This window comes from Bos javanicus, chromosome 6 (assembly GCF_032452875.1).
Source record: "Bos javanicus breed banteng chromosome 6, ARS-OSU_banteng_1.0, whole genome shotgun sequence".
Lineage (NCBI taxonomy): Eukaryota > Metazoa > Chordata > Mammalia > Artiodactyla > Bovidae > Bos > Bos javanicus.
In genome coordinates this window covers 111,312,138-111,456,316 of record NC_083873.1, presented here as the reverse complement: position 1 = coordinate 111,456,316, position 144,179 = coordinate 111,312,138, and the positions used below count along the sequence as shown (strand labels likewise).

The 144,179-nt window shown below is 44.7% G+C and overlaps 1 protein-coding gene across 3 annotated transcripts; it reads right to left on the bottom strand.

The window, feature by feature from the left end:
• Positions 1–69,446: 69,446 nt before the first annotated feature.
• CD38 (CD38 molecule) lies at positions 69,447–135,599 on the bottom strand. Of its 3 annotated transcripts, none has more exons than XM_061420871.1 (8): positions 135,222–135,592; positions 101,653–101,782; positions 99,009–99,141; positions 90,935–91,020; positions 88,432–88,505; positions 86,273–86,359; positions 85,520–85,606; positions 69,447–78,909 (listed from the first exon to the last, which is right to left on the bottom strand). In XM_061420871.1, the coding sequence occupies exons 1-8, from the start codon at positions 135,431–135,433 to the stop codon at positions 78,819–78,821; spliced, it is 900 nt and encodes a 299-aa protein (XP_061276855.1). In that variant the 5' UTR covers positions 135,434–135,592; the 3' UTR covers positions 69,447–78,818. The 3 variants fall into 3 exon arrangements, with proteins under 3 accessions (XP_061276855.1, XP_061276856.1, XP_061276857.1); XM_061420872.1 differs by having other exon boundaries at positions 69,447–82,046; positions 135,222–135,590; XM_061420873.1 differs by lacking the exons at positions 69,447–78,909; positions 85,520–85,606; positions 86,273–86,359 and adding an exon at positions 90,530–90,720 and having other exon boundaries at positions 88,431–88,505; positions 135,222–135,599.
• Positions 135,600–144,179: the final 8,580 nt, after the last annotated feature.

The window sequence follows — 144,179 nt, the reverse complement described above, 5'->3', positions numbered from 1 at the left end:
ACAAATAGTTCTCTCTCACTCTCTATGGCCCAGACTCTATGCTAAGTTCTTTCCATGGAGTATGCATGTGTTCATTCATTTATTCATTCACTAGTTCACCCAGAACATCATTCATTGAGCACAGACTCTTGCAGCCTCTGTCCTAGAGACTAGAGAGACAGTAGTGCACCAGCGATGAACACTCTGCCTCCATGGAGCTCCCAGTGGGGAAAGCAACCAAAATGCACAAATATACAAGTGACAGAGAGGAAAAGTCAAGGAGGAGAAAGGGGTGAAGTCACTGGACAGTAACCAGCCTTAGGTGATACAGTCAAGGGAGGCATCTCGGTGGAGGTGATTTTTGAGATTAGATCTAAATGCAATGAGGAATCAAGCCAGGTGACTCTCCTGGGTAAGAATGTTTAAACAGTCAGTGAAAATACTCTGTAATTAATTAATGAGCTGTGAGCTCCTACTATGGATCTAGAGGACAAAAATACCTGCAAACAGGAAAGAAAAAATATTTCTGTCTTAGTGGTGTTTATATTCCAATGACTGGACCCCACTTGGTGTGTTCAGAAACATCAAAGACTGCAATATCATTGCAGAGCAGAGCCCAGGACCTGACCTGTGAACTTGGCCCCCACTCCCAAGAGAACTTAACCAACGTCCAGACACTCCCTAAGCTCCTCCTCACCACACCATGGCAAGAACACTTCCCCTGAAGGTATAAACAGAGTGTGGCTCCCCTCTGTCACTCAATTCTATGTAGTCCTAAGATAGGAAAAGACAATTAGACACTTCCAAGGGTCATTAAATAACAACTCTGATCTGGTCTGGGTGATATAAACATTGGAGAATCGACTAGACCTGACTCAAAGCCAGCAGAGCTGGGAGGAGGTTGTTTCCGATATGGCAGAGTCAGTTGCACCTGAGCTGGAGGTTTGCCTCTGACACCTCCCGACCAAGGTCTCTGAGCTAATTATTCAACTGTCTGAGCTCCAGTAGGGCTTTCCTGGTGGCTCAGTAGTAAAGAATCCTCCTGCCAATGCAGGGGAACGTGGGTTCGATCCCTGGGTTGGGAAAATCCCTTGGCAGAGAAAATGGCAACCCCCTCCAGAATTCTTGTCTGGGAAATCGGGCAGAGGAGCCTGGTAGGCGAGAGTTCATGGTGTCGCAGAAGAGTTAGACACGACTTAGTGACTGAACAACAACTGAGTTCCAGTAACGTCATCTCAACAATGAAGACCATTTGGGTGAAACTAGTACTGCTGGAAAAAGGAATAAGACAGGAAAAGGAAAGAAGGAAGGAAGGGAGAAAAGAAGGCAATGGGGAGGAGACAAATAATAATAATAAAGTCTGTTGATAGTGCCACTGGATTGCTTAAACCGAACCAACCCAGAAGATGCTCTGCCTTCAGAATTTGCAAATACCAGAGTTAATGAATTCAACTTATTATTAAAATTTTGTTAACCAGCATAATGAAATCACCTTCAGACATGTTGAGAGACTTGCACTAGTCTAGTCACTAAATCTTAAGTGCCCAGTGCCCCATGGCTTACATTGTGGGTGTTTAGCACTATTGATTGTCTAAAGTCCACAGCACAAGACTGGTTTGTGAATGGAGCTCAGAACTTCCTTACGTAAACTCCTAAAAGTGGAAGTTGATCTTTTTTCTAACATGATCAGCAAAGGCCAGCAACCCTTACTTAAGGGTGGTGGGTGCCAGTGGCTTTGTCCCATTCTCTTTTTTATTCCCAACCAACTAACTGGGAAGTGTTTCATCCTGATTTTCTAGATGGGGAAACAGGCTCAGGCTGAGCCTGGGAGGAAGCTGTGTCTAGAGGCCCCCAAGCCCTTTCTGCCTCCGCAGCTCAGGATTTCTTCCCTGGTTGAGAGAAGACGGGCATTTGTGGTCTCTAGACATGGACCATGCCATGACATACGCAGGAGGCATCCATCTGATCCACGTGTGCAGCCCCTTCTGTGTTCTTACAGAGAAAGTGCTAGAAGCTCCAGCTTCCATTTGTCTTTGGTCATAGTCACATTCTGAGGGGGGATGTTTTTAAAACAAATTTAAAATATTTTAAAAGCCAACACAGACTTTACATTAGCTTCTATCTAACTTGGCACTCCATATTTTCTCTCTCTGAGGAAGGCATGGCAACCCACTCCAGTATTCTTGTCTGGAGAACCTCATGGACAGAGGAGCCTGGCGGGCTACAGTCCAGGGGGATCACAAAGAGTCAGACACAATTAAAGCAACTTAGCACAGCACAGCCCATTTTCTCAAAGTGGAGGAGCCAGCGTGTGTATGTGTGTGTGTGTGTGCACGCGGGCGTGCACGCTTGTACTTGTGCTGTGTCCCTGAAGGAATGATTTTCTGGGTAGCAAAAGACTGGACACTCTCAAGTCAGTGAGATAGAAATTCTGCATCCCCTAAAGCTGCTCAGTCATGGGGATGTCTCTGGTTCCTTATAAAACTACATCTTAGCAGAAAAAAAAAAGAAAAGAAAGCGGAGCTCTTCCCTGCAGTGGCTTGGCTACGTGCTGCAGTGAACCACGATGAAACCAGTGCCGACTTGAACCTCCGGAATCCAGCGCATCTGACCTGGCCTCCTACCCAGACACCTCTGCACTGGCCTCCCTCCTAACTCGTTTTTGGCAGGACATGCAAAGGAGGCAAAGTGTTCAGGGCTGACAAACGCAAGGGCAGGCATCACCTACGGGGTTGGTTCTCGTAACACACCACGCTGAATGCCTGCTTGGTGATCTCTCACTCAAACATCTTCCATGAGCAATACACAAGAAAGTATTCATTTGGAGGCCTGCTAAGTGAGGTGTCAGGATGCTGGGGGCAGAGAAGATTCCTTCTGGATGTTGGGGGCTGGTGAGTTTGGGGTGGTTTTCCTGGAGGAACTTCTCATCAGGTAGTTGGATACGTGGGTAATAACATGGCAAAGGTGCTTTCCATTCTGTCTGTCACTACAGCCCCAGCCCTTAGGGCCCAGCCCAGCACATAAGAAGCCCTCCAAAAATCTTGGCTGAGTAAATAAAAGAGGAGAGAAAGGAAGGCAAGAACAAAGACAGTAGACTTCAGAGTAAAAGAAAACTTGAGTTTCTAGGTGTGGGACCTGAAACAAGTCATATTTTCTGTCTCAGCCTCAGTTTCTCCATCTATAAAATGGGTCTGAGAATATCCATCCAAGAAGAATTAGACATCACTTAATTAAAGTTTGGTTCCAAATAGGAAAAGGAGTACGTCAAGGCTGTATATTGTCATCCTGCTTGTTTAAATTATATGCAGAGTACATCATGAGAAATGCTGGGCTGGAAGAAGCACAAGCTGGAATCAAGATTGCCGGGAGAAATATCAATAACCTCAGATATGCAGATGACACCACCCTTATGGCAGAAAGTGAAGAGGAACTCAAAAGCCTCTTGATGAAAGTGAAAGTGGAGAGTGAAAAAGTTGGCTTAAAGCTCAACATTCAGAAAACGAAGATCATGGCATCTGGTCCCATCACTTCATGGGAAATAGATGGGGAAACAGTGGAAACAGTGTCAGACTTTATTTTTGGGGCTCCAAAATCACTGCAGATGGTGACTGCAGCCATGAAATTAAAACACGCTTGCTCCTTGGAAGGAAAGTTATGACCAACCTAGATAGCATATTCAAAAGCAGAGACATTACTTTGCCAACAAAGGTTCATCTAGTCAAGGCTATGGTGTTTCCTGTGGTCATGTATGGATGTGAGAGTTGGACTGTGAAGAAGGCTAAGCGCCGAAGAATTGATGCTTTTGAACTGTGGTGTTGGAGAAGACTCTTGAGAGTCCCTTGGACTGCAAGGAGATCCAACCAGTCCATTCTGAAGGAGATCAGCCCTGGGATTTCTTTGGAGGGAATGATGCTAAAGCTGAAACTCCAGTACTTTGGCCACCTCATGCGAAGAGTTGACTCATTGGAAAAGACTCTGATGCTGGGAGGGATTGGGGGTAGGAGGAGAAGGGGAAGACAGAGGATGAGATGGCTGGATGGCATCACTGACTCAATGGACGTGAGTCTGAGTGAACTCCAGGAGTTGGTGATGGACAGGGAGGCCTGGTGTGCTGCAATTCATGGGGTCGCAAAGAGTTGGACACGACTGAACGACTGAACTGAACTGAACTAAAGTCTAGAGCATGGACCTTACACAAACAGATCCTTAAAACTTTATATCAGTGAATGAATGAATGAGGCAATTGACTGAGGGAAGAGACCAGGAGACAATTCTCTAAGAAGGTTGCACATATAATAAAAAATAAAACATACTTAAAAGTTTTCCACCCCCCCAAAAAAGAAAGAAAACGTAGGTTGCACAAGACTCAAAATCTGCTGTGCCAAAGGTCTGACTGTCAAAGGCAGCCTGACTGTTCGTAATCTACTCCCAAGGACCACGCTCTCCCCAACAGCGCTTGAGCATCTCACATTTGCGGCCTGAATGAGAGGACTTTCCGAGGAGTAGGAGGAAGTGAAGACACAGCTGGTTCTTTAGGACCGCTTTGGAGCTTTTTTACCAGCCTTCCAGCTCACTTGCCAGGCTCCTCCCCTCCCCTCCTTCGGTTCTACCGCTTGAGGGCTCTGGGGCTCAGCCCAGCACCTGGTTCCCCGGTCATCTCCCCCAGTGTCTCTGTTTTATATACCATCTGCCCACTCAAAATTCCCACATATACTTCTTTGGTGAAACCTGTTTAGGTTGAAGAGCATAGGAACAAAGCAAAATAACACAAGCAGTCTTCTTTTTGTAAATTTTTAAATTTTGTATTGGGGCATCACCGAATAATCCTGTTGTAACAGTTCCAAGTGAACAGTGAAGGGACTCAGCCATATACCCAGGTATCCATTCTCCCCCAAACTCCCCTCCCATCCAGGCTGTCACACAGCAGTGAGCAGAGTTCCCTGTGCTATACAGTAGGTCCTTGTTGCTTAGCCATTTTAAATAAAGCAGTGTATACATGTCCATCCAAACTCCCTACCTATCCCTTCCCCCACAACTTTCCCCACAGCAACCATAAGTTTGTTCTCTTAAGTCTGTGAGTCTCTATCATAAGCAGTCTTCTTAATTGTATGAGTCAAATAACAATTCCAGATAATCAATAGAAATAAGTTGTTCAAAGAAAGGAGTAATGCGTTAAACAAAGCAGAAAACCATTTTTGAGCAGTAGGGGATTTAGCAAAGAAAACGTCCCTCAATGAATGTTTTTGTACATCAACTCCTAAAGCCATTAACTTATTGGCAGCAGTAGTAGGAACAACAGCATGTTCTGTCAAGGTATAATTGCATTTATGGATGAAATTTTGTAATTCTTTGGTTCCTTGCAAAATCTTACATAAGGATTCTAAGGGGAAGCTAATATCAAGAATAGAAAGAGTAGGGAATAACATTTGGGTCCACAATACCCAAGGTCTCATGGGGGAATGTAATAAGTGGTCCCCTTCCGATTAAAAGGTGGGCTTCCCTGGTGGCCCAGAAGGCAAAGAGTTCACTTGCAATGCAGGAGACCCAGGTTCAGTCCCTGGGTCAGGAAGATTCCCTGGAGGAGGCCATGGCAACCCACTCCAGTATTCTTGCTTGGAGAATTCCATGGACAGAGGAACCTGGTGGGCTGCAGTCCATGGGGTCACAAAAAGTTGGACATGACTGAGCAACTAACACTTTTCCAATATAAAAGATCAACATATGTTCAGGTCAGTTCAGTCACAAGACGTGTCTGACTTTTTGCAACCCCATGGACTGCAGCACACCAGGCTTCCCTATCCATCACCAACTCCCTGAGGTTGCTCAAATTCATGTCCATCGAGCTGGTGATGCCATCCAACCATCTCATCATCTGTCATCCCCTTCTCTTCCTTCCTTCAGTTTTTCCCCCCAATCAAGGTCTTTTCCAACGAGTCAATTCTTCCCATCAGGTGGCCAAAATATTGGAGTTTCAGCTTCAGCATCAGTCCTTCCAATGAATATTCAGAACTGATTTCCTTTAGGATGGGCTGGTTTGACCTCCTTGCAGTCCAAGGGACTCTTAAGGGTCTTTTCCAACACCACAATTCAAAAGCATCAATTCTTTGGCGCTCAACTTTATGGTCCAACTCTCACATCCATACATGACTACTGGAAAAGCCATAGCTTTGACTAGACGGAACCCTGTTGGTAATGTCTGTGCTTTTTAATATGCTATCTTGGTTTGTCATATATATTTTTTTCAAAGGAGCAAGCGTCTTTTAATATCAAGGCTGCAGTCACCATCTGCAGTGATTTTGGAGCCCAAGAAAATAAAGTCTGCCTCTCTTTCCATTGTTTCCCCATCTATTTGTCATGAAGTGATGGGACCAGATGTCATGATCTTAGTTTTTTGAGTGTTGAGTTTTAAGCTAGCTTTGTCACTCTCCTCTTTCACCTTCATCAGGAGGCTCTTTAGTTCCTCTTCGTTTTGTGCCATAAGGGTGGTGTTATCTGCATATCTGCGGGTGTTGACATTTCTCCCGGCAATCTTGATTCCAACTAATGGTTCATCCTGCCCCGTATTTCCCATGGTATACTCTGCATATAAGGTAAATAAGCAAGGTGACAATATACAGCCTTGGCGTACCTTTCCCAATTTGGAACCAGTCCATTATCCAACAAGTGTTAGGCATCCAGAAAAAGGGTTTCCTAACTGATAAGAGGTCATTTCTACATCACAGGTTATAATACAAACAAACTGAGGGGCTATCTTTAAAAAGACATCACAGGATTTAGGAAAAAGTCAATTCGCAATAGTGGATGGAATTCTCTAATAAGTAGGTCTCCCAAGTAAAAGAAGTAGATCCATACAGCAGTCCTTTGGTAGCTTTATCTTAATCTGTCAAAAAGTGGGTATAGTTATGAAAGTCCAAATAATTTCCAGTGAAAAGAGGCAGCCAATATTCCTCTCCAAAAACAATAGGTAATACATGAAAATTGGCACATGAAACTCATATTAACTATACTATATGGTATGAGCTCCTTGGTACCAGGTGTCAGTGCATTCAGTAATGCCTTCAGGGATAAATACCCAATGATCATCAGGAACCCAGTCTCTAAATAATTTTTTCCCATGATGTGTATTAGTAGGGGCTTCCCAGGTGGCCCTAGTGGTAAAAGAATCGGTTTGCCAATGTGGGAGATGCAAGAGATGCAGGTTCAACCCCTGTAGGAGGAAACCTACTCCAGTGTTCTGGTCTGGAAAATTCCATGGACAGAGGAGCCTGGTGGGCTACAGTCCATGGGGTCACAAAGAGTAGGACACGACTGAGGAACTGAGCATGCAATTGAGCACACGTGGATTAGCAGACATTACAATTCCTTAGGCCTTATCCTTTTGAAAAAGGTAATATAACAGTTGCATTGAACAAGCAGTCCAATCAAACATGTCAGTTAAGGATTTATTTTGGTGTAACTGAAGGAGAAGAAGGCATCAGAGGATGAGATGGCCGGATGGCATCACCAATGCAATGGACACGAATGTGGGCAAACTTTGGAAGATGGTGATGGACAGGGAGATCTGGCTGTTCCAGTCCGTGGGGTCGCAAAGAGTAGAACATGAGGGGGCGACTGAACAACAACTGAAACATTACCGAGTCTGTAAATAATTGTAAAAAGTCTTTGTCATATGTTCACCTAAGTTCATGTGGTTCTGACGTTGCGGTGGGGGTGTAGTCCCTAAGTCATGTCTGGCTCTTGTGACCCCATGTAGCCCTCCAGGCTCCTCTGTCCATAGGATTTTCCAGGCAAGAATACTGGAGTGGGTTGCCATGCCCTCTTAAAGGGGATCTGCCTGACCCAGGGATTGAACCCATGTCTCTTATGCCTCCTGCATTGGCAGGAGGGTTCTTTACCACTAGGGCCACCTGGGAAGCCCATGTAATCTGACAGGTAAATTGTGTCCGTAGCTCTTCACAGTCAAGAAAGAACAGGCCATGTTTTCTGGGCAGGGAAGGTATGCTGATTTGGGATCTGGCTCATGTTTCTCCAGCTGAAGACCCTTGAAGGCTGAGGCATGAATCCACATTACGGGCAGACTTCCAAGAATAGTTTGTATGTTGCTTTTTGTCCCAGACGTCCGCATTTCTGTGCCCACAAAGTCAAACCTTTTAAGTCACTGGAGTCTGGATAGACTTCCTCTGCTTGGATTCAGGTTTGTTCAAGTCATATCCAGACTAGAACAGTGCTGGGAAGTCCCTTGTTAACAGCAGTCTGGGGTCCCAGCTGGGAGAGGGGCCTAGGAGTTGCATCCACTCCACAGGTGAGATTTCCTGTATTGCGCATTTTGGATGGTTACAGCATCCTTGGCTTCTACTCCCTAACTGCTTGCAGCAACCCTCCCCACGTTGTGACAACCAAAAATATCTCCAGAGGTTGTCACATGTCTCCTGGAGACAAAATCACTCTGATACAGAACAACCGAACTAGGGGGAAGTCATAGCACATTGTCAATTCGCTCAGGTTTATGAAACAACATGCATACTGCTGGGGGCAGAGTGGGTGGAGAGAGACAAGTGCAAAGGTGTGAATTCTACAGACAGTCCCACCTGCTGGGGTTTTCGAGGCTGAGCACGGCATGGAGAATGAGAGCTTGCTGCTGTTCAGCCATCCCTGGTCTCCTAGTGTTTCAAGTTACACATTTTACTTTGCTCTAAATTCAAACCAGTGACTTTTTCAGGTACTCAACCACAGAGAGGTCATAAAGGCAATTTTTAAAAAAACATTTTATTGGAGTGAGTTCCAAAGAATTGATACTTTCAAATTGTGGTGCTGGAGAAGACTCTTGAGAGTCCCTTGGACTCCAAGGAGATCAAACCAGTCCATCCTAAAGGAAATCAGTCCTGAATATTCATTGGAAGGACTGATGATGAAGCTCCAATACTTTGGCCACCTGATGCAAAGAGCCAACTCATTGGTAAAGATCCTGATGCGGGATAGATTGCGGGCAGGAGAAGGGGGCAACAGACAATGAGATGGTTGGACGGCATCATTTGAGCAAACTCCGGGAGATGGTGAAGGACAGGGCAGCCTGGTGTGCTGCAGTCCATGGGGTCACAAAGAGTCAGACACGACTGGGCGACTGGACAACAGCAACAATGGAGTTGCTTCACAATGCTGTGTTAGTTTCTGCCACACCGCAAAGTGAATCAGCGGTATGTGTGCATATAGTCCCTCTTTTTTGGATTTCCTTCCCATTTAGGCAATTTTGACTAAAGTCAGGTTTTGCAAACCCAGGCCTGACCCCAGACCCTGGCTACCATGCCACCATGTGACTTGGGAGTGGCACTCCTGTACACGTGACAGCCCCCATTGAAATCAGCCTAGGTGGGGGCTCCTCCTCTTACAGGAGGGCCCCCAGAGCATCTAGGGCCCCTCAAGCCTCTCCTTCTGCACCCACTCCCCCTAGCATGAGTGTTCTGGAATTGTCTTTCTTGAAACTGGCCGCAGGGTTTGCTCTAAACCTGAAGCCTGAGGGCACCCTAGGGCTGCCTAGGAGCCCTAGGAACCCAGAAACCCAGAGGGGCCACCCCAGAATGGACAGCATCGTTGTCAGGGAAGCTTGAGGCTGGAGACCTCAGAATCTGGGAGCCAGGCAGGACCAGGGGCAGAAGTGGGCGTGACCAAACAGGACAAAGCATCTATTATTTATTTGGCGAGTCCTGTGTGCTAGGCAGTGGGACCCAAGCTTGGCTGCAGGTTAGAATCATCTGGAGGAGGGGGTTTTAGAAAACCCAATGTCCAGGCTGCTCCCGCATCAATGACATCAGAATCTCGGGGGTAGGCGGCTCAGAGATTTTCAAGCTCTGAGAAGAGCTGTGATGCGTAACAAGGTTGCACTCTGAAGGGCGTTGCTCAAAGTGCTGTCCCTGTTCCGTTTCACCCTCTGATTTCATCCTCACCGCTGTCCTATCGTTGGGCCTCCCCGACGGCTCAGTGGTAAATAGTGAAGTTGCTCGGTCATGTCTGACTCTTTGCAACCCCATGGACTGTAGCCCACCAGGCTCCTCCGTCCATGGGATTTCCCAGGCAAGAACACCGGAGTGAGTTGCCATTTCCTTCTCCAGGGGATCTTCCCCACCCAGGGATGGAACCCAGGTCTCCCACATTGCAGCCACCAGGGAATAATCCACCTGCAATTCGGGAAATGCAGAAGATGTGGGTTCGATCCCTGGGTCAGGAAGATCCCTGGAGGAGGGCATGGCAACCCACTCCAGTAAGCTTACCTGGAAAATTCCATGGACAGAAGAGCCTGGCAGGCTGCAGTCTGCAGAACTGGACACGACTGGAGCGACGGGGCATGGCTGTATTGTCACGCCTGTCCTACAGATAAGGAACCAGGCTACAGGGAGACTCAGCACTGGCCTGAGTGAGAGTTGGCACCAGGCAGAGGCCACTTCCAGAGTCCAGTCTTCCCAGCATCATTACAGACACGAAGGCACCCACTGTGTAGCAGAAACAGCAGGGACCTGGGTTTGAACCCTGCTTCTGCCCCCGCCCCCCAGTGCCTGTGGGGTGGGATTCTGGGCAAGTCATTTCATTCCTTTGATTCTCTCGGCCTCTTATCTGCAGAATTGGGGGCAGCAGGGGAGGCTGTGAGGGGGCAGGTGTTGTCATTCTTATAGAATATTGGAGGATTCCATGAGATGATGCTTATGAAGATCCTTAGAGCAGTTTGGTGCACAGTTCAGAGCTTGATTGCTTATCCTTATTATTAGATGATGTGGCCAAAAACGGGTCAGCAGCTGCGACGGTACGTGAGAAGGGAGCATCCCTTGAAACAAGAGTTATCAGTCAAAACCCTGAGGGGCTGCAGGACAGGCGGCAGGAATGGGAAGGGAGGGCAAGGCTGGGGCTGAGGCCAGGAGGGGTCCAGCAGTCCAGTGGGTGGGGACCAGCAAGAGGGGACGGGGCAGGGCGGCCGGGGGCGTGTGAAGGGGCCACGGCAGACGGTGCACTGCGTCACCCACATTCCGTCCCCCATGCTCCTGATCACGGGTGAACGCAGCGTCAGCCCAGCGGGGAAGGTTGATGGCCATTCCCGCTTCCCTTGGCACCCCTTTCCTTCTTCCTTTTTCCCCCCAACCTGTGCCAGGCTTCCCTGTCCTTCACTCTATCCCAGAGTTTACTCAAACTCGTGTCCATGGAGTCGGTCATGCCATCCAACCATCTCATCCTCTGTCGTCCCCTTCTCCTCCTGCTCTCAATCTTTCCCAGCATCAGGGTTTTCCCCAGTGAGTCAGCTCTTCGCATCAGGTGGCCAAACTATTGGAGCTTCAGCTTCAGCATGCAAACCTTCAGCCAAGGGTAGTGTTGATTTTTTTGGTTGCTTGTGTTTCTAAACTTTTCGTTTTATATTGGGGTATAGTCAGTTAACATGTTGTGATAGTTTCAGGCAGACAGCAAAGGTGTGCATGTATCCATTCTCCCCAAACTCCCCTCCCATCCAGGCTGCCCCGTAACACTGAGCAGAGTTCCCTATGCTATGTAGTAAGTTCTTGTTGGTTATCCATTTTAAATATAGCAGTGTGTGAGCAGGATCCGTTTAAAAGGGGACATTAAAAGAGGGAAGAGGGAGTGAGGAAAAAAGGATGTGCCATTCATTTCTGATAATTCAAAAGTAATACTTGTGTGTTTAGTAGGTCACAAGTCCTACTTTTTGATACTTGTACATGATAATAAGAACTATTACACAACAAACCAACCAGAACGTGTGAACAAGTAAAAGAAAGAAAGAACACAACCCTATCCACGTGACACTGTTTGTACTTGTGTGCATACCCCTCACCTCCTCCTTTAGACACGTGTAAAAATAATTTTAATTCAATCATATTATCACATGCTTATAACTTGTTTTTTCACTTAAATCATCATGAACAAAAAAAAATAGTTATGAAGATCTTTGACAATATGCTTGTTTCTGAAACACAACTTTTCCTAAGCTTGAACCACTTCCAGTGTGGCGTATAACTTAGGATAGGACCAACCCACTGTCAGAAGATTAGATTGTTGCCAACTGTTTGTTATTATAAACAATGCTCTTAGAAACCATCTTTAATGATGAATCTTTTCTTTTTAACATTTAGAAGTTTTTCCTTATCTTTCCTTTTTAACATTTAGAAGGTTTTTTCTTTAGGATAAATTCTTAGAAAGTAGATCGCAAAGTCCAAGATTTTGCTTTGGAAAGACCCTTTCTTATTGAAATATGCAAACACTCACAAGTAAAGCAAGGAGTGTCACGGACGTGTAAGCACCCTTCACCCAGATTAAACAACTGTCAGCTCAGGGCTAATCTCCTTTTATCCTCTCCCTTGGCATGTTTTGAAGCAAATCCCAGACATACATCATTCCATTCATAAATATTTCAACACGTATCTCCGAAACATGAGGCAAGAGCAGTCTCGTTTTTAAAGCTCCTGGGCGATATTACCAAGCTGCCTGCCAAAAACAAATTCTGCAATAATTTTCATTCCCACCATCAGCTTAAGAAGGTGGCGATTTCTCACTTTTGTCAACCGGTATCCCTTGCAGGGGAAAAATATGGAACACACAAAGCCAAAGCAGAGAGTTCAATAAAGGTGATTTTGAATAGGGAGCCAGTGACAAGGACAGTGGAAAAGCTGCAAGGACGAACAAAGTAGAGTGACACAGTCTGAGAGCCAGAAGCTTCCCACGAGCAGCCGTGGGATGGAGGGATAAAGGGAACAGGTGAAGCAAGCAGAGCCCAAGGGCCAGGACACCCACCTGGAGCCAGAACACCCCCGCCCCACCCGAGAGATAGAGTCAGTGCCTGCAGGAGATGCATCAGAAGCAGACAGAGTGTTGCTGGCCAACATCTTGGCCTTCTCTGCCCACTGAAGCCGAATTAAAAAATACGAGACAGAGTGTATGGAAATAAAAAGGTGGCTTTAATCTTCAGCCAGAGGAGAGGGCAACACAGTAGGCTCGTGTTGTAGGCAACACAGGGGCTCAAAAACTGTGCCCCCCAAACCCCGTGAGGAGCCTAGGGGCTTATATAAGATGAGGGGTGGCAGTCAGGTTTTGGCGCAGTTTAGGCTCAGAGGGTAAAGCATCTGCCTGCAATATGGGAGACCCAGTTTCGATCCCTGGGTCAGGAAGATCCCCTGGAGAAGGAAATGACAACCTGCTCCCGTATTCCTGCCTGGAGAATCCCATGGACAGAGGAGCCTGGTGGGCTGCAGTCCACAGGGGCGCGAAGACTCGGACGCGACTGAGAGACTTCACTTTGCCATCAGGAGTCGGTGGTAAGGACAAAGGCGTTAGGAGCTGGGTGTCTTCCTCTTGCATTGTTCCAAAGACAGCTATAGACTGGCATCCGTTAGCCAGTAACTGAGTCTGCAGTTCGGTGGCCTCCTTTCTGATATATGACTACAAGGCGAAGGGTGTTGTGAGAGTAAACACCAGATAGGGGTGTGTTTAGCATAGCGTCAAAGGAAAACATGTGAATTACAGCTCCTGCAGAGTAAGGGGGCAGAAAAGCAAACTCAGTTCCAGACATTCAGAGATAGGAGCAGTTAAAGTGAAAAACCAAACAAAAAGAAACTAGGAATGTTCAGGCCTGCTATTGTTCTCTTTATCTTCTTTGTTTTCAGGGAAGGGAAAGAGAAAAACTCATTCCTCTTCTTCCCTTTCCACTGCCCCCAGCAGTGAGCAAGGCCCCAGTTTCCCGACTCCGCCCCTTTGCTCCACCAGCCACTCCTAACCTGAGGTCAGTGGACAGGAGAGTCTGGGCTATGAATTTGCTTCAGCTCTCACACCGCATCCTTCCCCCACGTCAATCACTGATACGGGAGCTCGTCTGAGAGCCAATAGGCCAATGACCAGCACTCCGAGCATCGCCATTTTAGTTGAAGTTTCTTAATGAACACAAGCTCTGTGTGCGTCAAAAATATCTGCAAGGGACTTCCTGGGGGTCCTGTGGTTAGGACTCTGTGCTTCCGCTGCAGAGGGCTCAGGTTGGATCCCTGATTGGGGAACTAGGATCCTGCATGCCTCACAGAGAGGCCAAAAAAATAAATAAACAAGAGGAATAATAATATCCAATCGATTTTAAAAATAATCTGCACATCATGAGGGAAGGCATGAGATTGACTAGCGTAAAGTGTAGACCACAGACACATGCTGTTGGGAAGAAGGCATATTAGTTCGACCCATTTGGGGGGGAATTTGTCAATACCTCTCAATATTTAAAAACACCAGCCCTTTAGCATAGAAATTTCCCTTCCAGAGATGTAGGCTTCCCTGGTGGCTCAGATGGTAAAGAATCTGCCTGCAATGTAGGAGACCCAGGTTTGAACCTTAGGTCGGGAAGATCCTCTGGAGAAGAGAGTGGCAACCCATGCCAGTATTTTTCCCTGGAAAATCTCATGGACAAAAGAACCTGGCAGGTGACGGTCCATGGGGTGACAGTGAGTCAGACATGACTGAGTGATTAACACATAGAGATACAGGCCTCATATACTTGCAAATAATAAAGGAGTGTGTGTGTGTGTGTTCATTTTGGTATTGTTCATAATAGCACAACACTGGAAAGAACTGACATAGCCATAGGTATCTGATTAAAAACATGAACAAGTTGGTTGGATGATTTCTAAGAGATTCAGCTAAAGAAATGATGTTTTCATGTTGAGGTACATCAGAAATCAACACAATATTTTAAAGCAAGTATCCTTCGATTAAAAATAAAATTTTAAAAAAGGGTGCAGGCCATGCTTCCACATGCTGATAAATTAATAAGCAAGTAAAATAGTTCTCAAATTGTCTGCAATTATTCTGCAGGTCGAGGCAGCAGTTGTTGCCCTTGGGGAGAGGAAGCAGGGATTAGAATGGGAGAGAGACCTTTGGACCCTTTATACTCTCAAAATTGGTTTGCTGTGTTTTGTATGAGACGGAATCTTGTGAAATTGCCAACGTTGTGTCATTTTTGACCCACAAAACAGCACTTCCTCATGACCCAGGCTAATGTGAAACAAGTAACTAATTTTTAAAATATCAGCAGTAAGAGCTGTGACCTTGGTATGTGAATTTGGAGATGACACTTTTGGTACGATAGGGGGGCCATTGATAATGTCACCCCCCCCAGCACCAGGATGGATCTCACAGTTCTCAGAATTCAGTTAGAAAAACCAGACTGGCATCTCATGAACTCGGTGCTTTCAGAAGAAAGAGTCACACAAGGATGCCTGTGTGATGATCAAGACAGTATCAACTTGCTTTAAATTGTCAACTGAAAAAAATATAGTCACAGCCTGAAAGTAGAGAGTTTTTAATTTGGTGGGAATGTTTAGGACTCTGAGCCCAGGAGACAGCATCTCAGTAGCTCTGAGGAAACTGCTCCAAGGAGGCAGGACCGCGAGTCAGGCTATAGAAACTTGGTTCCAAGTTTGCAACAAAGGGGCAGGGAGTCTGAACATCAAAGATCGGGTATCAAGTTAAGGAATTTAGCATTCTGTGTATTGGAAGAAGCAAGCCTCTGGGCTCACTGAATTCATTCCTTTCCTGTGCACCTCAGCTCTCCGGGGCCAAATCCTGTTTCCTTGTTCAACTTCAGTTCAGTTCAGTCGCTCAGTCGTGTCCGACTCTTTGCGACCCCATGAATCGCAGCACACCAGGCCTCCCTGTCCATTACCATCTCCCGGAGTCCACCCAAACGCATGTCCATCGAGTCAGTGATGCCATCCAGCCACCTCATCTTCTGGCGTCCCCTTCTCCTCCTACCCCCAATCCCTCCCAACATCAGAGTCTTTTCCAATGAGTCAACTCTTCACATGAGGTGGCCAAAGTAGTGCAGTTTCAGCTTTAGCATCATTCCTTCCAAAGAACACCCAGGACTGATCTCCTTCAGAATGGACTGGTTGGATCCCCTTGCAGTCCAAGGGACTCTCAAGAGTCTTCTCCAACACCACAGTGCAAAAGCATCAATTCTTTGGTGCTCAGCCTTCTTCACAGTCCAACACTCACATCCATACACGACCACAGGAAAAACCTTAGCCTTGACTAGACGAACCTTTGTTGGCAAAGTAATGTCTCTGCTTTTCAATATGCTATCTAGGTTGGTCATAGCTTTCTTTCCAAGGAGTAAGTATCTTTTAATTTCATGGCTGCAGTCACCATCTGCAGTGATTTTGGAGCCCAGAAAAATAAAGTCTGACACTGTTTCCACTGCTTCTCCATCTATTTCCCATGAAGTGATGGGACCAGATGCCATGATCTTCGTTTTCTAAATGTTGAGCTTTAAGCCAACTTTTTCACTCTCCACTTTCACTTTCATCAAGAGGCTTTTTAGTTCCTCTTCACTTTCTGCCATAAGGGTGGTGTCATCTGCATATCTGAGGTTATTGAGATTTCTCCCAGCAATCTTGATTCCAGCTTATGCTTCTTCCAGCCCAGTGTTTCTCATGATGTACTCTGCATAGAAGTTAAATAAGCAGGATGACAATATACAGCCTTGACGGACTCCTTTTCCTATTTGGAACCAGTCTGTTGTTCCATGTCCAGTTCTAACTGTTGCTTCCTGACTTGCATACAGATTTCTCAAGAGGCAGGTCAGGTAGTCTGGTATTCCCATCTCTTTCAGAATTTTCCACTGTTTATTGTGATCCACACAGTCAAAGGCTTTGGCATAGTCAATAAAGCAGAAATAGATGTTTTTCTGGAACTCTCTTGCTTTTTCCATGATCCAGCAGATGTTGGCAATTTGATCTCTGGTTCCTCTGCCTTTTCTAAAACCAGCTTGAACATCAGGAAGTTCACGGTTCACATATTGCTGAAGTCTGGCTTGGAGAATTTTGAGCATTACTTTACTAGTGTGTGAGATGAATGCAATTGTGTGGTAGTTCGAGCATTCTTTGGCATTACCTTTCTTTGGGATTGGAATGAAAACTTACCTTTTCTAGTCCTGTGGCCACTGCTGAGTTTTCCAAATTTGCTGGCATATTGAGTGCAGCACTTTCATAGCATCATCTTTCAGGATTTGGAAATTCCTGGAATTCCATCACCTCCACTAGCTTTGTTCGTAGTGATGCTTTCTAAGGCCCACTTGACTTCACATTCCAGGATGTCTGGCTCTAGGTCAGTGATCACATCATCGTGATTATCTGGGTCGTGAAGATCTTTTTTGTACAGTTCTTCTGTGTATTCTTGCCATCTCTTCTTAATATCTTCTGCTTCTGTTAGGTCCATACCATTTTTGTCCTTTATCGAGCCCATCTTTGCATGAAATGTTCCCTTGGTATCTCTAATTTTCTTGAAGAGATCTCTAGTCTTTCCCATTCTATTGTTTTCCTCTATTTCTTTGCATTGATCTCTGAGGAAGGCTTTCTTATCTTTTCTTGTTCCCCTTAAGGAGTGGCAAATGGCTCCCTCTTGCATTCCCTCAGCTCCTCAGCAATCACCATTGTGGGGTGGGGGGTGGGGGGTGGCATCTATTGGATCATAGTTTGGGGAGCCCTCATTCACATCTGGACGCCAGAAATTGCTGATGGCTGTGACTCTGGAGCATAGTTGATTGACAATGTTGTGTTAGTTTCAGGTGTACAGCAAAGTGATTCAGTTATACATGTACATGTATTTATTCTTCATCAAAATCTTCTCTCCATTTAGGTTGTTATATAATACTAAGCAGGTCCTTATTGGTTATCCATTTTCATTAGGAGGATAATTGCTTTACAATATTGCATTACTTTCTGTTGTACACGAAGTGAATCAGCTGTATGTACACATATAGCTTCTCCCTATGAACCTCCCTCCCACCCCCCATCCCACCCCTCTAGGTCACCGCAGAGCACTGAGCTGAGCTCCCTGTGTTATACAGCAGGTTCCCACTAGCCACCTATTTTACACATGGTAGTGCATATATGTCAATCCTAATCTCCCAGTTCATCCCATCTTCCTCTACCCACGCTGTGTCTGCGTGCCAATTCTCTATGTCTGTGTCTCTATTCCTGCCCTGGAAATAAGTTCATCTGTACTGTTTTTCAAGATTCCACATACATGCATTAATATGCAATCTTTGTTTTTCTTTTTCTGACTTACTTCACCCTGTAAGGCAAAACAGTCCCCAGGTCCATCCACATCTTTACAAATGACCCACTTTCATTCATTTTTATGGCCAAGTCAGACTTTATATTTTCGGGCTCCAAAATCACTGCAGATGGTGATTGCAGCCATGAAATTAAGACGCTTACTCTTTGGAAGGAAAGTTATGACCAACCTAGATAGTATATTGAAGAGCAGAGATATTACCTTGCCAACAAAGGTCCATCTAGTCAAGGCTATGGTTTTTCCAGTGGTCATGTATGGATGTGAGAGTTGGACTGTGAAGAAAGCTGAGCACCAAAGAATTGATGCTTTTGAACTGTGGTGTTGGAGAAGACTCTTGAGAGTCCCTTGGACTGCAAGGAGATCCAACCAGTCCATTCTAAAGGAGATCAGTCCTGGGTGTTCACTGGAAGGACTTATGCTAAAGCTGAAACTCCAATACTTTGGCCACCTCATGAGAAGAGTTGATTCATTAGAAAAGACCCTGATGCTGGGAGGGATTGGGGGCAGGAGGAGAAGGGGATGACAGAGGATGAGATGGCTGGATGGCATCACCGACTTGATGGACATGAGTTTGAGTAAAGTCCAGGAGTTGGTGATGGACAGGGAGGCCTGGCATGCTACGATTCATGGGGTTGCAAAGAGTCGGACATGACTGAGTGACTGACCTGAACTGAAGTGAATATTCCACTGTATATATTTACCACATCTTCTTTATCCATTCATCTGTCATTAGACGTTTAAGTTGTTTTGATGGTGAAAGAAACTGATGGGTCTCAGTGAAGACAAAAACCAGGACTCATATTTGAATGACCAACTGAATACTTGGACCAGCAACTGAGATTTAAATATATATATAGAAGGAACAACAAACAAGTTTAGAGAATGGTAACAAATGAGCTTTCTTTGAAACAAGTTGAATGTAAACTCTTTATGGAATATCAGAGTGTAGATATCTAGCTTACACTCTAATTTGAGTCCAAATATTGAGTAGTCAGACTTCCCTGGTAGCTCAGCTGGTAAAGAATCCACCTGCAATGCAGGAGACCTGGGTTCGATCCCTGGGTTGGGAAGATCCTGTGGAGAAGCCTGGTAGGCTACAGTCCATGGGGTTGCAAAGAGTTGGACGTGGCTGAGCAACTAAGCACAGCACAGCACATTGAGCAGTCTCTGCCCAGAGGTTTAGGTACTAAGGCCATCAGTAGGCAAATTCCAGTTAAATTGATGAGGGTAAATAAGAAGTTCCAGGGAGATAGGGGTGTCTGGAGAAGGGGGCCAAGTTGTCAGAGGAGCGTGAGCTCTAAGAGGTGAGAAGAGGAAAAGCCACCTACTGGGGAGACAGACAAGGAGGAAGATTGGAGAAGACAAGAGCCAGGAGAATGCAGCTTCTTGGAGTGATCAGCAGCATTAGACACAGTAGAAAGAAAAAGACAAGCATGTCTGCTGGTTGGATTAGGAGGTTGTTGGAGCCTCTTGATGAGGGTGAAGAAGGAGAATGAAAGAGCCAGCTTAAAACTAAATTTTAAAAAACTGAGATCTTGGCATCCGGTCCCATTACTTCATGGCAAATAGAAGGGGAAACGGTGGAAACAGTGACAGATTTCCTCTTCTTGGGCTCTAAAATGACAACAGATGGTGACTGCAGCCATGAAATCAGAAGATGATTGCTTCTTGGCAGGAAAGTTATGACAAACTAGACAGGGTGTTGAAAAGCAGAGACATTACTCTGCCGACAAAAGTCCATATAGTCAAGGCTCTGATCTTCCCAGCAGTCATAAATGGTAGTAAGAGCTGGATGGTAAAGAAGGCAGAGCACCAAAGAACTGATGCCTTCAAACTGTGGTGCTGGAGAAGACTCCTGAGAGTCCCTTGGCCAGCAAGGAGATCAAACCGGTCAATCTTAAGGGAAATCAACCCTGAATACTCATTGGAAGGACTGATGCTGAAGCTGAAGCTCCAGTATTTTGGTCATCTGATGCAAACAGCCAACTCATTGGCAAAGTCCCTGATGCTGGGAGAGATTGAGGGCAGAAGAAGAAGAGGGAGTCAGAGGGTGAGATGGCTGGATGGCATCACCAATGCAGTGGACATGAACTTGGGCAAACTTTGAGAGATGGTGAGGGACAGGGGGCCTGGCGTGCTGCAGTCCATGGGGTCACAAAGAGTCAGACACGACTGGGTGACTGAACAACAGCAACAGGTGACTTTTGAAAGAGCAGTTATTACTGAAATTGGTGGATGTGTTGTCAGGGGTTGAGGAATGAGGTGAAGGTGAAAGACACACAGAGAATGCAGATTACTTAGAGGTTTGGATTGGGGGAGATGGATAAGATGACACCTTGGAGGATCTCCAGCTCAGTGGAATTTTATGATATGAAGAAGATTTGAGAAAGAACTGGTAGAGAAGAAGCAGAAAAGAGAGAGAAACTGATGATTCTTCAGAAGAGGGAAGATCACTGATGGAGTCCAGAGCAGAGAGACCAGGAGGGAACAAAGTCAAACAGCCTTTGAACTCTAATTGCCCAAATGTGTATCCATCCCCTCAAACCCCACTAGTTAGCTGGGAGCTCATATCTGATAGTGCCTGATACATGGGTGTGCTCATTGCTGAGTAAAGGAATGAGTGCATGGATGGCTGGGTGCCATAAATATATAAGATCAGAGCAATCTGCATGAGATGGCCAAGGTTTGAAACATGAACTCATCCAACAGAGCTCCAGATCTCCTGAGCAAGACAATGATCAGCAGTAAGGAAATCTCCAAGACTGACTTCACAGCTACACACTTAAAAACCAAACCCCAACCACATTATGCTGGATAAAGGCCCCTCTGGTGAGAGTTGCTGGCTTAGAATCAGAGAGGTTAGAAACCAATGATCTTTGTGTTTAAATTAATTGGACATCTTAATAGCACTGATTTTTATTAGCTCATTTAGTTTGACTTATAAGAGGCTACTGTGGTTGTGTGTCTTGCTTTGTCTCTTGGTTGGGAGATATAGTCAGATTTCTTCTCAAGACATTTCTTTAGGTTTTCAGTTGGATTTCTCTCCCAGAGTGACTAAGGGCCTGGTCACTCACAGAGAGAGTTGAAGAAGGGGTTCTCGTCTCTGATCAAGGTCTCTGTGAACTGTGGTCTCCATTATTCATGCCTTCTCTCTGGAAATAGTAACTTCTTGGGCTTGCAGTTGGCTGGATCAACCAGAGAAGTCACCTACATGGGGGCTGGCTGAAAAGATGCTGAAAACCAAAACAAGAATTGTGATCATTTAGGGGGGAAAAGTGAAGGTAAATAGGGAAAATAAAGAATTTGTATTTCTTTTGAGAAGTAATAGGAAGGCTCAAAACTCACTCACTGCTTGGGTTCTGGCTTCTTCACATTTCCCATTTGGACAGGAAAACCTTCATGAAGCTCCTCTAACATGGCAATTTATTCCTGTGAAATTTGATTGGCCTCTGCACTATTCTATGTACGTAAAGAACATCAAAAGACAATAATAATACACCTTCTTCAGAATGCTTTTGGGAGTAAATGAGACAGTATATATAGAATTTCCTGGTGACCATTCATGGAAGGTGCTGACTTAAAGGTCAGTACAATGATGATGGTGCTTCTCATACATGGAATATAATAATACAGGGATGTGATGGATGGAGGAGGGTTAATGGAATGATCGTTGAGTTGAACATCTTATTTGTCTGCTGGGTTGTATGCTCCGTGAATCCAGATACCGTGCATGCATGCCTGCTAAATTGCTTCAGTCCTGTCCAACCCTGTGCGACGCTATGGATTGTATCCCCAAGGCTCCTCTGTCCATGGGATTCTCTGGGCAAGAATACTGGAGTGGGTTGCCACGCCCTCCTCCAGGGGATCTTCCCTACCCCAGCATCGAACCCAGGTCTCATGTCTCCTGCATTGGCAGGCGGGTTCTTTACCACTAGTGCCACCTGGGAAGCCTGGATCCAGATACCCCTTCTGCCTTATTCACCTCTCTGAATCCCTAGCACAGACTTTCACACATAAATATTTAGTTATTAATAAGAAATCATTCTCAACTGACTGTTGCCAGTTTAGTTACAGAATGTCTTCAAATTTTGTGCTCTCCATCTGTCAACATCCCAAGACGTAAGGTCCTGCTGACAATTAAGAAAGTGCAAGGCACGGCTTCAACGCCTGCTCCATGGAGATGCTCAGGACCCAATGATTCCTGTGGATCACTTCCTGTTTGAGGGCTCAGCCCAGTTGAACTGTGTTGTCCCTGAGCAGGAGTGCCTTCAGTGCTCCTCCAGCGACTCCCCATGTGCACACGGGAGGAATTAAGCTCAGGGATGTGGAGGGATGTGCCCCAAACCACTCACCCAATAACAGACTGAGCTGCGGCAGGGCTAAGATGCAAGAGGTGAAAAGCTGGTCAATGCCTCAGGGTGTGTCTGCTGTCACTAGGGAGAAAACCCACTCATCTGTGAAACAGTTAAATACATATGGCTGATTAAACATCAGAAGTCCTATGGTTGGGGAGGAGAGTGTGAGCAGGAATATGGAGGGAGGCAGCATGGGGAAAGTGGGACTTCAACTGGGCTTCTGGAGGGGAGAAAGGAGGCAATGGGGAGGGAACAGAATGAGCCAGACCTCAGAGGTGAGGACGGCTGTGGTCAATCCAGAAGACAAAGAGGAGAGTCAGGTCATGGGAAGGAGACAAGGCTAACTGACCTCTTCCATGTCTTCCATGACCTCTTGCATGCCTGTCAAGGGTCTCCACCCTAGTTTATTTCACTGTCGACTTAAAAACATATTTGCAACCTAAAAGCTGAGAATTATATTTTATTTGATGGGAATTTTTAGGACTTCAAGCCTGGGAGGCAGCATCTCACATAATCCTGAGGAACTGCTCCAAGGAGGAGAAGTGGGAGGAGCCAGGTTATATAGAAGTTTTGCAACAAAGGGCAGGCAATCTGAACATCAAAAGATTATTGTTAATAAAAGAAAAGCTAGACATTTCAAGTTAAGGAATTTAGAGCTCTTTTATGTATGGGAAGATGCAAGAGTCTGGGCTCATTGAAATCATCCCTTTGATATTGGATCTCAGCTATCTGGAGCCAGTATCCTGTATTTTCATATCCTGAGTTCCTCAGGGCTCACCATAGGGAGTGGCTGCATCTTATGGTTGCCAGATAGCAGATACTCTTTCCTTCAGAATTCCCTCAGGGCTCACCAACTCACCATCTGTGGTGACTAATTGCTGATGGCTGTGATATCCTTTGTTTACTGATATGGCAGGAAATCCCATTTCTCATCATCCTCCCACAGAATTATGAGACAGATTATTGTTGCCCTTTTACAGCTGGAGAACCAGGACTCCTTTGTTGTCATTGTTGTTCAGTTGCTAAGTCATGTGTGACTTCTTGCAACCCCATGGACTGCAGCACATCAGCCTCCTCTGTCCTCCACTATCTCCCGGAGTGTGCTCAAATTCATGTTCATTGAGTTGGTGACACTATCTAACCATCTCATTCTCTGCCACCCCCTTCTCTTTTTGCCTTCAATCTTTCCCAGCATCAGGATCTTTTCCAATAAGTTGTCTCTTCACATCAGGTGGCCAAAGTATTAGAGCTTCAGCATCAGCATCAGTCCTTCCAATGAATATTCAGAGTTGATTTCCTCTAGGATTGACTGATTTCATCTCCTTGCAATCCTATGGAGTCTCAAGAGTCTTCTCCAGCACCACAATTCAAAGACATCCATTCTTTGGCACTCAGCCTTCTTTATGGTCCAACTCGCAAATCCATATGTGGCTACTGGAAAAACATAGTTTTGACTATTTGGGCCTTAGTTGGCAAAGTGATGTCTCTGGTTTTAATACACTATCTAGCTGTATAGGAAAGCTGTTATAGCTTTTTTTCCCAAGGAGCAAGCATCTTTTAATTTGATGGCTGCAGTCACCATCTGCAGGACTCCTTGGTATATGACAAAACTGATTTTTGAACCAGGTCTGCCTAATAACAAGCCTTTGTGCTTTACCCCCAGTTATGCATCTTCATGGTGGGGGAGAGGGGCGCAAGAGGTGAGCTCTCGCACTAGAACTGGGGAGCTCTTTGTTCTACCCCTGAATAGCTAAGTGAAATGAGCAAGTGATTCAGCCTTTACCTTCCTCTCCTCCTCTATCAAACAAGATAGGAATGGCCCTCGTTTTATAAATGGAAATAGTAGTTCCTCCCATATGCTTGTCACAGATCAGTTCAGGGAGTATCTTCTGTGGGATTCTCTCCCAGGACATGGGTCCAGGGGGTGCCATGGTCCCTTTCCTCATGGGAAAATAGGAGCGTGATAAACCAGGCGTGGCTATTAGAGCTTCCGCTCAGGGACATGCTCACCTCCACTTTTTTGGTCAAGGCAAGTCCAGTGGTCACACCCAAGTTTAAGGGGGTAGAAAATGTCATATTACAACATATCTGCATGGGAGAAAATTGCAAATAATGACTCCCACAAAAAATAATAACTGTATCACTCTGAATGTTCTATAAGAACTCTTTCTATTCCTGAATCCTCTCCATACTTAGAACTCCCTGTGTGATTTTAAACCTCAGGATGAAGAATGCAGACATGATTCTAATAATTGGGAGCCTTTAAGATTTCCTGACAAATGGGAGGGGACATGGGTAAACCTATGGCTGATTCATTTTGATGTTTGGTAGAAACCAACACAATACTGTAAAGCAATTATCCTTCAATTAAAAATAAATTAATTTAAAAGAGAAAAAACCTCCTAAGAAGAAAGGCTGGAAATGCTAAAGTTCCACAAGTCAATGGAGACAACAATGGAAGCAGTGTTGGAGCAAAGAGAAAGGGGATGGAGTGCAGGGTGTATTTGCAGTGGGAGAACCTGAAAAGATGGCAGCCATGGAAAAGATTCTGGAACAATCCAGGGGTAGCCTGGACTTCAGATGGTGCTGATGGAAAGAGGAGGCAATTCTACAGAGACATTTTATGCAATAAACACTCACGGAGTATCTACTCTGTGTAAGCACTGTGCAAGGCTCTGGAGGCACAGAGATGGACAAGAGTAACTGCAGAGACACTTCCAGTCGTGGTGGGTGGGACAGACATGAACAACTCTTCCTTTTAGGAAACAAATGGAGTTAATGAAACTTGACCTTGGATGTGGCCACTGGACTTGCTTTGGCCAAAGAAGTGGAAATGAGTGAGCCACTTGTCTGTTTCTGTTCTCACCCCTGTGCCCACCTCAGAGAAAGATGCAACCCTTTAGTGAAAGGTCCACATTCTACGGAAGATATCACGGGGCATCTGGGAAGAGTCCTCCATCGCACACACACAAAAAATACGGCTACCAAGGTTACCAAGCCCCATTCTCCAAAGCTCTTCTTCCCGCATTTGTGCCCTTACCACAAGCTGCTTCACTTTCTTGTCCCGGGTTACTAACACCCCCTCCAATATCCATAATGTTCTTTCTTTTCTTTTTGCAAAGCAAGTTAGTGTTCCCCATCAGCCTCTCAGAGTCTCCATCACCATCCTAGCAGAGGATCAGCCCTCCTTGGAACTCCTCCTCTTTAGAAGGGGAAACAGGTGGTGAAGACAACCATCAGCTTTCTCCACCTCAGTCCATCTCTTTTCCTGACACCCTTTACAGAGCAGAGAACTGTGGCTTCAGCTAATCTATGACTCAATCTTTTCTTGGAGAACTCTGAGAAGACACAGCAGGCCTTCCACCTCTGCTGGGACTCCTCTTGCTTCTTGGCAGACACCTTCCCTCTTCCTTTTGGCTCTGCCTTGTCACTTAGGACAGAAACATGTTGGCCTGGATCCATGGGAGAATCCACTGAACTTGATGGCCGGGGGATTTGTAACTCTCTCTGGTTCTCCACCCCAGTGCTAGGATTCCAGGCACTTGGGGAAGAGGATAGATGTCCCTGCTGGGTCTCCTATGGATCTTTCTCCCTCATAGAAAGGGAAATTCAGCTCCCAATGTCACAGCCATATAAGTAGAATTAGCATTCCAAATAAAACTAAATGATGAATATGTTCAGTTCAGTTCAGTTGCTCAGTCTTGTCTGACTCTTTGTGACCGCATGGACTGTAGCACACCCGGCCTCCCTGGCCATTGCCAACTCCCAGAGCCTACCCAAACTCATGTCCATTGAGTCAGTGACACCATCCAAACATCTGATCCTCTGTCATCCCCTTCTCCTCCTGCCTTCAATCTTTCCCAGCATCAGGGTCTTTTCAAATGAGTTAGCTCTTCATATCAGGTGGCCAAAGTATTGGAGTTTCAGCTTCAACATCAGTCCTTCCAATGAACACCCAGGACTGATCTCCTTTAGGATGGACTGCTTGGATCTCCTTGCAGTCCAAGGGACTCTCAAGAGTCTTCTCCAACACCACAGTTCAAAAGCATCAATTCTTTGGCGCTCAGCTTTCTTTATAGTCCAACTCTCACATCCATCCATGACTACTGGAAAAACCATAGACTTGACTAGATGGACCTTTGTTGGCAAAGTAATATTCTTCCTAGAATGTTTAAGCAACTAACAAATAACGCTCGTGGTTTTTGTTTTTCTAGGGGATTTTTGTTTTTAACATCTGTTTATTTAGCTGTGCCAGGTCTTAGTTGTGGCACGTGGGATCTTTGATCCTCCTGGCAGCATGCGGGATCTTTCATTGCAGCATGTGAACTCTTAGTTACATCATATGGGATCTGGTTCCCTGTCCAGAGGTTGAACCTGGGCCCCATGCAATGGGAGCGTGGAGTCTTAGCCACTGGACCACCAGGGACGTCCCCATGTTTTTAAATACATAAAAAACCAAAGCCATGTTGAATGAGTGACCTAATGTATCAATGACCAGTGTCCATTCACCAAATGATGTTGGGATCACTTCCTCCACCTTGTCCTGATTCACAGCTGCTGGCTGGACTCTGCCTCATCCCCAGCATGTCCTGGGGATGTAGAAGGCCCACATCTCTAAAGCCTTGAAGAGGGCTCCTGTCTTCACCTCAGTCGGGTCTCTAAAGTTTCCCCAGATCCTAGAGAAGGGCCTGTGACAAAGTCCTTCCTCTTCTTGGGAAGCAAGTAGAACTAAAGAAGCTTGAAGCAAGTCCACCAGCCTCTGTGTGTCCTTTTCCTGGAAAATAAATGAACAAAAACCAGGATGGCTAAGAGGAAGGAGAAAATGCGCCGTGTGCAGAAGTTCCTACACAAAGCCCTCTTGTTGAGGAGACAGTGCTGGCTGAGTGCTGTGTTTCTCTTAGAGACAAAACAAAAACCCAACCAAGCTTCTCTGGTGCAGATGACATGGGGAAGTTGGGACTCTGGTCCACAGAGGGCATTACAGGGCTCAGGACACCTTGCACCTTAAAGGTGACCACCGGCCCAAGGTCACGAGCTTTGCTGGCCATTGCAGACCAAACTGCCCTGAGTCCATGCTTGAGCAAACAGTGGATGATTAGATACCACCCACTGTTTAATCATGTTTTATTATTTTCTGTATTTCCTAACGTTTTGATATCTTGGGCCCCAAAAGATACTTCTACTCCCAGGACCAGCCAATTTCTAGAGATGAAAAAAATCTACAAACAGGAAATGCTGGGGAGGGTGTGAAGAAAGGGGAATCTTCCTGCACTGATCGTCGGAACGTGAATTGGTATAGCCACTGTGGAAAACAGTACGGAGGTTCCTTAAAAACTAAAAATAGAACTAATATATGACCCAGCAATCTCACCCCTGGCCATATACCCTGAGGAAACCATAATCAAAAAGAAATTCATACCCCTAATATTCACTGCAGCGCTATTTGCAATAGGCAGGACATAGAAGTAACTTAAATATCCATAGACAGAGGAATGGATAAAGAAAATATGGTACATATATACAATGGAATATTACTTGGCCATAAAAAAGGAACAAAACTGGGTCCTTCATAGAGACTTAGAGATGGATCTAAGTTGATGGACTTAGAGAGTGTCATAACAGTGAAGTAAGTCAGAAAGACAAAACCAAGTATCATATATTAACACATATATGTGGAATCTAGAAAAGTGGTATAGGTGATCCTATTTCCAATGCATAAAGAGAGACACAGACATAGAGAACAAACGTATGGACACCAAGGTGGGACGTGGGGGTGGGAGGAATTGAGAGATTGGGATCGCCATACTTAGTACACGGTGGATATTATGTATAGAATGGATAACTAAAGCAAACATACAGCATAGCACCGGTAACTCTACTTAATGCCCTGTGTGGTGACCTGAATGAGAAGGAAGTCCAAAAGGGAAGCCTATCTGTATAAGATAGTGGATTCATTTTGCTGTATAGCAGAAACTAACACAACATTGTAAAGTAGCTATACTCCAATAAAAATTAATTTGAAAAAAGAAAAAGGAGGAAAAAAATCCAGCTGCAAGTCTTCCTTTCAAATGCAAACCTACCAACCTGAAGCCTACACCACAAACATCTCCCTTATTGGGCTCACACAGGACTCTTACACTCCAGGCCAACATTCTCCTACCCTGATCTCTGCCCCCCCAGGAAGAGCTGGGTACCAGACAACCCAGGACAGTCTCTACTCTGCAGAACCTGATGAAATTAGTCAGAGCAGCCAATGCTAAGGCTGCCTTGCCCATAGCTTCTCACAGAACCCTGGTACAGGCTCTTGCCGTGTTCTCCTCACACTGTCTGCCTCCTGACCAGCCCTGGTGCTTCCCCCTGTGGCCCTACTTGGTGTGATGTGTCCCCTTCCCCTGGGAACTGTGGCTGGCAGGTAATTTTCAATAGCAGTCATCTCCTGGTCTGTGTACCTTACTATTTCTGAATAACAATGAAACTTACACTTTCAGACATCCACCATGGGCAGAGGGCTGGAAGTGATGTTGGCAGTATCTAAAGGTTGCATAGCTTTATCTTGGATGGGGAAAAAGGGTCAGTGACTAGTGTCTGTCTCTGGGCATCCTGAAACTTCTGTCTTACTGGATTAACAAAATCCAAATAAGTCATAGGGCAGAGAGGTGAGTCACTGACAATCTGACAGGTCCCGAAACAGAGAATTAGTACGGGTTTCCGTGTGTCCTCATTTTGCTGTGAAGTTTGTCAGAACCCAAAGCCTTCTCAGGTGGCTCAGGGTAAAGAATCCACCTGCCAGTGCAGGAGACGTGGGTTTGATCCCCGGGTCAGGAAGATACTCTGGAGAAGGAAATGTAACCCACTCCAGTATCCTTGCCTGGGAAATCTCATGGACAGAGGAGTGGGATCAGAAGAGTTGGACATGACTTAGCAACTAAACAACAATAACAGAATTCTATGTAAAGGAAATCAACCCTGAATATCCATTGGAAAGACTGATGCTGAAGCTGAAGCTCCAATACTTTGACCACCTGATGTGAAAAGCTGAGTCATTGGAAAAGACCCTGATGCTGGAAAAGACTAAGGACAGGAGGAGAAGCAAATGACAAAGGATGAGATGGTTGGATGGCGTCATCGACTCAATGGACATGAGTCCGAGAAAACTCTTCAAGATATTTAAGAACAGGGAATCCTAATGTGCTGCAGTCCATGGGGTCACAAAGAGTCGGACATGACTTAGCAACTGAATAACAACAACAAAGCAGGTATGTTTCATGTCATCTCAGGACAGAACTCATCCTAGAACCTTATTACCCTTAGTGGGGAAGGAGGTGAGGAAGACTCCCCAACCAGAAAGCAGAGAAGCATCTTCTTGGTAATTAACAGACATGAAAAGGAATGAAACCAGATTCTGATGCTGGAAAAGACTAAGGGCAGAAAGAGAAGGGGGTGACAGGATTAGACGGTTAGATGGCATCACCGACTCAATAGACATGAGTTGGAGCAAACTCTGGGAGATAGTGAAGGACAGGGAAGCCTGGCATGCTGCTTTTCGTGGGGTGGCAAAGAGTTGAATATGACTTAGCCACTGAACAACAGCGACAGTGATGAGACATCAGCTTTCTCTTGGTTGGTACATTTCACTGTTACAAACAAAGGCTGCAGGGAACACCATCACACTTGAATGTGAGCAAACTTTTGCCAGTGAATTCCTAGGCTCAATTCCTATCTGGTGGATTCCTGAGTCAGAGGATACTTGTAGCTTGCACACCAGTGCACATATGTGTGTGCGTGTGTGCTCAGTTGCTCAGTCGTGTCCAATTCTTTGCTACCCCATGGACTGTATGTAGCTTGCCAGGCTCCTTTTCCATGGAATTTCCCAGCAAGAATACTGGAACAGGTTCCATTTCCTACTCCAGGGGGTCTTCCCAACCCAGGGATTGAACCTGCACCTCTCGCATTGTCAGGTGGATCCTTCTACCACTAAGCCATCTGGGAAGCACACTGGTGGGCTGTGCCAAATCTCCACTTCTGAAAAGCACCCCAATATATGCTCCTAACTGGAGTGGATGAGAGAGCCTACTCTCATGCGTGTTAGCTCATTTTAGAAACAGAGCTTCAAACTCTTTGTAATTCCTCTGCTGACTCCTGACTCCCCGGGTGAATTGAAGATCCCCAAGTGCCCTTCTGTCTCTGTTATGACAGCTTCCTGCAAGGATTTATTTAGCTATAATTTCCCAAAGGCAGAGGAAAGCTGGCTTCACCTCTGTGCACCCAGTGTCTTGATCACGGCAGGTGCTCCTTTATTGGCTCCTTGGAGTCCCTTCTGATCTGACAAATCCTGTAAGTTTAAGCTGGAACAGTGTTTTATTCACCTGTGTTTCTCTAGGCCTGAGCATAGTACCTAACATGGGCAGGTGTTCAAGAAAGAGTTCTAGAGAGCGGCACATTCCCAAGAAGCCAGGCCAACCATGATGGGCTAGCTGCTAGTTTTCAAATCTATCCCCTCCGCCCCTTGAGGCAGTTGGAGAGAGGATGAGTGAAGGAAGGAAGGGGAAGGGAAGAGGGAGGAGCAGGAAGGAGGGAGAGAGGGAGGTAGGGAAGGTTGGGGGGTGTTGGAGAGGGAGATAGAGAGGCAGAGAGGAGGGAGAGGGGAGAGGTGGGGAAGAGAGCTAAAGCTGCAGAGAAGGCAGGTGAGGTGTGGCGGGTGGCCTGATGGCAGAGGCACTGTCATGTCTGGGGAGCCTGCTTCCAGAGGGACACAGTGATGGCCAAGGAGCAGAGGTCTGTGTGCAGCAGGGGGGGTGGGGGGGTGCTCAAACCAAGTCCCAGGTTGTCTTGGGAAACAGTCACTCAGAGGGTGGTCATGGAATACAGGTGGCCTCAATGTGATGGACTGGCATCTAGCCCATCTGGGCCATCAGAGTAGATAAGACCTCGGAGCAGAGGGGGCTGCCACTCTGTTATTTCAGCCTCCATCAAATGTTAAGAGACTTCCCTGGTGGTCCAGTGGCTAAGACTCTGAGCTCCCAAAGCAAAGGGCTTGGGTTAGATCTCTGGTCAAGGAACTAAATTCCACGTAGGACAACTAAAGATGCTGCCACAAAGATAGAACTTGGTATGGTGTGCACATAACCTGGTGCAGCCAAATAAATTAATTTTATTAAAAAGTTGAGATGGTATCCCTCACTTGGCCAGCCAGAACTGTGATCTTTTTAATGGTAGAAACTTTAAAATTTCAAGATACTTATGGAGATGTCTACTGTGCCTTTATTTCCCATCTAGTACACCTCTAAGTAACATTCGATCTTACCTGCACCACTTCTACCTTTCTGCTGAAAGTGATATTGTTGGAGATTTGGAGGTGTTCTGAGCCCTGAGCTATCAAGATCCCCACTTTGCTGATGGTCCATGGCCACGTGCTACGGGGTCGACCAGGTGACTCTTTCATAGAATGACAATAAGGGAGAAGGTGTGCTGCCCTTTTATGACTTTCCTGGGTAGAAAATACCCACCTAGGCTGAACTGCAGTCATTACTGTCTTATTTCATTCAAGATATTGTGGGGAAATTCTTGTGAACTTCGCTACTAAAACCTTGGAAGAAAGCAAACCAGCATTGTCCAAACATTTTTTTTTTTTTTTTTTTTGAGAAAGAACTTGGAAATCATCAATGTGCATTTTCCTCTTCCCAGCATCTTCTGGAGTTGCACAGACATGGATATAGCTTTGCTTGAGGACAAGAGGCAAGAGTCTTAGGTCTGCCTTTAGAGAGGTTCTACAAATGTAACTTCCTTTCTACATGACAGCTGGATTATAAAGAAGGCTGAGTACTGAAGAACTGGTGCTTTCAAATTGTGGTCCTGGAGAAGACTCTTTAGAGTCCCTTAGACTGCAAGGAGGTCAACCCTAAAGGAAATTATCAGTACTTCATTGGAAGGACTGATACTAAAGCTGAAGCTCCAATACTTTGGCCACCTGATGAGAAGAGCGAGTCATTGGAAAAGACCCTGATGCTGGGGAAGAGTGAGGGCAGGAGGAGAAGGGGACAACAGGGGATGAGATGGTTGGATGGCATCACCAACTCAATGGACATGAGTTTGAGCAAACTCCAGGAGATAGTGAAGGACAGAGAAGCCTGATGTGTTGCAGTCCATGGGGACACAAAGAGTTGGACAGACTTAGTGACTGAACACAGAGAAGGCAATGGCAATCCACTCCAGTACTCTTGACTAGAGAATCCCATGGACGAAGGAGCCTGGTAGGCTGCAGTCCATGGGGTTGCGAAGAGTTGGACACGACTGAGCGACTTCACTTTCACTTTTCACTTTCATGCATTGGAGAAGGAAATGACAACCCACTCCAGTGTTCTTGCCTGGAGAATCCCAGGGACAGGGGAGCCTGGTGGGCTGTTGTCTATGGGGTCACACAGAGTTGGACATGACTGAAGCGACTTAGCAGCAGTAGCAGCAGCGACTGCACAACAATAACTGGATAATCTAGGATATTCTCCTGATTTCAAGATTCTTGACATTAACCACATCTGCAAAGTCCCTTTTGCCAGGTAAGGTGACATATTTTCAGGTTCCAGGCATGAGGATGAGAATATATTGAGATGTGGGGGGTGTTATTCTGGCTGCCACAGGCAGGGACCCCTCCTGGGTCTAGGGTCTAAGGTCAATGTGTCTATACAAGTATTAACAATGATTGTCTTTGGACATAAAAGGTTGTGGGTAATCACTATCACCTGATTTCATTGTGATTGAAAAGATACTGAATTACAATAAGAAAAAATAATTTTTAATGGCTCCATTTGGTTCAGTGTAGGAAGTTGCCTGGTTCTATTATTGGATATCTATCTAGGTCACTGGCAGCCTGTATCTATTAGCTTTTGGCATCAAGCAGAAATAACTGGCAGAAAATGAATTTGAAATGAAAAACAACCAGTACAGGACAAAGCAAAACAAGGCAAAGAATTCTTAAAGTGGTCAGCTGCCTTTACCATGGTCCAGAGACTTCTGGGAATTCCCTGGGATGCTTTCAGGGGCTCACAAAGTCAAAGCTACTGCCCTACTACACTAAGATGTCATTGCCTTTCACACACCCCTCAGGAGTGGACAGCTGGGGTTTCCAGAGGATGCAGTAATATTGTGACGGACTGAATGCAGATGGGGGAGCCTGCTGGCTTACAGTATAAAACAATGCCATTCTTCTAATTATCTTTTGTTTTGGAAAATATCATTATTTTTCACAGAAATGTCTCTATTAACATGTTGTGGGTTTATTATTGTTCAAAACAATGGTTTAGGGGACTTCCCTGGTGGTCCAACGGTTAAGAATCTGTCTTCCAGTGCAGAGGATGAGAGTTCAATCCCTGGTCAGGTAACTAAGATCCCACATGCTACAGGGCAACTAAACCCACTCGCCAAAACTACTGAGCCCATAACCAGAGAAGCCCATGCACCTCAGTTGAAAGATCTTATGTACTGCAAGCTAGGACCCAATGTAGCCAAATGAATAAATACTTTAAAAAAAATAATGGTTTCAAATCTTATTTTTAATTTCTAATACAGTAAATATTAACAGCTATGACTCACAGAAACAGAAGTTGTTGGGATGTCTCCATAATCTTGAAGATTGTGAAGAGGTCCTGAGATCAGATATTCTGACCACTGAGCTTGACAGTCAAGAGAGCAGGGTCAAAGCCCACCCAGAGGGACGTGACAAGGACTAGATAGGCCTGGCGGGGCTGCAGCCTGGGCTGGGGGCAGCAGTGGGGGGTGGGCAGAGGGCTTAGGAGGGTCGCCCAGGCCACCAAGGAAAGCCCCTATTCCCTGCCCAAGACATAATGAAGGGTGAGCCAGCTGACAAGGCACTTAGAGAGCCTACTTTCTCCACCCTCAGAGCAGTCAGGAGGGGTGGGCAGTGAAGACCGTTTCTGAATTTCTGACTTGCTGATTCCAGTGACCTAAGGAATTCTCGAAAAGCAAGTTTGGATAGAAGGATAAGTCTGGGTTTCAGAAGGTGGAGGCTGAGGCGTGTGGTCTTCTTGTAACCACCTACGATGTGGAAAAATGGTTTCAAGCCCCCAAGCCAGTCGGATTAACAAGACCATGCTTAAGAAAGTAGCTCTTAAAAGTTCTCATCACAAGGAAAAAAATCCGAACTATGGGTGGTGATGTATGTTAACCAGACTTATTGCGGTGATGATTTTGCAATAGACACATATCTACTCATTATGTTATACACCTGAAACTAATATGATTTTCTGTGTCAACTATATTTCACTGAAGAAGAGAAGATGCTTTATTAGCAGAAACTTACCATTCTCTTAAAAATAAAGGACAAGGAGTTCTCTGCTGGTCTAGTGGCTAAGACTCCGCTCTCTGAGTGCAGGGGGTTGGAGTTCAATCTCTGGTGCAGGAGCTACATCCCACATTGCACAACTAAGATCCGGTATGGTAAAAACAAACAAACAAAACAAAAAAACTGTGCTATTTTAAAAATAAATAAAAAGGGCAGGATAATAGTTAGTCCCCTTGAAGGCAAAGGGCTATGGATTATAAACCTGACTTTGCTACTGACTGACTGCGGTGGGTGTGCAGTTCTGAGCCTTTCTGGTCCTCAGTTTCCCCATCTGTAAAATGGGAATTAAAACATCTCCTACTCAGGGCTGTTGTGAAAATCCAGTGAGCCCCAGGGCAGGGAAAGTACTCAAGACGGTGGTCAGTAAACCGCCTCTTGTTAAGGGGCGAGGCTGTGGGGAGCGTTGGGTCTTTGGAGGCGAACTTCTCTTTGTTAGGAAACTTGCACCATTCTAAATGCACATTCTTTTTCCCACCCAGGGCTGACTTAGTCACCCACTTGGCAGCAATGGGGACCTTGGTGGCTCACACATTTACCTAATCACACACCCTGGGAAAGGAACCCGGGCGGGGCTGGACACACCCAGCTGAGCGGCCCACCCTGCCCCACCCCATCGCCCGATGTCGCCCCACGCGCGGGGGCCAATCAGCGCAGCCGCAGTGCTGGCCAGGTACCCCGCCAGCACCTGGCAGCGAACCGCTGGGATGCTCTGGAGCGCTCTTCCGGCCCCTCCCAAACCTACAGGCTGCCAACCTTCTCGGGAGGCTTAGACTCTCACCTTTGGTGTGCTGTCGCCCAACCCATTCCTTTTAAAGGCCCCCTTCCTTTAAAAGGCAGGAACCTTAATTCCTTAGCAGCCAGGGTCAGCGGGTGGGCGTGGGGCTGGCGGAATGAGAAGAGAGCCACCCTCACCAGGGCATTTCTTGAAAGGTTGGCCTTGAGCCAACTTTTAATTCCCCGCCCGCCCCCCACCCCCCCCGAGACCAAAACTGGCTTTTCCCCCTTGGCTGGCAAAGATTGTCAAGGGGAGGTGACTGCACGGAGAAGGAACTGGAAACCTGGGGGAAATCACCTGGATGTGGAGACAATGGAAGGAGTGTGTGACTGCCAGGCCAGCCCCACCTAATTCCCCCTTAGAGCTAGGGAAAATATGAAGTCCCTGTTGGGTGTTCTCTTGAGTACTTACTAAACATCAGGTATCCTGCAGAAATGTTTTTTACAGTTTTATCTCATTTAATCTTCTTGCTTGTTGTTTTTCAGTCCCTAAGTCATGTGACCCCATGGACTGTAGCACACCAGGCTTTCCTGTCCTTCACTCTCTCCTGGAGTTTGCTCAAACTCATGTCCATCGAGTAGGTGATGCCACCCAACCATCTCATCCTCTGTTGTCCCCTTCTCCTTTTGCCTTCAATCTTTCCCAGCATCAGGGTCTTTTCCAATGAGTCGACTCTTCGCATCAGGTGGCCGAAGTATTGGAGCTTCAGCTTCAGCATCAGTCCTTTCAGTGAATATTCAGGGCTGATTTCCTTTAGGATTGACTGATTTGACCTCCTTGCAGTCCAAGGGACTCTCAAGAGTCTTTTCCAGCACCACAGTTAGAAGAGATTTGTATCATTGCCTCCAGTTTGCAGATGAGGAAATTGAGCTCCCGGGATGATGGTTTAAGTAGTAAGCGACAAAGCCAGAGGGCAAAGCTCTTGGTGCAAACACTCCACCTTTCCACCTCTTTTACTCGGTGATGGATCAGCTAACATCCAGCAGGGAGCCGTCATTGAACACACCAGCTTGGTGGGCAGAGGACTGTGGACTGAAAAGAATTGCAGAGCTTAAAAGTTGAGAATTATGTCTTATTTAGCAGACTTTCTGAGAACTTCAAGCCTGGGAGACAGGAGTCTCAGATCTCTCTGAGTGACCACTCTGAAGAGGTAAGGGAGAAGATAGGGTATAGAGGAGTTTTTGCAACAAAGACCAGATAGTCAGAACATCAAAAGATTATTAACTAAGAGTATTAATTATTAATGTGTTTGTCCCTCAATCATGTCCAACAATGTGTGACCCCATGGACTGTAGCCCACCAGACTCCTCTGTCCACAGAATTCTCCAGGCAAGAATAGTGGAGTGAGTAGCCATTCCCTTCTCCAGGAGATTTTCTGACCCAGGGATTGACTCAGGTCTTGAACTTGATGGACATTTAGGTTGCCTGCATTGCAGGCGATTCTTAACCATCTGAGCCACCAAGGAAGTCCTTTGCGACCCTGTGGACTGTAGCTCGCCAGGCTCCTCCCTCCATGGGATCCTCCAGGCAAGAATACTGGAGTGGGTTGCCATTTCCTTCTCCAAGGGATCTTCCCAAGGAAGCCCTTAATTACTAATAAACCAAGATTATTAATGAAAGATATCTCAAGTCAAGGAATTTAGTGCTTTGCTATGTATGGAAAAATGCCAGAGTCTGGGCTTACTGGAATCATTCCTTTGATACACATCTCAGCCATCTGGGGCCTGTATACTGTGTTTTCTCATCTTGAGTCTCCTCAAGATGTGTTGTTGAGGGGGTGGTGGTGACTGCAGTGGCTGACAGCTGGATGGCAGACATCCTGTTTCTGTCCTGAGTTCCCTCAGTGCCCAGTGTCGGAGAGGTTGTGAAGTGCTGGCTTGATGGTTGCATCATTCTTTGTTTGCTGATATGGCAGACAACATTTTTTCCTTCAGGGGACAAAAGACAAGACAAAGAAAAATACCATTTTGTTGATAACTGCCCAGAGCATTTGGCCTTTGTAGCAGCACATCCAAAAATCATCTGATTCATTTAGGCATTCAGTTAACAAACATCCATTGAGCCTTTCTATGAGCCAGGCACTGTCCTAAGAATCAGACATATAGCCTTGCCCTCGTGGAGCTGACATTTTAGTGAGGGGTGGGAAGAGATAGGCAATAAACAATAAAAGTAAGAAAATAATAATTTAATTGTACAGTAAAATCAGTGCTATGAGAAAAAGTGGAGCATAAGGGGATTGAAAGTGCCAAAGAAGTGGGAGCAGATTGCAATTATAAATAGGGCTTTTGGATGTTGACTTAAAAATATCCACAAGCTAACAGTTCTTTGGAAGGACTGATGTTGAAGCTGAAACTCCAATACTTTGGCCACCTGATGTGAAGAGCTGACTCATTGGAAAAGACCCTGATGCTGGGAAAGATTGAAGGCAGGAGGAGAAGGGGACGACAGAGGATGAGATGGTTGAATGGCATCACCAACTCAATGGACGTGAGTTTGGGTAAACTCCGGGAGTTGGTGATGGACAGGGAGACCTGGCGTGCTGCAGTCCATGGGGTTGCAAAGAGTTGGACATGACTGAGCCGCTGAACTGAGCAGTTAAGTGTTATGTTTTATCTGGTGGAAATTTTTAGGACTTAAGCTTGGGAGGCAGCATCTCAAGTAACCCTGAGAGAACCGATCCAGAGGAAGTGGGGCAGGGAGAGGTTATATAGAAGTTTGTAACAAAGGGCAGGTAGTATGAATGTCAAAAATATTTTTGTGAATTAAAGAAAACCAGATATCCCAAGTTAAGGCCTTTAGCACTTTTCTATGTATGGGAAGATGCAAGAGTCTGGGCTCGCTGAACTCATTCCCTTCATGTGCATCTTAGCTATCGGGGCCAGTATCCCATGTGTTTCACTTCCTGGGCTCCCTTGGGCTTACCGTAGGAGTGGCTGCAGTCTGATTGTTGCTGGATCAGAGGTATTCTTCTTCTTCCTGAGTTCCCTTAGGGCTCACCAGCTCACACTGGAGGGCTGGAGTTGCTGATGACTGTATCATTCCTGTTTTCTGATATGGCAAGAAATACTCCATTTCTCACGGGGTAGGATTCATTGAGAAGATAGCAGAGGTGTGAGCTTATTGCTGTGTTAGGAAAGCGTTTTCTAGCCAGGGGGTGTAAACTGCACAATAGTTCTGAGATTGGCGTGTAACTGGAGCAACTGGGAAGCTAGTAGGGCTGGAAACAGGGAAAGGAGTGAGAAATGAGGAGGGGATGAGAAAAGTAGGAGGTCTGGAAGAGGGGGCACTTGTCACATCATATAGGATCTTGTAGGTCATTATAAAGCCTGACTTTCACCCTGGGTGCCATCGGAGGCCATCCAAGGTATCACATGGTTTGACTTTCATTTGAGCAGGGTCATTCTACCCCAGAGTAATGTGTGAGGAGTCAGGTGGAAGCAACATACCAGGTAAGAGGCGTTCATAGCTGTGCAGTTGAGAGATGATGGTGGCCCACGACCAAGGTGGGGGCAGTGAAGCTGGACAGAAGGACCTTGATTCTGGATCCGCTTTGAAGATAGACTCAGTAGGATGTGGTGACCGACTGGACGTGAGTCATGAAATAGAGGAGTCAAAGGCAACTGAAGGTTTTACCAAACTGAAAGAGTAGAGTTACTCCACCTGAGACAGGAGATACTATGAAGACATGTTGGTGGTGGGGACAAGGAGTTCACTCTTGTTTTTCAGCCACTGTGCAAACAACAGATAAGGCACAACCACACTTGGTGTGGGAGCTTTGCCTGTGCTCCAGCATGATGTTTCATTATGTCGAGGGCGGGTGCTTTCACCACCTTATGCCCCAGCTTCCTTCCCACCACCGCTGCCAGGTAAATTTCTACTTATCTTTATATCTTAGGTAAATGGCACATTTCAAAGTACATTTTGTTGACACTAAGTGCCTAATATCAATCTCTCGACCCTTATTATCTATGCCACCCAGTGTGACACTTGACCACATGTCATCATTTGTGATTCACCACTTCCTTGAGGTTTGATAGCCATCTTTCTCAAAAGGTGAGTGCTCATGCCTTATCTGGAGAAGGCAATGGCAACCCACTCTGGTACTCTTGCCTGGAAAATCCCATGGACAGAGGAGCCTGGTAGGCTGAAGTCCATGGGGTCCCTAAGAGTTGAACACTACTGAGCGACTTCACTTTCACTTTTCACTTTCATGCATTGGAGAAGGAAATGGCAACTCTGTCCAGCGTTCTTGCCTGGAGAATCCCAGGGATGGGGGAGCCTGGTGGGCTGCCGTCTATGGGGTCGCACTGAGTCGGACACAACTGAAGTGACTTAGCAGCAGCAGTTGCATGTCTTATGGCTTGTATTTGACAGGGTATGTGACATACAAGCTTGGCTCTTAGTGGGACTTGATCAGAGCTTATTGACTGAGCTGCTCTTGGACATTGTGGTGAATGACCACTGACATGGTGTGTGGCTGTGTCAGTTGGCAATCAGATTTGAGATCATGGTGTCAGCACTTGTCTGTTTCAGAGACCTGTCATCAGATGAGAAGCCTGAATCCCAGGGAAAATAAGTAACTGGTCAGAGATCTTTTAGGGAATTACAGAGGCAGGACTAGGATCTAGTTGCTCCAGTTTTTAGACTGGTGCCCTTTCCCCCACCCTCATACAGCTGGAGCTGGGACAACTGGCGTCTTCTAAAGGAGACTCCAAAATGAGACTCTGATTGCCTCAGAGCAGGCACAAACGAGAGCGTTTTGAAACAGACGCTCTCACAGTCTGTTGCTGGTAGTAAATCTCCAAAGGCTCTTCGTAAAGCAGTTTGCCAGTATCGAATCAGACTTGGAAATGAACAAACCCTTTAACCCAGCAAATCCAAATCTAGATATTTGCCCTAAAATAGACTCAGATGGTCAGGAAATGACATGTATGCAAGTCTAGCTATTACAGCAGTGTTTGTAGTAGCAAAATCTGGAAACAATCTAAAAAGGCATTAATAAGGAAGAGTCAAGATCAGTCACAGTCATCCCTGTAAGGGATACAGTTCTGAAAAGGAGTTGATCTCATGCAGCCGATTTCACACGCTAATATGGATGTAAGAGTTGGACTATAAAGAAAGCTGAGCGCCAAAGAATTGATGCGTTTGAACTCTGGTGTTGGAGAAGATTCTTGAGACTCCCTTGAACTGCAAGGAGATCCAACCAGTCCATCCTAAAGGAGATCTGTCCTGAGTGTTCATTGGAAGGACTGATGTTGAAGCTGAAACTCCAATACTTTGGCCACCTGATGTGAAGAGCTGACTCATTTGAAAAGACCCTGATGCTGGGAAAGATTGAAGGCAGGAGGAGAAGGGGACGACGGAGGATGAGATGGTTGGATGGCATCATTGACTCAATGGACTTGAGTTTGAGTAAACTCAGGGAGTAGGTGATGGACAGGGAGGCCTGGAGTGCTGTGGTCAATGGGGTTGTGAAGAGTCATACACGACTGAGCGACTGAAATGAACTGAACTGAACTGAATATGAAATCAGGTCCAAGGGGGAAAGGCACAATAGGGAATGGTGTGTGCACAAGACTGTTACATTTGCATAAGAGAAAAAAGGACATGTCTACATAAATATGTTTGTGTATATTTCTGGACCAAAAAAACTGACAGCAAATGTTTGGGGGGAGAGAAAAACTAGGGAGGGAGGCTTATCTTTTTACTTTATATACATTTGCATTTTTTCAATTTCTATTACCTTTTCAACTAAAAATTTAATGAAATATATTCCCATAATTGAAGTACTATATGTTGCCCAAAAATGATTTACAGAGAGCCCTTGTTGTCATCCTCTCTTTTAAAACTTTCATTTATTTATTTGGCTGTGCTGAGTCTTAGCTGTGGTATATGAGATCTTTAATTGCAACATGTGGGATCCACTTCCCTGATCAGGAATCGAACCCAGGTCCCCTGCAGTAGCAGTGTGGAGTCCCAGCCACTGGGCCACCAGAGAAGCTCTCCCCTTTTGGGGCAGGTGACCTGGATGAATAATACCACTGTTCCCTAAAGGAAGGAAATCTGTCAGGAACATACACCTGAGGAGGCTCATCCATTTTGACCCTCCCCGGCATCCTCGTTCTTGGTGGTGACTGCTGACCAACCGGGAAATGACTCAGCCACTTGGGTGTCCTTGGGAGGCCAGACTTCAGCAAGGGAATAAGAAAAGGAGCATCCACCCGTGGTCTCTCACAGGCGGGTCACAAGCTTGGGGAAGTATAATTCACACCCTTCTGCACCAGGAAGGGGGATCTAATACAGCACCACCAACTCTTATGTAATCAATCAGAATCACTGGGGTGGGGCCCTGCAGCTACATTTCTTATCTGCTTCCCCCACCCCTCCCATCCTGGCACACACACCCAGGAAGACACAGAGGTTTGGCAATGGCTTCCCTCTCCAATTCGAATTTATGCCCCCTGAAACTAGTAGAGGGACCATTGTCCTAACTCCTGTCCTAAACCACCACCCTTCCTCCAACTATATACTAACAGGACTGTTGATAGGATGCCACGTAGCCGTGGACTTCTAGTTGGCAGAATGCTGCATCCCCCAAAGATGTCCATGTTCTGAGTCCTATAATCTGTGCATATGAGAGCTTCGAGGTCCCCCCAACTGTCCAAGAATTCTCTGAGTGGCAGAACTGGAATGGACACTTGGAGAAGTTTAAGCAAGAGACAAACTGCTCATACGTGGCTGAAAGTCACATGAGAAGGGAAAGCAATGCAATTCATGAGATTAAACCAAGGGGTGTTGGAAGGGGACAGACAAAAACGTTATGAAAATAGTCTGCCTGTGCTCAAACCCTGACCTGGGAAGATCCCACGTGCCTCAGGGCAGCTAAGTCTGCACCACAGCTGTTGAACCTGTGCTCTAGAGCCTGGGAGCCACCACGCCTGAAGCCCACATGCCTTAGAGCCCATGAGAAGCCATTGCAATGAGAAGCCTGCACCCTGCACCCCCGCTCAAGGCAACTAGAGAAAAGCACAGCACAGGATCTTCACACAGCAGTGAAGAGCCAGCACAACCAAAAACAAAATAGCGTGCCTGATAAATCATTGTATTTTTCATCCCTTTTAGAGCATGATGCCTGTCGCTCCACACAACACTGGACAGATGGATTCCTCTGCTTTGAATTCCTTGTTGTTATTCAGTTGCTCACTCGTGTCCAACTCTTTGCAATCCCATGGACTGCAGCACGCCAGGCTTCCCTGTCCTTCATGTCTCCTGGAGTTTGCTCAAACTCATGTCCATTGAGTCGGTGATGCCATCCAACCATCCCATCCTCTGGCATCCCCTTCTCCTCCTGCCTTCAATCTTTCCCAGCATCAGCGTCTTTTCTAAGGAGTTGTCTCTTCGCATCAGGTGGCCAAAGTATTGGAGTTCAACTTTCATGTCAGTCCTTCCAATGAATATTCACGGCTGGTTTCCTTTAGGATGGACTGGTTTGGAATCCTAGCTTATTAGAAATTCCTTTAGGAGTTACTGGTTTGGAATCCTTATGGCAGAAAGTGAAGAGGAACTCAAAAGCCTCTTGATGAAAGTGAAAGAGGAGAGTGAAAAAGTTGGCTTAAAGCTCAACATTCAGAAAACAAAGATCATGGCATCCGGTCCCACCACTTCATGGGAAATAGATGGGGAAACAGTGGAAACAGTGTCAGACTTTATTTTTCTGGGCTCCAAAATCACTGCAGATGGTGACTGCAGCCATGAAATTAAAAGATACTTACTCCTTGGATAGAAAGCTATGACCAACCTAGATAGCATATTGAAAAGCAGAGACATTACTTTGCCAACAAAGGTTCGTCTAGTCAAGGCTAAGGTTTTTCCTGTGGTCGTGTATGGATGTGAGTGTTGGACTGTGAAGAAGGCTGAGCACCAAAGAATTGATGCTTTTGCACTGTGGTGTTGGAGAAGACTCTTGAGAGTACCTTGGACTGCAAGGAGATCCAACCAGTCCATTCTGAAGGAGATCAGCCATGGGTGTTCTTTGGAAGGACTGATGTTAAAGCTGAAACTCCAGTACTTTGGCCACCTCATGCCAAGAGCTGACTCATTGGAAAAGACTCTGATGCTGGGAGGGATTGGGGACAGGAGGAGAACGGGATGGCAGAGGATGAGATGGCTGGATGGCATCACTGACTCGATGGACGTGAGTCTGAGTGAACTCCAGGAGTTGGTGATGGACAGGGAGGCCTGGTGTACTGCGATTCATGGGGTCGCAAAGAGTCGGACACGACTGAGCGACTAATCTGATCTGATCTGGTTTGGAATCCTAGCCTATTAGAAATCATTTCTTAGCCTTGACTCTCCAAGTTGTCTTTCTAGTGTTCCTAGGAAGACAGTTGTGTTAAACACAAAACTTAAAAAAAAAAAAAAAAAGCTCAGAAGGGCTTTTCTGTATTGGAAATGTTCCCTGTTACTTATCTAACCTGGACCTTCAAGGATCAAACCACCTGCCAGAGGAAAGACCCCAGATCTGATGTGAGTGATGTGCCCCCGCGAAGGAGGAAGCAGTACAGGAGGAATGGGACAAAGGTGTCATAACCAAGTATCCCGGCTGCCCCCGCCCCGGGGGTAAAGCCCCGAGGGCAGAGGGGAGTGAAGGAGAGTAGAAGCATCTGCATAGGTTTGGAGCTAATCTAAGCAGGGGCTGCCATCACTCAGGCAAATCACGAGACTCCAAGACAATGCCTTTGTTGAGCCTGGTACCTGCCTCCCAGGGCCCATGGCTGAGGGGCATGTGAGGGCAGAGATAGCCGTCACCTCTGTTCCTGTGGTCCCCCATCCTGAGGAAGAGGATTGCAAAATGCTGAGAGAGCTGGTGGGTGACGGATGCAGACAGGGATGACGGTGACAGGGCCCAGAGATCAGGAACAGAGCCAGGACTGGGAACCAGCCAGCAGGAGCCATACATGGCAGCAAAGACCCAGGACCAGGACCCCACCCAGCTCCACGCACTGCCTTCTGTCCCCAGATGCCTTCTTGAGGTTAAGGAGTGAGGAAACCGCTGAAGAGAGGGAGAAAATAACCTCATGAATACTCTTATGTTTGAACTTCCTACCCCAGAGAGGTTGAGGCAACCCCAAAGAGAATAATTAAAATCCCAGAAGAGAAAGCAATCTTTAACCACCTTGCTAAGCCCCTCTTCCACCATCATTAGCGGCAACAGGGATTTCCAAGCACAGTACCCTCAGTCCACAGGAAACACATGTGCTTTGCAGATCTAAGCAGTACAGCACTCATTTCCATTTGTCAGTTCTCAGAGCTCGTGGCTCAGACTCTTGGGAACTCAGGACACGCGGATCAGTCTTTCTGGAAATACTCCCTTTTCCAGGCTGTGGGGCATCGTTCTCTGAGTCTGCCTTACCTTACAGATTGCTTGTTCTGTGTCATCTTTGCTGTCTTCATCTCCTCTTTCCAACCTCTGTCTCCTGGAGTGTTCCAAGAATCAGTCCTGGGACCCCTGCTCTTGTCATCTACATGCCTGCCTCCCAAAGCCTCCCAAGACCACTCTGTCCTCTGGCCCCAAGTGTCTACTTGATACATGACATGGGTGCCTAGAAAGTATTTCAAAGTAAACATGTCAAGAACCCTTGACTGGAGGGAGGAGGGAGGAGGGTTCAGGATGGGGAACACATGTATACCTGTGGCAGATTCACTTTGATATATGGCAAAACCAATACAATATTGTAAAGTTAAATAAAATAAAATTAAAAAAAAAAAAAGAACCCTTAACTCCTAACTGGCTCCTTCCCACAGGCCCCCAGATCTGTAGATGACTCTCATGATTATCCATTTATTTGGATTGTAACCTAGGACCCTCTTTGATCCTTTTCTCTCCTTTAGTCTTACATCAAATCCATATGCAGGCCCTGCTGGTTCTACCATCAAACCACCATCACTGCATACCTTGTCTAACTGGACTTCTGCTTCTGCTCCCTTCCAAGTAATTCTCCTCTTAGTACCCAGAGCACAGTTTAAAACATAAAACCAACCCATCACTCTCCTGCCCAGTACCCTCCAGTCTTCCTTACAGGTAGGATAAAATACAACCTCTTCTCCATGGCTTGTGAATCCCTCTATAATCTGTTTCTCTCTCTGGTCTCATGTCTAATTTCTATTAGCTCCGACTCCTTGCTCTGTTTTGCTGCCCGTGTTCCAGTCCACATGGGCCTGCTTACATTTCCACACTCCTCAAACTTACTCCCCACTTGGGGTCTTTGCTCCTTGCTTTCCCCTCTGCCAAGAAATCCTGCCCTAGATATTCATATGGATGATTTAACTCACCTCTTCCTAGAGGCATTCTGGAGCCCTCTCTCTAAAATAACATCCATCCATCATTTTCCATGTTCCCCTTGAGAAGGGAGAATTGGCTTTGAAACCATTAAGTGTCACTTCAGGGGCTCCAAAGAACTCCAGTACCACAGTCCTTTATGTTTCAGCAAAGGTAGAATTCAGCAAGAGGCAACGTGATAGATAAGAAACGATTTATTGGAATGGGTGCTTATGAGGCTTAACGCGGGCAGGTGAGAGGGTGCAAGGCACTTGGAACTTGGTAACAGCTTTATAATCAAAGGAAGAGTGGAGCGCAGAGGACCTCCTGCATCCTTCTTGAATAGATATTATGCTTCCATCATCAGCTCCTCCTCCTGGTTGAGCAGGGGAGTTTTCTTGTCCCAGCGTGGTCAAGCTGGGTCCACAGAGTATCGCGTTTTATGTGGGCAGAGAGCAGGTACTAGGAATCGTTACCTACTGAGCTCTCTGGGCTGGATGCGGGTCTCATGCCACCACTGTTTCACTGTTTGGGGGCATGTCTCATGCTTCTGTCTCATGGTTTTGTTGCTGAGCGAGCCTGCTTGGTTTTGTGGTTAAGCAAACCTGCTTCCTGAGTAACTTAACTTACAGGGGTCGCCCATATTGTTTTCTACTTACAATCCCCATGTGGGATTAACTATTTAATCACCTACCGTATCCCTTTTCTCTGTTCCTAGGACCTTCAGGGCTTCCCTCATGGCTCAGATGGTAAAGAGTCTGCCTGTAGTGTGGGAGGCCCGGGTTCAATCCCTGGGTCAGGAAGATCCCCTGGAGAAGGAAATGGCAACCTACTCCGGTATCCTTGCCTGGAGAATCCCATGGACAGTGAAGCCTGGCAGGCTGTAGTCCATGGGGTCACAAAGAGTCAGACAGGACTGAGCGACTTCACTTTCTTTTCACTTTATGAGCTTGAGAATGAAGCCAGCACAGGGGACAGCAGACTTGAGAAATAAAGAGAAATACAGTAGTGGAATACTTTTCTCTAATCATAGATCCATATTATATGATGTAATCGTGGGAGCCCCTCCTTCTACCCAAGTCTGGACTTGGAATCTTTGCAGTTTCATGAGTCAATGGAATCTCTTTGTGCTGAAAACCCAGTTTGGATTTTTTTTTTTTTTTTTTTGGTCATTTGTAATCAGGGGTCTTGATCATGGGAACCAAACTTATGTATGCCCACGAGCTGTCAATCTTGACCTGACGTTCATATTCTACTGTCTTCCTCAGCATGACTTTACAAGATAAAGCTTTTGCTCTTTTGTGCCTTAAAAGAAGCTCTCACTAAAATCATCATTGTACAGCAAAGCAACAAATTCTTTATGAATGGAAAAAACTGCTAAGTCAGGTTTCAAAGTTGCTGAGTGGCAAAAACAAATTGTGCCATCACCATCTTGAGCAATCTGACTGCTATTCCAGGAGACATCTGTTTTCCCAGGAAGATAAGAAGTTGCAAATGATCTTACTCCTTGGGTCAGGAACTTCCTGAGGTCAAATCGATTTAAGAGAACATCAGACTGCTTGATATTTCAGTAGGTGGTTAGCAAATAACAAGACTCATCTAAAACTGTGCGTGGGAACCCCTGCCTCGTTATGTCCATTAATCCTAAGTGATTATGACATGATCCTTGCCCGGGGCTAATCAAGACCCTGCATTGAAATATCCACCTTAAACCAGACCCCAAAACCCATAAATATCTGAATATCCTAACTTTGCTTTCTCTACTCTGAGACTCTATTAAGACCTTGTCAGGGTAGAAATTTGGATTGACCGATCAACCAGTTATTTCAGTGGTATTTTCCAAGAAAAAGTACTTCAGAATAAATAAAACAGTCCATGGAATTTTCCAGGCCAGAATACTGGAGTGGGTAGCCTATCCCTTCTCCAGGGGATCTTCCCAATCCAGGGATCAAACCCAGGTCTCCTGCTTTGCAGGCAGATTCTTTACCAGCTGAGCTGCAAGGGAAAGGCCTGAGAATAAATACAAATAGCTAACTAATCTTAGACCTGGGTTTTGTGAGTATGTGTTTGGGGTGTGTGTGTGTGTGTGTGTGTGTGTGTGTGTGTGTCCCTTGCATGCTGTCAGGGACTTTCTGAAAACTGACACCCAAGTGGAGTCTTTCTCTGTCTACATACATTTCCCCTATTTTTTTACCTGCTTTCTCCTGATCAGCTGGACTTACGGATCTCTTTTCTGAGGCCACCTCTGAAAGTGTGTATAAGCCCCTATGCCCTTGTCTTTTAAAGCAAAATGCTGACTCAAGGGTTAATGATTATGGCTCACATGACGGTGGAGGCTTAGTGGGTCCAAAATTCTCAGGGCAGGCATGCAGGCTGGAGGCCCAAAGAGGAGTTCCAGTTTGAGTCCAAAGGACAGCATCTTTCTTGGGAGAGGTCAATCTTTTTCTATCAAAAATGTCAACTGGTTGGATGAGGCCCACCCACATTGTGAAGAGTAATCTGCTTTACTCAGAGTCTACTGATTTAAATCCTAACCATGTGTTTAAAATACCTTCCCAGCAATATCTAGAGTAGTGTTTGAACAACTCCCTGTGTACTAGGGCCTAACCAAGTTGACACAAAAAATTAGCCATAGCACAAACCCGAATTTCTGTTTTAAACAACAATAACAACAAATCCACCTTGGTTTATGTCATTTTCCCAAACCCCAAATATTACTGCTTTCTACTTTTCTAAAGTTACCAGCTATCGGTTACCATTATCTTTAAATTGATTCAATTTTAAATTTAAGTTCATTTTAAAAGGAAGGCTTCTTTCAGTGCATTAAACTAAAAGCTAATATAACTTTATATATACAGAAAGTGATTATGAAAATAAATATAATGTGAAAAAATTCAAGTTATTCAAGTCGAGCTAGATGGAATTCCCTGGCAGTCAAGTGCTTAGGACTTGGTGCTCTCATTGCCAGGGCCCAGGTTTTATCCCTGGTCAGTGAACTAGGATCTTGAAAGCCACACAGAACATCAACAACAACAAAAGTGTCTAGTAAGAAACCACTGTCTCATGTGAGTGAGTCCTGTTTCTCTCAGATAAAAGAAAATAAAAGAAAGAAGATGGGCTTTAGGGGGAAAAAAAGAAGATACAATAGAGCAAACTGAAATCATTCTTTTTGATGTAATTGGACTGAGAATAAAATTTAAAGGAAATACTTTTTCTTATCATAAGATGTGCTACTATGCTCTTTCTGGGAATGGTCTAAAACCATTACGCATACAACCAAAAAGTGTCTCTTATGGATTCATATCTTACTCCTTGGGAGACATGGACTCCTGAGGGAGGTTTGAGGAGAGAGAATACAGTGCCCAAAATTTAAAAAAAAAAAAAGGAGAGAGAGAGAGAGAGACTCGAAGTATGTGTTTGAAGGGGACCTAGGGGAGAAAATGCTACAGGCTCTGTAAGGAAATCTTTCTATTTCTCCTAAAAACCCTTCAGTAAAATCTACAACTGATGCTAATGTGGTAATTCTTAAGGAATGTAAAAAAGTGTTGGGTTGTACATCAAAGTTGCTGCAAAGCAAACACAAAATGTATGATCAGAGACAGTAAATGTATAGGTTATAAATCTATTTAATTCAAATGATTATTTGGACACAACTGAAGTGACTTAGCAGCAGCAGCACTGAGCACCTATCAAATGCAGGCACTGATGCACACCTTGGGAATACAGAAATGAAGACATGGTCCCTCCCTGCGTGGAGCTTGTATGAGTGGGAGGGATGTGGTGGGAGTGAGTTGTCTCCCACAGGACAGAAGCATTTTTGTAGGATTATACATTAATTTCTCCATCTTACTTTTGAGAGTAAGAAAATAAGAATGAATGAGATCCACTAGCTGGTGATTTTCTCTCAACCAGTGGGTTCAAGGTTTTCTCTTTTATTTCACTGCTTCAGAAGAGCATGCTTAAGTCTGGCTCATTTGTCAATACTCTGTCCATCAATACTTTTCAAGTCTGGAGCTAATCAATGTTCTACTGTTCACTAAGAATCACAGAGCTATGACACTGAAAGATGAATCAGATGACGCATTGGTGGCCTATTGTTCCCATGGGTGATTCTTGGACTATAAGAGCTTCCCTATGCAGGAAATCTGGAAAGATACACTAAGTGATCAAACTTGTATTACCATGTTTGAGCCTGAAGACAGCTGAAAGGAAGCAAATCTTCCCACCCACCAGACCTTCAGGGCAGGCTTGAAACAACTTCTTACTAAACCCAGTAGTGACTCATCTGCTTTAATCACTTTCCCTGTGGCTTCTTGAGTAAGATCAGATCAGATCAGATCAGATCAGTCGCTCAGTTGTGTCCGACTCTTTGCGACCCCATGAATCACAGAACGCCAGGCCTCCCTGTCCATCACCAACTCCTGGAGTTCACTCAGACTCACGCCCATTGAGTCAGTGATGCCATCCAGCCATCTCATCCTCTGTCATCCCCTTCTCCTCTTGCTCCCAATCCCTCCCAGCATCAGAGTCTTTTCCAATGAGTCAACTCTTCGCATGAGGTGGCCAAAGTACTGGAGTTTCAGCTTTAGCATCATTCCTTCCAAAGAACACCCAGGGCTGATCTCCTTCAGAATGGACTGGTTGGATCTCCTTGCAGTCCAAGGGACTCTCAAGAGTCTTCTCCAACATCACAGTTCAAAAGCATCAATTCTTCGGCGCTCAGCCTTCTTCACAGTCCAAGTCTCACATAGGAACTCATTTTTGCATAAGCCTGAAGCATCTTTTCAACACTGGAATTGAATTGAATGAAGAATGTGTTGCCTTGCTCTCTAGAACCAATGCTTTGCTTAAGTGAATTGAAGAAAAAAGAGTCACAGGACATAATTATTATTATTATTAGAAGTTCCTCTTGAATAAATACCATTATCAAATCTCTAAGTTTGTTCCCCTTTCTAAATCTCTCTTACTGATGCTCTTGTTTGTTCATTCATTCATTCAATAAACACTTGCTGCTCATACACTATGACAACCATGTAAATTGCCTTTACTCATGAAGAACTGATGGATGTTAATAAGCATATTGACGATTTTGGCACAGTATGAGCAGTTCAGTTATAAAAGTCAGGAGAGGCTTCCTAGAAGAGGTAAAGTTTGGGCTGAATCCTGAGGGATGAGAAGCTATTAATCAGGCAGTGATGTCAGAGAATGGGGTTCCAAGCAGAGAGAACAACACATGGAAAGATCAAATCTGGGGAAAAAGCACAAAAGAGGGAAAACCTAGAGAAAAAAACATGAACAGATGCTCAGTGTGACTTGAGTGAAAGCACTTAGGATTTATAGTGGGAAAAAAAGATTATAGAGTTTTAGCTGTACCCTGAAAGAATTTATAATAAATTGGGCTCCTTAAGTAGTATATAGATTATATAGAGATACCCCTGACAGTAATAGCCATAGCACACAAATTTAAAGGAAGACAAAACAGATATAAGACCACAATGCAGTATCTCTTCGCACCCACCAGAATAGCTAAAATGGAAACAATAGACAATGCCCAGTGTTGGCAAGGACATGGAGCAACCGGAACTCACATACTGGGAGAGTGTCTGTTGTGACAGTCACTTTGCAAAACTTTGTTGTTAGGAACTACTAATGCTGAACACATGCCTAACCTATGACTTGGCTACCAACCTTAAATATATACCAGGGGAAGTATAGACACAGGTCCACCAAGGGACACGTGTGAGAAGCTAGCAGCATTATTCCCAACAACCCCAAACTGGAAATTACCCAAATACTACTCATCAAGAGTAGCACACACAAATAAATGATGGTCTAGTCACACAATGAAATACTATACACTAATTAAAAAGAGGAAATTTACAACATGAAACAACACGGATGACCTTCACAAAGTTGATATGATGAAGCCAAACACAAAAGCAAGTATGTTCTACAATTCCATTTATATAAAGTTAAAAGAAAAAAAAAGACAAAAAGACTCTATGGTGCAGGAAGGCATGTTGCCAGCCAAAATATTGGCCTTCTCTGCACACTGAAGCCAAATGAAAAACATGGAGACAGAGTTGGGAGGAAATAGAAAGGTGGCTTTTATTCTCAGCCAGCGGAGACAGGAACACTGTAGGCTCATGCATGAAGAACAGTGCCTCCTCACCCCTCCATGAGGAATCTCAGTTCAATTCAGTAGTTCAGTCATGTCCAACTCTTTGCAACCCCACGAATCACAGCATGCCAGGCCTCCCTGTCCATCACCAACTCCCGGAGTTCACTCAAACTCACGTCCATTGAGTTGGTGATGCCATCCAGCCATCTCATCCTCTGTCGTCCCCTTCTCCTCCTGCCCCCAATCCCTCCCAGCATCAGAGTCTTTTCCAATGAGTGAACTCTTCGCATGAGGTAGCCAAAGTATTGGAGTTTCAGCTTCAGCATCAGTCCTTCCAATGAACATCCAGGACTGATCTCCTTTAGAATGGACTGGTTGGATCTCCTTGCAGTCCAAGGGACTCTCAAGAGTCTTCTCCAACACCACAGTTCAAAAGCATCAATACTTTGGTGCTCAGCTTTCTTCACAGTCCAACTCTCACATCCATACATGACCACTGGAAAAATCATAGCCTTGACTAGACGGACCTTTGTTGGCAGAGTAATGTCTCTGCTTTTGAATATGTTATCTAGGTTGGTCATAACTTTCCTTCCAAGGAGGAAGCGTCTTTTAATTTCATAGCTGCAATCACCATCTGCAGTGATTTTGGAGCCCCCAAAAATAAAGTCTGACACTGTTTCCACTGTTTCCCCATCTATTTCCCATGAAGTGATGGGAGGGCCTTATATAAGGCAAAGGCTCCTAGTCAGGAGTCAGTGATGAGGAACAAAGGTGACAGGATCTTGACCTCTTCCACTTGCCTTGTTTCAAAGACAGTATAAACTTTCAGCAGTAATCCAGGAACTGAGTCTGGCAGTTAGGTGGCTCTGAGGCATTCTTTTTGATATGCGACTATAAGGGGAAAGCTGTTGTAAGGGTAAACACCAGGGAGGGGATGTATTTAGTATAGAGTCAAAGGAGAAAATGTAAATTGTAGCTCCTGCAGTGTTAGGGGGCAGAAAAGCAAACTTAGTTACAGACATGCAGAATTAGGAGCAGTTAAAGTTAAAAAAAAAACACAAAAACCAAGGAATGTTCAGGCCTGCTCACTGTTCTCTTTATTTTCTTTGTTCTTAGAAAAGGGAAAAATAAAAACTCCTTCCTCTTTTTTCCTATTCATTGCAACAGGCAAGATATAGTTATCCTTAGGGGGTAGTTCATCGGGGTGTTCATTGGAAGGACTGATGTTGAAGCTGAAACTCCAATACTTTGGCCACCTGATGCAAAGAGCTGACTCATTTGAAAAGACCCTGATGCTGGGAAAGATTGAAGGCAGGAGGAGAAGGGGACGACGGAGGATGGGATGGTTGAATGGCATCACCGACTCAGTGGGCATGAGTTTGGGTAGAGTCAGGGAGTTGGTGATGGACAGGGAGGCCTGGCGTGCTGCAGTCCATGGGGTCACCAAGAGTTGGACATGACTGAGTGGCTGAACTGAACTGAGGGGGTAGTTACTGGAAACTGTGTGAAGGAAGCTTCTAGGATGGTAAAAAGAGTTGTTTCTTGAACAAGCATGCTCATTTTGTGAAAAACTCCTCAAGTGAACATTTATGATTAACTGCTCTTCTGTATGTGTGTTATACTGTAGTAAAAAGCCACTCTCCTCCAAAAAAGAAACATGAACACACACACACACACGGTACATACAAACCAGGAAGAAGAAAAGAATATTAAAACTACCAACACATGTCTCTGGGACTTGAGTCTAGAGAGAAACTAGAACAGAGTTTTCTGCAGGTCCTTGAGCTTGGTGCAAAGGTAAGAAACAGAGACCAGCTGATATGTGGTTTCAAAGTCCTGCACAGTATACTTAACATTTGCAATTAGTCACAAGCATTCTAAAAATTTAGCATAAAAATCTAAATGCCTTCCCTCTTTGCTTCTCAGAAAAGCCTTGAAGATCTAGCAACACCATAGGGTACGACCCAACAACTGACTGCAGTAAAGTACAGCTGCTCCCCCGGTCATGGCCCCACTAGCGCTTCACGTGCCCACATCACCCTCCTCACATGACTGTGTCAAATGCCAAGGAAGGTGAACGCAGGTGAAGGACCGGGGGTTTAACAACATGCATGCGTGCTAAAGCACTTCAGTCGTGTCTGACTCTTTGCAACCCCATAGACTGTACCCCCCAGGCTCCTCTGTCCATGGGGTTCTCCAGGCAAGAATATTGGAGTGGGTTGCTGTGCCCTCCAGGGGATCATCCCGACCCAGGGATCAAACCCGAGTCTCTTACACCTCCCGCATTGGCAGGCGGGATCTTTAGCACTAGTACCCCCTGGGAATGTGGCCAGAGCTGTCTTGGTAGAGCATGTGTGCTCGGTCACTCAGTTGTGTCTGACTCTTTGCAACTCCATGGACTGTAGTCTGCCAGGCTCCTCCTGTCCACTTCCCAGACAAGAATACCAGAGTGGGTTGCCATTTCCTCCTCCAGGGGATCTTCCTGGACCAGGGATCAAAATTGAGTTTCTAGGGTCTCTTCCATTGCACTTGGATTCTACCACCTGGGAAGCCCAAGCTGTAAACCTGAAGGCTCCTGGTGACTCAGTGGTGAAAAATCCACCTGCCAGTACAGGGGACATGGGTTTAATCCCTGGTCCAAGAAGATCTCACATGCCGTGGGGCAACTAAGCCCATATGCCACAATTACTGAGTCCTCTTTTGGTAGAGTGTTGACGAAAAAGCAACTGGGGTAAGGTCAAAGAACAGGAAGAAAGGAATAAGGATCAATAAATATGATCAATCTTTCCACAGAACTTTGTTTCAAAGTGGAGTTGAGAAATGAAATCACCAATGCAGGCAGAAAAAAAAGAGCATTTTTTTTTTTTTTTACATTTATATGCCTGTTTTTGTTAAATGGTGGAAGTGACTGTGTGTTTGTGTGCTGATGAGAATAATGTAACAAAGATAAAAAAAACTGAGGTTGTAGAAAACAGAGGGGAATGTCTAGGAAAATGTGCTTGAAGAGGCAAGCAGAGTTGAGAAGCTGGTCACAAAGTGACCGGCTTCTGATATCACCTGCGGCATTAGCCCAGATGGTGAGTGTGCAATACAGATGCTGGTAGATGGAAAACCGCTCTGGGTCTCAGCTTCCTCATCCATACTTAACTGGGGCTTACAATGCTCATCTCACACAGATTCTCAGATGATTAAGAGTCTGCCTGCAATGCAGGAGACCTGGGTTTGATCCCTGGGTCAGGAAGATCCACTGGAGACAGATATGGCAACCCACTCCAGTATTCTCACCTGGAAAATCCCATGGACAGAGGAGAATGGAGGGCTACAGTCCTTAGGGTTGCAAAGAGTTGGAAAGGACTGAGTGACTTCATTTTCACTTTCACTTTACAATGCTCATCTCACACAGACTCTGTAGAGGCTGAATAAGTGAATATAGGTGAGCCTCTGGTTCCCAGCTGTACTCAAAAAATGACAGCTGGGATGGTGGTCCAGTGGCTGACTCTGTGCTCCCAATGCAAGGGGCCAGGATTCGATCCCTGGTGGAGGAAGTAGATCCTGCATGCCGCAACTAAAGACCCTGCATGCAGCAGGGAAGACTGAAGATCCCATGTGCTGCAACTAAGACCTGGCGTAGCCAAATAGGTTAAAATATATTTTTTAAAATGACAACTCCTTGTCTCATTGTTCTTAAGACACAATTTCCAGCTCTGGAAATCTCTTTATTAAGAAGATGTACATATGGGACCTCCCTGGTGGTTAAGAATCCATCTTCCAATGCAGGGAAAAGGGTTCAGTTTCTAGTCAGAGAACTAAGGTTCCACCTGCTGTGGGGCCACTAAGCCCACGCATCTCAACTACTGAGCTCGCTCGCTCTGGAGCTGGCAAGGAAAATATATTAATTAAGTGAAGAGGTTGTACATTGATTAGATAAATTCAAGAAGCTAGTGAGGCTAGGTTTATCCAGAAATAATATATCAGATTTTTTTTAGACATTTCACTCCACAAAACATCTCAGGACTCTGCATGAAATACCTCCGATGACAATATTAAATCAAAGGCAATAACAAAATCTGTCAGACCAGCATATTTCCAAATCTTTAGAATCCTGTCTGACAGGCAAATTCTAAACATAAAGACTAATTTAAATATTTCACAGCTTTTATAACAAACTCATCTCACACGCTAGTAAAGTAATGCTCAAAATTCTCCAATCCAGGCTTCAGCAATATGTGAACTGTGAACTTCCTGATGTTCAAGCTGGTTTTAGAAAAGGCAGAGGAACCAGAGATCAAATTGCCAACATCACTGGATCATGGAAAAAACAGGAGAGTTCCAGAAAAAACATCTGTTTCTGCTTTGTTGACTATGCCAAAGCCTTTGACTGTGTGGATCACAATAAACTGTGGAAAATTCTGAAAGAGATGGGAATACCAGACCACCTGATCCACCTCTTGAGAAATTTGTATGCAGGTCAGGAAGCAACAGTTAGAACTGGACATGGAACAACAGACTGGTTCCAAATAGGAAAAGGAGTACATCAAGGCTGTATATTGTCACCCTGTTTATTTAACTTCTATGCAGAGTACATCATGAGAAACTTTGGACTGGAAGAAACACAAGCTGGAATCAAGATTGCCGGGAGAAATACCAATAACCTCAGATATGCAGATGACACCACCCTTATGGCAGAAAGTGAAGAGGAACTCAAAAGCCTCTTGATGAAAGTGAAAGAGGAGAGTGAAAAAGTTGGCTTAAAGCTCAACATTCAGAGAACAAAGATCATGGCATCCGGTCCCACCACTTCTTGGGAAATAGATGGGGAAACAGTGGAAACAGTGTCAGACTTTATTTTTCTGGGCTCCAAGATCACTGCAGATGGTGACTGCAGCCATAAAATTAAAAGACGCTTACTCCTTGGAAGGAAAGTTATGACCAACCTAGATAGCATATTCAAAAGCAGAGACATTACTCTGCCAACAAAGGTTCGTCTAGTCAAGGCTATGGTTTTTCCTGTGGTCATGTATGGATGTGAGAGTTGGACTGTGAAGAAGGCTGAGCGCTGAAGAATTGATGCTTTTGAACTGTGGTGTTGGAGAAGACTCTTGAGAGTCCCTTGGACTGCAAGGAGATCCAACCAGTCCATTCTGAAGGAGATCAGCCCTGGGATTTCTTTGGAAGGAATGATGCTAAAGCCAAAACTCCAGTACTTTGGCCACCTCATGCGAAGAATTGACTCATTGGAAAAGACTCTAATGCTGGGAGGGATTGGGGGCAGGAGGAGGAGGGGACGACAGAGGATGAGATGGCTGGATGGCATCACTGACTTGATGGACGTGAGTCTGAGTGAACTCCGGGAGTTGGTGATGGACAGGGAGGCCTGGCGTGCTGCAATTCATGGGGTCACAAAGAGTCGGACACAACTGAGCGACTGATCTGATCTGATAACAAACTTAAGGTACAGGAACTGCTTTGGGCTATGGATCTGAATCTGTGAGAATTCACCTCCTTCCTTACTTAATTTCAAAGGGCAGAGCAGCCAAATGGGTGAACCAAGAGTCTAAAGTCAGCCAAGTGGCAATGTTTAGCTCTGCTGAAATGGAAGTAAAGGGCAGTTCCCTAGAAACAGGGAACCCTGGGTTCTAGCACTGAGGTTAACCTCTGCTGTCGGGCATGGCCCGTGGCTACATGCTGAGTTGCTTCAGTCATCTCTGACTTTTTGTGACCCCACAGACCATAGCCAACAAGGCTCTGACCAGCAGAAAGACCCTCAATCTTCTGGGACTCCGTGTCTTAATCCATGAAGCAAAGGGCTTAGACCCGATGGCGTCACTTCACCTTCCAGGGTCTATGATTCTGAGACTTTAGGTGAGAAGTAAAAAGACACGGGGGCCACCGCTAACCCACTAATGGAACTTGAACAGACTGTTCAACTTCTCTGAGTCTCAGTTGCATCTTCTTTCCCCTGAGTTGTGGACCCAAATCCTGTTTGCTTGAGAATGTGATGTGAGAATCTGATCCTGTTAGAAAGTCACTGTTGAGGGTACTCTGCTATGCCAAATGAAAAGGCTAAGGCAGTGGTCTCCACCTAGAGAGGACAGGGTATGTCAGGATTGACCTGGGGAGTGTATTCAAAATATTCACATCCCTCCTACCCCTCAGGAAATAAGCCATTGTGGTAGATGGGTATCGTTTCTTTTTTAAATACTTAGATTGATGATTCTTGTCTAAAACCTAGTCTTGAGAAAAATGGTAAGAATGCAAGAGGAGCTCATTAGAAGCTTTGTGATTGATTAATAGTGTCTGTGGGCTTCCCTTGGGGTTCACAGTGGTAAAGAATCTGCCTGCAATGCAGAAGACACGGGTTTGATCCCTGGGTTGGAAAGATGCCCTGGAGAAGGCAATGACAACCCACTCCAGTATTCTTGCTTGGAGAATTCCATGGACACAGGAGACTGGTGGGCTACAGTCCTTGGGGCCACAAAGAGTTGGACACGACTGAGTGACTTTCCCTTTCTTTCACTCTCAAGAGCATAATAAACAACAGGTTACATTGGACTTAGGAGGTGCCCACCTTTCCCCACCTTTCTTTGTCTGCTACCTGGACACTTATCACCCCAAAATGTGTGGTTTCCTGTCAGTCTAGAAATTCCTGATTTTCTTTGTCTATGAACTCTCCCAATCCCCACCATTTGTAAGATGTGTGATTTCCTGCCACCTGGCCCCTGGCTCATTTCTCTGCCCATCCCTAGCTACCTGCCTGCTATAACAATTTGACAAATAGAATGCAGCCAATGTGATGTTCTGGGACTTGTGGGCCTAGGCCCTAAGGAGCCACATGGATTCTTCTTTTACTCAGAGGGGAATCCAACCAACCATAGAGAGAAATCTAGGTTATAGGTTCCAGACATTTGAGTGATTTCAGCCCACACTATAGGAAGAGAGAAGCCCACTCATACTGGTTTGTCCCTAGCCATTCCCGCTACTCCAGCCAATGCTCTGGCCATGTGATTGAGGCTGTCTTGAACCTTGAGGTCCTGGGGAGCCCTACTGAGACCCCATGGGGGCAGACATGAGCTGTTCCAGCTGGAAGCTGCTCAGAATTGGGACAAGAAAATGGTAATTGTGCAAGCCACTACATTTTGAGAAAGTCAAGGCTCAGATGAGTTAATTACCTTACCCTAAGTCACAAAAGTGTGAAAGTGTTAGTCGCCAGGCTCCTCCATCCATGGAACTTTTCAGGCAAGAATATTGGAGTGGGTTATCATTCTCATCTTCAGGGGATCTTCCCCACCCAGGGCTACAGTCCATGGGGTTGCAAAGAGTTGGACACGGCTGAACGATGAACACTTTCACTTTTGCTTAAGTCACAAAAAGAGGGACTAGCACAGCTGAGAGTAGAACACAAGACTAGGCGCCTCAAAACTGATGACATTTCTAAAATGTGTGTGTGTGTGTGTGAGTGAGTGTTGAAATTCCAGTGATACAACATGGGGAATCTTGGGTGGTAGAATTTTGTTGTTGTTAAGTCGTTGAGTCATGTCCGACTCTTTGCAACCCCATGGACTGCAGCATGCCAGGCTTCCCTGTCCTTCATTATCTCCCTGCTCAGACTCAAGTCCATTGAGTCGGTGATGCCATTGGATCATCTCATCCTCTGTTGCCCCCTTCTCCTCCTGCCCTCAATCTTTCCCAGCATCAGGGTCTTTTCCAATGACTTGGTCCTTAGCATCAGGTGGCCAATGTATTGGAGCTTCAGCTTCAGCATTAGTCCTTTCAGTGAATAGACAAGACTGATTTCCTTTAGGATTGACTGGTTTGATCTCCTTGCTGTCCAAGGGACTCTCAAGAATCTTCTCCAACATCATAATTTGAAGGCATCAGTTCTTCAGTGCTCAGCCTTTTTTATTGCCCAGCTCTCACATCCATGCATGACTTCTGGGAAAACCATAGCTTTGACTGTATGAACCTTTGTCAGCAAAGTAATGTCTCTGCTTTTTAATATGCTGTCTAGGTTTGTCATTGCTTTTCTTCCAAGAAGCAAACGTATTTAAATTTCATGGCCATTGTCACCATCCACAGTGATTTTGGAGCCCAAGAAAATAAAGTCTATGACTGTTTCCATTGTGTCCCCATCTATTTCCCATGAAGTGATGGGATCAGATGCCATGATCTTCGTTTTCTGAATGTTGAATTTTAAGCCAACTTTTTCACTCTCCTCTTTCACTTTCATCAAGAGGCTCTTTAGTTCTTCACTTTCTGCCATAAGGGTGGTGTCATCTGCATATCTGAGGTTATTGATATTTCTCCCTGCAGTCTTGATTCCAGCTTATGCTTCATCCAACTTGGCATTTTTCATAAGATACTCTGTATATAAGTTAAATAAGCAGGTGACAATACACAGCCTTGACATACTCCTTTCCCAATTTTGAACCAGTCCATTATTCCATGTCTAGGTCTAACCATTGTTTCTTAAACTGCATACAGGTTTCTCAGGAGGCAGGCAAGGTGGTCTGGTGTTCCCATCTTTTGAAGAATTTTCCACAGTTTTTTGTGATTCACACAATCAAAAGCTTTAGCATAGTCAATGAAGCAGATGTTCTTCTGAAATTCTCCAGCTTTTCCTATAATTCAACAGATGTTGACAATTTAACCTCTGGTTCCTCTGCCTTTTCTAAATCCAGCTTGTACATCTGGAAGTTCTCAGTTCACGTACTGTTGAAGCCTAACTTGAAGGATTTTGAGCATTATTTTGCTAGCATGTGAAATTAGTACAATTGTGGTAGTTTGAGCATTCTTTGGCCTTGCCTTTCTTTGGGATTGGAATGAAATCTGACCTTTTCCAGTTCTGTGGCTACTGCTGAGTCTTCCAGATTTGCTGGCATATTAAGTGCAGCATTTTCACAGCATCATCTTTTAGGATTTGAAATAGCTCAGCTAGGATTCCATCAAAACCTGGCCCACTGGAGAAGGGAATGGCAAACCACATCAACATTCTTGCCTAGAACCCCATGAACAGTATGAGAAGGCAAAAAGATTACTGGGTTAAAGGTGGAAATTTTCTCACAGGCCAGGGAGATCATGGGATAGCAGGGATAAAGAGTTGAAAACCTTCCTGTTTGAGGCTCAGCGATAACAGAACATATTTGTTGGTTGCAATGATGTTGTCTGAGGTTAGGCTTCCAGTGGAGAACTCCGAATGAGGAAGTGGAATGTCGGGTTCCAAGCCAAGGTCCCGTGATGGAGAGGCCCCCTGTGTCAGGCATGTGCCTAAGACTGGAACTCACCTTAACCAACATGCTTGGACCAAGATCATGCTGCTGAGGCCTTGTTAAGCATTTAAATTTAAACAACAGTGTTTCCACCTTGAGGGCCTGAGCCTGGGCCCTGTTGTCCAAGTATGACAAAGAGTTGGATCCCTTTGAGGAGTTACTGCCTCCCAGAGAAGACCACTGGGATTCTCAGATGACTGATGGGGAGAAGATCGGTTCCATCAAAGTTCCCCTTCCTGCTCTTGGTAGACTGCACTGGGCCTGATCATCGTCAGGCTTCCCGGGTGGTGCTAATGGTAAAGAACCCACAGCAATGCAGGAGACATAAGAGATGCGGGTTCGATCCCTGGGTCACAAAGATCCCCTGGAGGAGTAAACGGCAATCCATGCCAGGATTCTTGCCTGGGAAATCCCACAGACAGAGGAGCCTGCTACAGTCCATGTGATTGCAAAGAAGCAGATACAACTGAGCAACTAACACTTTCACTTTCTGCTCACCCTCAGATTTATTCTTTACTTTGTCCTGCTCTTCTCTGTATGCAGGGCAGCTGACCCCTGAGGACTCCCGTGTCTTCTGGCCTCTTGATGAATTCAGTAGCTGAGAAGTTGATGGAGGCAGGAAGGTGAGGAAATGGACAACGTGAGGGCTACCCTCCCACCCTCTCTGCTTAGGTAGCCCTTCCTTCAGCAGGTTGGTCATCTCTGGGACTCCCTACTTCTTGCCCAAGAGGCCCGCCTGGTCCCATCTCCAGCCAAGTGACCTGGCCCCTAGGATCTAGTGACAGGTTTTCCTCCCTTTGATTTCCCAGCCTTACAGTAGTGAAGGCTTCCAGCTGTTATTCTTCTCCAGTCCCAGTCTCGCTTCCTGGTTTCCTTCATTACTGGTGCAATAAATCCCTCTATTAAATGTATTCTCTTGTAAACAATTAGAGGGCTTTCCAGATTGCACTAGTGGTAAAGAACCCGCCTGCTGATGCAGGAGATGTAAGAGATGTGAGCTCGATCCCTGGATGGGGAAGATCCCCTGGAGGAGGGCATGGCAACCTAGTGGGTGGGTGTGTGCATCGTACTGGTAGAAGAGCACTTTGATCTCACAGCTCGCCTTGAAAGGGAGCTACGAGAGAGACCTCTCCACTTGGAGCAGGTCTAGCCTTTCCAGGCCGGCTTGACCGTGGCTATAGTTTTGCCAAAACATGAAGCCCTCTTTGTTGTGTCTCATGCAGCTGAGGTCCCTTTAAATTTAATAATTTTCCCTCAGTTTAGTTCAGTTCATACATGACTACTGGAAAAAACATAGCTTTGACTAGATGGACCTTTGTTGCAAAGTAATGTCTCTGCTTTTTAATATGCTGTCTAGGTTGGTCATAACTTTCCTTTCAAGGAGCAAGCGTCTTTTAATTTCATAGCTGCAGTCACCATCCACAGTGATTTTGGAGCCCAAGAAAATCATTAGAGTCAGCCATTTATATCCCTTTATATTAAAAAAAATGTTATTGCTTCACAATATTGTATTAGTTTCTGCTGTACAGCAAAGTGTATCAGCCATACGTATACTAAGTGCTGCGTATGTCCTGCCCTAAAATTCACCGTGATGTGCTTAGTTGCTCAGTTGTGTCCGACTTGTGACCCCATGGACTGTAGCCCACCAGGCTCCTCTGTCCATGGGGATTCTCCAGGCAAGAATACTGGAGTGGGTTGCCACGCCCTCCTCCAGGGGATCTTCCCAACCCAGGGACTGAACTCAGGTCTCCCGCATTGCAGATGGCTCACCCCTGACTGAGCCATCAGGGAAGCCCCAGAATACTGCAGTGGGTAGCCTATCCCTTCTCCAGGGGATCTTCCTGACCCAGGAATCACACCAGGGTCCCCTGCATTGCAGGCAGATTCTCTACCAGCTGAGTTACCAGGAAAACCCACATATACATATATCCCCTCTTTACTGGATTTCCTTCCGGTTTAGGTCACCACAGAGCACTGAACAGAGTTCCCTGTGCTTTACAGTAGCTTCTCAGTAGTCAACAACTTTATACCTAGTTGTGTGTATTTATCAATATAAATCTCTCCATTCATCCTGCTACCCACTTCCCCTCCTTGGTGTCCTTACATTTTTCTCTATCTTTATCTCCATTTCTGCTCGGCAAATAGATTCATCAGTAGTATTTTTCTAGATTCCACATACATGTGTTAATGCACGATACATGTTTTTCTCTTCCTGACTTACTTCACTCTGTATGGCAGTCTCTAGGTCCATCCACGTTTCTGCAAATAGCAAAGTCTCTTTCCTTTTATGGCTGACTAACATTCCATTGTATATACGTGCCATGTCTTCTTTATTCAGTCCTCTGCTGATGGACATTTAGGTTACTTCCATGTCCTGGCTACTGTAAATAGTGCTGCAATGAATGTTAGGGTGTATATATCTTTTCAAATTATGTTTTTCTCAGGGTATATGCCCAGGAGTGGGATTGGTGTGTCATATGATAGTTCTGTTTTCAGTTTTTTTAAGGACTCTCCACACTGTTCTCCACAGTGGCTATACCAATTTACATTCCCACCCACAGTGTAAGAGGGTTCCCTTTCCCCCACATCCTCTCCAGCATTTACTGTTTGCAGATTTTTTGTTGATTGTCATTCTGACTGGTGTGAAATGAAAGTTCCATCTCATTTTTTTGTTTGAGCCCAATATGGTCACCTTCCTTCAGCAAACCAGGAGTGAAACAACTTAGAAAAATCAAGCTCACAAAGAATGTTCAAAAGAATGAGCCAGTAACATTTGAGCTATAGTCACAACTTGTTACTGTTTAGTTGCTAGGTTGTATCTGACTCTTTTGCCATCCCATGGACTGTAGCCCTCGAGGCTCCTCTGTCCATGGGATTTCCCAGGCAAGAATACTGGAGTGGGTTGCTGTTTCCTTCTCTATGGGATCTTCCCAACCTAGCGATCGAACCTGTGTCTCCTGCTTGGCAGGCGGATTCTTTACCACTAAGCCACCTGGGAAGCCCATATAGTCACAAATAGAAGACGGTTTGAAGGGGGCGGGGGGTAAGTACTTACCTATTCACATGCCACTTCTGGTATACACTGACAGAATGCAGATGGTATGAATAAATAGAACACCCAAATAAATAGAAGCTAAGGTGGCCCCGCAGCATCCCTGGCACGTGTGGCATAGCCCAGTGGGTGGTCAGATGCCCTGCAAACCCTAGACCCTCATTACTCATCTCCCCGGCGTTCTGTCAGTGCTGGAAGCTGATGGTTCTCAGTTGAGTCCGCTCCAGGATTGTTTCTGATGAAGCGACCAGTTTACCCACAAGTAAGGAAACCTGCCTCTAATGACTGTTCAGTATTCATTGTTCCAGCCCTTACCTCCAGGAGGGACTCCCAGGCGGACCATCCCAGCTCCCTTTGGGATCAGCGGGGACCTTTTCTAAGGCTGCATGGCAGATTCATCTCTCCTTCTGCTCAAAAGTGCTTCTTTTGCTTCCCCTCCTAAAGTGTTGATCCCAAGAGCATGCTGATAAACTTTCTGCTCTCACATCCTCTTCCTCTGAGTCTATTTCCCAAGGATAACCTGTTCAACTCGTTTGAAGTCATGAAAGTATTTCTGAGTTTTCCATTTTGAAGCAGAAAACTCATTTTTTATCATTTGGAAGTGTGTGTTATAATAAGTGTGTGCTTATAATTTGGAAGTGTGTGTTAACAAACAGATTATAGAACAGTTCCCATGATATGACTGTAATTTTAAATATATATAAATACACACATTCATAATAATAAAGATCAAGGACATAGTCAGTGAACTGAAACTTCTTGAGGACCTCTTTTTGACAGGGATGAAGCTTGGCATTACACCAAAAATAGGAGAATGGTAATTATCCCTGGGTGATGGAATTAGAAGTCATTTTTATTGTCTTCTTCTTTTTCTTAATAGCATATTTCCCAAATTTTGTTTTGTAATTAAATACAAAGTTATACAAACTATATATCAACCTTACATAAATAAAGGTTCATTTTATCAAGTATTTCAATAAACATTTACTGTAATTTTTATGTTACATGTAACCCCAAATCTTCTCTTTATTCTCTGTAAAGCCCAATACCTTCAAAAATAAAATGTGTCAATGTGACAGAAGTTGAAGAGCAAATTTTAAATTTCAAAATCTGAGATATGCTGAGTTGTCGTTAATTCTCCAATACTGAAATAAATGGCCTGAGTGCTTTCTGAATCATTTGCATTTTGAAGATAGAAAAGGGGACTTTCAGGTACTTCCTGATGACCTCATTACATGATGTGACATTCCTGAATACATGATAAAAGGAACATAAAATTTTCCCAGCACTAAGTCTTGAGAAAGATACTACGGGCATGAAGAAAGGCAAAGCCTGGACTTGAGAGTTTGGGACCACACCCTAAATGCCCTGATATTCTTTATCAATCCAATCTTTAATTTGTCATTCAAAAATTGTATCCTCTAGTTTTTCTTGGCCACATGTCTATTTAGAACATATGCTTAACTGAGAATATTTGGTCTTCAGTTCAGAGAGAAAATTCAATATATCCTCACTCTAAGACTAAAAGGACAAAATATAGGTGCAATTTTTAGATATATGTTATTAATAATTATCATATTAATAATATTATATTGTGATATCGTATAGTCCTTCCAGTACAGCATATATTATTATTGAGTTGGTCAGAACAAACTTTCTGGTCAACCCAATGTCAATATTATTCTATGTTATTATTAATTTAAAATATATTCTATTATTAATAATATAGAATATACTATTAAGTCTCCAAAATCCATTTGTTTTGGTTGTTTTTTTTTTGTGCATGACTCAAATAAGTGTATTTTATTTATGTCTTTCAGGCAAAAATTTTTTTGATTGAATTCAAGCAAGAGTACCTAATGGGTAATTGAAATATGGACATATTGCTACATAATCTTTTCCAGTAGTTTATAAGTTTCTGCCAGGCCAGAATAAAGGGCAAGAGGCAAAGATAAGGTGATACTTTCTAAAATTATGAGTCTGGCCATTATGGTGATTCCACGCCAAGGCACATCTGAACTGCTCTAACGTGGGGTAACCTCAGAGACGGAAGTGCAGATCTCTCCACAGAGACACAATGGAGATCCCTTTAACAGTGTTTCCGATTTTCTCTGGTCTTGGAACAAATAAGAGTGTAGCAAGGACTTTAGGGAACACAAGAGTGTTCATAGTTTTCCTTGGGAGAAAAGCTTTGACAAACCTAGGTAGCATATTAAAACGCAGAAATATCACTTTGCTGACAAAGGTCTTTATATTCAAAGCTATGGTTTTTCCAGTAGTCATGTGCAGAGGTAAAAGTTGGACCATGAAGAATGCTGAGTGCCGAAGAATTGATGCTTTCGAATTGTGGTGCTGGAGAAGATTCTCAAGAGTCCCTTTTACAAAGAGATCAAACCAGTCAATCCTAAAGGAAATCAACCCTGAATATTTATTGGAAGGACTGATGAAGCTGAAGCTCCAATACTTTGGCCACCTGATGTGAAGAGCCGACTCATTGGAAAAGACCCTGATTCTGGGAAGATTGAAGGCAAAGAGAGAAGGGGATCCTAGAGGATGAGATGGTTAAGATAGCATCACCGATTCAATGGACATGAGTTTGAGCAAACTCAGGAAGACAGTGAAGGACAGGAAAGCCTGACATCCTGCAGTCCATGGGGTCACAAAGAGTCAGGCGGGACTTAGCGGCTGAAGCACAACAATAACAACTATTACTAGGAAGTGTGAAGTGCATAGCTGTGAAGAACGCGAGTTCCTCATTCGCTCTCAACTCATTTTAGGTGTAAATAATTTAGGTGAAAATTCATGAGGAAAAGGGTCACTGAAAGTTCTCTGGGTCTGCATTCTCACAGCACCAAACCCTCACATTCTATTGCCCTGGTGCCCAAAGTTTCAAGGGCTGGCAGGACATTTAAAGGGAACATGCCTGTGAGCTGAGATGAAAAAACCCAGAGAAGAAAAGAGAGGGAGGATTTGCCTGCCTCTCCGCCCCCTAGTGGCCCAGGATAAAGTGAGTCATTCATCATTTATCACCTACTCAGTTTGCAAAGGCAATGGCAGCCCACTCCAGTACGCTTGCCTGGAAAATCCCATGGATGGAGGAGCCTGGTGGGCTGCAGTCCATGGGGTCGCTAAGAGTCGGACACGACTGAGCGATTTCACTTTCACTTTTCACTTTTATGCATTGGAGAAGGAAATGGCAACCCACTCCAGTGTTCTTGCCTGGAGAATCCCAGGGACAGAAGAGCCTGGTGGGCTGCCGTCTATGGGGTCGCACAGAGTCGGACAGGACTGATGTGACTTAGCAGCAGCAGCAGCAGTTTGTGAAAACTCTGGGAAATAGTGAAGAACAGGGAAGCCTAGCTTGCTGCAGTCGATGGGTTCGCACAGAGTTTTTTTAGCAGAGTTATTTTTAGCAATAGTTCACAATCAAAGACATTGAGCCTGGGTCAGTAAGAGGGTGGCTGGACATTAAAGTCAGATGGTCCAAGTCCTGAGCCCATATTTTTAGCTACTGTCTTTAAAGAGATAGGGCTTTCCTGGTAGCTCAGCTGGTAAAGAATCCACCTGCAATTCAGGAGAGCCCAGTTAGATTCCTGAGTCAGGAAGATCCGCTGGAGTAGAGATAGGCTACCCACTCCAGTATTCTTGGACTTCCCCTGGTGGCCCAGTTGGTAAAGAATCTGCCTGCAATGCAGGAGACTCTCGTTTGATTCCTGGGTTGGGAAGATCCCCTGGAGAAGGGAAAGGTTACCCACTCCAGTATTCTGGCCTGGAGAATTCCGTGGACTGTATAGTCCATGGGGTCGCAAAGAGTCAGACACGACTGAGCGACTTTCACTCACTTAAGGAGATAACTGTGTGGTAGAAGCACACAGATATGTAAATAGATCATTTCTATTTACCCCTCTGTCCATGGAGACATTCAGTGAGCATTTATTAAGCACCTACTATATGCAGACAGGATGCTAGCCTCCAAGGATACAAAGTCCAGGGAAAGGTCAGGGCCCCAGAGTGCAGGGAACATGAGTTCGATCCCTGGAACGGGAACTAAGATTCTACACGCAGTGAGGCAACTAAGTCTGTGTGCCACAGCTACTGAAGCCCATGAGCCTAGAGCCCACGCTTCACAGCAAGGGAAGCCACTGCAGTGAGAAGGCCACACACAGCAACTAGGTGAGAAGCCCCTACTCCCCACGACTGGAGGAAGCCTGTGCAGCAACGAAGACCAGCACGATCAAAAATCAACAAAATACTGAAAAGTATCTAGAATCATGACAGAACTGGGTGAAGAAATGAATTTTGAAGTCAGACATACAGGTTTGAAGGCCAGCTCTGCCCCTAATTGCTTATAAGTCATTAAACTTCTCAGAGCTTTGGTTTCCTCATCTGTAAAATGGGGATAGTAATCTACTTCATGGATTGCCAGGGTCCAGCCCCGGCTGATCCAGGGTATTCGAAGGAGAGACAGCCTAGGCGACTATTTATATATTAATTAGAGATATAAAGAGTAATAGAATGAGGATAGCTCAGTAGGAAAATTCAGTGGAGAAAAGAGGCTGAGTAGCTTGGTTTACGCGGAAAATCAATATAACCTGTGACACCAGGTTAGCTCTGACCACGGAGGCCGCGGGCGTCCTCTCGAATAGCAGAAGGTGCCCCACCTTAGACACCTTCTCGAGTGGGTCTCGAGTGGGCAAATAAATGGTCGCAGAGGATATCCGCGCTCCAGATGGAGACTTCAGCCAGAATGTGAAAAGAATGACATGGGGAGACCAAGCGTTGGTGAGCAAGGCCCGTAGCTTTATTTTTAACAGGGGCTTTTATACCCTAAGTTACACATAGAGGATAATAGGGGATGCAAAGTCAGCAGTTTTTGATCCTTATCAAAAACCAGGGTTTCTTTCCCGCAAATTTATCGTATACAAATGGTTTAGGTGATTTACATCATCTTCTGGCCAGAAGGCCTATTAACATTTTATGACTCTTGACAAGGACTTATCAACAAAGACTTATTTTCTCTAAGAGTAATTATTTTAAGGTTTGGCGCCATCTTCTGAGGATAAAATTGCATTCCTATAGGGCGGATGTGTAATGGGTTTACAACAAAGGAAAGAATTTATTACCTTAAGGGTCTAAAGTTACTAACACCAAGGCCACTACTTATTTTTTCTATATACCAACTATTTTAATTAATACATATTCAAGGATACAATTCAGGGGATGTGGAAACTTGGCAAAAAAAATTGGCTCATCAATGAATCTTTTACTAGTTTATTCTGACAGTTTCTAACTCTCTGAGAGGCTCTAAGCTATTTGAATACCTTAAGCTTCTCGTGCCTCTCGAGGCTGGGAGACTGTAAACAATCGAATGCATAGCTGTAGGAGTCCGGGTAAACTTGTCAGGCGAGTTAGAGAGCCATCTGAGGGGTTTGGATTTAAACACTCCTATTTGCCCAGGAACTTTTATTAATTGGAGCTGTAAGTTAACTCTTTGACAGAGAGAGTGAGATGGTGGTAGGGGACAGCCCCCAGTAAAGTCAGAGGTGAGAGCACAAAGCAATAAAGTAGGCAGACTCTGGTTTTTGGGGGGTAGATGCTCGAGAATATCCGGGGGAACTCCTGAGGCTCGATCCCGCCTTTGCGTATGCCGAGCCTCCTTCCTCATGACCTTTGTCACGAGTGGAATGTCTCTCGCCAGCTCCCGGCAATGGATCATGGTGAAAGCTAAATGGTATGTTAACTTCATGTGTCAGCTTAGCAGGTCACCTAACAGAAGCAGAAGATATTAAGGAGAAGTGGCAAGAATACACAGAAGAATTATACAAAAAAGGTGTTCATGACCCAGCTAACCACAATGCTATGATCACTCACCGAGAGCCAGACATCCTGGAGTAGGAAGTCGAGTGGGCCTCAGGGAGCATCACTACAGGCAAAGCTAGTACAGGCGATGGAATTCCAGCTGAGCTGGTTCAAATCCTAAAGGATGATGCTGTGAAAGTGCTGCACTCAATATGCCAGCAAATTTGGAAAACTCAGCAGTGCCCACAGGACTGGAAATGTCAGTTTTCATTCCAATCCCAAAGAAAAGCAATGTCAAAGAATGCCCAAGCTACTGCACAATTGCACTCATCTCACACACTAGCAAAGTAATGCTCTAAATTCTCCAAGCCAGGCTTTAACAGTATGTGAACTGTGAACTTCCAGATGTTCAAGCTGGATTTAGAAAAGGCATAGGAACCAGAGATCAAACTGTCAACATACGTTGGATCATAAAAAAAGCAAGAGAATTCCAGAAAAACATCTACTTCATTGACTATGCCAAAGCCTTTGGCTGAGTGGATTATAACAAACTGTGGGAAATTCTGAAAGAGATGGGAATACCAGACCACCTTACCTGCCTCCTGAGAAATCTGTATGCAGGTCAAGAAGCAACAGTTTGAACCAGATGTGGAACAACGGATTGATTCCAAATTGGGAAAGGAATGCATCAAGGCTGTATATTGTCACCCTGCTTACTTAACTTATGTGTAGAGTACATCATGAGAAATGCCTGGCTGGATGAAGGACAAACTGGAATTAAGTTTTCTGGAAGAATTATCGATAACCTCAGATACTCAGATGACACCACCCTGATGGCAGCATGTAAAGAGGAACTAAAGAGCCTCTTGATGAAGGTGAAAGAGGAGAGTGAAAAAGCTGTCTTAAAACTCAGCATTCAAAAAAAAAAAATATGACATCCAGTCCCATCACTTCATGGCAAGTAGATGGGGAAACAATGGAAACAGTGACAAACTTTATTTTCTTGGGCTCCAAAATCACTGCAGATGGTGACTGCAGCCATGAAATTAAAACACGCTTACTCCTTGGAAAAAAAGATATGACAAACTGAGACAGCATATTAAAAAGCAGAGACATTACTTTAGCAACAAATTTTGTATAGTCAAAGCTATGGTTTTTCCAGTAGTCATGTATGGATGTGAGAATTGGATTATAAAGAAAGCTGAGCACCAAAAAATTGATGCTTTTGAACTGTGGTGTTGCAGAAGACTCTTGAGAGTCCCTTGGGCTGCAAGGAGATCCAACCAGTCCATCCTAAAGGAGATCAGTCCTGGGTGTTCATTGAAAAGACTGATGCTGAAGTTGAAGCTCCAATACTTTGGCCACCTGATGTGAAGAACTGATTCATTGGAAAAGACTCTGATGCTGGGACAGATTGAAGGCAGGAGGAGAAGGGGACGACTGAGGATGAGATGGTTGGATGGCATCACTGACTCGATATACATGAGTTTGAGCAAGTTCCGGGAGTTGGTGATGGACAGGGAAGCCTGGGGTGCTGCAGTCCATGGGGTCGCAAAGAGTTGGACACAAGTAAGTGGCTGAACTGAACTGAGCAGGTCACTTTGTCCAGCCGTTTGGTCAAACATTATATTGATGTCTCTAAGAGGCTGTTGTTTTTTTTTTTTTTCCAGATGAGATTAACATTGAAATCTGTGTAAAGCAGATTAGCCTTTATAATGTGGGTGAGCCTCATTTGAAAAGTTGAAGGCCTGAGGAGTAGAACAAAGACTGACCTCTGCTGAACAAGAGGGGATTCTGCCAGCAGGTGACCATCAAACTAGAACTATACCATTATCTCTTCTGGGTCTCAGCCTGATGGCCCTCCTTGCAGATTTTCAACTTGCTAGCCTTCATAATCACACAAACCAACCTCCTAAAATCCATCTCTATCTATCTATCCTCTATCTATCTATTACCTGTCTATCCATTTATTACCTATTAGTGATCTATTTATCATCTATCATTTATCTACTTATCCATCTAATCATCTATCATTATCCATCTATCTAATTTATCATCTATCCATCTCCTATCTATCTATCATCAATTTAATCATCTCCCATGTGGCTCAGATGGTGAAGAATCTGTCTGCAATGCAGGAGACCCAGGTTCGATCCCTGAGTTGGGAAAATCTCCTGGAGAAGGGAATGGCAATCCATTCCAGAATTCTTGCCTAAGAAATCCCATAGACAGAGGAACCTTCCAGGCTACAGTCCATGGGGTCACAAAGAGTCGGACACAACTGAGCGACTAACAACCTCCTCCTCTATCTATCTACTCATGGTTCTGTTTCTCAGCACAACCCCAGCTAATACAAATGGTATGATTCATGAAGGTCCCTGACATATACCAGGGGCTCAGTAGGTATTGGGTTTATCCCTGCATCCCCAGAGACACTCAGGCTCTTCATTGCAGCATAGGAAGATGGTGGCCCCAAAAGGTGCTAGGATTTGTCCACTACCTCAGAGTTCTGAGGTCAACCAGGTAATCCACCTTGGGTTTCACAATTTAAGGCATGGAACATCTCCATGACTGGAGTGACCATTTCATTTTCTACAAAGACTCCCTCTGAAGGGACTTCAGAGTTTATCTGATCCACAAATGTACAAGGTGTTGATCTGAGAGCCAATATGGGTTGGTTTTTTTGTTTTTCTGACACAAGGTTTTTTGTTTGTTTTCTTGTTTTTTTCTTTTTTAGTTATTAGTTTAAGATTTGGAAAGTGTCACAAAAGCCCGGACTACTGGTTTCTCTTGAGGAATTGGAAGTTCAGAGGACTTGAAGCAGGCCTGCTCTCTTGCCTGGCAACGTTGGGGCTGTAGCTGAGAGGTCACCACCAGCATAGACAGGATACAGGTCCTGAGGGCATTTTACTAATTTATGTTCCCCGTCGACATCTGCAGACGTTCGAGTCTGTGACTCCACATGTCGTCCAGCTCCTTCAATTAGAAAAGCAAAAACAGAGACCCAAAAAGGTCTGGTGTACTTGCAGAAGGTCATGGAGCTGGGATTTTTCAGAACTGGGTCTAAAACCCAGTTCTTGCTTCCCAAACCCCTCAAAATATGCTCTATGCCAAATGAGCACAAATACTTTTATTGACAAATTAGGTGATTCCAAAGCTTTTCCTGTAAGACAATTATTTCAGTTACCAGATCAAGTTTAGTGTTAAAATGAATGCTGGCCTTTAAAATGGAGTAGATTATGACTTGTCTTACTCATCTCTGTGAGTATAAGCACAATCTGGGGTCTGATCACACCTAACTCTTCCATTTTTGTGGGCAAATTTGTCACCTTTTCATAACAGTTGTAGAAATCACAAAGTGCAATGGTGAAAACTAAATGAAATATTTCATGTAAACTGCTGAGTACAGGGTCTGGATTACAGCAAGCATTCAACATATGTTGTAGAATTAGGACCTCAGAGAAATTAAAATATGACAAAATAGCAATGTAGCTAAACAATATTGCATCTGCAAATATGTATAAGTTCACAGTGATCCCATCAACTCAAACTCAACACCTCACTCATCTTCTCTCAGTTTATGTATTCATTCTTTGTAGTCATTTGGTCTAACCTGCAAAACAGGACACATGTCAAAACAAACTACTGATTAGAGTTAAAGATTGATTTGTGGTTATTTTCATCCTTAGAATACATTCCAATAATAGTGCACGATTAGTGCATTGTGTTCGAACAAGACTTGAGTTAATTTCTTGCACCTGGGTAGTTGAGTTATCAATAAGATGCACACTAGGGTCGGTTGTTGCTTGTTTGTATTGATTTTAAGATCTGCTTTCTTTCATCCTTTATGATATAATTTTGGTTTTTAATATGCTATACTTGTTTCAACCCGTAAGGACTAGGCTCATGGAATTAAAGTGATGGAAAAGCGTTGTCTGTCTCTCAAACTTTAGAGGTGGAGATGGTAGAGGAAACACACGTGTAAACAGCAGGCATGCTAAGTCGCTTTGGTGTGTCCGACTCTTCGCCATCCCACAGACTGTTATAGCCCACCAGGCTCCTCTGTCCATGGGATTTTCCTGGCAAGAAGACTAGAGTGGTTGCTATTTCCTCCTCCAGGGGGTCTTCCTGACCCAGGGATCAAATCCATGCGTCTTACATCTCTTGCACTGGCATGCAGGTTCTTTGCCACTAGCGCTATCAAGGAAGGCCAGTCCATTATTATAAACCATGTCCTGGAGGTAGGGAGGGAGGCTGAAGGGTCGTAGTGGTTTGACTGGTAGGTGTGCTGTGCTTGGTCATTGTTGTGTTCGACTCTGTGACCCCAAGGACTGTAGCCTGCCTGGTTCCTCTGCCCATGGGATTCTCCAGGCAAGAATACTGGAGAGGGTTGCCATGCCTTCCTCCAGGGAATCTTCCTGACCCAGGAATAGAATCTGGGTCTCCTGCTTGCAGGCAGATTCTTCACCAGCTGAGCTACAAGGGAAGCCCTCTTGTAGCTGACTGGTAGATAATGGGCGCTTAATAAAGCTTGCTGAATGAATCAGTGAATCAATTTATCATTTGCTGTGTGACTCAGTGGTAAAGAACCTGCCTGCCAATGCAGGAGACACAATTTTGGTCTCTGGGTCAGAAAGATCTGCCAAGAGTGGAAGCCAGCTCTTAGTGAAAGGTCTTAGGAGGATTTCTGGCCAGTCCTTTCAGGTGGGCAAGTAGCACCCACCTAGCATGACTCAAAGCCACCTAAGATGAGTGCAGCTGACCCAGCTGGTTGTCAAGAGAGCCATTCCCTACCCTCTCCCCCACTCTCCATGAGATCTCTGGGTCTCAGCTTCCAAACCAAGTAGGCTTGTCAAGCAATTTACTCTAGGATAAAAACAGGTTCCAACAGTATTTTTTGAATTTAAAAAACTAAACTTGATGGTACTCTATGTGTCAAGCACTGTTTTTTTTAAAAACATATTTTATTTTATTTATTCTTCCGTATATCAACATGAATCAGCCATAGGTATATGTGGTGTATGTTCCTAGCCTCCCCCTTGAACCTCCCTCCCACCTCCCAGCCCAAGCACTGTTTATATATACACACACCTAGGCCATGCGTTTACAGGATCTTAGCTTCCTGACAGGGGATTGGACCCAGGCCATGGCAGTGAAAGCTCCAAGTCCTAACCACTGGACCACCACCTCAAAAGCTAGTCTGAGAACTGTGCGTCTGTTCTCTCGCTTAAAGCTCAAACAACCCAAAGAGGTGGGCACCACTATCACCCCATTTTACAGGTAGAAAAACTGAGCTCTGTTCTAAGCATTTCATACACCTCAGGATCCGGACGTCAGATGGATCTGGGCGACCGTGAACGTGAGGCTGGCGTGGGAGGCAAGGGCCACGCTCCGTGTGCTTCACCATGCGCCACCCACTTCAGTTATTTCTAGTCCCAGAAGCAACAGTGGCCACATCTGACAGTGACAAAGTGACAGCTGAGTGTCCTTGGGGCAAGGATGACTCCTCGACCTGACCTGTCTGTGGAGTCATTTGCAATGTTGCCCTTTTGAAAAATATTATTTATTTATTTGGCTGTGGCAGGTCTTGGTTTGGCACGCGGGATTGTTTTGTTGCAGTGCACGGATTCTCTACTTGGGGCTCACGGTCTTAGTAGCTGTGGTGTGTGGGCTTAATTGCTCCGTGGCGTTTGGGATCTTAGTTCCTAGACCAGGGATCGAATCCACATCTCCTGCATTGCAATGTGGAGTTTTGACCACTTGACCACCGGGGAAGTCCTAGAAGGTTGCTCTTGACTAAGTGGCTTCCAAACTGTTCTCCTACCCTCCTGGAAAGCCTGCCAGCCTCTGAGCTTCCCTAGAAAATGTATTTCTGGCCAGAGCTGCATTGCAGCTAAGGTCAGCAGTTGATACACATGACTAGGTTTGACGAACCTTCCTTGGTTTCTCTTCTCTGCAGGTCTGCAGTGGTTCAAGATTCCAAACATTGTTTCACAGTTATGTTCCTTATTAATAGTCACACATTTCACTATCTCATCACATCGACTCCTGGGAGGTCTCAAGTGAGGTTTCTTAACAGGACAAAGGTGTGTCATCACGTGATTCTCCAAACTTCCAAGCTGAGATTCTTACTGGAAAGCAAACAGCACTCTTCGTTCTTCGATGTCCTGATGGCACAGAGGAATGGTAAGGGCTTATCAGGTCTTCAACAGACTGTGTGGACCCCTCTGAGCATCTATTCCCACCTCCCCCATCCCCAAGACATCCACAATGAAGGTCCATCCTCTCTCCAGTTGCCCGACTCACTTAACCTTGGGATGGGGTTGGCGAGGCCATGCTGTCTTTGGAAGAGCATCTCCAGCTTGTTTGATTCTTCCTCCAACCCCATAGACAATTGTGGCATGTTTTTCCCCAGCTTTATCGAGGTATGATTGACGAATAAATATTGATATATATTTAAGGTGTGTAATGTGACATTCCGGTATACATGCACATCGCTCAACGATGATCACAATTCAGCTAATCAACACATTCTTCATCTCGCACAGGCACCTCTGTGTGTGTGTGTGTGTGGTGAGAAAATTTGATATTTATTTTGTTGTTGTTGTTCAGACGCTCAGTCACGTCTGACTCTTTGCGACCCTGTGGACTGCAGCACACCAGGCTTCTCTGTTCTCCACCATCTCCTGGAGCTTGCCCAGACTCATGTCCATTGAGTTGGTGATGCCATCCAACCATCTCATCCTCTGCCATCCCCTTCTCCTCCCACCTTCAATCTTTCCCAGCATCAGCGTCTTTTCCAATGAGTCGGCTCTTCGCATCAGGTGGCCAAAATATTGGAGTTTCAGCTTCCCTAGTCACTACGTCTCCAGAACTTTCTCATCTTATAACCAGAAGTTTACAACACCCTTTGACCAGCACTGCCCTGTTCCCCACCCCTCCAGCTCTAATAGCCACCTTTCCACTTGCTGTTGCTGTGAGTTTGACTTTCTTAGATTCCACACATAAGTGAGGGCAAGCAGTTTTTCCAGACACAATTGTTTTTAAAAGAATAACTCCACAGTCTTTTATTATTCATGATTTGCATAATTCATTGATACGTGTTGTAAATATATTCCAAACTGGCGAGTCACAGATGTCAATGAACTTTCTCACTGGGTCACTTGTCTCTTAATCCCACTGTTTTCTCTACCTTGTGCTGTTTGCACTTTGCATAAATGATTTTTTTAAAAAGCATGATGAGCCAAATTTGAATTAAGTTAAAGGATAAATGCTGTGTTAAGGATCAATTCAAACCCTTCTGTGCTCTGTGAGTGTGATCTGAGGGCCAGCTAACCACTGCCTCTTGGGGTAGCACCCAGAAATTGAGTCCCTGATGGATTGATATGAAAAACATATATTCAAATGATGGCTGGCACTGTTTACAATAGACAATACAAAGAAGCAACCTAAATGTCCATCAGCAGAGGAATGGATGCAGAAGATGCGGTATGTCTATACAAGGGAATATCACTCAGCCATTACAAAGAATCTGAAGTAATGCCATTTGCAGCCACATGGATGGACCTAGAGATCTGTCATACTGTGTGAAGTAAGTCAGAGAGAAAGAGTGTATCATGTGCTATTGGGGACAGGTGGGGGGGGATAGTTAGGGAGTTTGGGGTTGACCTGTTGTTTATTCACTCAGTCGTGTCCGACTCTTTTGGGACCCCATGGACGGTGGCCTGCCCAGCTCCTCTGTCCATGGGATTTTCCAGACAAGAACACTGGAGTGGGTTGCCATTCCCTTCTCCAGGGAATCTTCCTGTCCCATGGACTGAACCCATGACTCCTGCATTGCAGACAGATTCTTTACCACTGAGCCACTTGGGAAGACTACCTCTATATTTAAAATGGATAACCAACAAGGTCTTCCTGTGTATAGCACAGGGAACTCTGCTTGATGTGTGTCCAGCCCGGGTGGGAAGGCGGTGTGGGGGAGAGTGGGTACACATATATGTGGCTGAGTCCCTTCACGGCTCACCTGAAGCTGTCACAACATTGTTAATCGGCTATACTCCAACAGGAAATAAAAAGTTTAGAAAATGATGGTTAATGTAGCAAAAAGAAATTAGTTGCTTCATTATTTACAAACTGTGGGAAAATGTTAGGCTAACATTGCATTTATAAATGCTGTCTTTTTCTAATACCTTTTTATTTTTTGATTAATTTTTATTGGTGTACAGTTGCTATACATATTGTATTCATTTCTGTTGTAGAGCAAAGTGAATCAGCTATACATACACACATAGTCCCTCTTTTTTAATATCTTATTTTTATTTATGGGAAGCTGCTATATAACACAGGGAACCCAGCCTGGTGCTCTGTGACGAGCTAGGGGGATGGGATGGGGGTGGGGGTTGGGAGGCAGGCTCAGGAGGGAAGAGACATAGTTATGACCAATTCAAGCTATCCTACAGCAGAAATCAACACAACATCATACAGCAATTATCCTCCAATTAAATAAATAAATACAAATGCCTTTTAAAGTTATGCTGTAGGTTTATCCTAACATTTTGCTTCATACAATTTGCCATACAAAACTTGTATCCATATACATAACCACTTGCCCTTTAAAAAGCCACGAAAACACAGAGTCATTCTGCGCCATGTGGATTCTACCTGAGATGCCCAAGTCACAGTCTTGGGAGTGGTCCTCAGGAGAAACTGCATGCCAGGAAGCCAGTCAGCATGGCTCCTAAGGCATCTCTTCCAGCAGGGAGTGTGCAGGCTTGGGTGAGTTTGTTTCTAATGAGAGTTAAAAGGCACAGAAAGTTGTCGAGCCGAAAAGAATGTTTTTTGCCAAAATATTAGATATACTTGGCTTTGTCTGCCAAGTATATGAGACACAGATGTGATGCGAAACAGGTCAACACAAATGGGACTAAGAAAGACCTACTAAATGCAGCATCCCTATGGACTGAGAAAAGCGTGTGTGCACATATATACATATACACGCATGTGCATACGTGTATCCTTTCAACTATCAGAACTGTATTTGAAAGTGTGCCTCAAATGTTATCAGGTCATAAACCATTACAGAAGGAAAACAGTGATCCTTGAGGAGCTGGAAAAGGGAAATGAAGTTATAATTCATTCCCAGAGCCTTTGGGTGAATATGGTGGTGTGTAAAATTTGGGATAGTAACAGGATTTTTCTAGAGCACACAGGAATGAAGTGGGGAGACAAGGCATAGCAGGTTTACGAGTAAAATATGAGGTTTGCTGAGCAATCAGTAATTTGGTAGAGATGTCACTTATAAGAAGAGGAATATAGAGGATCTACTTACAGAAAAAGTCCTTAGGGCTAGAGACACATGATTTAGTCACTGAGTCATATCTGACTCTTTCGACCCTGTGGATTGTAGCCCTCCAGGCTCCTCTGTCCATGGGATTTTCCAGGGAAGAATACAGGAGTGCATTGCCATTTCCTCCTCCAGGGGATCGTCCCAAGCCAGGGATCAAACCAGCATCTCCTGCATTGCATGTGGATTCTTTGCCAGCTGAGCCACCAGGGAAGGCCCATGATGCATGGTCAATGGCAAAGATGCAAAATCAGAACTACAGGGAGAGCGGAGTCACGGATGAAACATCACAGTAACGGAGACTCAAAGGTGGTGTAAGGAGCAGGTAGCACCTCAGCCCCCAGCCACCTCCAGGGTCCTCGGGGCGCTCTGCAGCAGGTGTGACTACCTGGGGACCAGCCTCCTCTTTGGTCTCCACCAGCTTTGACCTTAAGCACTCAAATGAGTCTTCTTGAGGGGAAGATTCTCACAAATTGATTTTTACTCTATCCATTTCATCACTGAAAGGAGATGTTAAGGACAAAATTTTCCTGACACAGGGAGCCACCCCATGGGGTATCCTGGTAAACAAGGAAGGTACATTAAAGGATCCGGAACTCAGCAAGCTAGCCCAACAAGAAGGCAGAGTCTTGAGAAGAAAGACAGCTGGGTTACCCAGTGGATTAGCAGGGACCTATTTCTGAAGACGTTCTGCAGGTAGGCAGGAGGCAAGATTGAACTTTAACCAGAACTGGTCCCTTGCATGTATTTTCATGTCCAGCCAAGACCACATCCCACGAGAAAGTGGAGAATGGGCTGGTGAAGAATCCCTGCTCTCATGGCAGTGGCTGTAGCTGTAAGGACTCCCGACGGGAACTGGATTGTCAGTCGAAGGGCAGGCAGAGGGGAGGCTACTATGTCCTGGTGATTTCTTACATATGACTCACTGTGTCAGACTGTCATTTTCTGTCATCTTCTTTAGTTTTCACCACACTTTGATGAGGGTACATTTATAATCCTTATCTAAGTGACAAAGAAGCTGAAGTTCAGAGAGATCAGGTATTTCATTCTAAAGCACAGAGTGATGCCAAAATATGGACCCAGAAACGTCTGACTCCAAAATGTATGCTGTTTTCAACAAACCTACTGGGCTCCCAGAAGGGTTTCCAAATGAGTTTATTCATTCTCCACTCAATGCATCTTATGTTTTGACAAGAACAACAAAGAACTAGAAAATATCCAGATGTTTAAAACTTAAGTAACGCGTTTTGAAATAACAATTAAATCAGAAAATATTTTTAAATTATGAGGAAAAGAGACATATCAAAAATTTTAAGAGCGACAGCTAAAGCAGCACTCAGAAGAAAAATTATCGTACTAAAATGCAGAGTTTGAGTACTGCAAACTCAGTGATCTCAACTTCCATCTTAAGAAGCTGCATAAAGAAACGCAAAGAAATTAGAATCTCTCTATCTCTAATAATACAGAGAAAAGTAAAACCTAAATAAGTAGAATGAGAAAATCAACAAAGTTAAATGTTGGTTCTTTAAGAGTAGTAAAAATGATCATTCCCAAGCAAGACTAATCAAGTAAAATTCCAGTGAGAAATAAACTGTCAGCATCAAGAACAAATAAATACATTTTAACTGACTCCTGATAAGACACGGAGATGAGGAGAAGCAAGGGAGAGGATGAAAAACTGTACCTGTTTCGAAGCCATCCAGAAAAATCACGTTTCAGATTCTATTATATTCAATTTAATCCCACGTACATTCATTAGAAGAGAACATAAGGACTATCAATCTAGTATTATCTGCCTAGAAAGGGCAAGCACATGAATTTTTGAAATAAAGTTGAGTTCAAATTCATTCTCTACCTTGACCTAAATGTATGACTTTTAGGAAATTACATAAACTTTCTGAACTTATTCTTCTCATTTAACAAATGGAGGATAGTAATATCAACCTCACAGGGCTGTTGGAAGGATTAGAGATAAAACAGCAAGCACAGGAGTAACGTACACCCTACAGAATGTAACATGACCCATAACCACGGCATCTGTAGTTTATCTGTAGGAAAGATACAAAAATATATCCGGGCGTAACGTCATTCATTTTGATATGTGACCTTTGCTGAAAAGTCTGGGCATTTATTTTTCTTGACCAGCCAACAGGTTTGGAGAGGTCATTCTTCAACAGAGAGGATGTTACCAACATATTAGCAATATAAAAGAATCGTATGAAAAATAAAATAAAAAACTATATAAAATTTCTACTCTAACTTTATACAGTAATTGGTGTGCTGTGATTCATGGGGTCGCAAAGAGTCAGACATGACTGAGCGACTGAACTGAACTGAATTTTTCTTGACTATTAGATCAAGATAAAAACTATGTCAATAGCATAAGTTATTTTAAGATCCCGGAGGAAAAGGTTTCCATCTCCGGTGTTAATTTTATGACGAAAGTTTCCCCCAAAGTCCCAACTTTCCACCAGCATGTCTCCTGAATCGTGTGTGTTGATCTGCACTGCCAGGGCTCAGCCATGCTGACTGACCCATCTGCAAGATGAATCCTCAGGATCTTTGAAGAAACTGGTCACGGCTATGATGAGAAAGAAAAAAGGTCAAGAAGCAGTACGATACACCCCTTGGTCAACTCGCCAATGAAAGAAGACCCTTCATTAACAGCAAAAGTATGCACGGACCACTTAGCACCCACACGAGTCCCTTCTGCGGCAGTGACAATGCTGAGAAAGGTTAAGTCCCAGAGAGGATGACTGAAACTACAGCCCAATGTAGCTTCATTTCATGTGCAAAGCCATAGAAATAGATAACTGATGTTTGATGATGATATGTGGAGACAGGAACAACTGTCTGGCTCACACATGTCACAGATAGCTGCTGTGAACCTCAGCTGATGGTCAAGAAACAGCAGAAGCAGCAACCAAAGAGGAGAGACCCCATATTTCCATTGAGGATTGGTTTTCTCTTCTTCAAAAACTTCCTGAGGAAGTGTTGGGTCAAAGCATCAGGCAGCAAGAGGTCAAAGACTCTAGAAGAGGGCTGGTTGCCATCAGCAAGGGGACCCCGATTTTTTGCACAGAATACCTCCTACAGTATCAGCAGGTGAATGACTGTAGTTTTCGTAAAAATCAAATCACAAAGCAATGGAGTTCAATGGGAGTGGCTGGCACATAGTGGAGGGGGTTGTCTAGTGGGGGTAAAGTGGTTCCTTAAATTGCAGTCAAATCTGATTTTGTTAAATGTGAGTCAAGAAAGAGAGAGAGCCTTAGAAGTAGCTAGCAGCATCCCTGGGATTCTAGGATGGACCATCTCAGGCTCATCTCTAGCCCTCTGTCATGACCAGCTGGGCACATTGGCTCTAAGTAGAGTCATCCATCCTCATCAACATTGTGATCTGGGATCCCCCACGTGAATACATGTGTGTATGTGTGTGCATGCTCAGTCATGTCTGACTCTTTGAGACCCCATGTCTTATAGCCTACCAGACTCCTCTGTCCATTCTTGTCTGGAATATTCCGACAAGAATACTGGAGTGGGTTGCCATTTCCTACTCCAGGGGATCTTCCTGACCCAGGGGTTGGACCCTCATCTCTTATGTCTCTTGCACTAGTAGGTGGGTTCTTTATCACTAGCACCACCCAGAAAACCCACATGAATACATTCTAGGTGGGAAAAGTATCCTCATCCTCAAGGAAATAATGCTATGGAAGGAGTCTACAGTTGACATCTATATCCATGACATTCACTTTGAGCTCCCCTAGAGACAAGCAATGGCAACCCACTCCAGTACTCTTGCCTGGAAAATCCCATGGATGGAGGAGCTTGATAGGCTGCAGTCCATGGGGTCGCTAAGAGTCAGACATACTGAGCGACTTCACTTTCACTTTTCACTTTTCACTTTCACGCATTGGAGAAGGAAATGGCAACCCACTCCAGTATTCTTGCTTGGAGAATCCCAGGGACGGAGGAGCCTGGTGGGCTGCCGTCTATGGGGTCGCACAGAGTCAGACACGACTGAAGCGACTTAGCAGCAGCAGCAGCAGAGACAAGCAAGTTTCTTGCAAAGTCATCAAATTGTTAGATACAACAGTTCGATACAATAGGGAACTGTTAGATACAACAGGGGACCCTGAGGGTCTGGTTATGCTGAATATATCATGACCTCATGGTTGGAGCAAACCAGCAGTGATTTCAAATATGGTCCCCAAGTTTAAGGTCACATGAAGTGATGCTTGAGTGACAGGTGCTGGCCTCCTATGCAGGCCAGTCCACAAGTCCAGGTGGGAAGGTATACTTAGTTATTTTTGCAAGGTGAAGGATGAGTGAGCTCACCCAGAACCTACAGTTTGGGCTCTTCATGAAAAAAAAAAAAAAAGAAAGGTGAATGGCTAATGTAAGAAAGAGATTAAAAGCATTTTGTGAATGACTCACTTACATTCCCTAATCTTGTCTTGGGTTTTCGTATTCCATTCTCTCAATGCAAAAGATCTTTGAGTAACTCAGACTGGTCAGATGTCTGCCATGTCTCCTCTGTGGCTGTTCCTTTGTTCTGTTTTCCCACCTAACCACTATAGAAAGCTTGTGTTATTTTCTGGCAGTTTCCAGAGAGAAGCCAGCTGGCTGATGGGGAATTCAGGTCATTGGAGAGACAAAGGCTTCAGCAAATGTTCCTTGAATCTGTCCCCCTGCCTTTCTGACATGGTTGGTGGGAAAGGGTGGTGACAGGGAAGTGATGGGAAGCATTTCAGCTTCGACATTCTTTGAGAAAATGTTTCTCTCTGCATCTATTCAACAGGAACTGTCTGTCCTGCATCTATCTGTCATATACAGGAAAACTTCCAAAGATGTTTTGGCACAGATCTCTGCCTGGAGTTAAATATTGACCACCCATCTTAAAAATAGTGAGGGGTCTCAGTTATGATAACAGAGTCGCAGGTGATTTTAAAAAACATATACTTGGGGCTTCCCTGGTGGTACAGTGGATAAGAATCCATTTGCCAATGCAGGGGACATGGGTTCGATCCCAGGTCTGGGAAGATCCCACATGCCGTGGAGCAAATAAGTCCTCATGTCGCCAACTGCTGAGCCCTGCACACCCTAGGGCCTGGGAGCCACAGCAAGAGAAGACACTGCAGTGTGAAGCCCACACACCACAGCTCGAGACAAGCCCACACGGCAACGAAGACTAGCACGGTCAAAAATAAACAAATAACTAAAATTTTTGAAAACCAGGAAAAAAAATAAAAATATATATCTATCTGTAATTTAAACTTTTCTCCAGTGAATATGTGTTACGGGTAAACAGTTTTAGGATTCTACATTTTTTAAATTAGAAAACCATAGAGCTTGCTCTTTATGATTTGAGATTATGGCTGCAGCTGCTGCTCTACCCTCTACCCTCTAAATCAAGGGTCAAGGGGGCCAAGCTAGGAAGTCTTAGAAATCACCCAGTCCATTCCAGTGTTATAGATGATGGATTGAAGCCTGGAAAGGGCGGTGGGCTTTAAGGAGAATAAATGTGGAGGCTTGAAGTCAGGCCTCCTGTCTGTTGTGAGTGTCTGCTTAAAGCCTCCCTGAGCAGATCTGAGTGTTGGTGTCTAGAGGAGCTAGGCACCCATGGAGCTGACCTGGGTGTGAGCTGAGCTGTTTGTGTCTGTGTGTAAGCCACAAAGTGTTAGGCATCTACAGCTGAAACCCAACCAAAGAAACCTCACCTGCAAGATACGGCAAGTCACAAGGCTTTTATAAATCCTTTGCTTTTGGCAAAATGTGCTTCTACACCCCTGAAAGTCAGGAGCTCTGGGTCACGCTCCTCACATGGGAAAGCAGGAAAGATGCCCTCAAACCTGGGGCACCTTTAGAAGCAAATCACTGCTAGAGTTGCGTGGGGAAGGACGAGGACCAGGGCGGGGGAACATCAGAAGGCCACTGGCTGTAAATGGTTTCTCGGCTAAGCTGGGAGAGGGGCAGAGTTCACTGAAGGTCACCACCCAGACCGCCGTCAAGGCCCAAGGGAAGAGCGTCTGCACGTGGCGGGAAAGCATCAGTTACCTGAGATTATCCATGCATCTAAATTTGACATTTCTTCCATCTAAGATGGACTTCAGTTTCCTTATAGAGGAGCCAGAGCATGAGTCACTGGAGGGAAATAAAAAAAAAGAAAGTGTTAAAATAACAAGAGCTCACAAGCATTTCCTTGGAGTCGCTTGGTTTTTTCCAGGAGGCGGGCCCTGGGCGAGGCTATCGGATGAAGACGTGAAGTGGAGGGAGCTTCAGAGAGCTCACAGGTCCGCAGCAGAGTCAAAGGTGTGAACTAGGTAGAGACCTACCACGGAGATACAATTAAGAGACTGTTGAGTGAGTGAAAGTCGCTCAGTCGTGTCCGACTCTTTGCCACCCCATGGACTTAGTCCATGGAATTCTCCAGGCCAGAATACTGGAGTGGGTGGCCTTTCCTTTCTCTAGGGGATCTTCCCAACCCAGGGATCGAACCCAGGTCTCCCACACTGCAGGCGGATTCTTTACCAGCTGAGCCACCAGGGAAGCCCAAGAATACTGGAGTGGGTAGCCTATCCCTTCTCCAGCGGAACTTCCCAACCCGGGAATTGAACTTGGGCCTCCTGCTGAGCGGATTCTTTACCAGCTGAGCTATGTTGGGATAGGGTAAAGGTAGAGTAAGGCCCCATTCATTTCCTGAGCCAGTCTTTTCTCAGCACGTTCATCCCTGTGACTGTGGATTCTTTCATGGGCTGATTCCTGAAATAAGCCTGAGAATATACAGGAGTACAGAGTAGTAACACATACCTGGGAGGTTTTCCAGTGTCATGTACCAGCCAAGCCTCTAGTTCAACCTGTGGCCTCAAGTTAGGGGCTTCCACTCGTCCAAATATGCTAAGAGAGAAGAGACACAGAACATTGTTAACCCCAGACTGAATTGTTGGAGCACCCACAGCCCCTGTGAAAAGTCATCGGGCCGGGTGTCACTGGTTAGAACCTACCGTTTGGAAGTGACCCATGATTTGCATCAGAATCAGCCACCTTTACTTATTCAGGATGACCTCAAATAAGTAAGATTCTCAAAATAAGGGTCTTCATCTGTGTATTGATGCTGATTCTTTACACACTTGCTATTCCAAGAAGATACAGTTCTCTTACACTCACTTAGACCAAGGTAAGGAACTCATTAGAATTGCAGAATCTCTGCCCACCGCCACCTGCTGAATCAGAGCCAGCAGCCCAACAATTCTTAGGTGATCCCCACGCACAGTGAGTTTGAGAAGCGTGTCGTTGAAAGACCCCTATGTCCTGTTCTGACCCCAGCCCTAAGCTCTCCTCATTAGGCTCCCCCACTCCTGTTACAAGTACTTGGGCCCCTAATATCAGATAACAAAATTCTGGACTGTTCACACTTGCACCCAAAAGCCCGAAAGGTTGGGGTCAGAAGAAGACAAGAGGACAAAGGCTCCCTGGTGAACTCAAACATTAACAGAGGACAAGAGGGGGCTTCTCTGGTGATCCAGTGGTTAAGAATCCGCTTGCAGTGCAGGAGACGTGGGTTCAAACCTTGGTTGGGGAACTAAGATCCCGCATGCCATGCGGGCAACTGCAACTAAGACAGGACGTAGCCAAATATTAAAAAAAAAAAAAAAAAAAGAGGAAAGAAGGAAAAATCATCTGGGGCATCTGGAGTGCCCGGCGGTGGCACGTTAGTCACTCGGTTATTCCCGCTCTTGTGATCCCATGGACTGTAGCCTACCAGGCTCCTCTGCCCATGGAGAGGAATACACTGGAGCGGGTTGCCATTTCCTTCTCCAGGGGATCTTCCCAACTCAGGGATCAAACTCACATCTCCTGCATTGGCAGGCAGATTCTTTACTGCTGAGCCATGTGGGAAGCCCCTGGGGCACATTAATATATGTTCCTTCATCTCAATCAGCCTTATCCAGGGAAAGGTTGGAGAAGCAAGACTGGAAAGGTAAGCAATGTGGAAGAACCTGTAAGTGCAGAAGGGGGTCAGCGAAGGAAAGCAAGGGCGAGACCAGAGTCACTGGTGTGGGCGAAAGGAGGTACTCAACCAGCACTTCCTCTGTCTGGCATGTGGCTCAGCATTTTTCATACACCCTCCCAGTCCATCTTCACATCACCAGCACCTCCTCAGGTACACAGAGACTAGAGGGGCCCTACTAAGGTCACCCAGGTAAGATGTCATGACCTCTGGAGTCCCTGCTTTTAACCATGACAATAAACTGCTGACACTGCCTGCAAAGATGGAATGCAGGCCAAAGGCATGGCAGAGCTCCTGCTGTTCTCAGCAGCAGATTCACTGGGATCCATACTGTCCAGGAAGGAGACAGGAGTCCTGAGCAGATGTTTGTGGACGAGAAGACTTTAGACAGGCAGAAGGAAGGAGGGGACAGGTCATGTGGGGAAACAGGGTGAGCAAAAGGGAAATGGGCAGGACTGGGTGTTAGGAGAGAGAGAGCGGACATGCTCAGCCAGTTGAGTCCAACCCTTTGTGGCCCCATGGACTGTAGCTCGCCAGGCTCCTCTGTCCATGGGATTCTCCAGGCAAGAATTTTGGAGTGGGTGGCCATTTCCTCTTCCAGGGGATCTTCCCAACCCAGGAATTGAACCCATGTCTCCTGTGTCTCCTGCACTGGCAGGCAGATTCTTCACCACTGAGCCACCTGGGAAGCTCTACAGGAGAGAGAGCAGGCCTCAAAAAGCTAAGAGGAAGCGTTGGACCCCGTGCAAGGACCTTTAGAGAATTTTAAACAACGGAGACACTGGACAAAAGTGTTGACTTAGAAAGACAAAATCTCACCATAGAATACAACACTTTACCTTTTGTAGCCCACATCTTCAGTCCTGAGGTCGACATGAAAAGTATATTCTTCTAAAGGCGAAAGAGCCAGTAGGAGACTGTGTTAGCCCTAACCCACCGGAGGCAAAGAGACAAGTACCTCATGCTATCAAAGGCGTTCTCCAACGATCCATTGAGCACCACCCGGACTGTATTACAGGCACTTTCTGCAAACTTAAAAACAGAAACACCATTCCTCAGCTTGCAGACTTAATGCCTGTCCCTAGCAGGTCCATCCCCAACAGCTCTTAACATCAGCTGGTGAAAGAGCAGCTGCCCATAGGGTTCTACCTCGGACAGGTGAGGTCTAAGTAATGTTTACCCCAAATTACTGGAGGGCATATGCTTCCCTCCAGACTTCTGGAAGCCATTGTTCCAATCTGTGTCTGAACAATGGAAGTTCAGCTTCATCGCTGCTAAGTTGGCGGTTCAGAAGGCAGAAGTCCAGATGAGTAAGAACAGCGTCATTGCCAGAGAAGGACGGTAGCACTGCTTTCCTAACACCACGCACTGTAGACACCATACCTCTTATTCAGTGGAAGCAGACCCTTCAGCAGTAAGAAAGGAAGAAAGACAACAGAAAATGCCAAGGAGAAAGAAACTGTGACAGACGGCGGCCCTGAACGATGCATGGGCATACTGAGGAATGGAGAATGAATGAACAAGTGGATATTTTTGAACATGGGGTTTTAGTTCTTCATGAAACAAAGATTCAGCTGGAATCTTCGCTAGATGCTGGGGAAAATAAGATGAGCAAAAGTATGTGATCTAGGGAGGGGAGAATGGATACATGTATATGCATGGCTGAGTCCCTTCACTGTTCACCAGAAACTGTGACAACATTGTTTGTTAATCAGCTATATGCTAGTACAAAATTAAAACACTATGCAATATACTATTTCTTCCAGGAGGCCCACCCAGGCCCCTGGGACTATCTTTGCATCCTCTTCTCACATTATCCAGCTCTAGGGCATTGTGATGATGAGTTTAACGTGGGTTTAGACCCTGGGACTAAGAGTTGTGAGCCTGGCCATCCCACCCACCTCCACAGCGCTGGAGCCTTGCAGCCAGGGCACTGTCCAGAGTGGGCGCCCAAGGAAAGTCCATGGACGGAGAACAGGGAAGGAGAGCAAGATGCCCAAACACCCTGTGATGGAGAGCAGCGAGGAACCAGCAAAGGCACAACAGAGGAGGACCAGAACCAAGTGCTAGAGGATGAATAGGATTTCGCCTGGTAGGGATTGGGGCAGGTGCACACAGAAAGGCCAGGACAGGGCTGACGTGGTGGTCCAGTGGTTAATAATCTGCCTATCAGTGTAGGAGACACAGGTTCGATCCCTGGTCTGGGAAGATCCCACATGCTGCAGAGCAATGAAACCCATGCACCACAACTTCTGAAGCCCCTGAGGCCAGAGTCTGTGCTCCCCAACAAAAGAAGCCACACCAGTGAGAAGTCCTCACACTGCAACTAGAGAAAGCCTGGGTGCAGCAACGACGACCCAGAATGGCCAAAAATAAATAAATCAATAAAAGTATTTTAAAAATAAGCACAAAAGCAGCTTAGAGTGAGGCCAGAAATATATAGACAGAGAGGAAGATGGTATTTCCCATCGTGAATTCTGGCTTGGGAGTCAGACACCTTGGAAAAAACACTCACGTTTGCCACTTGCTGCGTCTCTTTAGTGGGATGCTTATCTACCTGCACCTCCATTTTGTCATCTGTAAAATGGGTATGATACTCAAGGTGCCTGCTTCACAGAGTTCTTGCGAAGATGCATGATTTTCATCCACATAAAACCCTGAGGACTACACCTAGCACACAGTGAATGATCTGCAAATGTAGATTATTAAGACAGTTCCAGGAATCTAAGATGGGCCAATACCTGGATCAGAGGATTCAACCAAGCCAGAGGCGCCTGGCAGCCAAAGCTCCAAAAAAAGGCAGAAGCAGGGAATCTTCATCTACAGCCTGAGACCTTCCATGAATGGCCACAAAGTACATGTGAAAATCTTTTGGCACGTGCTTACGAACATTTTTCTCAGGAAAGAACCCTAAACTTTTTTCTAAAAACCCTAAACTTGTTTCTAAAAGGATCTGGGATGCTCCCTTCTCCAAGTGAATTAAAACCAACCACCGACCGGATGACCTCCTAAGCTCTCTAGTCTCCAAATTCTAGAATTTCCTGTGTGGTACTTACCCTTTTGTTTGTTTTTCTTCATAAAGTGGATTATTTTATTTTAATATTTTTAACTGGAGGATAACTGCTTTACAATGTTGGGTAGGTTTCACACAGCGCAACATGCCAGTACCAGTGAAGTCGCTCAGTCGTGTCCGACTCTGCGATCCCATGGACTGTAGCCCACCAGGCTCCTCCATCCATGGAATTGTCTAGGCAAGAGGACTGGAATGGGTTGCCATTTCCTTCTCCAGGGGATCTTCCCAACCCAGGGATTGAACCCAGGTCTCCCACATTGCAGGCAGACACTTAACCGTCTGAGCTACCAGGGAAGTCCAAAAAACATGAACCAGCCACAAATATACATATATCCCCTCCCTCTAGAAACTCCTTCCCATTCTGCCCCCATCCCACCCTGGTTCTTACCCTTTCAGACAGCACTTCCCAGAATACAGAAAGATAGTTGGTTCTGCAGTCTTTCCTCCAGTCTGGACAAGACCAAATGTTCAAATCTAAAAGACATGGTTTGCAGAAAAGTACTTAAAGTGGGAGAGAAAAGGCGTAATTCATCTCTGCTCTTTGTGGGCTGTCGGATCACAGTGGAGCCACTTTCTGTGGCATCACTGCCAAGATGGAGGGCGGAGAATGGACACCTCTCGACCCAATTTAACTAAGGGACCCCTGAATCCCTTCCAAGTCCTCAGCTTACCCTCCACACCCCAGACAGGAGCACAGTGACAAGCTTTGAGTCATCATTCTGGGAAACTGCAGCAAAACCTCATCTGACAGAGACAAGCCCCCAGTAGAATTTCCAGTTCCAGGAAGAATTTGAGATCATTTCCTCCCTCACCGCTTTCATCCCCACACCCTTAGGCTCAGATACCCTCAGAGTCTTCCTACACACACCACATCCAGGCAGGCTCAGCTGTCAGCGAGGAACCACAGACATAATGCAGGAACACGCAGTTTCTGTGCTACTTCTACCAAGGATACCTGCTTTAACACAGACATTTATTTGTATTGCTTTTTATTGAGGTATAGCAGAGGATGAGCTGGTTAGCCAGCATGACCGACTCGATGAACATGAATTTGAGCAAACTCTGGGAGACAGTGCAGGACAGGGAAGCCTGGTAAGCTGCACTGTATTGGGTCGCAAAGAGTTGGACACGACTTAGCAACTGAACAGCTGCAACAACAAATAATTGACAAATAAAATTGTAAACTACCTAAAGGGTATAATATATATATATATAAAGGGTATATATAATGATTTGATATGCATACATATTGTGGAAAGATTCTCCCCCATCAGGTTAATTAGTGCATCCATCACCTCACATTCTTTTTTTTTTTTTTTTTTGGATGAGAACTTTGAAGTCCTTATGGCAAAAGCTGAGTGCAGAAAAATTGATGCTTTTGAACTGTGGTGTTGAAGAAGACTCTTGAGAATTCCTTGGACTGCAAGGAGATCCAACCAGTCCATCCTAAAGGAGATCAGTCCTGGGTTTTCACTGGAAGGACTGATGTTGAAGCTGAAACTCCAATACTTTGGCCACCTGATGCAAAGAGCTGACTCATTTGAAAAGACCCTGATGCTGGGAAAGATTGAGAGCAAGAGGAGAAGGACACAGCAGAGGATGAGATGGTTGGATGGTATCACGGACTCAATGGACATGGGTTTGGGTGGATTCTGGGAGTTGGTGATGGACAGGGAGGCCTGGTGTGCTGTGGTTCATGAGGTCACAAAGAGTTGGACACAACTGAGCGACTGAACTGAACTGATGGCTTCTGTGGTGGCTCAGCAGGTAAAGAATCCACCTGCAATGCAGGAAACCCTGGTTCGATTCCTGGATTGAGAAGATCTCCTGGAGAAGGGCACAGCTACCCACGCCAGTATTCTGGCCTGGAGAATTCCACAGACTGTATAGTCCATGGGGTCACAAAGAGTTGGACATGACTGAGCGACTTTCACTTTCCTTGAAGTCCTACTGTCTCATCAAATTTCTATTATATAATATGGAGTTAACAATTACGGGTGCCACGTTACACATTAAATTCTCAGATCTTATCTGTCTAATACATGAAAAATTTTACCCTTCTTTCCCTATTTCCTCCACTTTCCAACCCCTGGAAACCACTTATGTAGTCTCTGTTTCTATGAATTCCTTTTTTTTTTTTTTAAAGATTCCCCTTATAACTGATACCATGCTATATCTGTCTTTTTCTGTCTGGTTTATTTCACTTAGCACAATACCCTCCAGCTTCATCGTATTGTCACAAATTATGGGACTTTCTTTTTTCAAAGGCTGAATAATATCCCATTTTGTGTATGTGTATATCACATTTTCTTTATCCAACGCATTTGACTACACAAGCATTTATTGAGTATTATGTCCTGGAGACAGAGAGATGAATTAGATAAAAGTTCTGCCTTCAGAGACCCCGGTGATCTGCTATAATCAAATAAATCAGAGAAAAGTCAATTTGGGTTGGGGGTGGTATGCAGCAGCAGGAGGGAAGGTGATGTTGAACTTGGTTTTGAAGGATGAATAAGAGTCTTCAGACAGATGAGCTAGAGATAGGGGCTCCATGTGGAGAGAGCAGTGCACAGGCGTGGGATTTAGAATGATTTTGGCAGAGCAGAAGGGATGGGGAGGGGCTGGACTGATGATCAGGTGTATGAAAGACAGAATTCAGACTTTATCTTAGAGGCAAAGAGAGCTGTTTGGGTTTTAGGTACGAGACAGAAGCAATCCCATTGGGATGGCCAGATGGAGGCTGACCTAAAGGGGTCAAGGGTAAGCAGTCTGTCCAGCAATAAAGGAGAGGATGTTAGTGAGCTGGATTCAGGCAGTGGTAACAGACACAGGAAGGAAAGGATGAATGCCAGGTAAATGACTAGGTGGGGACTGATTGGGCATGGCAGCGGAGGGCAGAATGAGAGTGAAGCCACAATCTGGCATGGTGTCACCACGGCTTTGCACCAGCAAGCAGGTCCTGGGGGTGTGGAGAGAGCCCAGAACCCTTTCTCGTGCCCCAGAAGTCAGGCACATAGCAGCCGCCTGTCTCCTCTGCAGGTATGTGCACAGCGGACCCTACAAAAACACCCACCTTTCTGCTCCCCTCTCATGATAGGTTGACTCGTGTACCCCCCAAAAGATGTGTTGAAGGGTGTTTGCAGATGTAATCAAGTCACAATGAGATTGCTACTTCAATTAAAATAATTAATTTTTTAAAATGAGACCGCTAGGTTGGGTGGGTCCTAGTCCCATAAGGCTGAGGTCCTTATGAGAAGGGAGGTTTGGTTACAGAGGCAAACACAGGGAGAAGACGCTGTGGAGACGCACAGGAATAAGACAGCCAAGTGGGGATGGAGACAGAGGGTGGAGTGATGTATCCATGAGCAAGGTTTTCCAGCAAACACCAGAAGCTGGAAGAATCAGAGTCTCTCCCCCTGGAACCTTCAGACAGAGCACGGCCCAGCCGACACTTTGATCGAGGACTTCTAGCCTCTAGAGGTGTGAGAAAATAAATTTATATTGTTTGATGCCACATTCATTAGATCATAGAGAAAGCAAGGGAGTTCCAGAAAAACACCTACTTCTCCTTCCTTGACTACGCTAAAGCCTTTGACTGTGTGGACATGCCGAACTGTGGAAAATTCTCAAAGAGATGGGAATATCAGACCACCTTACCTGTCTCCTAAGAAACCTGTCTGCAGGACGTGGAACAATGGACTGGTTCCAAATTGGGGAAGGAGTATGACAGGACTGTATATTTTCACCCTACTTATTTAATTTATATTCAGAGTACATCATAAGAAACGCTGTATGAATCAAGCTGGAATCGAGATTGTGTGTGTGTGTGTGTGTATGTGTGTGTGTGTGTGTGTGTGCTCAGTCGCTCAGTTGTGTCAGACTCTTTGTGACTCTGTGAAATGCAGCCTGCCAGGCCCCTCTGTCCATGGGATTTTCTCAGCAATAATACTGGAGTGGGTTTCCATGCCCTCCTGCAGGGGATCTTCCTGACCCAAGGATCAAACTCTCATCTCCTGCATTAGCAGTCAGGTTCTTTATCACTGAGCCACCTGCCAGGAGAAATATCAGCAACCTCAAACATGCAGATAATACCACTCTTAATGGCAGAAAGTGAAGAGGAACTAAAGAGCCTCTAGATGAGGGTGAAAGAGGAGAGTGAAAAAGCTGGCGTGAATCTCAATTTTCAAAAAACTAAGATCATGGCATCTGGTCCCATCACTTCATGGCAAATAGAAGGGGGAAAAGTGGAAACAGTGACAGACTTTATTTTCTTGGGCTCCTAAATCACTGCAGAGAGCAAATGCAAAGATAAAATTAATAGACTTTAGCTCCTTGGAAGGAAAACTATGACAAACCTAGACAGCATATTAAAAAGCAGAGACATTACTTTGCTGACAAAGGTCTATTTAGTCAAAGCTATGGTTTTTTTCCAGTAGTCATGTATGGATGTGAGAGTTGGGCTATAAAGAAGGCTGAGTGCTAAAGAATTGATACTTTTGAATTGTGGTGCTGGAGAAGACTCTTGAGAATCCCTTGGACTGAAGGGAGATCAAATCAGTCAATCCTAAAGGAAATCAGTCCTGAATATTCATTGGAAGACTGGTGCTGAAGCTCAAATAATTTGGCCACCTGACGTGAAGAACTGACTCATTAGAAAAGACCCAGATGCTAGAAAGTTTGGAGGCAGGAGGAGAAGGGAGCAGCAGAGGATGAGACGGTTGGATGGCATCACCGGACATGCTCAATGAACATGGATTTGAGCAAGCTCTGGGAGATAGTAGAGGACAGAGGAGCCTGGTGTGCTTCAGTCCATGGGGTCACAAAGAGCTGGACATGACTTAGTGACTGAACAACAACAAAAACGTGGTTCCTCATTACGGCATCCTCAGGAAAATAACGTAACTACAGATGTGGGCTTGACTGCCAATGACAGAAAATAAAGCTCTAGATCAGAAACCTTCCAGGAAGTAATCCTGAGGGTTTCCATAATAATTAAATGCATTAAAAACAAAATAACACAAATGAGAACAAAACCTTTTCCACGTACAGATGTAAATAAATACTGTGGAGTCGAAAGATAAATTTGAATCATCTCTAATAGAGGCAGAAATGTTGATGATAATGAAGTGAACATACATTTTGTAAGGTGCTACAACTGTGCCCCTGTTCATAGGGTTTCATGAACATAAAGCTTTTTTATCTTCACAACCATATCCAGAGAGAAGTTCCTGAGTTTGTCACCTACCTCCTGCCCACAAGGATATCTCCCCCTTGCCACCTGCTCATTAGATAAAAGTTTAAAGTCATATGGAAAAAGAAAACGAGAGAAATTTTACAATAAAGGGAAATCAAGTACCTAAAAAGCAGAATAAGAAGTTTTTTTAAAAAAGGAATTAGAAGGTTACAATGGAACTGCTGCTGCTGCTGCTGCTGCTGCTAAGTCGCTTCAGTTGTGTCCGACTCTTAGCGACCCCATGGACTGCAGCATTTTCATAATAAAGCAAACCAACAAGGCAAAATGAATGCAGCAAAAAATAAGGAAAAAGCATTTAAGCCAGACTGTAGAACAATAAAACATAAATTTAGGAATGGAAAGACAGCAAACAAAATAAGGGGAAGAGGTTAAAATCAGTAAAAACTGAGGCTAAAGAAGAAGAAAGCTGACAAAATAAAATGACCTATATGGGATTTAACTAAAAAGAAAAGCAGTAATAAAGAACTCTACATGATAAATGGATGAGAAGTGGATGTTTATATACCTTTAACTTTAAGAAAGAATTGAAGTGGTAAATTGAAAAAAAAAAAAAAGCTGAAAACTTTTAAGGAAACACATTTAAAAGCTAAAAGGTTTAAATGAATGACCATCAAAAGCTGAAGCAGGTGGACTCTTTACCACTAGTGCTGCTGGGAAGCCCAGCTTACAATAAAGGAAATTTTAAAAGGAAAGCAAGAAATACGGCAAAAACTGGAAGATAGCCAAAAAGAAAAAAAAAATGGAGACACATATTTATATGTCATATTTCTGGATGGAAAGTCTAGATTAAAAATGAATTGAAAATTACAAAATAAAAACACTAGATGAAAATATAGACGACTTCAATCTCGCCTGAGGAAAACCTCAGCAAAACAGGCAACCCAGTAGCCAGATGGGACAGGGTTGACAGACTTCCCTGCCTTTCTGTAGACCAAACACAGAATATAAACAGTATTAAAAGAAAAACAGAAGCTGAGAAAAATAGATATGTGACAGAAAACAGGCAGGATGTCACGTGGTTAAGAATACAGATCCTTCAGCCAGTAATCCTGGGTCTGCTCCAGCTCTACCACTCACTAGCTGACAACTCACTCTGCAGCCCTGGGCCTCAGACTTCTCATCTATACAATGGGATCATCACAGGAGTCCTGAAGGATTAAATGAGCAAATATTCATACAGCACATAGAGCAATGACTGGGACTATTGTAAGTCCCAATAAATAGTAGCAATCACTGTTGACATATATCGAACTTCTTTAAGAAAGCAATAAACATCCCAATAAAAGGATTAATACATATGAGCTGTCAGTTAACAACAGGAATAGAAATGTCCACCATTAAATACGCAAATATGCTGAGCCTCAAAATCAAAGCTAGGCAAACAACAAGGTCCTACAGTATAGCACAGGGGGCCACACTCAGTCTCCCGGGATCAATCAGAATGGAAAAGAGTGCACATGTGAGTTTAAATGAGTCACTTTGCTGTACGGCAGAAACCAGCAGAACCCTGTAAATCAACGATACTTCAATTTCAAAAACTGGAGGAGCTTCCCTGGTGGCTCAGTCCAGTTCAGTTCAGTCGCTCAGTGGTGTCCGACTCTTTGTGACCCCATGGACTGCGGCACGCCAGGCCTTCCTGTCCATCACCAACGGCTGGAGTTTACTCAAACTCATGCCAATTGAGTCGGTGATGCCATCCAACCATCTCATCCTCTGTCTTCCCCTTCTCCTCTCACCTTCAGTCATTCCCAGATCGAGGTCTTTTCAAATGAGTCAGTTCTCTGCATCAGGCGGCCAAACTATTGGAGTTTCAGCTTCAATGTCAGTCCTTCCAATGAATATTCAGGACTGATTTCCTTTAGGATGAACTGGATGGATCTCCTTGCAGTCCAAGGGACTCTCAAGAGTCTTCCCCAAAACCACAGTTCAAAAGCATCAGTTCTTCATCACTCAGCTTTCTTTATGGTCCAAGTCTCACACCCACACACAACTACTGGAAAAACCACAGCTTTGACTAGACAGACCTTTGTTGGCAAAATAATGTCTCTGCTTTTTAATATGCTGTCTAGGTTGGTCGTAACTTTTCTTCCAAGGAGTAAATCTCTTTTAATTTCATGGCTGAAGTCACCATCTGCAGTGATTTTGGAGGACCCCTCCCAAAATAAAGTCTGTCACTGTTTCCACTCTTTCCCCATCTATTTGCCTTAAAGTGATGGGACCAGGTGCCATGATCTTAGTTTTCTGAATGTTGAGCTTTAAGCCGACTTTTTCCCTGGTGGCTCAGTGGTGAAGAATCCACCCCCCAATGCAGGAGATATAGGTCTATGCCCGATCCAAGAAGATCCCACATGCCAAGGAGCAACTAAGCCCATGGACCCCAACCATGGAAGCCCATGCGCCCAGGAGCCGTGATCGCAACGGCAGAAGGCATGGCAACGAGAGGCCCGCACACGGCAACTAGAGAGTAGCCCCCATGTGCCCCAACGAGGGAAAAAGCCTGCACAGCAACAGAGACCCAGCACAGCCAAAAATAAATACATTAAAAAAATCATTTTTTTTTTAAAAGAGTGCATCCTTTTTGTATTTGGAAATAGCCCACATCTGGGCTGAAGAAGCCACCACACTAAGTTGTGGGTTTTTTTGTAAGTAAAAAGCAATAATATTAAGAATAAAATATATAAAGTAAAAGAATAAAATGATATAAAGTAAAAATGGCCACATTATAAATAAAAAGAGAAGGAGAAAAAGAAGTCAAAGCACAGTCAGACTTTCTCGGCAGAAATACCTTCCCACAAGGAGGTGTTTTCGGTCTTTCTAGGAAATAAAGGGACCTCTCATCTCTGGCAGAGCTGCACACAGCCCGAGACAGAGAAGCGCAGCACGTGGCCCCTGGGGGCTGTTCTGCAAATCAAGGACTTCTGCCTGGTTCTCTTGGAGGCTCCTCCTGCCCAAGAATTCTTTGGTCCTGAATGACGCCCTTAGAGAATGCAGACCACCAACCATTCCAAAGCAGGCTACACCTTCCCTCAGGAAGGAGAGAATCAGGAAGCTTGGACAGTCCCAAATCCTGAAGTCATTTTTTTTTCCTAGAAAACATGAACTGGCCTACAGAATGCTGTCTTCCATCGGCCCAAGGAGCACTCACAGAGCACCAGGCTCCTGTGCCCTGCACTTCCCCAGGGCCACCCCACGCGGCCCCAGATCTCACCAGAAGAGCCTGGCTCTCCACACCACCTGAGGCCATCCGCAAGGTAACCCAGCAGCGTGTCCTCCAGAGTCATCAGGTGCCGCCTTTTCGCGTATTCATGAGCCAGCTCCTTCGTTTTGCTCCAGAAGACTTGCTAGGAAAGAATAAACACAATCTATTATTGAGATCAACTTTCTAAGTTGAATAAAAACACCAAATCTGCATCTTTTTTAAATTAAAGAAAACATGGGAAACATCACGTAAATCACCTCTATAAGGACAGCGGGCATCATCAATTTCTGTGTGTGAGTGAGAGGGCGCATATGTATGCGTGTGTGCGTGTGCATGTGTGTGTGTGTGTGTTCTCTAGGTCACAATGTAAAGTGAAGTGGTTTTTCTGGACTGCAGGAAAAAAGCCTGAAAGCCACTAATCGGTATCTTATAATAGGACTTCCCTGCTGGTCCAATGGTTAAGAAACTGCCTGCCAACACCGGGGACACAGGTCTGATCCCCGATGTGGGAAGATCCCACACGTCAAGGGACAATGAAGCCCGTGAATCACGACTACTAAAGCCCGCACCTCCCAGACTCCCTGCTCTGCAACAAGAAAAGTCACTGCACTAGAGAAAAGCCTGAGCTCAGCAACAAAGACCCAAAATCAAATAAATAAAAATAAAATAAATTTAAAAGTTCAGCCAAAGTTAAATAAATAAAAAAGTTTTAAAAATCTGAGAATTTTTAAAGCTCCAAACACATCTGGGGAAGGCATTAAGAAGTTCCAAATTCCTAAAGTTCTTGGCAAAACAATTTTTTCTACAGGCCATTTTCTGGGAGAAGTGTTCGTTGGTTCTTAAAGAGCTCTACAATCCCCGATTTCCCCCTCAAATCTCCCCTAGCCCCTTACAAACAAAGGAAAAGAACACAGTGAACTCTGTCAGGGACGCTTGTAAAGTTCAATGTCAGAACCTTCTTCTGTTCGATGGATCTGTTTGTTCGCAGTAGGAGGCAGTGGAGGGTGCACTTTGCAGCCAGGCCCTGGAGTCTCACCGCCTTTATAAAACCCAACATCACTGCTCACTAGCTCTCTGACCTCCGGCGACTAAAGTATCTCTAAGCCTCGCATTCCCCATCCGTAAAATGGTGTGTGTGCACTTAGTCGCTTCAGTCGTATCTGACTTTTTGTGACCCCGTGGACTGTAGTCCACCAGGCTCCTCTGTCCATGGGATTCTCCAGGCAAGAATACTGGAGTGGGCAGCCATGCCTTAGGGGCTTCCTTGGTGGCTCAGATGGTAACAAGTGCACCTGTGATGCAGGAGACCCGGGTTTGATCCCTGGGTCAGGAAGATCCCCTGGAGAAGGGAATGGCAACCCACTCCTGTATTCTTGCCTGAAGAATCCCATGGACAGAGGAGCCTGGTGGGCTACAGTCCATGGGGTCACAAAGAATTGGACATGACTGACTGACCAACACTTGCCATGCCTTCCTCCAGGGGGTCTTCCCAACCCAGGGATCAGACCTTGGTCTCTTACATCTCCTGCACTGAGACCCTGGTCTCTTACCTCTCTTGCATTGGCAGGTGGATTCTTGACCTCTTAGCCACCATCCATAATGATGGTGAGGAAGCTCTGAGACGCTGAGATGAAAGGAGACAATGCAGGCCAAGTGCTTGTCCCTGTCAGCGGCCCCGTCACTAATTCAGCCAGCGTCTCCTGGGTGCTAATCTACTCTGTGAAAGGCCTCGTGCGTGTTGTGCCAGCCAGAGTGCCACAGTGACCGCAGCTCTAGCAATGGGAGGAGACGCTGTAATTTGTGGCTTTAAGGCTTCAGGGCTACATGAAGATGATTTGGGGCACACTGAATTTTCACCTTAAACGCCGATTGTAGAAAAGATGCACTCCATGGGTGCGGGGGGTTTACGATGGAGGGGACACAAGTATACCTATGACCGAGTCATATTGATTTATGGCACAAACCATCACAATACTGTAGTTATCCTAAAATTAAATAAAGTTTTTTAAAAAGAAAAGATGCACTCCGTTAGAGACCTTTTCCAGTATAATTAGTGTATTAAAATTCAGGCCTGTCTGGCTCTAAATCTTGAACCCTGTACATTTAAGCTGAGCACTCTCAAGACCATCAAACTCAGTCATCACTGGTCCCCCAACTCATGAAGTCTCGGTATTCTTTCTGGTTAAATGGAGATACTGGTGCCTAACCTGCCTATTTCACAGGTTCACAGTGAAAACCTAACAGGATAAGGCTCAGAGAGTCCTTTATAAGCAAAAAGGACACTCAGAAAATTCAAAAAGGCATTGCTGTTACCATCATCACTATCACCAGAGGTTAGGGAGAGTTTTGAATTTTATCAGGTGGATTACTTTTGTTTGGATTGGGTTGGGATTTACACTAGGTTTGTTTTGCCTGATTTTTGACCAACTTTCCTTTCCTCTTTCTACATCCCCAGTCCTCTCTCTCATCTCTTATCCCCCGGGGTGTCCTGAATCCCGGTGACATCCTGTTCTCCCAAAGGCCCACAAGCTCCCTCCCCACCAGTCAAGCCTACATCCTAATGTCCAATTTTCCTCTTCCCTCACCCTGATCATGACCTCTTCCTTTTGGCTTTTATGCTCAGTTTTTAAATCCATAACTTGGCCCCAGTTACCTGGCCACAAGGCACAGTGGGAGGTGCCAGGTTGATCAGGGAGTTGTAGTCTTCCTTTGTCGCTTTGCAGGGATCCTTGGAAATGAAGGCACTCATGAATGCCTGCCTGATCGCTTGGCAGTTTCTGCTTCTGTGGGATAAGACAGGAAGCAAAGTAAAAGATGAATAATTCGATTTCAAACATATGTTTAGAGCACAAAGCCTCCCAGGTGGTACTAGCGGTAATGAATCTGCCTGCGAATGCAAGAGATGCAGGAGGCACGGGTTCCATCCCTGGGTAGGGAAGGTCCCCTGGAGGAGGGCATGGCAACCCACTCCAGTATTCTTGCCTGGAGAATCCCATGCACAGAGAAGCCTGGTGGGCACAAATGGTTGGACACGACTGAGCACACACACACACCAAAGAAGTTTCACTGAGAGTCACTCTGTGCCAAGTGGTTCATCCACACCATTGCGTCTCATGCATACAGCATCCTTCTGGGATGAGCAACAGCCTCCCCGCCCTACAAGGTCCCTGCCCTCATGAGGTTCCTCTCTGGTCAGAGAGACAGATCGGACACAAACAAGTGATAAGCTAACAAAATAAGTACAGGTGATGATAGAAGTGTAGGGAATCAGTGGGAAATTTTGGTGCAATGACCACCTTAGGAAGGCTGGTCAGGAGATGGCTCCCTAAGACTAGATGTTGGGAAGGGGTGTGGTCCAGGCAGAGGGCTCTGCAAGTGCAAAGGCCCTGAGGCAGAAAAGAACTTGCTGATTTTGAGGAAGTAAGCGAAGAACAAGGGGAGCAGAGGGGAGAAGTCAAGTCAGAAAAGTAATTGAGAGGAGATCATGCGGGCCTTTTAGACCAAGGAAACGGTTCTGAATCTTGCCTAATTACTAGGGGAAGATGGTGGATAGGTGGAAGCAGGGAGGTGGCCTCTGCTGACTCTTTTTTTTTTTTTTTTTTTGAAAAATCATTTTGAAAAAAATCTGTGCTGGCCTCAAAGATGGAGAGAAGTCTTTGAAATAGAAACTCGAACCCCATGGCCCACTCCAAACAGCCCCTGGTGGACAGCGGGCAGGCAGGCAAGGCAGCAGAAATGGAGGGGGGGCTGCTGCTGAAGGAGACGGAACTGAACCTTCCCTTGTGAGTTTGTGTTGCAAGTGAACCTGAGCCCTTCAGGGGGGCAGGGAGTGGGTTTCCATTGGCAGAGCTCAGCTGTCGTCATCAGGACAAACTCTGGCCTTTGGACTTGGCATCCCAAGTATAATATCAGATCAGACAGCTGGACCCAGGGGAGTGAGGACGAGCCTCCAGTTTCTTATTCCCTCTGAGCCTGCTTTGTCCCTGCAGGGCACTAGCCAAGCAGTCATTCCAAGGGTCTTCTGCCTTCTTGACTCAGGCTGGCCAAATCGAGTGGCTCGTTCCTCCTGATAAGCCCAGGAATCGGGGAATATCAAGTCGAGTGGCTCATTCCTCCTGATGAGCCCAGTAATCGGGGAATATCAGTGAGGCCCAGCCCCTATGGCCTTCCCTGGTGGCTCAGTGGTAAAGAAACCACCTGCCAATGCAGAAGATGTAACAGACGTGGGTCTGATCCCTGGGTTGGGAAGATCCCCTGGCGAAGCAAATGACAACCCGCTCCAATATTCTTGCCTCATGGGAAATCTCATGGACAGAGGACCCTGGCGGGCAACAGTCCATGGGGTTGCAAGAATGGAACACGACTGAAGAGACTTAGCACATGAAGGATTAACCCCATCCCCTTTGCCTCCTGGCAGCATCCAGGGAAAACCAGCCTCCTTGAAACTTGCTCAAAATCTCATAAAACAAGTCCGAATCCTTTAAGTCCCTTCTAACATCCTTAGATAGAGAAGGAAATGGCAACCCACTCCAGTGTTCTTGCCTGGTGAATCCCATGGACCAAGGGGCCTGATGGGCTGTGGTTTATGGGGTTGCAAAGAGTCGGACACGACTAAGCAACTAACACACAACATCCTTAGATGGAGCCCTCTCCTGCCCTGTGTGTCCCTAGGGTAAGCGTCCAGTTGTTTTGCAAAGAGCAATAAACCCACCTTGTTCAACACAGGTGTTCTTGTGTGGGTGTTCTTGGGGGATGGGGGTAGGTGGGCAAGCACTGACGGTAACCAGCAATCCGAACTGTATTTTTTTGTTGTTGTTCAGTCACTAATTTGTGTCCAACTCTTTACAACCCCATGGACTGTAGCCCACCAGGCTCCTCTGTCCATGGGATTCTCCAGGCAAGAATACTGGAGTGAGTAGCCATTCCCTTCACCAGATCTTCCCAACCCAGGGATCTAACCTGCGTTTCCTGCACTGCAGGCAGATTCTTTACCATCTGAGCCACCAGGGAAGACTATGAAAAATCAGCATGCTTCATCAGTGTTCATGCCTGACAAGTTCCAGGAGCAGCTTCTAAAAAAAGTGATTTGTCATAAGCAACTTTCTGGGTTGAGCTGGGCTCCCAGGCTGATAACAGTTTGCTATTTGCTTCCTTAATTGCTGACCTGGAGTCTCGATGCATGCAGGCTGGGCACCAATGTCAGGATTCAAGGTCACCAAGATGTCCTCCTCCTTCGTATCACTCAGCTCCTTCCCACAGACTCCCACCAGCTTCCCTCCCACCATGAGTATTCCCTCCTGTTCATCGCTTGCCCCTTCTTCCTACCTCTGACCCACTCACACAGGTCTCTCCAGTGCCCAGAGGCAGGCGAGTGTTAGAAGGAGCAAGGAGAGGGTGTGAACACCGCAGCACCACCACTGCTCATCGTGGACGCATCCGATTTAACTCTTACACCAGCCCTCCTTGTGTGTGTATGGGGGTGGGGAGGAGGCGGGGGGCTACCCTCTTCCCTGCTTTGGAGCTACCTAGGAGAAGGCAATGGCACCCCACTCCAGTACTCTTGTCTGGAAAATCCCATGGACGGAGGAGCCTAGTAGGCTGCAGTCCATGGGGTCGCTAGGAGTCGGACACGACTGAGCGACTTCCCTTTTACTTTTCACTTTCATGCATTGGAGAAGGAAATGGCAACCCACTTCAGTGTTCTTGCCTGAAGAATCCCAGGGGCGGGTGAGCCTGGTGGGCTGCCGTCTATGGTGTCGCACAGAGTCGGACTCGAATGTAGTGACAGCAGCAGCAGTCTCAGAGCTTAGCCACCTGCCCAAAGCCAAACAACAGACAGCAGGCAGGACAGGCGCCTTACCGCCAAACTTCTCTCTTTCTGCTAAACAATGCTGCCCCCTTCAGGAAATTTTAAATCATGTCCCTACTTATCCCCTGCTGCTGCTGCTGCTAAGTCGCTTCAGTCGTGTCTGACTCTGTGCGACCCCATAGAAGGAAGCCCACCAGGCTCCCCGTCCCTGGGATTTTCCAGGCAAGAACACTGGAGTGGGTTGCCATTTCCTTCTCCAATGCATGAAAGTGAAAAGTGAAAGTGAAGTCGCTCAGTCGTGTCCGACTCTTAGCGACCCCATGGACTGCAGCCTACCAGGCTCCTCCATCCATGGGATTTTCCAGGCAAGAGTACTGGAGTGGGGTGCCATTGCCTTCTCCGTACTTATCCCCAGTCAATCCTAAAGGAAATTGGAAGGACTGAAGCTGAAGCTCCAATACTTTGGCCACCTGACAAGGAGAGACAACTCATTGGAAAAGACCCTGATGCTGGGAAAGACTGAGGGCAGGAGGAGAAGGGGATGACAGAGGATGAGATGGTTGGACAGCATCACTGACTCAACGGACATGAGCTTGAGCAAGCTCCGGGAGTTGGTGATGGACAGGGAGGCCTGGTGTGCTGCAGTCCATGGGGTCGCAAAGAGTCGGACACGACTGAGTGACTGAACAACAATAACAACTTATCCCCAGAATGAAGTTGAGTCCTAACAGAAATTAGGATCCGGTGGCTCAGATGGTAAAGAACCTGCCTGCAATGCAGCAGTCAGTGGATTCTCAAATTTGAGGCTTTTGGAAGCCTGCGTTGAAGGTGAAGACCGCCACCTACTGGGAGGAGAAAGATTGACCGCATTCACTAAGGTGGTGAGGATTTTCTCAGCAGAATCTCAAAATCAGAAGGCTCTTCAGGCGGAAGGAAAGCTCAGAAATCACTCATTCAGTCACCTGGCAAATATTTGTTGAGCATCTGCTATGTTCCAGGCACATTTATGAATACACCAGTGAACAAAATAGACAAGACCCTCTGTCCTGGGTGAATTCCATTCTACCAGAGCAAGACTGATAATAGACAATAAAGATAATGAGTATTACAGAGTATCCTAGCAATTTATAAATTCTATGGGGGGGGGGAAGGGAAAATAGAACAGGAGAAGAGAGTCAGAAGTCATGGGGAAGAAGTGTCTGTGTTGGGTGTTAAACAGAGAGGACAGTAGATAACATTTGAGCAAAAGATCAAAGGAAAAAAGGAAGTTAGTCGCACAGACACCCACTGCACTCTGGGCAGAAGGGACAGCGTTCACAATAGCCCTGGTGCCTGGTTGTTCCAGAAACAGCAGAGAAGCCAGTGTGGCTGGAGCAGCGAGCAAGGTGGACAGTGGATGGAAGCGAGGTCAGAAAGGCGATCCCACTGGGCCATGAGTGTGTCTCCTCATGGTGAACTGAGGACGCATTCTGGATGCTGAGCAGGGGAGGAGGCGCGTGACGGTACTTAGGTTTCACAGCATTTCTCTGACTGCTCTGTTAAATACAGTCTGAAAATCGGAAGAGGCAGAGAGAGGTTGGCAACTTTCTGGGTTGAGCTGCGCTCCCAGACCAGTAATCTGGACACGTACCAATGGTGATTTGCACCAGGGTGGCAGACGTGATGAATTCTTGACTCACTGCAGACTTCCTAACAGATAGGATAAGTGGTGTTAGAGAAGTAGGAGTCAATAATTCCAGGGTCTGGGGCCTGAGACACTGGAAGGATGAAGTTGCCATGAACTAGGATGGAGAAGTCCTTGGGTCGAGGTGGTATTGATCAGGATATGTAATATATTGTATCGGTTCATTTCAGTTCAGTCGCTCAGTCGTGTCTGACTCTTTGTGACCCCATGGACTACTGCGTGCCAGGCTTCCCTGTCCATCACCAACCCTGGAGATTGCTCAAACTCAATTCCATCAAGTCAATGATGCCATCCAACCATCTCATCCCCTGTCGTCCCCTATTATGCTATAAACTATATATTAAATACCACACATTATGTACTATATGAAAGCTATATACTACATATTATATCAAAGTAGAACATATACATGTATATTAAACTATAGGAATGCAAAAATTGGAAATATTAACAAATTTAACAAAATATATGCATGCAACTTGTACTCTGAAAACAAAACATTGCTGTGAGAAATTTTCAAATGCCTAAGGGCTTCCCTGGTAGCTCAGATATTAAAGAATCTGCCTGCAATGCAGAAGACCTGGGTTCCCTGGGTAGGGACGATTCCCTGGAGAAGGGACTGTCTACCCTCTCCAGTATTCTTGCCTGGAGAATCCCATGGACAGAGGAGTCTGGCAGGCTACAGTCCTTGGTGTTGCAAAGAGTCAGACACAACTGAGTGATTAACATTTCAAGGAAATAGATATACCATATTTATGGGGTGGAAGGCTCAATATTAAGTTGGTAACAAATTCAGCATGTTTTGTTTAAAATATTGACAACTTGAGTCTAAATGTTATTATACAAGCTAGCCAAACCAATCAAAGGGAAAAAGCTGGAGGACTTACATTATTTGATTTCAAGATTTACTAAAGAGCTTCAATGATCTAGACAATGTAGGAACCATGAAAGAATTTATATCAATCAAAGAAGTAGAAAAGAGGGCAGAAAGAAACCCATACATACTTGATGCTATAGAGTGAATGTTTGTGTCCCCCCAAAATTCATAAGTTAAACCTGTTTCCCAAGGTGATAGTATTTGGCAGTGGGGCATTTGAATGGAATTAACATCCTCATAAAAGACACCCAGAGAACTCCCTCCTTAATCCCTGTGAGGACACAGTGAGAAGGGGCCTTCTTTGAACCAGGAAGTGGGTTCTCAGCACACACTGAATCTGCTGACATCTTGGTCTTGGATGTTCAGCCTCCAGAACTGTGAGAAATAGATTTCTGTTGCCCATAAGCCACCCAGTCTATGCTATCCTGTTATAGCCTCTGAAATTGACTAAGACATGGTCAACTGACTTTCAGGAAGGGAGTCAAAGAAGGCAAGGGAAAGCTTTTTCCATAAATGATACTACAGTTGTGTCCGACTCTTGCATCCCTATGGATTGTAGCCTTCCAGGCTCCTCTGTCCATGGAGATTCTCCAGGCAAGAATACTGGAGGGGGTAGCCATGCCCTCCTCCAGGGGATCTTCCTGACCCAGGGATTGAACCGGAGTCTCCTGCTTGGCAGGCAGATTCTTTACCACTAGTGCCACCTGGGAAGCCCAAATGATACTCTGGCAAAGAAGTTTTCATATGCAAAAAAAGAAACTGACTCTTACTTCACACCATACACAAAATTAACTAGAAATTGATCAAAGACCTAAAGCACAAGTTGTATAAAAGAAAATGAACAAATTGGATCTTATAAAGGTTTTTTTAAAGAAAATTTTGGTCCTTAAAACACTCCATTAAAGAAGATGAAAAGGCAAGATACAAAGTGAAAGAAAACATGCTTAGGATACATCTGATAAAGGACTCATTTGAAGAGACCCTGATGCTAGGAAAGATTGAAGGCAGGAGGAGAAGGGGACGACAGAGCATGAGATGGCTGGATGGCATCACCGACTCGGTGGACATGAGTTTGAGTAAACTCTGGGAGTTGGTGATGGACAGGGAGGCCTGGCGTGCTGCAGTCCATGGAGTTGCAAGCAGTCAGACACGACTGATCGACTGAACTGAACTGATAATGGACTTGTATTCAGTATAAATAAAGCATCTACAACTCAATAGTAAGAACAAAAATCTGATTTTTAAAAAATTGGCAAAAGACTTGAATACATACTTCAATAAGTCCATGAGATGATGTTCAATGTTACTAGTCATGAGGGAAATGCAAATTTAAACCACCATTTAAATACTACTGCAAGCCCGCTAGAATGGCTAACACATAAAAGCCCAACAATAACAGTGCTAGCAAGAATATTCATACCCTGATAGTGAACACATAAAACTATGCCATTACCTTGTGAAACAGTGCAGCGGTTTCTTAAACAGCTGAACCACAATGGCTCAGCTATTTTATTTCTGGAAACTTACCCAAGAAAAATGAAACCGCATGTCTACACAGTAACTTGTATACTAATATTCATAGAAGTTTTACTCATAATATCCAAAAAGTGAATCCAAGTCAAATACCATCAACAGATGAACGGATAAGCACAGTGTGGTATATCCATGCAAGCGACCACAGTGCAGCAATAATAGGGAAGGAACTATTAGTACAACACGGATGAATTAAAAAACACCACGCCACAGCCGCGAAGGACACCAGGGACAAAGATGTGGAGTATGTAATTCTGCATGCATAAACTTCAAAGAAAAAAAAGTAAACTAACAGAAAGTAGAGGTACCCTACTCAATATCAAGACATTAGTAATTTAAACAATGTGGAGTGGTTTAGAGATAAAAAGATCATAAAACATATTAGAGCCCAGAAATGAACTAATAAACCTGATATGCAACCAAAGTGGCATTATAAAGCCCTTCATAAATAATAGATCGTTTAATAGATGGAACTCACAGAACTGACTATCCAACTATAGGGAAAAAAATGAATTAGGTTCCTACATTATATCACACACAAAAATATATTCCAAAAGTATGAAACACTAATAAAATCAAATATTTAAAAATTTTTTTATTATATGTGACATTTTGGGGCCTCTGGTAGAAAATAAGTTCTTAAATAAGATACGAGGGACCTCCTTGGTGGTCCAGTGGTTAAAATTCCAAGCTTCCAATGCAGAGGGTATGGGTTCGATCCCTGGTCAGGGAATTAAGATCCCACATGCCCTGCAGTATGGCCTCCCCAAAAATGAACATTTTTTTAAAGATGCAAAAATGCACAACCATAAAAGATAATATGAGTATATTAAAATCTTCAGTAAGACAAGGGACCTGATAAATAAAGTCAGGTCAGACCACAGATAGGGAGAAGTTATTTGCAAGCCACATAACTGATAAACGTTTAGAATCTTTATACATTCAGTATGAAGGGAAAAATTCAATATGAAAAACAGGCAAAAGATAAAAATAGGCATTTCACAGAAGAAACCAGAATGACTGATACACACATTGGAAAGTGATCAATTGTGTTAGTAATCAGGGGAACAAAAATTAGAGCCACAAAAGATGAGCAAAACATTTTGACAGTTTCCAAGTGCTGGTGAGGATGCACGGTAACAAGCAAATTCACACTACTTTTGTGAAGGGAAATTGATGCCACAAATTTGGAGGCCAGTTTGACCATATGTGATGTAGCAGACAACTTTGCTTTCCAACCCGAATAGATATCCTTCACTCTTCTTCCCTACTGACAAAGCGTGTCTCCTATCATAGAGATTCCAAATATCAAACACTCACTTTGCAAGCCTCCTCTGCAGTTTGGGGAGCCATGTACACCAATTCTGGCTAATGAAGTTCAAGGAGGAAGCACAGAGGCAATTGAAGGAGGGCTCTGGGAAGGATGCTATTCCTTGATAAGGAGACTTGCAAGGAAGGCAGACTTGCCATCCCCCTGCTCTCTTCTCCTGGGCATCATGGTGTAAGGACATAATGCCTGGAACCGCAGCAGCCGTCTTGTGACAAGAAGCACAAGGATGAAAGCCACCCTAGGGAGATGGAGGAATGGAAGGTCCCGGGTGATGCGTGAGCTGCTGAACCTACCCAAGGACCACCCCACTTCTGTATGTCCTGTTATGTGTGTCTATTAAAAACCTCTTGTTTTAGACCTCTTATAGTTGAGTATGCTTTTTCTTGTCACCAAAAGTATCTTCACTGATACACCCACTGTTATGAGCTAAACTGTGTTCCCTAAAAGATGTTTAAGTTCTAACTGCCAGTCCCTCAGAAGGTGACCTTATTTGGAAATAGGATCTTTGCAGATGATCAAGTAGAGGTGAGAATAAGGGTGATCCTTTACTCAGTATGACCAGGGTCCTCAGAGAGGGTGGAAAATTTGGACCTAGAAACAGACACACACAGAAGGAAGAAAATGTGGAGACACAGGGAGAATGCCATCTGCTAGACAAGGAATGCCTGAGGCGTCTAGAAACGGGAGAGAAGCCCGGAACAGAGGCTTCCTCATGGTCCTCGGAAAGAGCCAAGCCTTCTAACACTCTGACTTCGGACTTCTGGCCTCCAGAACTGCGGGGCAAGAAATTCCCATTGTTCAAGCCACCCAGTTTGTGGCGGTTTGTTAGGGTGGCTCTAGCAAGCTAATGCACCCAGGAAGGGGGAAACGGCACTCTGTGGCTTAGGAACTCTGTCTCTAGCTAAACATCCGAGAAAAAACACAGGCACAAGTAGACGTGAGTGTTTCAGCATGGTTTAGATCAGCGAAAACTGAGAATAAGGGAGAATTTGCTGTGTAAAACAGAGCGCTCAACCCAGTGTTCTGCGACCACCTAGAGCGGCGGGATGGGAAGAGAAGTCCGAGGCAGGCTCAGAGGAAGGCGTGTGTGTACCTGTGCTGACTCATGTTGATCTGGGGCAGAGACCAACACAAAACACCGTAGAGCAACTCTCCTCCAATAACTGTATTTTGTTCTACACTTCTCAATGCTGTACAATTACACTCTGTGATAGTTAAAAAAGAAAGAAAAAATTTTAAAATAAATATATTAAATGTATACCTTTAGAAAAAGGAAATCTATTCATAAATGTAGGATACAGTCATTCACTAGGCTACTATGCAACAGTTAAAATGAATGAACTAGTGTTCATATAGCAACATGAATAAATCATTAAAATAATGTAATTGAAATCACCAAAACATATTGGTAAGTGGAAAAAAGCAGAGTTCATTCTACAGGGCAAAAACACAGAACAAATACAAACTAGATTTCAAATGTAGTATCATCTTCCCTTATCAGATTGACAAAAATCAGAAAGTTTTTAAAACATCCTGCATAGTTAGCATATGGGGAAATAAAGCTTTGCTGCCTCATGAAGAGGATTGCTTCATCAAGAGAAGTGTGTCCATGTTTTCAAAATGTAGAGTGGTAAATATTTTGACTTCTAGAATTCTGTCTCACAAACCCAAGGATTTTATTGCAGCATAGTTTGCAATCTATTGCAAAAGTTTAAAAAGTTTAAAGTGAAGTCGCTCAGCTGTGTCCGACTCTTTGCGACCCCATGGACTATAGCCTACCAGGCTCCTCCGTCCATGAGATTTTTCAGGCAAAAATACTGGAGTGGGTTGCCATTTCTTTCTCCAGGAGATCTTCCCGACCCAGGAATTGAACCCAGGTCTCCCGCATTGGAGGCAGACGCTTTACCGTCTGAGCCACCAGGGAAGTTTTAAAACAACCTAAATGTCCATCAATACAAGTCTGCTGCTGCTGCTGCTGCTGCTAAGTCGCTTCAGTCGTGTCCGACTCTGTGCGACCCCAGAGATGGCATCCCACCAGGCTCCCCTGTCCCTGGGATTCTCCAGGAAAGAACACTGAAGTGGGTTGCCATTTCCTTCTCCAATGCATGAAAGTGAAAAGTGAAAGTGAAGTCACTCAGTCGTGTCCGACTCTTAGCGACCCCATGGACTGCAGCCTACCAGGCTCTTCCATCCATGGGATTTTCCAGGCAAGAGTACTGGAGTGGGGTGCCATTGCCTTCTCCTAGAATTTGGTAAATCTATAAAGTGGAACACTATTATAGAATGAGACAGAACTACATTGATAATCAAGATACACTATTAAGTGGAAAAAAAAGTGAGACACAGATGAAAGACTGTGTGCAGAAAAAAAGAATACATGCATATGCGCTCATATATTCAGAAGATATTTCTAGAAAGATATAGGTGAATCAAGTATTTCTTGCATCTGAGAAAGAAGAAAACTGAGGGAAGATGTACTTTGATTTTTATCTCTAACATGTTGTTTCTTTGAAAACTAGGGGGGAAAGATCGGAAGGAAGTATGACAAAAGTTTTATTGTCAGTTAATTCTGCATGTTTGTTCCACAGATATTTCAGTGTGTTTAACATTATCATGATTTAACGTGTTTAAAAGAAAAGACCTGAGAGGATATATGAACCGAGGAGTAAGGAATATTGAACAAAGAGAAGCATGAAGAAAACTGGACCTGTCAAATGCAAAACGTACAACGTTCAGCATAAACGGATACGTTCATAATCTTGGTTTCCGAACCTTTAAAATTATTTTTTATTTTAAAGATCAACAATTCATGAATGGAACAGCACCCAATTTAGCAGACAGAAAGGAGCTCCAAAAAGCTGCACAAAATGAAATATGAGTGGGAACAAAGAAGTTATACTAGACAAGAAAAAAAAAATGCAAGCCTTTTAAAATTTTTACCAAGAAGTACTTAAACATGAAATCAGATCCCCCAAATACAGTTACCTTTGATCTCAGTCTCACACATTCCTCTGTAGTTTTAAATCTCTCCAAGTTTCCATACAAAACTGCATGTTTTCCATCTTTCTTTACTCTTAAAGAATCCCCAAGGAGATTTTATTACTGCTGTAGACAAGCTAATTCATACACAGACTTTTACTCCGAAAAACCAAGATAATGAAGGAAGAAATTTTATTATGCATTTTACAATGTTTAAACTGTGGGGTGCCAAAGACAGAAACCACTTTATAATCTTTGTTTGATAGTCACAATAAGAGAAAAGAAACATCTTAACCATGGCAAGGCGAGTGTGGATCATGGCTAAGTAAAAGCATGGGCGGAATTGTTAACATCACTTCAAATCAAGCTTTCCTAACTGCTTCAAAACATCCAGAGACTCAAGAGGTAGATAGCTTTCTGCTATATAAATGCATTCAGGTAGAATGTAGATTAGCAATTTTTTCAATGTCATATTATGGGGGAAATTTGAATCTTATCTATAAAACTACTTAGCTGAAGCCACCCATTTAAGCAGGTATACAGCTTCCTTTTCTGAATCTCCTTAATTTTTCTGGTATGCCCCACTAGTATTTAGAATTCCACTTTGGGGCTTCCCTGGTGGCTCAGACGGTAAAGCCTACAATGCAGGAGACCTGGGTTCAATCCCTGGGTTGGGACGATCCCCTGAAGAAGGAAATGGCAACCCACTCCAGTATTCTTGCCTGGGAAAATTCTATGGATGGAGGAGCCTGGCAGGCTATAGTCCATGGGGTCACAGAGTCGAACACGACTGAGCGACTTCACTTCACTTCACTTGGGGGTTAAGTGATTTTGTATTCTTCTCTACATTAAAAAAAATTTTTTTTTCCAAGTGTTCTAAAAAGGGCATGTTTTATTTTTAAAATTAGAAGAAAAGTCACTGCAAGGAGAACGAATGTCATTCTCATGCACCACTTATTCAAGCTTCTGACCTCAGGTTTCACGTTCTCTTTTATCTTTAAAAACAGCCTTCTCATGATCCCTCCCAGTTTCAGAGCAGGTATTTACTGGTGATATTAAAACAAACAAACAAACCATCATCTCCTACTGAGAGAGTCAATTCCTAGGCAGGTTGATAAGAAGTTCAGGGTTCCCAAGGAGGAGATAAGAGTCTGGAATTCTCAAGGAGGAGGAAAGAACAAACTTTTTTTCCTCTACATTCCTTGGTCTTAGTCACATAAAACATTTTTTCTTTAAGCCTGGAACTGATGATTACACAACAAACGACTCAGTTTAAACTCTGTCCTAAGGATTATATAACAACAATGTATCCTGCTTGAGGACAGTTTCTCCTTCCTGAAAACCTTCTGGCTAATCCTGTTATCTTAAAATGTAAATTATGGGAGTGGGTCTAGTAAAATTTTTACAACCTTGAGACATTCTTTTGATTTATTGTAATAATTAATTAAAAAATATACGACTCCCTTGCAAACACCAGCAAGGGGGGCATTCTCCACGCCCTTCTGATGTCTATGTCAGAAGCTTTCTCCGAGCCTTTTCTTAACTTGAATAAAACTCTGCTACACAAAAGCTCTTGAGTGATCAAGCCTGGTCCCTGGTCCCAAAGCTAAATCTTCTTCTTCAGAGATCACGAATCCATCATCGTTCACCATAAGCTGTCACTACTCTCCACTCAGATCAACTACAAAAACTTGTGAATATAATCACTCGTTCCCTTCCACGCACACATGGAAGCAATTCTTGATTTTATCTAGCACTGAGTTTCATGTTTCAGTCTCACCATCTTGCATCTGTTCTTTACACCGTGAGTGTGTGTGTGTGTGACAGTCGCTCAGTCGTGTCTGACTCTTTGTGACCCCATGGACTGTAGCCCGCCAGGCTCCTCTGTCCTTGGGGTTTTCCAGGCAAGAGTACTGGAGTGGGTTGCCATTGCCTTCTCCAGGGAATCTTCCCGACCCAGGGATCGAACCCAGGTCTCCAGCATTGTAGGCAGATCTTTACACCACAGTTCATTTAAAGAAAAGTTTGTTCTGATAGTTTTCTGAACTGAGGCAAGAAAAAGATCTTTAATGGCAGAAAAAAAAAAAATGCAATGCCTGACCATTTCTAAAATCATTCATTGCAAAAATGAAAAAAGAAACTCTTAACTGACCCATATTTAACTGAGTCTGTGCGTTACCCACCAGCATTTTTCACTCCTTCTATACAAGTTGCTTGCTTTCTACACAATTACTAGGCTACTTCCTAGGATACCCAAGAGCTTCCATTTTTACTCATTTGGTTCTTTATTTACCTATTCTTAAGTAGGTGTATGCCTATTCTTTTGGCTTTAATTATACCCTTTCATTAAATTGTTCGCAAATAAATTGGATGCATGAAAAAAGAAAAACTTTTTTCCTGTGAAAACTAAGTTGAAGTTTTGGGTAAAAATGACCAAGATGAGTCACTTTAAAAATGTTGCTGAGTTTGATATCAGTAGGTCAGTTGTCAAAGACCTTAGAAAACTGTAGAAATTCAGATGCATTCTTTACCTGGACAATTTCTCCGTCCAATTCAAAGAAGCTGTCTCTCAAACTAGCCCCAATTTCTCCCATCTTGGATCCCCCCCTTATCCATCCAAGCACCATGTCACTTCTGCTCTCCTTTCCGGCAAGACTCCTAGGGAGAGCTGTCTAGTTACAGTTTCCAATTCCTCTTTTCCCTTCTTATTCTTCAGTCCAGTATGACAGGCTTTCACCATGACCACTCCTCTAAAACCCATCTTGTCAAGTCATTGATCCACTGGTCAATTTTCAGTTTTCATCTTGTTTAGCCAGTCAGAATTACTTGAAGAAGACCAGTGACACTTCCTCCACATGAAACATCAGCTTGAATTTCTATGCACAGTTGACTTTCACATTCATATCTTCAGCCCAGACCTCTCCCCAGTACCCTCATTCATAGCAAGCAGCATCCTTTCAATGTCTGCACTTCAGTGACAACGGACAATGCAAAGCTAATACGTACAGAACCAAGCTGGTGGTTCCTGGCCCAACTTGCTTCACCTGAGTCTTTCCCTTGTTAATACAGGGAAATGCATTTTTCTGGTAACTCAGCCCACAAACCTCAGAGGTTTTTTTTTATTCTTTTTTTCTAATATCCTATATTCAAGTCCATGGCAAATCACACGAAATCTGTTTTCAGAATATATCCCCTTCTTACCCCCATCCATCAAGACCAACTCCGCAATCACTTCTCACCTCAACAACTACATGAACTTCTCCATGGCTTCCATGACTCTTCCTACCATCTATTCTCAACCCAGCAACCAGAGGAATCCCTTTAGTACTGTGTCAGACACTTGTACCCCACTATTCATCATTCTATACATCACTATTCATCACTAGTGGGATGCATCCTGTATCCTAAGGACCAAAAGAATCATGAAGATATTTACACATTTTGCTAATAACAATAATAATACACATATAATTATTTAATTATTTCTTATATACATATGAAAGAAAATACATGATTATGTTAATGCTATTAGGAACCAAGATTTTTAGTATCAGAGAAAGATATAAACATAAATTTAAAAATATTAGATTAAAAACCTTGCATCCTTTACATTGGAATAATCAGTATGAGCTCTTAACTTCTCTTTCTTGAAAAGGATATATTTTCTAGAATCATCTATTAAAAAGGCCAAGTAGTTAATGATTATCCAGTGGCAATTAGCACTCTGATGTAGTTTGAATAGTGATCTAAGTAACTGATACTCATTCAATTCAGTTCAGTTCAGTCGCTCAGTCGTGTCCAACTCTTTGCCACCCTATGAACCACAGCACACCAGGCCTCCCTGTCCATCACCAACTCCCAGAGTCCACCCAAACCCATGTCCATTGAGTTGGTGATGCCATCCAACCATCTCATCCTCTGTTGTCCCCTTCTCCTCCCACCTTCAATCTTTCCCAGCATCAGGGTCTTTTCCAATGAGTCAGCTCTTCGCATAAGGTGGCCAAAGTATTGGAGTTTCAGCTTCACCATCAGTCCTTCCAATGAACACCCAGGACTGATCTCCTTTAGGATGGACTGATTGGATCTCCTTGCAGTCCAAGGGACTCTCAAGAGTCTTCTCCAACACCACAGTTCAAAAGCATCAATTCTTCGGCACTCAGCTTTCTTTACAGTCCAACTCTCACATCCATACATGACCACTGGAAAAACCATAGCCTTGACTAGACGGACCTTTGTTGGCAAAGTAATGTCTCTGCTTTTTAATATGCTGTCTAGGTTGGTCACAACTTTCCTTCCAAGGAGTAAGCATCTTTTAATTTCATGGCTGCAATCACCATCTGCAGTGATTTTGGAGCCCAGGAAAATAAAGTCAGCCACTGTTTTCACTGTTTCCCCATCTATTTGCCATGAAGTGATGGGACCAGATGCCATGATCTTAGTTTTCTGAATGTTGAGCTTTAAGCCAAATTTTTCACTCTCCTCTTTCACTTTCATCATGAGGCTCTTTAGTTCTTCTTCACTTTCTGTCATGATACTCATTAAACATATAAGAAATCATGAGTTCAAAATGATACTTTAAAAAACTCAAAGGTCACCTCTAGAAGTTGATAGAGCATTAACCAATTTGTTATTCCATAAATTGATTTTTTTTAAAAGGTAAAGAAACAAACATCTATCCTGTTTTTCTTTCATGGACTCTATTTCAGGACAACCAAATGGTTGGTGAAAGATAGCCTTCTGTTTGTAAGAATCAGAATAAGTGCAGAAGAAATTTTACAATTGGATAATATCCATTTTACTCATCACTATTAAATGCACATGTTTTTATTTTTTAATGCTACTTGGTGATTGTATACATAATATCTAGCCTAAGATTTTTTAATTTCAAAAAATTACATTGTATTTTCAAATTTATAATTTTCATCTTCTTTTCTGTCCATTTCTAGTTTTTGTTGTTCAAATTACATTCATCATTGTAGACTCTTCTGTTTAGTTTGTACTTGCTAAGTTTTTTAAGGTTGAGAAACTGATGAACAGTAAATAGGACATTTTCTATGGATCTAAGTAAAAGCATTTTGACAGCAAGGAAAGTGAAAGGTTGTTGTTGAATCACGTGAATACACCGGGATTCTTGGCCCCCGGAGGAGAAGAATTCAATCCGGGGCCAGAGACGAGGCTTGATCGCTCAGAGCTTTTGTGTAGTAAAGTTTTATTAAAGTATAAAGGAGATAGAGAAAGCTTCTGACATAGGCATCAGAAGGGGGCAGAAAGAGTACCCGCTTGCTAGTGTTAATAATGAGGTTATATAATCCAAAGAATGTCTGGAGGTTGTAAAGACCTCCTCCAACCTACTCCCATAATTTACATTTTAAGATAACACTGTCCTCAGGCAAGATACATCCTTGTAAAGACCAGGTATACTCCCATAATTAACATTTTAAAATAACAGAAGGTTGAATCCAAAGACTGTCCTTAGGCAGGATACATTATTGGTATATAATCCTAAGGAATGTGGAGAAAGAAAAAAAGTTTGTCCTTTTTTCCTCCTTGAGAATTCCAGACCCCTCTCTCTTTGGGGACCCCTAGACTCCCTATCAACCTGCCTAGGAACTGACTCTCTCAAAAGGAAACATCCATTTACAGCTCCTATGGAAATAATCAATCTTGGCAACACTCATCAAATGCTGCTAAACTAATTCAATGAAAAGTTGTTGTGGAACTTTATAATGAATGAATTAGGCGGTTAATGGCCAATCTTGTTAACGCCCCTAAATGAGAGACAGCGTGACATTATGTGTCTCCTGAGATGATGCCCAAGGAATTCTACAGCTCCCTCTATGAAGCATTCCTGACCACTCCCAAATGTAATCTGACTCTAATCTAGCACTCTGTCTGCAGGTCATACAGGGACAGGAGATGTAAGAGGCGTGGGTTCAATCCCTGAGTCCAGAAGATCCCCTAGAGGAGGGCATGGCAACCCACTCCAGTATTCTTGCCTGGAAAATCCCATGGGTGGAGGAGCCTGATTACAGTCCATGGGGTCACAAAGAGCTGGAAACAGCTAAGTGACTGAGCCCACTCACCACAGGGATTAGTGAAAAGTGAAGTTGCTCAGTTGTGTCCAACGCTTTGTGACCTCATGGACTGTAGCCTACCAGGCTTTTCAGTCCATGGAATTTTCCGGGCAAGAATAATGGAGTGGGTGCCATTTCCTTCTCCAGGGGATCTTCCTGACCCAGGGATTGAATCAGGGTCTCCTGCATTTCAGGCAGATGCTTTACCATCTGAGCCACTAGGGAAGCCCACAGGAACTAGAGGAAAACATAAAATGAAACCAGGAGCCAAATCCAGCAGGTAGGAAATTCTACAAGACAAATCACCGAATCTCTTCAACACAGTAACAGGCTCTTAAAAATGATTATGAATTAAAGGATACTAATAATCCATTCTTGAAGATACTTAGAGGATACTTCAGATAGCTGAATGTAATGAGTGAATCCTTACTTGAACAAATCAATCATAAACTACATGATTTTTAAGAAAATCATAGAAAACTGAATGCAAGTTGGATATTGCATAACACTGAAAAAATGCTCTTTATTTTGTTACATGAGAGTATGGTATTACATTGGTTTGAATTTTTTTAATGTTATTTTTCATTCAAGATTCAGACTGAAGTATTTACAGACACAGTAATGTGAAGTCTGGAATTTGCTTTAAAGAAAGTGTTTTAGGGCTGCAGTCCCCGAACTTTTTAGCACTCGGGATGGGTTTCATGGAAGACAATTTTTCCATGGACAGGTGGAAGTGGGGTGGTTTCAGGATGATTTGAGTGAATTACATTTATTGTGCACTTTGTCTTTTATTATTACATCAGCTCCACTTCAGATTATCAGGCATTAGATCCCAGAGGTTGAGGACCTCTGCTTTAGGGAAAAAAAAAAATTTGAGAAGACAGATTAAAGAAGAATAGCAGAATGTTGATAATTTTTGAGGTTGAGTAATGGGTGGTTGCAGCCATGAAATTAAAAGACGCTTACTCCTTTGAAGGAAAGTTATGAACAACCTAGACAGCATATTCAAAAGCAGAGACATTACTTTGCCAACAAAGGTCCATCTAGTCAAGGCTATGGTTTTTGCTGTGGTTATGTATGGATGTGGGAGTTGGACTGTGAAGAAAGCTGAGCACCGAAGAATTGATGCTTCTGAACTGTGGTGTTGGAGAAGACTCTTGAGAGTTCCTTGGACTGCAAGGAGATCCAACCAGTCCATTCTGAAGGAGATCAGTCCTGGGTGTTCATTGGAAGGACTGATGGTGAAGCTGAAACTCCAATACTTTGGCCACCTCATGCGAAGAGCTGACTCATTGGAAAAGACCCTGATGCTGGGAGGGATTGGGGGCAGGAGGAGAAGGGGACGACAGAGGAAGAGATGGCTGGATGGCATCACTGACTCAATGGACATGAGTTTGGGTGAACTCCAGGAGATGGTGATGGACAGGGAGGCCTGGTGTGCTGCAATTCATGGGGTTGCAAAGAGTCGGACACGACTGAGTGACTGAACTGAACTGAACTGAATGGTCAAAAGGGGGTCGATTATTATTTTCTCTAGTTTTATAAATGTTTAAAGATTTCTGTAACAAAAAGTTCTGATCCTATGCATGTCCTTGCTGCCTCAGTGCCTTTGCACATATCCTTTCTTTTGCCTAGAATGCTCTTCTGCAGACATTTCTAGTTTTTGCTGTCCCTCTTTCTTCAGGTCTTTACAAACCTGTCATCTTTCACCGAAGCCTTCCTTATTTTATTACCGTACTTAAAACTCTAAGCACTCCTTCCAGCACTTGTCACCACCCGTCCCATGACATATTTTTTGCTTTCTAGTCTGTGCCCCACCTCCCACTACAATATCTACTGCATCTGAGCAAGAATTTAGTCTGTTTTGTTCACTGCTATATCCCCAGGACCTAGCAGAGTTTATGAGACATAACAGAATCTCAATAAAAACTTACTGAATAACTGTGTTACAAAAAGTAGACACAATTTGGAAATAAAGCCAAAAGGTGGGCACACATCCTTTCATTGTCCTTTGGGGTCACTGTTCAACAAGCTTGTTGTTATTCAGTTGCTAAGTCATATCCAATTTTTTGCAACCCTCTGGAGCCAGGCTCATCTGTCTTCCACCATCTCCCAGAGTTTGCTCAAATTCACATCCATTACATTGGTGATGCTATCCGACCATCTCATCCTCTGCCTCTCCCTTCTCCCCCTGCCCTCAATCCTTCCCAGCATCAGGGTCTTTTCCAATTAACTGGCTTTTTGCATCAGGTGGCCAAAGTGTTGGAGCTTCAGCATCAGTCCTTCCAATGAATATTCAGGGTTGATATCCTTTAGGATTGACTGGTTTGATCTCTTGCAGTCCAAGAGACTCTGAAGAGTCTTCTTTGGCATCACAATTTGAAAGCATCATTTCTTCAGTACTCAGCCTTCTTAATGGACCAAATCTCACATTCGTACATGACTACTGGAAAAACCACAGCTTTGACTATACGGACCTTTGTTGGCAAAGTAATGTCTTTGCTTTTTAATAGGCTGTCTAGGTTTGTCATAGCTTTCCTTCCAAAGAGCAAGCGTCTTTTAATTTCATGGCTGCAGTCACCATCTGCAGTGATTTTGGAGCCCAAGAAAATAAAATCTGCCACTGCTTTTACTTTTTTCCCTTCTATTTGCCATGAAGTGATGGGACCAGATACCATGATCTTAATTTATTAATGTTGAGTTTTGAACCAGCTTTCTCACTTTCCTCTTTCTTGACACGTTTACTCCAGAATGAGTTAATTATCTAGCAGGTTGTGTCTTTGTCCTTTCTACTGACTCTCAAATCTTATGAAGTTTGATGGTAACTTATAGATCTTGTCCGTTAGAGTTGCAAATAATTTCTGTCTGATAGAAAAGATATTCCCAAAGGTTATGGCTTCTTATTGCCTTGCAGAACATTGATCAGTTTATATCTAACCTGCCAATCTATTCTAATATTCCCTTTAAAATACTTATAAGTGATCCAGTGCTTCCCAGTGTTCTCTGAGTGGACTTTATCATTTTGCAGAATCCCTCATAAATGAATAAATAAATCTTTGACATGTGTTGATTCTGTACGTTATAAAAGTCATACTCTAAGCATTTTGAAACTCCTGCTTTGACAAATGAATTCAAATAAATTATTCAGTTCAAATAAGTTGTGGGACTTCCAAGGTGGTCCAGTGGTTAAGACTCGTGGGCTTCTACTACAGGGGGCACAGGTTCAATTCCTGCTTGGGGAACTAAGATCCCTCATGCCATGTGGTAGCAGCAACTACAACAACAATAACAACAAAAAAATGCTCAACAAAAAGGTTGTGATGAGCTGTGCAAATCTTGGCAGATATTCTTGGCTTTTTTTTTTTTTTTTTTTTTTTTGCCTCTTGAGGCTCTGATTCTGCCTTGCTGAGCTATACAACACACATCTGGTCCATTCACTCAAGATTCTTTTTCAACTGGTAGAGGACATCTGGTCACCTACGGTCCCTCCCATCAGATTTGTCTTAACTGCACAACTTTAGGCCCTTTATCCTGTGTCCCCTCCAGCTGCCCCTACTCCAGGACCGCTCTCATTTGTTACTCACTAGTGCACTTAAGCATCCATATCTGAAAGTCCATATCTGAAAGTGAAGGGGAAGAATATCCCCAGGTGAAATAAATAATATTTTATACTTATCTACCTATAAGCAACGTGATTCTGCTGCAGAATCACAAATAGACGTCATCTCTCCGGACTATTCTAACCAACTGCTATCTATCTACAGGGCAGGCTGAGGTTGAACCCAGGCTCGCCCTAACGTGCTGTGATCAGTCGGCAGTGGCTTCCAGGTACCCAGGATTAGTGTGCTTGGTGTGAACCACATCCTTCTTGACCCAGTTCCAAGAGGTGATGGTTCAAGACGTGAAATAAACCACAAAGCCTACGGCTGATAACTAGCGCAGGCGTGGCACTCTGCTGCCTTTCCTGCAGAAATTTGCAGTATGTCCCAAAGCACAAACATTAGGACCTTGCCTCACTAAATGGAGACCTGTGACCTCACCCAGCAGCTTAATGACTCACCTTGAGATGACAGAGGAGAACACCTTCGTCTAGAGACAGCAGAAATGCTAACACACTGGGAACGGGTTGCCTCTGGCCTCAGACTTGCTTAGAACAGCCTCTTTTGGAAACCATTGAATGGAAACGCAGTCAGTTCAAAAGCAGTTCTACCATTTAGCCAGCTCCGACCATGGGAAAAGCTCTCTCTGTCTCTGTTTCCTCTTCGTTTGAATGGGCCTGATGATTCCAAGGGTAGAAAGAGATGAGTTTCGATCCCCACTCTGCCGTGGACTAACTTCAAGACTGTCTTCATGCACTGATACAGTCACAGAGAGCCCGGGGCTCAGAAAGACTGCACTTAGAGTTTAATGCTCTGAAGTCACTGTCTGGAAACTTTTAAAAACTTTACCTTTGCTTTCGTGTTTCTACAAGAGAAGCCCGATAGGACACTGGAAGGGGCGCCAGGGCCTTGAAGCCTTGGCTCACATATTGTTCCCCATCCGCTGCTTCTCCACCTCCCTGGGGCAGGATCTTGCCTGTGAGGACCCTTCCTCGCTCTGCCCACCAGCAGGAGTGTCCAGTGGAGTCAGGCGCCCCTTCCCTGTGTACCAAGTTGTGGGGAGCAGTCCAGCACCTGTGAGGGTCTGAACTCTCCCTGCCAGTAACCCCTATGCTCAAGGGGACCCTGCAACCAGGAAAGGTTAATTTTGAATTTCTGCTGGATCTGTTTCTGTGACTGGAACCCGCATCTTGCCCATTTTGTTATTATCTGCATGCACAATGGCCGGCCTCAGGGAGATGAGCTGAGCCACCCACCTGTGAAGGTCTGCAAGGAAGTGAAACTAACACATCTCCCTGCCTGAGACTTGCCATTGTGGGGGACATTTGTAAGGACTAATAGTCTTTTTATTTAGTTTCTTCACCTCCCTGCATCTCTGATCCATTAAAGAACCTGGCTTCCAGTCCCCACAATATGGTTCTTTTGAGGAGCTAGCCTGCCATCTTCTTGGTCAGCTGCCTCCCAGATAAAAGTCCTGATTGCAGGGCCTCATCTTGGATTCATCACGGTGAGCTTGGACTCGGTAACAACCCGACTTCCAAGAGCAGGCAAAGACCACCTGGCAGGGCTTCCCTGGTGGTCTAGTGGTTAAGAATCTGCCTGCCAATGCAGAAGAAATGACTTCCATCCTTGGTCTGGGAAGATCCGACACGCTGGGGGCAACTAAACTCATTTTCCACAATTCCTGAGCCAGCACTCTGGAGCTCATGGTCCCTGACAGGAGGAGCCACTGCAACGAGAAGCCCTGGCACCACAACTAGAGAGGAGCCTCCTCTGGCCGCAGCTAGAGAAAGCCCAAGTGTAGCAACCAAGCTACACTTTCCAGCGCAGCCAGAAAAATCACATAAAATAATAATGATAAACCACCATGTCTGACTCTGTGCAACTCCATGGACTGCACCCTGCCAGGCTCCTCTGTCCATGGAATTCTCCAGGCAAGAATACTGGAGTGGGTCGCCGTGCCCTCCTCCAGGGGATCTTCCCCATCCAGGATGGAATCCATGTCTCTTATGTCTCCTGCATCGACGGGAAGTTCTCACCACTAGTGCCACCTAGGAAGCTCAAGACCACAGAATAAAAGGAAATCTTCCTCCTGCTTTTTGAACAATGAGCAAGTCATCTTTATTTGTACGAGGACCCCACAAGTTACCTTGCAAGCTCTAACTGTCAGAAATCACTTGATTGTAATAACTGTCTTGGCTCCATCCCTATAATGTGTGTCCTGAGACTTCCTCGACAGGATGCTGATAAGTTGAGAAAGAACACCCGAGATAAAGCTCCTAGTGCACGCAGACAACCCATACACATGGATTCCCAACCTTTATCCCATCGAAATTTCTAAACAGGCTTTTGGGCTGTTTTCCAAGGGTTTTTCCCTCCAAAGAGGAAAGGAGGAAGCAGAGAGGCCGTGAGCGCTCACTGTGGTACTGAATAAAGGTTTCCTTTTTCATGGCCACTTCCTTGGGTTATTAATAACAATACCAGGGCGGGAGCTTGGGCGGCAGGCAGATGCAAACAGCACCAACCTTTCTAAGAACAACAGAAGCAAAGCCTGAGGCCAAAGAGCCTGGAAGTGACCTCTCTCCTTCTCTCTCTCCTCTGTTCCTGTCCTCTCTCACTCAGCCATATAATGGGCTCCCAGAGCATCCAATTAACCCCTCCTTCTAGAAGATTCTACCCACCCCCAGCTACCTTTCCCCAGATATGCTGGGAGCACCCCAAGCCCCACAGGCCCCATACTCAGCTTATTTGCATATGTACTCCACTCCACCCTTCCTTCCACAGATAACTCAGCTGCAGGGTCTGACTTCCCTCCTCGTAACCATAGCAGCAGCTCGGATCCTTGTTCCACTTTCCACATTCAGTAGGGTTCACCTGAGACTCTCTGGCCACTGGTCCCGGCCTCAGAAGCCCAGAAGGAAAGACAGGCGTGAAGGAAACCTGATAATCACAGAGAGCACATGGGTGAACCCAAGGCCCTGCGGTGCGCTGATGAAGTTCAGGGTCCAACTGGACCTGAAGAGGGAAGAGGGACAATGAGCAGGTGGCCATTCCATCACTGCAAAGGGAAACCACACTGCCATTCTGGCCCATGCAAGGACGGTCACCCTCTCACAGTCTCGTGTGCTGAGAAAGTTCAGGTTGTACACGGGCCAACATGACCCTCTAACCAGCAAGATCCTCCCGAGGGCCCACAGCCATCAAAGAGTTTTGGTCCACGGATTGGCCAATCTGCCGCAAGCAGTAGCATCTTATCTATCTCCCAGACTTTGTTCAACAGGGTTGATACACACTCTTGGGAACAGCCTTTTGTGGAAACCCTACCACTAAAGGAAGACTTCATGCATGACCTCTTTCATCAAGCCCTTCCCGATTCAGCCGCTCCAGGTGGGTTCAGTTTGCTGAATCTCGGTGGTGCTGCTGTGACCCTTGGTACATGGCAATTCATGTACTGATATTTTCTCGTTTGATGGGTACCTGAGTACATCCCACATGGCCCTGGAGAATCCAGCAAATGGCTAATAGCAGAGAAGCGGCCCCTCCCTGCTCAGGGCCCCTCTCGTCTGGGTACAATCCTCTTAGCTGCTGTACATCGCACTGTCTTGCGTTACTGTTTCCAGGCCAGTCGTCCTAAACCTGCCTTGTAGGACCCAGAGAGCAGGACCCATGTTTTCTTCCTCCCTGAATCCTCCACGTCTCGCCCCAGCTATACACACACATACATGAAAGCCTTGACTAAGAGTTTGTATGAATCTGCTATTGGGTACAATTTTTTGTCATACATTTTATGGGAAGTGGAAGTTAAAGAAATGCTAAAGTCATTAAAATGGGAGGCATGGGGAAGTAAAAATGAAGCGCTGGCCCTGAGAAATCTTATTGGAAATTTTGAAAAGGAAAGAGAAGCCAAAACAAATGATGAACTAGAGATAAAGGTATCAGAAAAGACAGTGGATGCGGTCACAGAAGGGATCATTAGCAGCTGGGAAAAGATCAAAGAAGAATCTTCTCTGATGAAGGCTCTCATTGCTTCTGTATCAACAAGCACAGTGTGGACTTAAGCAGGTTCAATTCAGCAAGCACGAACTAAGACTCTATAAAGGGATGAAGGACGTGCTGGAGCACAGGGAATGCAGAGATGAATTAAACAGCCCCTCTCCATCCAAGGGGAATGGTACCCCACTCCAGTGCCCTTGCCCGGAAAATCCCATGGGCAGAGGAGCCTGGTGGGCTGCAGTCCATGCGGTCCCGAAGACTTGGACACAACTGAGCGACTTCACTTTCACTTTCCTGCACTGGAGAAGGAAATGGCAACCCACTCCAGTTCTTGCCTGAAGAATCCCATGGACGGAGGAACCTGGTGGGCTACAGTCCACAGGGTTGCAAAAAGTTGGACACGACAGCATGAGCAAGCAAACAAGCCTCCAGCCAGGACCCTAGCTTGTCTCGGGACAGGGACAAAAAAAGTCATTTATTACGATTTTGTTCATTTCTATTATTTGTAATATACTGGCTTGTATATTGTTGTTATTTAGCCAATAAGTCATGTCTGACTCTTTTGCAACCCCATGGACTGTAGCCCACCAGGCTCCTCTGTCCATGGGATTTCCCAGGCAGGAATACTGGAAAGGGTGCTATTTTCTTCCCCAGGGGAATCTTCCCGGACCAGGATCCAACCCATGTCTTCTGCATTCCAGGCAGATTCTTCGCCACTGAGCCACCTGAGTAGCCCCTGATAGCTTGTACGTCACTCATTTAATCCAGCTAAATACTTTTGCTTATTATATAACAGGCACTCTTTCAGATCCTCGAGATATATCCCTCAACAGAATGTCTCTAGCCTAAATGACCGTATATTTCATGAAGCATCTGCTAGATTTTTAACATTTTAAAATCTAGTTTTTTTTTTAAAAAAAGCAATAAAGTAGAAAGAGATGTAACAGAAGAACAAAGAAGATGATAATGAAACGAACATTTAAAAGCTAACATAAAGATACAGAAAGGGTGCAGCTGCCCACAATACCTCTGTCGCTCCTCGCATGGAGTGGGCGGTGTTGTTTCTCTGCCTCCCAAATCTGGGTTGAAGGGGTGACCTAACCAATGTAGAAGTGATGCTGTGCTGGTTACAGGTCTAAAGCTTTAGGAAGGGCTCTTCTGAAAGTTTGGGAACTTGGAAGAACTCCAGCCACACCACAAAAAGATCGTATGGTGACACCACGAGGTGAAGAGGGGCCCTGAGAAGAATAGAGAGAGAAAGCGAGGCCACCACCCCAGCTGACACCATGTGCCATGGCGCCATCTTGTAAGCGCCACGTTTTGGACGTTCCGGCCAAGTCAGTCGCTCCTGACTACAGCCCTAGCTGGCACCGTGTGAAGCAGGCCATCCAGCTGATCCCAGACAAGCCACTCAATTGGGAAAGATAGCAAATGGCTGAGGCTTTAAGCCCCTATGTGTTAGAGTAATTTTTGATGCAGCAAAAGATAACCAAAACAGAAAGCGCACCTGGAAGCGAGGCATGGCCTGACGGAAACCTAGAACACACGTTCAGTTCAGTTCAGTTCAGTCGCTCAGTCTGTCCGACTCTTTGCGACCCCATGAACTGCAGCACGCCAGGCCTCCCTGTCCATCACCAACTCCCAGAGTCCACCCAAACCCATGTCCATTGAGTCGGTAATGCCATCCAACCACCTCACCCTCTGTCATCCCCTTCTCCTACCTTCCTTCAATCTTTCCCAGCATCAGGATCTTTTCAAATGAGTCAGCTCTTCGCATGAGGTGGCCAAAGTATTGGAGTTTCAGCTTCAACATCAGTCCTTCCAATGAATATTCAGGACTGATTTCCTTTAGGATGGACTGTTTGGACCTCCTTGTAGTCCAACATGTGTACGATGGTTCCTTTTCTGTGTCAGCTTGGCTAGCCCATGGTACCCAGAGATTGAGTCAGATGCATCTGGATGTGTGTTGCATTTAAATGGATGCACTCTGAGTAAAGCAGGTGACCATCCACGGTCTAGGTGGGCCTCATTCAGTGAGCTGAAAGCCTTAAGAAAAAGACTGACTTCCCCCAGGGAAAAGGGAATTCTGCCAGCAGAGGCCTTCAGATTAGAGCTGCAGCATCAACTCTTCCCTGGATCTCTAGCCTGTCTGCCCACCCTGAAGATTTTGCCTTGTCAGACACCAAATCACGTGAGCCAATTCCTCAAACATTATTGACTGGAGGATTTTTGCAGAAACTAATGCCTATGGCCAGCGATTTGTTATGTAAGTGAATACTGAATCACGAAGGATTTTATTCTCTTTTGTTGGCCTAATAGTCACATCGTCTGAATCAGAAGTATATTCTGAAGAACTATCATCTTCTGAGATCCTAGTATTTATGTTGCTTGGACAATCAGAGAAAGTATCTGCATAAAATTCACCAAAAAATGCCTCTTCACTTAAAATTTCATGATGTGTCTTTTTTAAAAATTTTATGGTAATACACTTGCTTATGACATACATAAGGTTGGAACAAAAGCTTAATGGAGCAAAATGTGAATGATAACAAACACAGGGTATATGATGAACCCTGGGTCAATTTTTAGCTCTAACAACTTTGCACGGTGATGTTAACTGTATCACTCTTAAAAGCACGTTGCCACGTCTCCAGTCAATAATAGGTTAAATGAGCACTTTCTCTCTTTCTCTCCCTCTGTCACTATCTCTCTATCTCTGTCTTTCTCTCTTCCTGATTACAACATAGCTTTAGCATTTAGCACTGGGTGACAAGCTACAGTTATTAATAGAAAGGCCTCAAGAAGACTATTTGTGAAGGCTGAACAGACAGGACAGAAATTGTTATTGGAGGCTGGGGAAATGAAATCTGTGCTCTGAAGACCTGTCACCTGCCATAATGGAGCTAATAGAAGCAGACCTAGTGAACTTCGGGTTTTGGCTAAGGAGATTTCCAGGCAGAATGTTGGAAGTGCCAACTCATTTCTTCTAGCTGTCTGTGAGAAAGATTCAGGGAGAAAGAAATAAACCAAAAGAGAACTGTTCATTTCTAAGCAGATTCAAGAGCAAGCATTTCCAAGTCAAGATTTGTTAGGTTTGAAATAAAACTGCTTTTCATTCCCAGTCTTTCCTAGTAAAAGAATTTCAAAGCAAGAAATGGCCTCAAGGCAATGATCACGCCCAGGGCGCTGCCAATAAAACACCTTCACAGGGTCAAGACGTCAGAGGTGTGACTGGGAGGCTCTGAGACGTCATGGAGAAGAAGAAACTCAGCATGTCCAGCACCCCAGGCGACACCAGCCTTTCAGCTGACCCCGCCGCTGTGCCATTCATGGAAGTGATGTCTGAGCTGTTTGGGGTGCTCCAGCTTAGCTAAGCCCCCCAGTGACTTCAGCTCTAGCCAACATCACAAGGAACAGAAGAACCACCTAGCTAAGCCCCATCAATCCTCAGAGTCATGCAAAATAGTAAAATGGCTTATGTTTTAAGACACGAAGTTTGGGGGTGGTTTGTTACATGGTAATAGATAAGCAAGATACCAATTACAGATCATTTGAAACTGAAGAGTTGTAAGGCAAGAGACCTACCATAAACCTACTGATGGCAGTAATAATTACCAGTGGCTAACAAGTCCCTTTACCTAGCACTGCCACATTCTTTCTTCCTCGACACTCAATTTTACATAGCTGCAATTATTATACTCATAATTTTTATGATGGTTTTGTTTTGCATGATATTACTTATCACATTTTTGTATGTTAGACATAGTTTGAATAAAGTACTGCAGGGGTAGGAAGAGCTAGATCAGAGTAGAAATCCCAAGGTGAACAGTTGGCATAAATCGCTGCTTCGGCCCACTATCAATGACCAAGGCAGGAGAGAGCAGTCTAGGCAAGAGATGGGTGCAAAGGAGGATCGCAGAAATGGTCTCAGCTTTCATCAGGGAGAAGAGGGTATGACTACCAGGGAAATAGCCTGCTAGACTTTCGACAACATAGAAGGAGGAAGTTATTAATCAAAGAACCATGACCTTGAAGTTAAAGTCTCTGGGGGAACAGAAGGTAGAAGAGCTACAAGAACAACAGGAAGAGAGAAAGAAAACATCACATATATAATCTACACTATATGGAGAATTCTCACAGAAAGAAATAAACAAGCAACTCAGTAGAAATTAACAAGGATCTGAATAGGAAACTCACAGGAAAAAATATAAACGGCCAATAACCATACACAATATGCTGAGAATCATCAACAGTCAGGGAACAATTAGTTGCCATTGTTTTTCTAGTTGCTATTGTTGTTCTAGTTAGCAATGACAAGATTGTGGGGAAGTATGACCTCTGATGGATGGTGATGGGGGTATACAATGATACAGTTACTTTGGAGAGAATTCAGAAATATTTATCAAATTTTAAAATATGCCTAATTCTCCCTTTGGCCCAGTAGAAATCTATCCTATAGAAACACTCCCATACGTACACAAATATATGTTGTTGTTTAGTCTCTAAGTTGTGTTCAACTTTTTACAACCCTATGGACTGTAGAGCCCCAGGTTCCTCTGTTCTTGTGATGCTCCAGGTACATATTGGGTTGCCATTTTCTCCTCGCAGAGATCTTTCTGACCCAGGGATCGAACCTTTGTCTCCTGTGTCTCCTGCATTGCAGATAGATTCTTTATCACTGAGACACCTGGGTAGCTACATATACATATAACAACTATATATATATATATATAAAACAAAAATTATATATTTGACAAAAATATTCATTGCAGCATGTTTCTCCCCAACCAGCATGGTAGGTTCATGAGAGTGGGCACTTTATCCTTCAATCCTGTATTGTCAGAACTAGATCACTTTCTGAAACATAGAAGATGCTCAACAAATATTTATTGAATGAGCACTGGAAACTAATTTTCTATCAGTAGGAAATATCCACATCCATCCTACAGAAGGGTGGTTTCCCCAGTGGCTCAGAGAGTAAAGAATCTGCCTGCAATGCAGGAGACCTAGGTTTGATTCCTTGATTGGGAAGATCCCCTGGAGAAGGAAATGGCAACCCACTCCAGTATTCTTCCCTGGAAAATCCCATGGACAGTGGAGCCTGGCAGGCTATAGTCCATGGGGTCACAAAGTCAGACACAACTGAGTGACTAACACACACACACACACACACACACAGGAAATATTTACATCCACTCTACAGAATACTGTTAGCTGTTAGATGGTGCTAGTAGTAAAGAACCTGCCTTCCAATGCAGGAGACATAAGAGATGGGGGTTTGATCCCTGTGTCCTTAAGAGCCCCTAGAGGAGGGCATGGCAATCCACTCCACTATTCTTGCCTGAAGAATCCCATGGACGAAGGAGCCAGGCGGGCTACAGTCCACGGGGTCTCAAAAGAGTCGGATATGACTGAAGCGACTTAACCTGCACAACCTGTGTAGTGAATGACACTGAGAGATCTCCAGGACCAATTATAAATTAAAAAATAATAATAATGATAATTACAGTAGAAAAGCTTTTTCATCATTGGAGGACCGATTTAGTGGATTGTGATTTAAATAAATGTAATCTTAGGCACCTCTTTTTTTGTTTTCTGCTTTTACTTTTATTTGGATTTTTTTTTTTGGCGGCATTTATTCCCAGGCCATAAGTTTTTGTTTCTTCTGGGATATCTTTTTCTTTCGTGCAACCTCCTCTTCTGATTTAGGAATAATCTGTTCTTTTTCAGTGAAGATCATCTCAGTGTGGCCAGGAGAACTCATGTACGGGTTGATCTGACCATGAGCTCTGCAAGTCCTGCACCAGCAGCAAATGGTTTTTAGAGGTCACCTTTAGGCTGATTACGGCAAAGGAACATCTGTTCTGATGTTGGCCTTGGTCCATGTTTATTATCACTGAAAGATGCCTGTGATATTGCACTTCCCTCAAAAATAGCATGTTGAACGTTTAGAATACTTCAGGATCTTTCCTCCTTATTCTCATCATTCCCCCCATGTGGTAAGTACTGCCATTCCATTCCACAGCTGAGAACATTGAAGCTCAAAGAAAGTAATTTGCCCAGAGTTATGCTGTGACAGAGCTGGGATTTGAACCCAGTGTGCAGAGTTCCTGCTCTTAAACTACCCAAGGATAAAGTGACTGTATGTTCTGTTTAAGCCCAGCATAATTATTAATAGTATCCCCTTTCTTTCCAAAAAGTTCCAGACACAGTCAGTGCATTATGGTCCCTCTACCTACAGAACCTACATAGGTAGCAGAGTGTTAAGAGTTTGGTTTCTGGAGCTAAATTTGGGGCAGTTTGCTCAAACTCTCCAGTTCAGTTTGCTTATATGTAACATGGAGATAGCACTGGTAATGCCTCAGATTGCTGTGAAAGGGCTAAATGGTTTGCCATTTTTTAAGTGCCTGACACACAGGAAGTACCAGATTAATTATTAACCTGTTTATGCAAAGTGTGAGTGTATGTGTATTGTGAGATATCTCGAAAGATGTTCAAAAAATAGTAACAGGAGATATCCCCATTAATATTTTAAGTATATATATATACACATATACATTCGCCAACGGATGTATCTTTTTGATATTGTGTGTTTTGAATACTGAGTGTGTATTTAACATTGAGTAGGCGTCCTGACAAGCGCTAAAAAGCCATCTGGTCTCTATGGCATCTTGCTTGCTATATGGATATGAACGCCCCAAAGATGATCAAACAACAGCAATTTAAAGACTATTAAATTAAGTGAAAATAAAATGATCGCTTTTATCATTACCATTTCAGATTGCATATCACTTGATTTGAGCTTCCAGGGTAGCTTAGCTGGTAAAGAATCTGCCTGCAATGCAGGAGACCCTCGTTTGATTCTTGGGTGGGAAAGATCCCCTGGAGAAGGGATAGGTTACCCCCTCCTGTATTCATGGGCTTTCCTGATGGCTCAGATGGTAAAGAATCTGCCTGCAACGTGGGAGACCTGGGTTCAATCCCTGGGTTGGGAAGATCCTCTGGAGGAGGGCATGGCAACCCACTCCAGTATTCTTATTTGGAGAATCCCCATGGACAGGGGAGCCTGGTGGGCTACAGTCCATGGGGTTGCAAAAGGTCGGACATGAATGAGCGACTAAGCACAGCACATCACTTGATTTAATTGATACGTTAATTGAAATCTAAAGGAATGGCTCAACTTCTACATTTTCTCTCAATTAACTAATTGTAAGCAAAACATTTGACACCATGGCAATCTTTGGACTAGAACAATTTGCAAATAAGAAACTTCAGTCGCTGCGCTAGAACCTGAACTCATGGGCACCCGCAGGGAGGCTGGGGGGCAGGAAGGGGGGGAGTCTCTCTGCCCACTTCCTCTCTCCCCAGCCCGGGGTCAAGTGTGTTTGGAGGCAGAACCGATTTGAATCACACAGGGGAACATCGCGGCTAGCCTGCCCGCCCTTGGCAGCCTGGAAAAGGCAGCAAGCCAGCCAGCCAGCACCTTTTCACTTCCCAACTACTTCATGTACACTTTCAAAACTGAGTTTTCCGGGTGAAACTAAGCCCTGGTAATGGAAGTCAGGAAATCTGTTCACTTTGGGGAGAGATTAGTGGCTAGCTGGGATAGGGACGGAGAAACCTTCACAAAAGTCTCCATAGACTGGGTGTTCCCAGGGTCCCTACAGATTCATAAAGCAGATGCACTTTTGCGGCTGTTAGAATCTTAATTTTTAACCTTGCTGTTACTTTGTTTTCTGTCGTTACTGGGAGCTCTGGTCACATTTATTTCAGGGCGCACAAGAATCTCGAGGCTGGTATATTAATGAATGAAATGAATGTCGGTGATCCGGCCCCCCAGACACTGTCCTCCCCGACCCCAAGCTCCGCAAACCATTTAATCCAGTGTCATCTGCAACACTCTGGGGACTTGGGAGGCAAGACATGGCGAACAGAAACCCCGCGCAACTCACCGGCCTCCCGTTGACTTTCCGAACCAGTCGCCGGGCGGTGGGCGCCCAGGGGAGCTGCGGCCCCAAATGGAAGCCCAGGGCGTCTCGGACAACTTCCACCCGCCGAGCGGACGCGCCAGTAGCCGCGCGCTGTCGGCGGGCTCCCTGAGACCACCGGCCGCCCGCACCTCTTGCGAGTGGCGCGCGCAAACGCGCGCCTGCACTGCCTACTCGGCACCGCCCGGCGGGCTCTCAGCTGACTCGGGACAGTAGGTGCCTTGTTGCCAGCAAATCCAGACGGCTGCTGTGCGGCGCGCGGCGTCCAGCTGTGCCCAGCTGTGCCCAGCGCGCCCCGCCGAGTGCCGTCCCCACCGCGCGTGGGGCCCCGTAGGGCGCCTAAGACTCCCACTCACCTGGAACCCGGCCGGATCGTCTGGGTGTAGGTGTCGCATCGCTCCTGGATGATTTTCTGAAAATCGGCGGTGCTGCCTTCCCCGTGCCACCTGTTGAGCCCGGAGTAGTGCCACTTGTAGATTCCGATCGCCCCCCCGGTGATCCCCGCCACCAGGAAGAACAGAAGAACGCACCAGCAAAGCTTCTTTCTCGGCGTGCAGCAGTCGGCCATGGGGTCCGATGAAGGTCTCCCGGACCAATTTGTAGAAGCGGCCGCTGGAGTCTGAGCGGCCGGGGAGGAGAGCGCTAGCCCGTTTCTCAAACTGCACTTCCCCTTTAGCGCTCGCTCGCCTTTTCTCTCGCTTCCTTTCCTACTCCTCCCCCCTCCTTCGAAGTCCCTCAGTGGCGATCGCTAGACCAGTAAGGATCTCAAGGTCTTAAAAAGCCTAGAGCCGTTCACTTCCTAAACGGCAAGAGTGAATATTGACATTTTAGGAATCAACGAACTAAAATGGACTGGATCTGATGGATTATATTCTTTGCAGCCAAAGATGGAGAAGCTCTATACAGTCAGCAAAAACAAGACCCGGAGCTGACTGTGGCTCATATCATGAACTCATTTCAAAATTCAGACTTAACTTGAAAAAAGTAGGGAAAACCACTAAACCATTCAGGTATGACCTAAGTCAAGACCCCTACAATTATACAGTGAAAGTGACAAATAGATTCAAGGAATGAGATCTGATAGGCAGAGTGCCTGAAGAACTATGAACTGAGGTTCATGACATTGTACAGGAGGCAGTGATCAAGACCATCCCCCAAAAAAAGAAATGTAAAGAGGCAAAATGGTTATCTGAAGAGGCCTTACACATACCTGTGAAAAGAAGTAAAAGGCAAAGGAAAAAAGGAAAGATATACCCATTTGAATGCAGAGTTCCAAACAATAGCAAGGAGAGATAAGAAAGCCTTCCTCAGTGATCAATGCAAAGAAATAGAGGAAAACAATAGAATGGGGAAGACTAGAGATCTCTTCAAGAAAATTTCAGGTCCCAAGGGAACATTTCATGCAAAGATGGCCACATTAAAGGACAGAAATGATATGGATCTAACAGAAGCAGAAGATATTAAGAAGAGGTGGCAAGAATACACAGAAGAACTATGCAAAAAAGATCTTCATGACCGAGATAACCATGATGGTGTGATCACTCACCTAGAGCCAGACATCCTGGAATGTGAATTCAAGTGGGCCTTAGGAAGCATCAGTACAAACAAAGCTAGTGGAGGTGATGGAATTCCAGTTGAGCTCTTTCAAATCCTAAAAGGTGATGCTGTAAAAGTGCTGCACTCAATATGCCAGCAAATTTGGAAAACTCAGCAGTGGCCACAGGACTGGAAAAGGTCAGTTTTCATTCCAATCCCAAAGAAAGGCAATGCCAAAGAATGTTCAAACTACTGCACAATTGCACTCATCTCACACACTAGCAAAGTAACGCTCAAAATTCTCCAAGCCGGGCTTCAAAAGTACCTGAACCATGAACTTCCAGATGTTCAAGCTAGTTTTAGAAAAGGCAGAGGAACCAGAGATCAAACTGCCAACATGTGCTGGGTCATGGAAAAAACAAGAGAGTTCCAGAAAAACATTTATTTCTGCTTTATTGACTATGCCAAAGCCTTTGACTGTGTGGATCACAATAAACTGTGGAAAATTCTGAAAGATGGGAACACCAGACCACCTGACCTGACTCCTGAGAATTCTGTATGCAGGTCAAGAAGCAACAGTCAGAACTGGACGTGGTACAACAGACAGGTTCCAAATCAGGAAAGGAGTGTGTCAAGGCTGTATATTGTCACCCTGCTTATTTAGCTTATATGCAGAGTATATCATGAGAAATGCTGGGCTGGAAGAAGCACAAGCTGGAATCAAGATTGCCAGGAGAAATATCAATAACCTCAGATATGCAGATGACACCACCCTATGGCAGAAAGTGAAGAAGAACTAAAGAGCCTCTTGATGAAAGTGAAAGAGGAGAGTGAAAAAGTTGGCCTAAAGCTCAACATTCAGAAAACTAAGATCATGGCATCTGGTCCCATCACTTCGTGGCAGATAGATGGGGAAACAGTGGAAACAGTGACAGATTTTATTCTGAGGGGTTCCAAAATCACTGCAGATGGTGATTGCAGCCATGAAATTACAAGATGCTTGCTCTTTGGAAAAAAAAGTTATGACCAAACTGCTGCTGCTGCTGCTGCTGCTACTAAGTTGCTTCAGTTGTGTCTGACTCTTTGCGACCCCATAGACAGCAGCTCACCCGGCTCCCCCGTCCCTGGGATTCTCCAGGCAAGAACACTGGAATGGGTTGCCATTTCCTTCTCCAATGCGTGAAAGTGAAGTCGCTCAGTCGTGTCCGACTCTTTGTGACCCCACGGACTACAGCCTACCAGGCTCCTCCATCCATGGGATTTTCCAGACAAAATGGAAATGGTGGCGATGGTGGGGGTGCCATCGCCTTCTCCATGACCAACCTAGACAGCATATTAAAAAACAGAGACATTACTTTGCCAACAAAGGTCCTTCTAGTCAAGGCTATGGTTTTTCCAGTGGTCATGTATGGATGTGAGAGTTGAACTGTAAAAGAAGCTGAGTGCCAAAGAATTGATGCTTTTGAACTGTGGTGCTAAATATTCATTGGAAGGAAGGAATGGCCAATACTTTGGCCACTTGATGTAAAGAACTGACTCATTTGAAAAGACCCTGATGCTGGGAAAGATTGAAGGCAGCAGAAGGGAACGACAGATGATGAGATGGTTGGATGGCATCACTGTCTCAGTGGACATGAGTTTGAGTAAGCTCTGGGAGCTGGTGATGGACAGGGAGGCCTGGCTGTTGCAGTCCATGAGGTCTCAAAGAATCGGACGCGACTGAACTGAACTGTCCACTTCTTGAGCAGAGGGAGCCAGGCTCCTCATCTCTAGGGAGAAGCCACCACTTTGTTTTTACTTGTTGTTCAGTCACTCAGTCGCGACTCTTTGAGATCCCATGGACTGCAGCCCACCAGGCTCTGCTGTCCATGGATTTTTCCAGGCAAGAATACTGGAGTGGGTTGCCATTTCCTTTTTCTGGAGAATCTTCTCCACCCAGGGATCAAACCGGCATCTTCTGCATTGGCAGGTGGATTGTTTACCACTGAGCCACCTGGGAAGCCCTTGACCTTACTTGGCAGACACTCAAAAAACAGACAGTATAACTTTATACACCGTGGTTGGCTCCCTTTCCCAAGTTGCACTTTACACGTAACCCACACCTGCTTCCTGGAGATTATCAAAGTGACTGTCTGCCTCCCTACCTGTGTACGGGCAATGCCCACCTCTGCTTAGCACTTTGAGAAACACCTGCTCAGCCTCCTGTAAAGGTTCTGCTTAAGCCTTCTCTCCAGTGCCATCAGTGTAAGTTCTGGCTGGGTAATGTGGGGTAAGTTACTTGACCTCTCTGTGCTTCAGATGTAAAGTGGGCACCGTAGTTATACTTACTTTACGGGGCTGTTATGAGGATTGAGTGAGCTCATAATTACCAAGGGCTTCCCTGGTGGCTCAGATGGTAAAGAATCTGCCTGCAATGTGGGCGACCTGGGTTCGATCCCTGGGTTGGGATCCCGGGAGTAGGGAATGGCTACCTACTCCAGTATTCTTGCTTGGAGAATTTCATGGACAGGGGACCCTGCCACAGAGGAGCCTGGTGGGCTATATGGTCCATGAGGTCGCAAAGACATGACTGAGCAACTTTCGCTTTACTTCTTCACTTATCAAGTGTTAAGCGAGGCACATGATAAGCACTAACATGATATATGTTAGCAATTCCTACCTACTCCCTGAGGCTGTCGACAGGATACAGTTCTAGAACCCATGAGGCGTTGCTTGGAACATGTCGGCGTGTGTCTGGCATGCAGTAAGTACTCAAAGTAGTGATTCAACAACTAATCCAATGGCTTTTCCCAGAACCCACTGCACTGCCTCTCTCAAGGTCCTACACTAGGAGCACCTCTGATATTTTAGCAGAGACCTAAGGAAAGTGACTTCCTGGGGCAAAAAATTCCCAGACAGAGTGGAGAGCAGGTGCCAATACCCTGAGGCAAAAAAGCTCCTGAAGATAGTGGAGGACAGAGGAGCCTGGTGTGCTGCAGTCCATAGGGTTGCAAAGAGTGAGACAAAAGTTAGTGACTAAACAACAACAAAGCTCTTGGTCTGTTCTGGGAGCAGCGAGGAGGCCATTGGAACTGGAATGCAGGGCTGAGGGAGGCAGACCAGGAGAGAAGTTCAGAGGGTAGGAGGAAGGCAGGCCACCTATGGCCTTGCAGCACAAAAGGACTTTTGGGGCTGTGGATTCTATTTTTAACCTATTGAATGTCACTCAGTGACTTGATCAGATATGACACTTAAAAGGCTCCATCTGGCTTCTGTATTGAGAATAAATTGTAGAAAAGTAAAAACAGAAAGATGAACACCAGTTACGGTGACTGTAACCAGGAGAGTAGCAAAAGAAGCAGCAAAGAAAAAAGGAAGTTGCATTCCGGATGTAGTTTAAAATCAGAAGCAAGGGAATTTACTTATGAGTTGGAGGTAGGGTTTACCGGAAAGAGGGAAGTCTAAGATGACTTCAGGAATTTTGGTCTGAGTAACTGACCACAGAAAAGACACAACTGCCATGTACAGCAAAAGGAAAACTGGGGGTGAAATAGATTTGGTTTGGGGGGAAACGCATGAAACAAGAATTTGGTTTTAGGGGTGTTAAGTCTGAGATGCCTATTAGACTGCAAGAGGAGACACCAAGTAACTGACGGGATATAAACATTTGGCATTCAGGCCAGGGGTTAGTCCTGGAGACACGGATATGGAAATCTTTCACATGTAGTTAGGTTTTTTTGTTTTTTATTATTACATCTTAGCCATTTGTAATGGTTTAGAATTTTTTTTTATTTTTTTATTTTTGATGGAGCTGGGCTTTGTTCAGGCTTCCCATGTGGGCTTGCAGGCAGTGGGGGCTACTCCCTCGCTGCAGTGCACAGGCTTCTCCTTGCTGTGGCTTCTCTTGTTGCAGAGCACAGGCTCTAGGTACAGGGGCTTCAGTCGCCGCAGTATACCGGCTTAGCAGTCGCAGCTTACAGGCTTTATTGCCCCGCAGCATGGGGGATCTTCCCAGTCCAGGGATCAAATTCAAGCCTTTCCCCGATACTGGGTCCTCACAGATGCCATCACCTCTTCACCTCCCTCCCCACCCCTGGTCCCACCCCCAGCCAACTCCTCCTGATTTCCTTCAAGGCAACTTCCTCCGGAAGCGTTTCCTGACCCCCTGGAGCTCCCAAACTGGGTCAGGTCTCCAAGCTGTATACTTTCCTAGCAGAAGAACACCAATACCAGTGACAATACAGAGCCCCAAATCTCTGGTGTGGACCACCTAGACCAGGAACACGTCCTCTGCTAATTTCTTCAAGATGTCCTCTTCAACTGGACCAGGGTTTGCTTACAGCCAGGTCTGTAGGAATAGTACTTATTCTCTCAGTATCCTGGGACTCAAGTTGGTGTCCACAACTGCTGGTTGAATGAATAAATGAATGAATCACAGACCAGAGTCTTATTTCTGGCCCCTGCTACCCCATCCTTTCCAAACTAGATTAAGAGGATTACTTTCACAATCTCAGATCTACGTGAAATAGTATGAATATGGGGGGAGAAAAGTTGGTTTTGACTGAGGGTTCATTTCCCTGATCTCTGACCTTATGCTCTGCCTTCCTCCACTCCCTTCTCCTGGGTGTGAACTTTGTTTTTATACTGAATATTGAGCAAGATCCAAAATCAGTTACTCCTATTCCTTACTGAACTAAATCTTCTGTTATTACAGCATCTAAGATCTGCCACACAAACAATCCCTTTTAACAAGGTATTTGTTTTTGGAAATGGGGGAGTTATTTCATGTTTAATGGGCACAGTTTCAGTTCAAGAATGTAAAAAATTTGAGAGATGGACAATGGGAACAGTTGCACAACAATGTGAACATTTTCAGGGCCACTAATCTCTACAGTTAAATACGGTTAAATAGTGTATTTTATATTATCTGACTTTTACCAAAATAAGAAAAAAACATTAAAAGAAAAGATAAATACACATGGAATAAAAGCCAAATAGAACCAGGGAAATATGTAGAAAGTCATTCTTTCTCCTACCCTGGGTGTTCCTCTTACCATATAATAGAGTTCATGCAGACACATAGGAACAGAGAGGTAAGCTTTCATCGTTTCATTAAAAACTACAGCATATTGCTAGCCCTGGCATGGACCTGGTTTTCCTTGTATAGTGATGTATTTGGAAGACATTTGCTAACAGCACATATTCTACCTAATTCGTTTAAATGACCCTAGTAATCCACTGTATACCTGTTGTTCAGTCACTCAGTCATGTCCAACTCTGTGACCCCATGGACTGTAGCATACCAAGCTTCCTTGTCCTTCACCATCTCCTGAAGCTTGCTCAAACTCTTGTCCATTGAGTTGGTGATGCCATCCAGCCATCTCATCCTCTGTCATCCCTTTCTCCTCCTGCCTTCAATCTTTCCCAGGATCAAGGTCTTTTCTAGTGAGTCAGCTCTTCTCATCAGGTGGCCAAAGTATTGGAGTTTCAGCTTCAACATCAGTTCTTCCAATGACTATTCAGGATTAATTTCCTTTAGGATGGACTGGTTTGATCTCCTTGCAGTCTGAAGGACACTCTAGAGTCTTCTCCTACACCACAGTATGAAAGCATCAATTCTTTAGTACTTAGCCTTCTTTACGGTCCAACTTTCACTTCCATACATGACTACTGGAAATACCATAGCTTTGATTATACAGACCTTTGTCAGCTCTGCTTTTTAATACATTGCTTAAGTTTGTCATAGCTTTTCTTTAAAGCAGCAAGCGTCTTTTAATTTCATAGCTGCAGTCACCATCTGCAGTGATTTTGGAGCCCAAGAAAATAAAGCCTCTCACTGTTTGCATTGTTAGCCATCTATTTGCCATGATGAAAGTGAAAGAGGAGAGTGAAAGAGAGTAAAAAATTTGCCAGGAGAAATACCAATAACCTCAGATATACAGATGACACCACCCTTATGGCAGTAAGTGAAGAGGAACTAAAAAGCTTCTTGATGAAAGTGAAAGTGGAGGGTGAAACAGTTGGCTTAAAGCACAACATTCAGAAAACGAAGATCATGGCATCTGGTCCCATCAACTCATGGCAAATAGATGGGGAAACAGTAGAAACAGTGTCAGACTTTACTTTTTTGGGCTCCAAAATCACTGCAGATGGTGACTGCAGCCATGAAATTAGAAGACACTTACTCCTTGGAAGGAAAGTTATGACCAACCTAGATAGCATTCAAAAGCAGAGACATTACTTTGCCAACAAAGGTCCGCCTAGTCAAGGCTATGGTTTTTCCAGTGGTCATGTATGGATGTGAGAGTTGGACTGTGAAGAAACCTGAGCACCGAAAATTGATGCTTTTGAACTGTGGTGTTGGTGAAGACTCTTGAGAGTCCCTTATACTGCAAGGAGATCCAACCAGTCCATTCTGAAGGAGATCAGCCCTGGGATTTCTTTGGAAGGAATGATGCTAAAGCTGAAACTCCAGTACTTTGGCCACCTCATGCGAAGAGTTGACTCATTGGAAAAGACTGATGCTGGGAAGGATTTGGAGCAGGAGGAGAAGGTGACGACAGAGGATGAGATGGCTGGGTGGCATCACCAACTGGATGGACATGAGTTTGAGTAAACTCCGGGAGATGGTGATGGACAGGGAGGCCTGGTGTGCTGCGATTCATGGGGTTGAAGAGTCGGACACGACTGAGCAACTGATCTGAGCTGCCATGAAGTGATGGGCCTGGATGCACCATGCTTTATCAAGTAGACCCATATCAATGGGCATTTAGGTTTTTCGTTCTTTCTTACATTAAATACTGTAATTTTTGTGTTGGCATATTTTTCATATATCCAAGTAGTTACACTCCTAAAAGTAGATTTCCTGGGTCAAACGGCACACCCAGTTAAACTTCATAAGGTATTGCCAACCAAAGAGATGGTACCAATTGAGTCTCACACCCACAGTTAGTTTCAGATTGTTTTGTCTCAATTTCTGGTTATGAATCAGGAGTGCCTTTGGAGCACTTCAGCTTTCAGCCTCTGCTGCTGTTAAATGCAACAAACACTTGAGAAAAGAATATCTAAAAGGACCCTCTCATCCTTTGCTCCTGTTAAGTCTCTTGATTTGTGAATCCTCTCACCTTGTATTCTTTCTTTCTGCAAGTCAGGTGTTCAGCTACAAATGTCAGACACCTGGTATACCCTGGGAGAAGATTACTAAGGCACCAAAAAGGAACCACCCTCCCTCCACACTATCTAGATATGGTACGATTTGGGGCAAGTTACATTTTTGAATCTCAATTTTCTCATCTGTAAAATGGGCACAATATAATGCTTACTCAGGTCAAAGCGGGGATTGATTGGGATAATATACACACCTCGGGCAGGTTAGGTGCTCAACACATGGTGCGGTGCACTCAGGCTCAAAAACTGGCATCGATCCAGTGCATTCAGGACCCATCACATGCCAAGCACCATGGCGGATTGCTGAGGGCAGGGAAGTAAACCAGCTTTGAGGAGTGCCTGTGTAGGGCAATTAAGAACACAGGCTTGCTTGCATTATTCACAAGAGCCAAGACATGGAAGCAACCTAGGTGCCCATCGATCAATGAATTGATAAAGAAGATGGGGCCTATATTTACAATGGACTATTAACACCCAAAAAAGATGTCCTTTTCATTATAGGGGACTGGAATGCAAAAGTAGGAAGTCAAGAAGCACCTGGAGTAACAGGCAAATTTGGCCTTGGAATACAGAATGAAGCAGGGCAAAGACTAATAGAGTTTTGCCAAGAAAATGCACTGGTCATAGCAAAC

Coding starts and splice junctions, on each gene's coding strand:
- CD38 (XM_061420871.1), bottom strand. CDS start 135,433: ATGGCCGACTGCTGCACGCCGAGAAAGAAGCTTTGCTGGTGCGTTCTT. Junction 91,021..99,008: donor TGGAGAGCCAGGCTCTTCTG/GTGAGATCTGGG, acceptor CATGTCTTTTAG/ATTTGAACATTTGGTCTTGT. Junction 88,506..90,934: donor GGGAAGTGCTGTCTGAAAGG/GTAAGAACCAGG, acceptor TCTGTTTTTAAG/TTTGCAGAAAGTGCCTGTAA.